The 144,179-nt window shown below is 43.0% G+C and overlaps 1 protein-coding gene across 1 annotated transcript; it reads right to left on the bottom strand.

Annotated features, from left to right (window-relative positions):
- Positions 1-24,411: 24,411 nt before the first annotated feature.
- FGF10 (fibroblast growth factor 10) lies at positions 24,412-117,495 on the bottom strand. The gene is made up of 4 exons (XM_079995118.1): positions 116,596-117,495; positions 115,489-116,444; positions 36,039-36,142; positions 24,412-30,022 (listed from the first exon to the last, which is right to left on the bottom strand). Exons 2-4 carry the CDS (start codon positions 115,880-115,882, stop codon positions 29,804-29,806), a joined length of 717 nt encoding a protein of 238 aa, XP_079851244.1. The 5' UTR covers positions 115,883-116,444; positions 116,596-117,495; the 3' UTR covers positions 24,412-29,803.
- Between the last annotated feature and the right edge of the window lie 26,684 nt (positions 117,496-144,179).

Genomic DNA, 144,179 nt, shown 5'->3' with positions numbered 1-144,179 from the left:
CCAACAGGTAACAACTGCTATGTGAACTGAATCAGAACAGTGCTGGATCTTATAAATCTGAAGCATGCAAACATTTTACCCATGCTTCAAGTTTTTGGGTGAACACCCTTGGCTCAGGGTCTCCAGGTAATTTCTGCTCCCCACTTTCCCCTGAAAGAGGCCTAACTGACTGAATGAAACATAGGACCAGAGCACTTCATGCTGCAAATTTTTGTTGCTACTCCCATTTTTGTCTATTGGATTAAATCATTGTTTTAAACCAGAAACCAGCAGAGTTGAATTGCTGTCAGAAAGTGGTAAATTGATGTGGTTAGAAAAAAAAAGCCATGACAGTCAAACTGGTATCAAAATGATACATGTCTGTAGTACAGGAATGTTCTAAGGACTGTGTTATTCTTCCCAATGTAAGGGCATCACTTAAGAAAGGAATGTAATTTGTATTATCAATACATTTTAATATAATAAAATACATAGCCGCTATGTCCATGACTCAGAAGGTACAATTCCACACTCTGTTCTAATGAAAGGCCCACATAGGAAGAGCTATTATTTCTTGGATATATAAAGCTCTTGTTAATTGCTTTCAATTTCCCCTCTTTGTTGAAAAGTTTGATTCTGCTGAGAAAGTATTAGTCTCTCTAGAAAAAGCTGGAAAATATGAATGCCTTTAAAATTCTTTTAAAAACCCACAGAGCCAAGTAATGGAAGATTCGTCTCAACCACAAATTATAGTTAGATTCCTTACTCAGCATATTCTGATTGTTTCATGGGGTCAGTGAATATTTGGAGACTGCGATTCATTGTTAGAACACGTGCATACACAAACAGATCTTAGGCCACTTGACCTGAGGGAATAATTGTACAACCGCTTTAGGATGTATTGCTCTAGTCTAGACACTGAATACAGTGGTACCTCGGTTTACGAACTTAATCCGTTCCAGAAGTCTGTTCTTAAACCAAATCCTTAAACCGAGGCTCACTTTCCCTAATGAGGCCTCCCGCCGCCAGTGCCCTTCCACCCTTCAGCTTCCATTCATAGACTGAGGTAAAGTTCACAAACCAGAGCACTACTTCCGGTTTTGCGGAGTTCGTAAACCAAGTAGTTTGTAAACAGGACTGTTCATAAACCGAGGTACCACTGTATAGGCGGTCATGTAATTGTGCTGAAATCCAATATCACATGCTATTGATCAGAGAAGCAATACAGTGTTGTGTAGTGGTTAGAATGTTGGTCTAGGACCTTGGAGACCAGGGTTCAAATCCTGAAAGGTAAGGTAGAAAAATAATGTAGGTTATGTAAATGCATATGAAGTGTTGAAAATACAAGGGGGGGGGGAGGTTTCCCAATAACATAGACACAGCTGGGCAGATAATTTCAATTTAGTCCCAACAATGGGACCTGGAACAAAAAAGTTGCAGTGCATCCTCCCTCCAGCAGGAGTGCTGTTCTAGTTTGCTGTTCCATCCATCCCCACCCACCCCAACTGATGCTCAACATTCTATGGCTACTTAGCATGCTCTGTGCTCATTGGGCTGTTTGCCTCCAGTTCCATCAGAATTCACCACCTGAGTTTGCTCTTAGAAGGCGTGACTAATGGTCAAACATTAAAATTATATCGCCACGCTTCATTCATGCTCTAGTTATCTCCCACTTGGACTACTGCAATGCACTCTACGTGGGGCTACCTTTGAAGGTGACCCAGAAACTACAAGTAATCCAGAATGCGGCAGCTAGACTGGTGACTGGGGACGGCCGCCGAGACCACATAACACCGCACTTGAAAGACCTACATTGGCTCCCAGTATGTTTCCGAGCACAGTTCAAAGTGTTGGTGCTGACCTTTAAAGCCCTAACCGGCCTCGGCCCAGTATACCTGAAGGAGCGTCTCCACCCCCATTGTTCTGCCCGGACGCTGAGGTCCAGTGCTGAGGGCCTTCTGGCAGTTCCCTCATTGCAAGAAGCAAAGCTACAGGGAACCAGGCAGAGGGCCTTCTCGGTAGTGGCACCTGCCCTGTGGAACGCCCTCCCATCAGATGTCAAAGAGATAAACAACTACCTGACATTCAGAAGACATCTTAAGGCAGCCCTGTTCAGGGAAGTTTTTAACGTATGACATAAACCCAGCCAGATGGGTGGGGTACAAATATTATTATTATTATTATTATTATTATTATTATTATTATTATTATCCACCATCACACACATGCTACTCTGCAGACCCACTGCCACCAGTCACATGAATGAAGCTCACAAAGCACTGATTTCTAGCATTCCTAGCCTTGCTCTTCAGCTGAAAAGGCTACCGCTAACAGGTTAAATGGTGGCACTTCTTTGCAAGTCTGCTTGCATTGCAGCTGGCTAAATATATTTTTGTTGAAGCTCAAAGTACGTTAAAATTTAAACCAGGGCTGTCAGAGGTAAGTCCCACTCAATTCAATGATACTTACTTCCAGGAAACTATGAAAAGAGTTTTTCACTCATGCTGACCCCAGTAAAATAGATGTTGTGGTATGTACTTGCTGCTCTTTGATGTGAGATGGGTCAACACAGTAGTTTGCATGCTGGGTTTCTACTTATGGGTGTGGCCACGGGGACTCTCGTGAGCTCCTGCCGCACTAGGGAGTGGAGGAACCAAGAACAGGTAATCTCTCAACATAGCAGATGGATTTCCCTTCTTCCCATCTCTCCTTCTTCTGCAGTCAGATGGAATGGCTCCTTCCTTGCCCTCTAAATCATACATACCAGGCCCTACTCCACCTCCTGTGATCATAACCGCTCACAGTATTGCTCCATAAATCACCTTAAAGCCAACTATCTGAACTCAGCTGGCTTGTGGATTGAAGTGGCAGTTTATATTGGCTATGAATCTGGGCTATTTTCCCCAGTTCCATTTATATAGCTGCTCAAAATAAAGCAGAGTTATTGTAAGAGATTGCATTGTATTGAGAAAATAAACTAGCTAAAAATGTCAGGAATTGTGGTCTTTCAACACTGCAAATTTTGAACTATTTTTAACCTTAGGGGGCAAACCCAGATTACTGTCAAGTGAATAATGTTCACTGAAACTTTGTTGTAAGGTTCTGAAAAGTGTATGGTAATTATTATTATTATTATGCCTAATGCTTTATCTTATTTCTCCTCCCAAGCCTAAATGCTGAATGGAATAATATTATTATCCACAAATGTTGTTAAGTGTGTCAGTTTGTTATATATGGTTCCAGAATAATATCAATATTTCAGCACGATATTTTACAGATAAATAAATTAATGTCTCTGCGTCACTGTCCGTTCCCAATAGTCCCTTTGTCACCTTGACTAAGGCTGTAGTCCTACATGCAGTTACCTGCATGCAAGCCCCAGTGAACTCAATAGGGTTTTCTTCTGAGTAGAAATACACAACCATGGAAGTAAGCCTCATTGAATTCAATGGGTCTTATTTTTGTGTAAATGTTTATAGGATTTGCCTGCACAGTAGAACCCCGGCGGGTCTCTGAAGGTAGGTGTGACCTTGATTGTTAGCAGTGGCATAGCGTGGGGTATCAGCACCCGGGGCAAGGCAAGTAATTTGCGCCCCCTAACCCATGGATTTGCGCCCCCTAACCCGTGGATTTCCCTAACCCCCAGTTGTTGCGCCCGGTGCGGCCGGCCCCCCCTGCACCCCCACGCTACGCCACTGATTGTTAGTTGCCTCTTATGGAGTTCTATGTGACAAAATAAGCTGACTGCAATTGGCAACACAGTTGGGGGAGGGCCTAAATGTCCCCCCCCCTCAAATTGGAGGCAATAGGGGCAGGAAGTTGGTAACATCAGGTGGGATGGATGAATCGTGTCAATTTCAGTTTCTTTCTCTTTTCTTTTATTCTTAATGAGTTCAGTTCTCTACATATCGACATCAGTTTGAAATACTGATCTGGCCCATGGAAAGGCTGATCTGCTCCCCTCAAGCAAATGTTTCTGCTTATCCTTCAAGACTCCAAAAATTTAGACAGGGATGGCAAAAAGAAAATAAAGAAGACACGGTGCTGGGGTGAGCAGTGGATTAAACGCCTCTATTCGACCCAGAACCCTGACTGGGGGAAGAAGAAGAAGAAGAAGAAGAAGAAGAGGAGGAGGAGGAGGAGCTTGGATTTGATATCCCGCTTTATCACTACCTGAAGGAGTCTCAAAGCGGCTAACATTCTCCTTTCCTTTCCCTTCCTCCCCCACGACAAACACTCTGTGAGGTGAGTGGGGCTGAGAGACTTCAGAGAAGTGTGACTAGCCCAAGGTCACCCAGCAGATGCATGTGGAGGAGCGGAGACGCGAACCCGGTTCCCCAGATTACGAGTCCACCGCTCTTAACCACTACACCACACTGGGAAGCAAATTGCCGCATCTCTGATAATCAGATCAATGATTCAATGAGCTGAGAGGAGACAATAATATTAGTATGGATCAGCTGAGGGTGGGGGGAGCTGTGAGGTGCACTTAAGAGTGATCATTCATGCCCACTACTGGCATCTGCCCCCCCGGAGGGTTATCCAAGCAATTATCCCAAAGGCTAATAAAATAAACCACTCCTGGTTCTGGGTAGTGCATGAAAAAAACACAATAATTCTGCAGTATGCTGAGGGATGTTTCACTCAAGCCATTCTGCCACTAGATGAAACGCCGTCTTGTCAACATCCCTGCCGTTTCACTTCCACACTTCCATGGCTCCTTCCCAGCCCTGTTTTGTTTTCAGATCTAGATGTTCTGCTGTCCAGCAGGAAATTCTCCAACTATGGTGTTGTTTAAAACTCACAAGCCCAAAATCAACATGGTAAATAAACTGGAATTACATCTGCCTGGAATTATAGTTCTCCCCCCCCCCTTTCTCTTTTGTAATGTGTCTCACATGAAACTACTTTTCAATCCAATTAATAATTGAAAAGGATTTAACATAAACGGAGAAGATAAACAAAGACGGATAATTCTATTAGTGATCGCAAAATACAAACCTGATAGGAGAACTTGGGATCTTGGGGAGGAGGGAGGTAGCTTGTTCCCTGATTCCAGAACTAGCATGACCCTGGTCCCAGCCCTAGTAAGACGTTGCCCAGAACACATCAGCCGTTACTGCTGGGATGGAGAACTTGTAGCACTCCAGATGTTTTGGGGCTCCAACTTTGATCAGTCCCAGCCAACCTGGCCAAACATCAGGGATAATGGTAGTTGTAGTCCAACAACATCTGGAGAGGAGTGCAAGTTTCCCTCCCCATCTCTACTGTAAATGGCAAGGAGAGTATACTGTAAGCGGCATGTTTTGCATGCAGAAGATCTCAGATTCAGTCCTCAGCATTTCCAGGAAGGAATCGGAAATACTCCTGTCTGAAAGCTTGGGTACTTGCTACCAGTCAGAGTAGACCAGGCATGTCCAAAGTCCATGCAGAATGCAGGCACCTTATATATAGAATCGAGCAAACCAGTGATATTTTAGGGAGCAGGCTAGCAGGCGAGACCCATTACTTACATCATAGGAGCCTTCACAACACAAGACACTGTTGCTATTTGTAGGTTTTATTTTATTTGTTTTTTATCTTATATTTTGGAAATGTACACCCAGTTGTTTTTTTTCCTTTAATTTTTTTGGGGCCCCCCAAGAGAGTGGGGCCCTAGGCTATAGCTTGTTTAGCTTTTACGTAAATCCAGCACTGGATTTCTCCTTTGCTCCAAATGTAATTAAGATCTACCCTTTCAAGCAGAAATTGGATAAGTTAAAAAAACAAAACAAAAAACACCGTTACCCATTTGTGATAGTGTCCTGTTTGCAAATTAAGCTCCTTCCATCTTGAAGCAACCAGGACTGATTAGCTTTGAACAAAGCTGACCTGAGAAGCAATGCCTTAAAAGAACCTCAAGAAATAAGCCATGGCTCAATTTGTCTTCTTGAAAATGTGGTTGAAAACCAAGGGTGCCATAATTAAGTGCCACTTGCCAATATTTTCCAGTTTGGGGTAGTTAAATGCACATATAAAACATATTGTCCCCTGTTGCTGGCTTTTTACTTTTTATGATCCTCCGTCTATAGTAAACCCTAGACTTCAGGATGTAATTTTGTTCAGGAAACCACAATAAGGTCTTGGAATAATTGAAACGAAACACAAAGATTGAAAGTAAGATTTTGGGGTGGGTGAAGGATGAAAATTCTACGTAAAAATAACTTGTTAAGGGCAGTCATCATAATGACCCATTTCTTTATGAAGACAAATTCTAGCAAGCAAATGGGCATTTATGGTTGCCACACACACACACACACACACACACACACACATGACTGCATACAATTTGACTTAGGCATGAATTCTCCCCACAGCAGGCTTAATTCTCAACCAGAAAAAGAAAACATTTTGCTATGATAGTTTACAATCTCTTGCAGCTGCAAACAGTCCCCCTAAACAAAACAGCCAGCCCAAAGACAATATTGGACACTGCTGAAAATATAGTCTATATTAAATACTTAGAATTAGAGTTGATTTTGTTCTGATACATAAAGGCAAGGGAAGGCTGGAGGAGAACAGAGGCAGTTTGCTCAGTGGCTTTTATGGCTAGGATTTGGAATGTTATGCAGAATCTTGTACTCTGGTGCTTTCCATGATATTTCATTATAAAGACCTCCATTAATTTGAGTCTTTATTTTTGCTGAACAATTCCAGATGACCTGTTTACTGAACATGCATCCTGATTTGCTTGCGCAAAGCTTACACAGAGGTTAGACAATGTCTGGTTTGGAGCATTTGTTCCAATTTGTTTTCAGGGAGGTTACACAGCAATGAACATTTGTGCTAATTTGCTCATGGGCTGTTTACACATCTTCTCATTAGTCATCCATCCCACATTTTTCAGTGCCGATTTAAAACCCTGTCACTTTCAAAACCTCGAAATATCTGGGCTTTTTAAAAAGTGGATTTGTTGGACGAGGGTGACACAAGCACTTGAAACATGCTAGATCTCCATAACATCTAAGTCAGGAGAGCCTGTGCATAATGTGGACTGTGCAATGGTGGAGTGGATAAAGGCCAAGAACCTGAGCTGTAACCCTGGAGTAACTGTGGGTTGGTGAACCCCATATCTGGAAGGTTGGTTAGTTGCTTGTTCTGGATGGGGTTGCCCTGCCTCTGAAGGAACAGGTTCAGAGTTTGGGGGGTACTCGTGAATCCATCTTGTTGCTGGAGGCTCAGGTGGCCTCAGTGGCTATGCGTCTTGGGTAAACTGGTCAAGGTTTTCTACATTCAATTTTGAGATTTATGAACTCAAAGCATGGCACCTATTAGCTCATTTATTTTGATGTAGTGCAATACACACCTATTTGTCACTCCTTAAGTTGGGCAAGGGCCATATCACATCTGCTTTGCATGCAGAAAGTCCCAGGTCCAACATCTGGCATCTCAAGGTAGGGCTGAAAGAGAACTTGTGCTGGAGAACTGTTGCCAGTCAGTGTAGATAGCACTGTGCTAGATGGACCAATGACCTGACTGCGTATAAACCAGCTTCCTTAGTTCTGTGTTACATTTCCCACCCCTTCTGGCCACACTGAGTTTGTTTTCGCAGACCAGGTTAGGGTTCACTTAAGGATGGAAAACTCTTGGGAGCCATTTCCCCCTTAACAAACATAGCTGAGTTCAAAGCAGCAGAGGCTTAGCAGTACAAACATTATGACAGATTATGCAAAATATGTCAATTATTGGAAAAATAATTGACTTAATGATAATAATCCTGGCTTGGGAGTGGAGCAAACCGAATACTCTGAGGTTTCCAGTTAGAAGAGGTTTCTATGACTGAGCTAGATCCAATGGATGCTAAAATATTCTCCGTGCTTGAATGCTCATGATAGTAACATGGTGAGGTGTAAGAGCTGCCTAGGGCTGAAAACTAGGAGCCTTGCAGTATCTGGTTCAAATCTTACCTGACTAAGACACCATTTTCCTTGCCACCTGCAGTATGGTTTTAATAAAGCTGACTTCCCCCTACAGGGATCTTACTAAGGTCTGATTTGAACATAGGTTTTCTCATACCACTGGGGGGGGGGGGGGAAGAGCCGTTTTCTGTATGAACCCCATAACACCCTGTGGGCAAATGTCTGGGGGCTGTTATGCCATGTGGTGGACAGGCCAAACCAAATATTTCTGTAATAATAATAATGATAAGAAAATAATAACAATGATAAGTTTTATTATTTGTATCCTGCCCATCTGACTGGGTTGCACTAGCCACTCTGGATGGCTTCCAACAAATATAAAAACAAAACAACACATCAAACATTTAAAACTTTCCTATATAGAGCTGCCTTCAGATGTCTTCTAAATGTTGTATAGTTACTTATCTCCTTGACATCTAATGGAAGGGCGTTCCACAAGGAGGGAGCCACTGCTGAGAAGGCCCTCTGCTTGGTTTCCTGTAACCTCGCTTCTCGCAGTGAGGGAATCGCCAGAAGGCCCTTGGAGCTGGACCTCAGTGTCTGGGCTGAACAATGGGGGTGGAGATGCTCCTTCAGGTATACAGGGCCAAGGCCATTTAGAGCTTTAAAGGTCAGACCAAAATCTGACTTGTGCTCAGAAACATACTGGGAGCCCATTTACCATAAGTCTTTCAGGACCAGTATTATATGGTCCCGACCGCTGTTCCCAGTCACCAGTGTAGCTGCTGCATTCTGGATTAGTTGTAGTTTCTGAGTCACCTTCGAAAGTAGCCCCATGTAGAGCACATTGCACTAGTCCAAGCTTTCTACATGCTATAGTTTTGCAAGGAAGGCAATTCAGTCCTATGAATCCCTACCCACAGTCTAATATGGTACAGAAGAGACATATGTTTAGCACCTCATTGAGGGCTAGGCCTGATGGCACCATGTAGAGAGGCAACTGCTCCTGGAAAATAGAGGTAAGTGTGGCTTACAAAGTGCTAGAAAGCCATGTCCCAAGAGCCTCTAACATTATGCAACGTGTGTGCGCTGGTTCTGAGTCTATGGGAACAATGAGATACAGAAGCATCCAAGAAATGATGTCATTGATGGTGACCTTTCAACAGACACAAGGCATTTCATAAGTGTTGATACATGCCATATGCACCAGTATACAGAGAGTGAGTGAGGGCCCCCCCTCCTATTATTGTTTTCCTAATTGGAATTAAGCCTGAAATCCCGAGCACAGTTACAAGAGAGAAAGTCCCACTGAACTATGTGGGGCTTACATCTGAGTAAACACGCTTTGGACCATTCTCTAAATTAAATACACAGCCGTTCTAGAGTTTCCCATGCAGCTTCAATTCCTACAAGTAAAACAAGGCCTCCTTTTGAAATCTTTTGTTTAATTAAGAAAACAACTAAGGCATCACGGAGCAGTGGAAATGCAATGACTTCACCGAGTTAACAAAGAGGAAGAAGCAACCGTTGCTAATATATTATAACTTCTTGGGGCTGCCCCTGCCCTGTTCGGTTCCCATAAAACATGTACCAATACGTGTAACTACAAAGGGATTTGCTCAAAGTACAGATGTGATCCATCCGGCACAGCACAGGTGCAGGGAACTACTGGGAAGCAAAACAGAGAACTTGATCCCCCACTCATGGAGGAGGCTGGGGAGGGGGATGAGACGACCCAACAACAAACTGCTGTTCAGCCACCGACTTTCTCATAATTACTCAGACAAAGGCAGAACAAAGGAAGAGAGCGGATTTGTAGTGGGGAAGCCTCATCTGTGGCTGCTCAGAAATTGATGGCCGAGCTGCCAGAGTTAGTGTCTACACAGAGGGGGTTTCAGTTTCTTCTGTGTTTGGGAGCATACCAACCCATTTTCCCCCTCCCCAGGACCCATGCAAATCAAAATCTAGATATGAAGATCACCCTGCATAATCTAAAAACTGATACACTCTACAGCCCAACAATTAGGGGTGGGGGAGAAATTTGATTCAGTTCAGATCTAAAGATGAACCTACTTAATTCAGACTTTTTTTTAAAAAAAAACAATATGCTATTCCAAACACAACTATCCTTCAAATTTGCACTTTTCTGAATTTTTCAGTGCATTTATCCGGCCAAGTAATGGGTAATGGGTAATTTTTAAGGCAAATCATCATTGTTCAGTGATGTCTAAGTGCAATTTCGCACTCATACGGCAGCTAATGAGGCCTGCTTGAAACGGTTCAACCAACAAATTATGAGACAATTTGTATCTAGGCTGTGGCCGCACCATTTTTTTTCTTGGTTGGCTAATTATATTGTGTTCATGGGCTATGTCTCTCCAAACCCCATCATAGCTACTTATCCAGATAGTGTGAGAAGAAATAAATAAAACAGGCATTTGGGCTACCACTATTCTGGAAGTACTATCACAGCCACTGTAAGATTAAACATTAAAGAAATGGAGAGTGTTGTAGTTTCTTTACTAGCACACCTGCTTCAAAAGCCAACACAGGACAGGTTATTGCAGGGTAAATGAATGCAGGCGGTAGAGGGGAGCATTTAGCACTGTGGATGGGAGAGAGATTAGGCAGTGGTTCTTGGTGGGAAGCTTGAGGTATTACAAATACACTATATTGTCACTTTGTTCATGTGTAAAACATTGGAAAATGGTGGATTTGATTATTGCCTCCGATATGAGAAGAAGGCAGAGTGCTAGAACATAGGGAGGTACCGTTGATCAGTGGGAGAGCCCATACTTTGAACTGATGAGGTCTCCAGCTCAGACCTCTTTATCTCCAGTTAAAGGGTCTCAGGTGTGATATGAATGACATGTATGGGATTGCTCACCTCCTCTCTGCTGACCATAGCTGAATGGAATTTCAAAATAATTTTGCAATTTGATGACCATAAGTTGATGCCTGCTATGATTGAATTTAAAGAAAATCAGATTTCGAGGATCAGAGCCCTACCTGAACTGGAGAAGGAAAGTTTGATAGATTTCCTTACACAGGAATTTGATGACTTTTGGGACCGGGACTTGGGTCAAGAAGAGATTAAAACTGTGAGGGCTCTCGGACTTGGAAGAGGAGGGAAAAAAGAGAAGAACAAAATAAGAGACTGTTGGAACTACCAGAGGAACTTAGAAGAACAACCGTCAAGAGTGGAAATTTTGAAAGATGTCCTGAAATACTTTTCGGATTTTAGATTCAACTACAGAGATTTGGTTGTCCTGTCGAGAAGGAATAAAATCATCTTTAGGTGGGAGTTTCCCCGAGATCTACTCTTTAGCCTCAAAGGAAGGAAAATGAAAATAAGATCAGTGGAAGGCAAAGTAAAGTTCATGTATAAATATGAAGAAGACTCGCAGAAGGGACTTGGAAAAGAGTTAAGAGCATCGGACAGAAGATCACCAGGATGATGGACTATAGGGAATTGGCGGATATGACTGGCAGAATCCGGGACCAGGGAGAAGAGTCAGTGGAAGAAGATTGGAAAAAGTTTAAAGACTATATAAAAATATTGTAAAATTAATGAGTGTTAGAAAAATGTTGGAAAGGAGCTATATGGCTTTAGTAGAAATGTTACAAGGAATTAAGTACAAATAGATTATTAGAGTATTAAAGGGAAAATAAAGTTAAAATATGTTAAGATAATTATATATTAAAGGGAAAAATAAGGTTAGAATATGTTAAGATAAATTACAGGACAGAAAACAGAGGAAGATGGAAAGGAATTGCTGAAACAGTTAATTAAAGTGGAAGACAAAAAGGGAGGTGTGAGGAGGTCGTAGAAACAAGTAAATGAAAGTTAAGATACTGAACTTATTAAATGTGTTTTAAATTGTGTTTGTTTGGTTTTGTTAATTTAATGTTTGGGGGTTGGTGTTGTGTGGTGTTTTTGTTTTTGTTTTGTTTTGTTTTGGGAGCCATTTTGGACTCACAGCTGTCCATGGAGGCACAGGTCAAATCTGTGTCCAGGGCAGCTGTTTACCAGCTCCATCTGGTACGTAGGCTGAGACCCTATCTGCCTGCGGACTGTCTCGCCAGAGTGGTGCATGCTCTGGTTATCTCCCGCTTGGACTACTGCAATGCACTCTACGTGGGGCTACCTTTGAAGGTGACTCGGAAACTACAACTAATCCAGAATGCGACAGCTAGACTGGTGACTGGGGGCGGCCGCCGAGACCATATAACACCAGTCTTGAAAGACCTACATTGGCTCCCAGTACGTTTCCGAGCACAATTCAAAGTGTTGGTGCTGACCTTTAAAGCCCTAAACGGCCTCGGTCCAGTATACCTGAAGGAGCATCTCCACCCCCATCATTCTGCCCGGACGCTGAGGTCCAGCGCCAAGGGCCTTCTGGCAGTTCCCTCATTGCGAGAAGCAAAGCTACAGGGAACCAGGCAGAGGGCCTTCTCGGTAGTGGCGCCTGCCCTGTGGAACGCCCTTCCAGCAGATGTCAAAGCGATAAACAACTACCTGACATTCAGAAGACATCTTCAGGCAGCCCTGTTCAGGGAAGTTTTTAACGTGTGATTTTACTGTATTTTTGGTTTCTATGGAAGCCGCCCAAAGTGGCTGGGTAGGCCCAGCCAGATGGGCGGGGTATAAATAATAAATTATTACTATTATTATTATTATTATTATTATTATTATTTAAATTCTTTGTCTTTCTTTTGCAGTTTTTAAAATGTTAATAAATATTATTTAAAAAAACCAAAAACAAAATAATTTTGAAAGACACTTCATGTATCCTGCACGTCACATCCAGTTTGGATTCCACATAGTAGGGTCGAAAATATGCTAATGATCGTTAGTGGTGCCAGCAGGGCAGGACTTGGGGTGTGTGTGTGCAGAAGTCCAGGGCCTCACCTAGCAGAATGAACAAGAGGACACCCCCCCCCCAAAATACATCAGGGTTGGCTCACCATATTTTAAAGTAAGTGCGGTAATGCACATGAACCATTTAAATAGCCCCTCCCCATTTATGACCATTAAGTCCTCCCTGCACCTCTGATGACTCTGCTGTTTTGTGACATCCTGCAGAGGTTGGTTAGTAGAGCTGGGCATTTACATTTTGCTACACAAGAACACAAGTGACAATAGTGTTTGATACATGGAAATTCCAGGAGGATGGAATTATTTGCGCCCCTTGATCTGAATTTATCACCCGCCATCTTTATTAGATGAAAGTGATTTCCTGGGAGCTCCTGCATATCAAGCAACACTTCTGTATAAAATGTGAGAACAGCTGCATTTAAGTTATCCTTTTCCTAAGGCACTGAGGGAGGAAAAAAGAACAATAATTTACAAGCTCTCCTGGTTCTGAATTGTCTTAACCAGCTGCTCATAACTTTTATGGACGTTACAGCCTCCCCCTACTTCAGCTCATGTAATTTTTGTGGGTAATTATCAGGAAAAGGTCATTACTGAAGACATCTAAGGCAGTTATTTCCAGCCCCTAACAATATAACTTTTGGTTCATGGGATCATACTTAATTGCTAGAGCAATAGGGAGCTGCTTGTTTGGATTGTTGCAATGCTTTGTGTGTGAGATTGCCTTAGAAAATGGCCTGGGATCTTTGGTTGGTCCTGAATAGATTTAAGTGCAGAACTGTTAGATTGGAGTAGGCAATTCAACCATATTATGCCAGGACTTCGCTGGATATCTTTAAAAGAGCATTAGACACATCAATGGCCATCAATAGCTACTAACCACAATGGCTTTATACCACCTCCAGTACTGGCTTCAAGTCTGTTTCCTGTGTGTGTCATTTGGCTTCCCCTGTGTTCCCCACCTAAGCTATCCTGCCACCCTTTGGTGCAGGATGCTGTTCCATTGCCAGTGTTGAAATAAGACTCAACTGCCAACCTGGTTGGCTTCTACCATCTTGTCATTTGCCTCTTAGAAGCCTTTGAAGAGGGATTATGCAAATTCATGGAGGACAGAGCCATGAATGGATTTGAGCCATGGAGCTCGCATCTCAAGAGGCTATATATACCCTTGAATACCAAACACTGGGGGCAAATGAGAAAGGAGGAATATTGGTGGACCTTCTAGAAGCATCTCCTGGCCTCTGTAGAAAACAGAATGCTGGATTAGATGGACCCCCCCCCCTTGATCCGGTATGGCTCTTCTTCATAGTCTTAAATGCATTGTAGTTTGCAAATGAAAAAAGAAAAGAAAAGAAAAGCAGATTACGTCTTGCCTCTGAGATGTGTCATCAGGGAAAGAGATGACATCAGGGAAAGCTACTGTTATTCCAAAAATCACATGCTGAAGATGTCTCTACAGTTAGTTTCATGGGGAAGCTTCTGAGAAACATGTCAGACTGACCTATCATCCTGGGACAAAAGACACCAATTGTTTAGTCAGAATTTAAATCATTTGTGGAGTTTGCAACCACGGGTATATCAAAATCTGGTGCCCTTGTTGATCCAGCAGAGCAGGAGAAGAAGAAGAAGAAGAAGAAGAAGAAGAAGAAGAAGAAGAAGAAGAAGAAGAAGAGTGAAATACATATTGAAAGCTCACCCTGAAGGGACACCTATGTTACACATCTTAAAACTTTTGAGACATAGCATATGATTGACAGTATTCCCTTGCTTATCCCATCACTGTTGCTGCACCATGAATGAGCTGTTCAGCGAAAGATCCATGATGTCACAGCCATGGAAAGAAGCACAAGAAGCTGCCTTATACTGACAGACCATTGGTCCTTCTGGTTCAGCATTGTCTACACTGCCTAGGCTTCAGACAGGTAATCTCTCCTATTCCTACCTGGAGATGCCAGTGATTCAGTTTGAGTAGTTTAGTCATCAGTTACTCTTCACAGGGAACTCTGAGAACTGTAGCTCTGTGAGGGTAATAGCGGCCTCCTAATATCTCTGAGCACCTTTAACATACTGCAGTTCCCATAATTCTTTGGGCAAAGCCATGGCTGTTTAAAATGGTGACCTTTAAATGTACACTTTAAATGTATGGTGTGAATGTGGCCCTCTACTTAAAAGCAGGCCTCCCCAACCACTCTAGAACAGCTTCTCTCTTCCTGTGCCAGCCTAGATTGCTGGAATGTTAATAAAATATTGCTTCGTTGAGGAATCTGACAACACTTACTAGCAAAAAAGAAACATTTCACCACCATATTGGCTTCACTATTAAGGCCCCATATTAATTCCATCAGAAAATACCCTTAACCACTCCTAAAACAATTAACTTCCTTTTGTTGTCTTAAAAAGGACCTCTTGTTGACGCTTTGATCTCAGGACATACAGTGGTACCTTGGGTTAAGTACTTAATTTGTTCCGGAGGTCCGTTCTTAACCTGAAACTGTTCTTAACCTGAAGCACCACTTTGGCTAATGGGGCCTCCCGCTGCTGCCACGCCACCAGAGCACGATTTCTGTTCTCATCCTGAAGCAAAGTTCTTAACCTGAAACACTATTTCTGGGTTAGCGGAGTCTGTAACCTGAAGCGTATGTAACCTGAAGTGTATGTAACCCAAGGTACCACTGTACCTGCAAATACCTCCAACAGCGGGCATATAAATTAGCAAAATTCCCAATACCTGAACAGCTGCTTCTCTCTTTTGGGGCCAGCCTGGATTTCGGGAATCTTCTCAATGTAGTCAGTCGCTTCTCCAAATGCTACCTACTGAGCATGTTCAAACAGCTAGATCTTGGAAGAGACGGGGTGGGGGAGAGGACAATTCTGTTGTACTGCATGCATGGATTCCTGCTGAATGGGCCCCAATGGGCCTTGTCTCCAAAGAGTGGAGGAGATGCTCTATATTACAACCTTTGCCCCACCTAATACCTTGATTTTTCTATTTCTTTGGTCACTGCTCTCAAAGAACTTGGGCTTTTCATGTGTTTGCTCCAAAAGCCTTGAAAGCACAATTTTTGAAATTTATTTTTGCTCAGCGTGTTTCCAAAAGACTCTACAAACGTGAAAGGGAATAGGGAAGTTGTATCTCGTTCAATTCTACCTAGGTGGCAAGAAATCTGTTATGTATTTCATGCTCAATAAAAAAAGAGCAAACCTCACAAGATTTCTGTGTATTATATGAGGACCGCCATCTGTCCTCTATTTAATTAGGGCTGCACTAGTTATACGGTGAAGTATTAAAGGCGATCTGGCTCGACTTAAGAAAATTCTTTGTATTTACATGAGGCACAGCAATGTTACTGGAGAAATGTTAACAACACAGAGAAACTGGGAAGGCCTCAAACAAACAAAGACAACATCAATAATTAAAACCAAAAAGTGGCTGCGTGTTGCAGACAGGAGAAGCCGTTGGGATAAAATGCAGTTTGGGTCCATTCTGAAACTTTGCTGAACCTGAAAAAGGTATGGCATGGGATATTTAAGCAACGAGGAAGTTAACTCTTAAACACCTCCTACCCCCACCCAGTACTGAGTCTCAGCCAGGAGTTTGAGGAGGGGGAGGAAGGAAACAACTTACTACTTGTGATGGTCTGTAAGCTCCAATTGTCACTATTTAAAGGTAAAGGGACCCCTGACCATGAGGTCCAGTCGTGACTCTGGAGTTGCGGCGCTCACCTCGCTTTATTGGCCGAGGGAGCCGGCATACAGCTTCTGGGTCATGTGGCCAGCATGACTAAGCCGCTTCTGGCGAACCAGAGCAGCGCATAGAAACGCCGTTTACCTTCCTGCTGGAGCAGTACCTATTTATCTACTTGCACTTTGACGTGCTTTCGAACTGCTAGGTTGGCAGGAGCAGGGACTGAGCAACAGGAGCTCACCCCGTCGCAGGGATTCGAACCGCCGACCTTCTGATCGGCAAGTCCTGGGCTCTGTGGTTTAACCCACAGCGCCACCTGCGTCCCTAGCTTTTTACTATTTACTAGTCACTATTTATGCCAGGACTTTTTTTTTTTTGGTTAAAGTTCCTGGTAAATTGCTGTCCCTAATTTGTCCCCACTTTTGCCTTTTGAGAATGCCTTGTTAAAGTTTTATTAGTTGCGAGTTGTAACTTGATCAGACTTTGGATTCCTCCAAAGATTCTCTAGAATAAAATCTCAGAATGAGGTTTTGTCTTCTGTGTAAACAGCATGCTTCCCCCCCCCCCACCTTTGGGGCAAATGGAATCCTTCCCAAACACAGAATATAAGGGTTCATCTTGATAGCCCATCAGGATGGAGAAGAGGTGATACGATAGCCGATTTCAAAAAGGACCCCAGTTAATGCTGCCATAGACACTTAGGAGCAGATGGATCTTCTGTTGCCCCAGAACAGGCTCTCTCAGCCTAGTGCCATCCAGATGTTTTCAGACTATAACACCCATCAGCTTAGCATGGCCAATGGTCAGCAGTGTTTCAAAATATCTGGAAGGCACCAGGCTTGGGGAAGGCAGCTTCAGAGGGCAGAAGCCATAACACCAGGTTCAAATGACAGGAAAGTGGATTTTGAAAGAAAAGTAGAAAGAACCTAAACGTTGTATGACAGTGGAACAGACTGTCTTGGAAGGTGATAAACTCTCCTTCATTGGAGGTTTGTTTGTTTGTTTGTTTGTTTGTTTGTTTATTTATTTAGCAGAGGCTGGATAGTCACCTTGTAGGCAGGCAGGCTGCATGGACAGAGGGTTGGACATGATAATCTTTGAGGGACCTTCCAACTCCATGATTCTATGGAGGGAGGTCCCAAACATTGCAAAGCACTTCCATTCTTCCTTGAATTGTCCCACCCTTTCATATGCATAGCCTATTTTAGGTTCTGTTTCCTGGACACACTTCCAATGTTCATGTTTCATGTCCAATAACATCTGGGTGGCACTACACGGACCACCCCAATTCAGGAAAAATGGAGTCCTCTCTGTGACCTCTCTCACTTCTAGGCTTCCTCTTCCTTGATCAACCATCCCATGGTCAAGTCATCTCATGATTGTCAGCAATAATCAAGAGAGATCTGGACAAAAAGCACTGGTGGGCTAGACATAGCTGCCTTGCATACTTTACCTACCATAACATGGTTGGTCTTGTTGCTCTCAAATTGCACCAGACATACATTTCACCACTTAGTCAGCAAAACAAAGAAACAAACACAAAACTGCCCCCAAACAGAGTTGGGTTGGCTTCCATATCTTTTAAGTTGCTAAGGCTTTAGCTGCTTATGTTTCCTAGTCTGTTCAACACTCTAAGCACACTTGTACACTTAATTCTGGGAGAATTAAGGATGGCTCAGGGGATTTGTAATAGGATATGGTGCACTTCCTTTCTAAGTTGTTGCCTTGCATTTGACCTCAGGTTGTTAATGATGGAAAACTATTACCAGTAATGGCTGTGTAGTGTTTTTACATAGGAGCACATGCCTGGTGGTCTCAGTCTTGTTCCCTGTGGACTGGTAAATGCACATTACATCACATAACAGCCACAACCACTGAAAATAACTAGCAGTTTTAACAGGCACTGAAGGCTAAATGAGAATTTGAAACACCTGCTGATATCCAGCTGATGGCCAGCTATGTCCCCAATACTTGTATAGATCAAGAAGCAAAACATAAATGCAGATAACTTCACAAATGGTACCTCTGTGATAATGCCACAAATACGTCTGGAATACTGGTTTGCCCTCAATTTGCATGTATAATAAGCTCCTGGAAGCAGTGGTGTATCACAACAGAGTTGCAATGTAATGTAATGGTAATTAGATTCCAACTGTCCAGAGGGCTGCCAGGATATACGTACAGAGGACTGCCAGGTACACTTTATGGAAAATATGTACACTGTATGGGGGAAAAAGTAGTATAAACACCAACAATTGGGAAACACGTGCCTGCAAGTGCTCCAATTGGAGAACAGCCTATACCAAAGGTGTCATGGGCTTTGAAGACACTCGAACTCAGGACGCAAAGAAACATGCTAAGAGGAAGGCACACTTGGCAAATCCACACCGTGATCAACTCCCACCCAGAAACCAATGTCCCCACTGTGGAAGGACATGTGGATCCAAAATTGGCCTCCACAGTCACCTATGGACTCAAAACCATGTTTATGGAAGACAATCTTACTTGGCTAACAGTAATCCCATATTTTCCTGAATTCAGGGAAGCCCTTGGAGCACCTCATTAAGTTTTTTGAAAGTGTGCAGATTTTTTTTCAAGGCATAGGGACGGAATGAAGTTGCTGATCTAATGTATAAAGGACATACACCAGATCAAGACCGTTTTGTTCACTGGTATGTGCAATACTCCTGAAAATGGGTGCAAATCATCCTGTCAGTTTCTTTCTTTCTTTCTTTCTTTTTATTTCAATGCAAAATTACAACAAAAATTACAAACATTGAATCCAAAATAAAGCTATACAAACAAGAAAGAAAAACAAAACACAAAAAATGAAAAAGGAAAAAGAAAAGAAAAGAAACAAAACAAAACCACACACACACGCAGGGTTAAAGAAAAAGAAAATTGATGTAAAAAGTATAAAGATAGAGGTAATCTACATTAGACACAACAATTTAAAAAGAGTAAAATTTTTGAGGTCTTAGAACAAAGGAAGGAAGTCAATATTTGTATATGTATGTAATGACTAGATTAGAATGTAGATACAGTTTTATTTGTAGCCATCCTGTCAGTTTCATAGTAATAGTCAAACAGGAAGAACTACATGTGCTCACACCATACCCTAAGAACCAATAGCAAAAACATCAACCAATACCGCTCCAATGGCACTGGACAGCCCTTTGCCTCCATAGAATTAACACATCACTTATTATCCCTCTACTGGAGAGGATGCCTGAAATTGGCACTATCATGTGGTAGACCTGTACAAAGATGACCAGCCTCTGGAGGGATATATTTGCCACCCAGTTCTCCATCTCTGGACACAGCACACTGCTCAGCCTAGTCACAGCCCTCCTGTCAATCATTGAAATAGACAATATACCCACCCATATTAAAACGCTCCTCTCTGTGCTATTGGTGGCAGCCAGATCAGAACGAGCATCACATTGAAAGGATGCAGCAGGCCTCCCATATGGCAAGTAGCTAAATAGAGTCTGGCAGGCAGGCCTGATAGAAAAACTGACTCACTATGCCTGGCTTGGAAGGGGCACCACCAAAACAAGGACTGGTCCCATGCTATATGCAGGGCCGTAGCTAGGGGGTGGTGAGGTAGGCCCCCACCAGGGGCGCAAGCGACGAAAGGTAGCAAAATTGGCTAAAAATATGTCCATAAATATAAATATTGATTATTGCATCATAAGAAAGGGTTTTAAAAAGAGGGTGGATTGAATGGGTGGAAGGGCAGGGGGCAGGATTTGAGGAGAGGCAGAAAGAAGAGCTAATTTGTCTGTGGCTGGGGGGCGCAATCTGGGTGGTTCTGCCAGGGGTGCAAGATCACCTAGCTACAGCTCTGGCTATATGGCAGCCATTTGTTGATTTTATCAACCATCAGCAGGACTTAGCTTCCACCCCATACAATCTTTTGGAGAGGTCTCGTCCTTAACAAAGCCAACTCTGTATGAAGTGACACGCTCACCGCAAATGTTATGTAACCATTTTTATGTTAAGAGTTTAATAAAAATATTTTAACGCACCCACAACAAGAGCAACCAATTACAATAAAGATTGTAATGCACTTTGCAGATTAAAAAGCTTTGTCTAAAAGATGGCAAGTACCTTTTTTTTTTTTTTTGCAAGACTGAAGGCTGTGGAAAGTGGGGTAAAGTAAAACAAGAAAGGGTGATGAGATTCATTCTGGAACTGACAGGGAAGCCAACAAAGAGAACTGAGAGATTGTAATGGCAAAGACTCTGTACTTTTATTTTCAAACAAATATGCTGATCTCAAGGCAAAGGATGCCAAAGGAGTCCTAAGAGCCTGGGAGGAAGGGAAAAAAAGCCAAATCAGCAAGAAGAGCTGAAAGAAATGGATGACAAAAATCACAGAAAATTGGCACCGTTCAGAAATAATAAATTGGTTTGTGTGTTAGTGATTGTATTTGCCTTGAGTCTTTAAAAGGAGCTGTCAGATATGAGTCATACTCCGTAGGCATGCCAAAGTCCTCCTCTCAATGGGGAGACAGCTGAGCAAATGATTTAACAGCCTACCTTCCACTGCATCAGTTCCTCTCCCCCCGCTAACATCTGGTTGCATTAATATGTTGTAGCATCCAACCCCATTGCACGACATTTTCACATGTAACAATGGGCTCCTTTACTACCTGTGGGATTCAAAGTTAGGAGATTCAACAAGAGTCCATTTCCAGTGCAATAATAAAGGTATGAGCTAGATAATGGCATCTGAATGAACTCAAAGAGAAGATACTCTTGGAAATAGGTTTGCAAAGGAGAAGGAGTAACCTATGAAAAAAGCTGCCCCGTTTCCTCGTGAGTAACATCAACTTGTACATAGAAGAAAGTAGAATATCAAAAGACATCAAAAATAAAATACATATAGACTCCACATAAAGTATACAATTTATATATTCATATATAAGTATACAATCCATATATCAGCATACAATTTTGCATTTGATTTTGCTAAATCAACTAGAATTTAAAACATTAAAAGTTAAATAGGGGAGGTGCATGTCCAATAGAATCTATATCCTTAGAACAAGATTCTCTCTCACAATGGTCTAAAATGGATTCCAACTAGCTTTCCCTATAACTGGAGATCCTTTACCACAAAAGAGAGCACCTTTGGGCTAAGATCAGGCTTTACGTGCATGCATGGGTACATAAGGTGATTTATAGGGTTCCTGGGCTCCTTCAGGAAGATATAAATTCTATAAACAGTAAAAAAGAAGTTGTTGCCGCAGCAGCAGTATGGGACAAGGCCACCTAGAAGAACACCCCTCTCTGCTTGTCCTGAACCCCTGGTCTACTTGGCAGCAAGTCAGTATGCCAAGTCCAAAGTTCAAAGTCCAGGGGTTAATCCACACAAGCAAAGTCCAAAGGTCAAGAGACACAGTACAGGGTTAACTCAAGGAGCCAAGTCGGAAGTCCAGCAGTCAGGATACGGTCCAGAGTCAAACACAAAGCACACTCCCATAAAGGTCCAGGAGCATCCAAGCCAAGATCTATCGTGGGCAGTTGAGTAGACACAGTATCTCAGTGCTGTTTCTCTTTTTTACTTTGCATGCTGATTGCAGCATCTGGACTTGATGAGACATGTGTCCCTCACCAGTTGTGAGCCTACTCCAGCTGAGGAATCACACACCTCCTTCCAGAGCTGGCCAGCTAGGGAGCTGGGCTGTGGGTACTTACCTGCCTCAGCCTCCTTGAACATCCCTCCCAATGCTCCCTCAGAGCCTGCTGTTGTGTTTGTGGAAACAGCGACCCCTCTGGCTCTGGTGATGGGTCCTGTTGCTCTGGTTCTTGTGCACCAACCCCCCATCCCCTTGCCATCCTCCATCACCTGTGAGTACTTCCTTCCCCATCCCCTGCTTGCCCCAGTGTATCCCAGTCCCAGCTATACCCTTCGCTATCCTCTTCCTCCTCTTCCTTCCCCTTTTCATCCTGCCGGTTCACAACATCACTCCAGTAATGTACAAAATGGGCTTCTATCTGTTGCCTTTCCCACATCCGAAACACCCATGGAAGGATATTCTTTCTTTGCTTTGGTGCAGCGCTGATGGAAATCCTGGCAAAGCAGAGCTGACTTTGATCCTGCTTCAGACCAGTGGGACTGGTGGGGACACTTTAGCAGAGAGAGAAATAAGTTGTTTCACGCTCCAGGATGAGAGTTTGCTGGTGTGGATATTGTTCCTCCCACCCCCTGGCTTGTAGGATTTCCTCCCTCTTTTTTACCTCCAGGCTCTGGTTATTACAATTTGGGGTTAATTGAGCATGTTGTTTCCTGGCTGGTAGGTTGTGGTGGGAGAGAGGAGAAGTTTCTGCCACAAGGAGAGAACCCGTTGGTGGAACAGGAGGGCAGTTTGTACCTGCCGACTTGTTGGGTGGTTTCTCTGTTTCTTGCCAGAGGGTTACGTGGCATTCCTAAGGCATATTCAGTGTGATTGATGGGTAGTTTGGGACTTTGCTATTGTTTTGAATGATTGGTTGTGCTTTTATTGCATATAGTGGTACCTCGGGTTACAGACGCTTCAGGTTACAGACTCCGCTAACCCAGAAATAGTACCTCGGGTTAAGAACTTTGCTTCAGGATGAGAACAGAAACCGTGTGGCAGCAGGAGGCCCCATTAGCTAAAGTGGTACCTCAGGTTAAGAACAGTTTCAGGTTAAGAACGGACCTCCAGAACGAATTAAGTTCTTAACCCGAGGTACCACTGTGTTTCTCTTGCATTAATATGCTGTTGACCAATGGGGGGGGGGGGCTTTGGTATATAAATAAACCCTTGAAGTTGATGGTTCTTGCACATTTGGGATTGTATTACTAGTGTTACCTGACCCGGAGGGGCACTCTTGTGCTATAGTATAGCGAAAGTGGACACCCTAACCATGCCAGGAACATTAGTGGTATAAAAAGCTACAGGAATTCAACGGGTAGTTGTGGGGCATGTGGTAGATGGGAATGAAGCCAAAGGTCCACCCTGGAACTTTTGCAGGCACTAACAATATGAACAAAAACCATACTGATTACATAATAAAAAGGACCATTGGAGGGCCCCTGCTGCAGTTCATCTTCCATGAAAAGTGATGTTTTGCAACCACCATCCACTGTGGTGAAATTACATCATTATATTATTAAAAAGGTAAAGGGACACCTGACCATTAGGTCCAGTTGCGACCGACTCTGGGGTTGTGGCGCTCATCTCGCTTTATTGGCCGAGGGAGCCGGCGTACAGCTTCTGGGTCATGTGGCCAGCATGACTAAGCCGCTTCTGGAGAACCAGAGCAGCGCATGGAAATGCCGTTTACCTTCCCACCGGAGCAGTACCTATTTATCTACTTGCACTTTAATGTGCTTTCGAACTGCTAGGTTGGCAGGAGCAGGGACCGAGCAACGGGAGCTCACCCCATCGCGGGGATTCGAACCACCAACCTTCTGATCAGCAAGTCCTAGGCTCTGTGGTTTAATCCACAGCACCACCCGCATCCCTTACGTTATTACCACCCCATTAATAATTACATTATTACCACCCCATTAATTTCAATGGAAAGAAAACACAATGCAAAAGGGGAAGAAACATAATCAATTACCACCTAGCATTTATGGACTGAAAGCAGCAACAGCAAATACCGATTGTATTCCTTGGTAATTTCTACTCCTGTTTCAATTTTTATCAAAATTCTCTGTACCCATCAATGGCCATGGACTATGACACTTCTTCCATGAAATTCAGCTAATTATTATTATTTTTTTTTTAGTGTAATGGAGTCAGTCAAGGTGACTGTTCCAACCTGTATTAAACGAGTATATTTTTTATTTGATTTCCCCCTTACCCAGTGTTTGTATGGAGGCTCTCAAACCCCACCCTTTGTGGCACAATGCTCTTTTCTTCCTTTGCATTCATCGGTTACAGTTCATGTTGTTTCAAAGTAGTAAAACAAAAACACACACATACAAAAACATTCTCTATTCCCAGAATTTTATTATTTTTTATTATTTAAATATACTATACATGTTCAATCTTTTTTTTAATAAAAAAAACACCATACAATAACCTTCTTTTTATCTTGTCTCATATTTATGACGGAGACAGAAAAATACTTAGGGCACGTCTACCTGGGAACTTTCCTGGCACAAGCCTCTTTGCAATGAATGAGAATCCTACTGATTCATTTCAATTAGATTTGTGCACAATTAAGTTCCTTGAGGATCATGCCGGTGTTCTGGCGGAACGGTATTACTCTGGGAAACCCAACTGCAGCACAGTGCTGCAACAGAGGGCACCAAAGCACGTCAGCTGAACAAAGGTTTTTGGCAGCTTTGGGGGCGGGGGGAGAAAGAAAATCTCCAGGAACCAGCAAAGTGGTTAAAAGCTTCCACTTAAAGAGGTATTCCCAAAATTTTGCTTAAAGCAAAATGCGAAGAGAATTTGGTGGGTCTTCCTCAAGTGAAATGCTACCTGGAGGATTTCAAAGTAAACCCCAGAGGAATTTCAATAAGAATAGCAGAATTTATCAGGGAATGAGTTTTACTTTCAGCACACCCCAGGATTGTCTCCCAAGTTCACTGAAAGCAAACTAAAAATCAAATATGGATGTTTGCTCCTCAGGTGAAACATCAGTGGGATTTTGAGGTGGGAGGGGTAGAACAAACAAATTTCTATAAGGCTATAAAAGAAAAATTCAGCTACTCCCACCCCAAAGAAAACACATATCCATACTCTTGTCTTTCGGCATGATGGGATGGGGACTATTGCTTCCAAGCTTCTGCAAGCAGCAGTATATCTTTTTTTCTTTTTGCAAGAAGCTTTTTTTTTTTTTTTTAAAAAAAAAAACTTTCCGAAATGCTATAATTATGAATGTTTACACACACCCCTCCCCCCCAGACCCCAAAGCAACGTTAATGGTTCTGTGACATGAGAACCTTGTTTGTACCCTAGATGCTGTTCAGAAAAGTGGTCATTCAATCCTTTATTTGCCAAACAAACATTTAATTTTTGTTGTGGGTGGTCCACGGTGCCTTGTCAGATGCAATTATCACTTTGAAAACAAAACAAAAGCAAATGTAACGCAAGGGAAGTGCTCTCCTGATATGACAACGAGCATTTCGTTATTCAGTCTGAGGTTACCAGATTTACCTCCAGCATCTCAAAACACCCACTGCCTGTAGCTTTACATATTTTTTTTTCCATCCACAAACGAAATTAAGAGTATGCATTAGCCCCAGGGTAGTCAGTGTGGTGCTCTCTATAAGTTGGTGGACCTCAGCTTCCATCAGCAAGGCCCAGTGGCGATGTGAGCTGTAGTCCAGCAAGATACGGAGCACACCATGTTAGCCACACGTCCTAAGGCTGCCTCGTCGGCTCAGGCCACATCAGGCTGGAATTGCCATGTGTTTCACTGGAGGGGGGGGGCGCCTTGTGTAGAAGAACTTCCTAGTGTATCCCATGTATAAGGGAAGCACTTTTTTAAAGGGAGACTTCAGGAAATACAGCTTGAACATTTCATACTTTGAGGAGAAAGCTGTAGGCACATTCCATCCTAGCACACATCTATGGTCCAAAGAGGAAAGAACTGGCTTTGGGCTCAATTGAATGTTCTGGCCCTTTTGGCCAAATGACACTGAGTAACTCGCAACCAGGTGCAAGGGAAAGCCGGATGAGGATAGTTTGATGCACTCTCCTTCCATGGCCCATATCACATGGCTCAGGTGACGCATTGCACATCTGCCCAAAATGGAGCGAACAGCAGCCAGGCTGTGTTTTCCCTATACCAATCCCTTCCACACTATAATGGATTGTGCATATAGATTTTCCCCTCATGCTGGTTTAACAGGGACTCGGGTAAGTAGCTAATAGATAATAACAGATTGCAATATCAACAGCCTTTGTAGAGGTTATACATTAGTTTGTTTTTTAAAAAAGGGACACAATTAACAAATCTCTGTATCAAAATTCTATTTCCAAACAAAATGAGAAACCAAACTGACTTCTTTCATGACGAGAAATATCAAAGTCACAGCATCGACATAGTCCCTTAAAGTATTTTGAACAAAATCAAAGTATTAACAAAACTACTTCTGTTTCCCGCTACAGACACTGCAAAGAAGACATACGCATTTATTCATTTATTTAGTGGAATACAATGTGAAGAGAGTGGTACATGTTGGCTTGATGTACAGTATTCTACTTAACTTGCTCTAACAAAATGAATCTCTTTATGGTTATATTGATGAACTATCCACAGCTTTCTAACGTTAAAGGAAAAAAAAAAGTAAAACAAAAAAATCATATAGGTGTTTTTTTTCAGATTGAACGAAGTTGATAATTATGTTTAACTGAAGATCGCATTTGCTCAGTGTAAGCTGTGAAAATAGGAGCACTTCATTTTAAAAATGTGCCCAATATTGCATTTCAGAGCCATTGTATATATTGCGATAAATGAAGAACATTTAAGATGTTGCTTTTAGACTGGCTCTCAGAAGTTATATACACATATGAATAATAGTGGCTGCAATCCTCAAGTCACTTACTTCAGAGTAGATCTGTTCACTTTAGTGTGGTTATTCTAGTCAGTGTTAAAGTGGGCAAGAATGGCAGTATCCACCTTGCCAGTGAGGGGTTATGAAACGTCTACCGCAAGAGGGCAAACAGCTTTATTCAGAATCATAGAGTTGGAAGGGAACTTGTAGGCCACACAGCCCATTCCCTGCTAAATGCAGGAAATCCTGGGCTCTAGAGTTAAAATCATAGAGTTGGAGGGGACCTTGTACGCCATGTTGCCCAATCCAGAGCTAAAGCATCCCCAACAGCTTGAAGACCTCCAGTCTCACGTCTAGTCTACACAAACAGCAGATCACATGGTCAAACTGTTTCCAGGCTCAGACCACTCTTTGAATATTCTCCCATGGAAAAGTCCCTACACATTTAAACAAAAAACAATATACCACCAGGAAGAATGCTAGAAAGGAATCTGCTATCTCCCTGGTACCTTCATTTCTCTACACTGAGTATATACAGTATATGTTGATGCCCTCCTTAACGGACTGAAATGGCAAAGTCCAGGAATAGTTTTATCACATGGTCTGCTCTTTGTATAAGCTATCAGTGATTCAGAGGCACTTCGCAGGGAGGGGGTTCCAGACATCCCTATTTGTCCGAGTTGGTTTGAGAAAGGACTATGCAGTTCTTCCATGTTAGGTCCCAGTCAGACAGAGACACAAGGGCCTGTCACCGGCTCTCGACACATTACCATGTGCATGGTGAGCAAAGCAAAGCTGGCTTGGGGTGCCTTATATGTCATTGGTTCTTTTCAGTGAAACAAAGAAAGGGATAAAATTAAAATGGCATAAAGCTGAAAGAATGCTCTCGCCCGCTCCTATCTCAGAGGTACAGCTAAATCTCCAAACTATCAGTGTTGACATGAGAGAAGCACGAGACAACTGCTCGGTCTTGCTTATCAGTCCCTGGTGTTTGTAGGGCCCCCTGCTGCCAGTTTTGCACAAAAAGTTGACCACCCCACTTACATGTTCCGCCATTTTGCACTCAGCCATTGTTCCTCAGGTTTTCAAAAGCAAGGGAATGAGAGCACAAGAGTTGATGCACAATGCTCTCATCAGATAGCAAATTAACATCCAACCCAACCCCATATCTTCAGTTAAGAACATATTCCCTGTTGTTTCCAAATGATTGTAATAGGGGCTACCACTAACTTTTGCTATTTCACACCAGTGGTATGCATGTTGTATCCAAAGCCAGTATGATGATGAAGAGCTGTAGGCCAGCTTCCAAATGTTACATAGGAGCAGCATGGGCCCACTCCTTGTTGGAATGTTAGTATCTTTCCCACAGATAGAGATATGAAGCACCTGCATCTCTCCAGAGGACCACAACCATTCACTCCTACATCTTCTCCCTCAGGTCTTATGTAACATCTGAAGCTACCCTATGTTAAAAAGGGAAGATTATTCAGATTGAGGCTGCAATTTTTCAACACCACATACATCCCGGCTCTTCTGAAATTGTTTGACTGCAGTCAAAAGATTTGACTCTTTTCTGTCTTACTTTTTTTCAGGGGGAGAAGGAGAAGGCAAATTTGTTCTGTCAGATGTTAGCAACTCCATAGACTTAATTCAGCTTTAGTCTGAAAACATATAATCCCACCAATATAAGATGCAGTTGGATGCATTTACGGTCTGTTCCACAAAACCTGCCGAAGAGCTCTGATTAAATTTCAGCATCTTTGGGACCAGGCATTTAACTGAAATATGTTGGAGAGAAATGTACATCTGGGTACCAGTTCAACTCAGCCCATTTCAAAACAGCAGCAAGACGCTTCAGATGATGCAGGATGAGAACTTTTGTTCCTGTGGCAGGGAAAGACTATCAGTGATGCTGACAAAAACCACACACACACACACACACACACACACACACACAACAAACGCACAGGTCACGTTGCAGTTCCCATGCATATCTGATCCTATTGATTTTAAGTGCAAAATTAAAAAAAAGAAAAAAGAAACCCAGTTTCAAGAGGAAAAACAAACAAACAAACAAACAAACAAGATCAAACAAAAAGCACAGCCCTAGCCTTATCTATTCTCTGCTCTTGGACACTTGCGTGAGCTTTTTGACATCTGACTTGGTCAATCTTGTATGAAACACAGAGAAGGAAAAAGAACAACAACGCAACAGGAAGCAACTGAGAAAATCCTTCAAACGAACAAACAAAAAAGAGAGAAGAAAGATATTTAACATCCTATTAAATAAATAACTTAGGGAGAAGTACAAAAGCATGGCATAAGCATACAAGGCGGGGGAACCATACTATTTATTTTGTTAGAACAGTTTTACTCTAATGTGCTTATATTTCTTAATCCTATTCATTTCTTTCACAAGACCATTCCAGAATCTTCTTTATCGCTGCATATGAGGATCCATGAATTTCCAGTAAATGCTTGCGTGCCTAACTGTTCATGGGATCATTAGGCTTGAATGAGCAATGAAGGTCTTTGATATGAGTTAGTATTCCATAAATAACTTTCCCCCAACATCATTCCATACATTGTCTCATGTCCTTTAAGTTCTATCGCAGAGATAAAAAATAATATTAATAATAATAATAATTTTGTTCACACTGGAAAGAGCTCCCATCCCATTTGATTCAGCTTGTGTCTTGATTATAAGATATGACACAGAACTAATTAGCAGTACTTCACGTGCCAGCAGAGAGCACAAAACCTTCAAAGGCTTCCCCCTCTTTTCAATCAAGCAGACGTCTGCACTGTTTCTGCCTTTCCTCTTCAAGAGGATTACCAAGTATTCCTGACAAATGATCTTTGGTTCAACTGCTATCAATAGAACAGGCCCTTCATCTGTTGCTCGACGACCATGGGGAGAAAATGAGCGGTTGTGTTTTTCCTCCTGGTTCTCTGTCCTTTCCTCGTGGCTCCCTTTCCATTCAAGGCTACAAACATTTGCCTCCCGTTGTTTCTCCAAAACAGTGACGCGTACGTATTGTATCCGTTTTCTTCTATTCTCTCCTTTAGTTTGCAGTCATTGTTAAACTCCCTCTGTTTCACATGAAAAAAAAAAGAAACACATGCACAGAGTGAAGGTTAGAATGCAAAGTGATGCAAGAAAGAAAGAACTGGTAAACTTTGCGCACATCTGCACTGTACATTCAAAGCCCTATTATACCACTTTAACAGTCATAGAGAAAGGTGTAAACTGCAGATTGTGTAGGGCAGGCTTCCTCAACCTCGGCCCTCCATTTGGTTTTGGCCTACAACTCCCATGATCCCTAGCTAGTGGTCAGGGATGATGGGAATTGTAGTCTCAAAACATCTGGAGGGCCGAGGTTGAGGAAGCCTAGTGTAGGGTGAGGACGTCAAAGAGCTGCAGTTCCCAGCACTCTTGACAAACTGCAGTTCCCAGGATTCTCCATAACTGTTAATGTCAGATAACAGTGCTTTAAATGCATGATTTCCAGCTGCACTGGCTCCCGGTGGAGTACAGGGTCAGATTTAAGGTGCTGGTTTTGACCTATAAAGCCCTTCACGGCCTAGGACCCTCGTACCTATGGGACCGCCTCTCCCAGTATGCCCCCTGGAGAACCTCAGGGTCCATAAATAGCAACACCCTAGTGGTCCCAGGCCCTAAGGAAGTTAGATTAGCCTCAACCAGAGCCAGGGCTTTCTCAACACTGGCTCCAGCCTGGTGGAACGCTCTGCCTCATGAGACCAGGGCCCTGCAGGATCTGATTTCTTTCCGCAGGGCCTGTAAGACAGAGTTGTTCTGCCTGGCCTTTGGCTTGGAGCCAATTTGATTCCCTCCCCCTCTTTCTTTTTCCTTTTCCCTTTCTCCTCCTGTGATGAGGCTGCATTCTAATATTTTAATGTTTCAATATTTTAATGTTGTATTTTAATCTTGTTTTTAAGTTGAATTCATTCAACTTGTTTTTATTATTGCTTGTTAGCCGCCCTGAGCCCGGCCCTGGCTGGGGAGAGTGGGGTATAAATAAAAATTATTATTATTATTATTATTATTATTATTAGGATATGAATTTGCATTTACTTTGGGGGACGACTGATTTTTGCATGACTTCTTTCACAGGGTTGTGCCCCACACTGCAGTATTCATGCCTAGAAGGGAAAAACTTCAGAGTGCAGCTTGGCTCGTGTGGAAAGCAATTGCACCATTCACCCAGCCACCTACCGAGTTGATTTCTCCCCCATCTCAAATATTAGAGGAGTGTGGCATGGGATCTGATCACACTGAAGCAGTATCCACCCATCAAAGACAGCATGATGAGCATATACTCAGGATAGTAGAGAAGATTCAGGCCACGTCTGCCTTGGGCACATTCTGGCATCTATCAGTACAGCCAATTTGCACAAGCCACACCACACTTGGTGTCTAGCTTGTCTCACACATTCTTAGCTGCACTGCTGTTCTTAAAGGAGAGGAGCTGTAGCTCTGGGGTGTAGCACTGGCTTAGCTTGCAGGTCCCAGGTCCAATCCCCAGCATTACCAGGTAGGGCTGAGGGAGCCTCCTCTCTGTAATCCTCGAAAGCCACTGTCAATCACAGCAGACAATACTGAGCAAATGATCTGAATATGGACCAGTGATCTGACTCTGTATAAGGCAGTCAGTATGAGGTAGTTTCCTGTGTGGTGGGTTTTTCTTTCTTCTTTTTTAAAAAGAAAGAAGCATAGGAAAGTATATTTAATCTAATTCATTTAACATGCCTTCCTCCTGCTTTCCAAGGAAGCTAACATAACAACAACAACAACAACAACAACAACAACAACAACAACAACAATGATATACCCCAGCCACTCTGGGTGGCTTCCAACGAAATATTAAAATACAGTAGTCCTTCAGATATTAAAAGCTTCCCTAAACAGGGCTGCCTTCAGATGTCTCCTAAAAGTCTGGTAGTTGTTTATGGGAGGGTGTTCCACAGGGTGGGCACCACTACAGATAAGGCCCTCCTCTGCCTGATTCCCTGTAACTTTGCTTCTCACATTGAGGGAACTGCCAGAAGGGCCTCAGCGCTGGACCTCAGTTTCTGGGCTGAACAATGGGGGTGGAGACGCTCCTTCAGGTATACTGGACCAAGGCCGTTTAGGGCTTTTAGGGCCTAAACAGTGGTACATACAGTGGTACCTTGATTTACGAACTTAATCCGTTCCTGAAGTCTGTTCTTTAACCAAATCTGTTCTTAAACTGAGGTGTGCTTTCCCTCCCACTGCCGGTGCCCTTCCACCATTCGGATTCTGTTCGTAGACCGAGGTAAAGTTCGCAAACTGGAACACTACTTCCAGTTTTGCAGAGTTTGTAAAACCGAATAGTTCGTAAACAGGACTGTTCGTAAACCGAGGTACCACTGTATGTGACTCAAACAAGAGGATAGGGACTGGCAAATTAGAGAATTTTGGTTTCTCTTTGTTTTTCATTTCCCCCACTCTTAATTTCTTCACATTTCCACATCAGTTTGTGATTTTTTTTAAAAAAGTTATCGTACCAGTTTATCAGTGTTATAGTGTGAATTTCTCCTGATATGCACACATTTGTTTGCATTTTTTGCCTAATACACATTTTTGAAAATTATTTTCCCCTTATAGAATGCATTTTTGCATTCTATTTGCACTAATATGTGCACTTTTATGCAAGCTTTACCCTAGTGAGTATATATTTTCATAGACACTACTTGCCAAGAGAACTGCATTGCAAAATTCAGAGAAGTGCAAATTTCAAAGTATGGCTGTATATGTGTGAAGTGAATAGTCTCTCTCCCTGCATGAGGATAGCTCCATGGAGGTTCTGTTGAGCATCAAGTCTATGAACTGATTTTGCCTTTGCTCTACACATGTTCTGCACATGCCTCATATCTTATTGAAAAAACTAGGCTTGAAATCTTTGAGAGCTTTCCCTAGGAAAAATTTATTGAGGCTATTTTTCATATCCATCTGCTTATAAAAGCCAAACATCTATGCCAGTCTGAATCCAGGCATAGGAGGTCTTGTTGGGAATAAAAGTTCTAACTAGAACATTCTGGAAAGGTTATAAAATAACCTGTTAATCATGGGTTTGGTGCTAAGGTACAAAACGTTCTGCATATCAGAGCTAATAGGGAACTTTCACTCTCGACCCTCTGGTATTTTGATCTCAATTCCGGACAGCCAAATCTGGGTCATAAGCATGTGGGTTCCATTGTTCTGACTATACGACGGCCTCTGGAAAAATATGCAATTTTTAAATACCTATTTTGCAGGCAGGCATTCCTTCTTTGACTTATGGGAGGAGGAAAGATCAATCTCCAACACCTTAATTTTTTTAAAATTAACATTAAATATTTGTGAATTTTAGATGTTTGGAGTTGAGACTGCAATCCTAATCACATTTACCTGGGAGTAAGCCTTCATGAACTGAGTAAGATTTACTTCTGAGAAGACATTGTCAGGATTGCGCTGTGACATAGGAAGTCAACAGGTGGGCATAAGTATGTTATGGATCAACGTCTAGCTTGGAAAACTGCAGCTTGATTAAATCAATCAATTAAATCATTTTTAAGAAGCCCAAAAGGCACACCTGATTTGTTGGGCAACAATATAAATTATTTTTAAAATAATAGTATTTTTAGAAATTGCAAGCGGCAGGCATTGTCCCTTTTTTTTGCAAACGGGGTGGGCTGATCTCAAATCCCACTTCTCAAATCCCACTGCTGCAGTCCTGCTTTCACATTAGGTGATGTTACAACACAGTTGTGAGAGACATATCAGGGGAAGTTTGTTTGGCGAAAATGGTGAAAAGAAAACTGAACACACACCTGAGAGTTACTTAAAAGCTTTTGATTATTTCTTTTAAAAAATAATGCAGCTGGGCTTCAGTTTTATTTGAGATTTCATAACATGGCTTTCAAACTGTGTAGCTACTGAATGGCAGGTGTTTATTTTCATAGGCAGCAATGAAGTTTAAATAGCATAATATTTCAGGGGCTATTTAATCCAGGAAGCAAATATAAGCATTTCTTGAAATAATTAACACCCAGCTTCTTAGGCGAAACGAGCTGATGAGAGAATTCTCTAGCTACTTGTTTGAGTCATGAGTGGAGCATTGCCCACTCAAGAGTGAAGAGGTAGTTTTACCTTGAAAGGATAGACAATAGCTCAGTGGTAGAAAGCATGATTGCCACGTTCTATCCCTGGCATCACCAGTTAAAGGGATCAAATAATAATAATAATAATAATAATAATAATAAATCATTTATACCCCGCTCATACAGCTGGGTTGCCACAGCCACCACGGGCAGCTTCCGACATGCATAAAAACATAATAAAACTTCCTGATACAGGGCTGCCTTCAGATGTCTTCTAAAAGCTATATTTATCTCCTTGACATCTGATGGGGGGCGGCATTCCACAGGGAGGGCGCCACTGCAGAGAAGGAAAATAGTTTGACCTAGTAGGAGGTGGCTTCATAGTTAGGGAAAGAGCCATAGCTCAGTGGAAGGGCCTATGTTTTGGATGCCAAAGGACCCTGTTCCAATCCCTGCCATCAGCAAAGACTTCTGTAGTTTTGAGAGTTCCCTGGACTGACGTGTAAACCACTCTCAGAATTGTAGCTCTGGGAGGAGAGCAGGATTCTCCTAACAACTCTCAGCACCCTTAACAAACTACAGCTTCCAGAAGTCTTTTGGGTAAGCCATGACAGTTTAAAGCGGTGTCAGAGAGCTTTAGAATGTATGGTGTGAAGTGATAAAGCAAGTTTCCTATAGTTCAGGAATCAGGCAGAGTGAATATGGAATATTGGAAGCTGCCTTAAGCCATTGGTCCATGTAGCTCAGTAATGTCTACATTGACTGGCAGTGGTTCTCTATGGTGTCAGGTAGGGGGAATCTCCTGGTCTTACATTGAGATTGAATCTGGGATCTTCTTCATGCAAAGCAGTTGGCTCTACTACTGAGCTACGGTCCTGTATCATTTAGCATCTGGTACAACCTAGCAATGTTCATTACATTGAAGAGGCAATATGGTTAAAACAGTTGGGCATGAGAGAAGTGGAAGAAACCAGTTGGGGATTCCAACAAATTATGGGGCTTGGCCAGACAGCCACAAATATCTATTTATGACATCTTCTTGGGCTGAGTTGTAGATCATCAGAAAATGATAGAGCTAATGATTCTAGAAAAGGGGAGGAGCTCTCAAACCACTATGTTTGAAACTATTTTAATGGTGGCTAAAAATAGAGCAAAAGGGTTGCTTTCTGAACTATAGGTAAAGGGTAAAGGGACCCCTGACCATTAGGTCCAGTCGTGACCAACTCTGGGGTTGCGGCGTACAACTTCCAGGTCATGTGGCCAGCATGACTAAGCCGCTTCTGGTGAACCAGAGCAGCGCATGGAAATGCCGTTTACCTTCCCGCCGGAGCAGTACCTATTTATCTACTTGCACTTTGATGTGCTTTCAAACTGCTAGGTTGGCAGGAGCAGGGACTGAGCAATGGGAGCTCACCCCATCGCGGGGATTCGAACCGCCGACCTTCTGATCGGCAAGTCCTAGGCTCTGTGGTTTAACCCACATACAGAGCATTAATAGACTGGGGAAATTTAATAGGGCTGCAAAGGGTTTGGGAAGATTGAGTTGAGATGATAAGAGGATCAATATTGGATATTTATATATTTTTTAAACCAATATTTTTCAAACCTTGGGTCCCCAGATGTTTTGGGACTACAACTCCCAACTTCCCTGGCCATTGGTACATTGACTTAGGATGATGGGAGTTGTAGTCCAACAATATCTGGAGACCAAAGGTTGAAGAAGAGTGGTCTAAAACTTCAGTAAACATGGCCTCAAATCAAATGCCATAATCTATGCCAAAACTTGTTCAGAGATTATATATTACTCTGGTATATATATATATATATATATATATATATATGCAAAAAACCAACTGCTTCTGAAACCAAGTTAGCAGACTCTCTTTCAGCCCAATTCCAAAAACAGTCCTGCTCAGTACAATGGGACCAACGTAGGAACAGTATACAACAGATTAAATAAATAAAGGCAGAGAAACATACTTACCGAACCATAGACTTTTCCATTCTTGTTCATGGCTAGATAATAGTTGCTGCTAATGGATTTAACTGCTACAACTCCAATTTCCACTGATGTTATCTCCAATATGCCTACAATCCAAGGAGAAAAGGAAAAGGAAAATGAGAATGGTTCAGGTCTAAGATTTGGAATCTCATCATTAAAGCAAGGAGAGAGAGGTGGGAGGGGGAAAAGGCGGATGTTTTGGATAACTATGATAAAGAGCTAGAATTAAAATGGATCTTTTCAAACCTCACTCAAATCCTGTTAATATCCAGAGCGACTGACAAACCCGCTTCAGAAACTTTCACGGCAAGAATATACACAAATGTTGTTTCAATTACCGTGTTTCCTTTCCTATTCCTCTATTTGAAACTCCATAAATATTGAAATAGCTCAACCCTTCTTAGTGTAGATTTTCACCAAAATTTATCAAAAGAGACATAGGAACCACAGCATTAAATTAAATCTATAGCATATGGCAATAGAGCGGCAGAGTCATCCCAAAACACAGAAACAGTGGTAAGCACTTTATTCCTTTTAGGACATTAAGATAAAACTAAATCTCCCAGCCATATAAAGCTGATACATCCACTCTTGGCAAGCGTGTCTGACATTCTGGAGTATAGTTAGGCTAACTCTGATGCCACACATTGTCTCGCTCAGTCAGATAACAGAAAAACCACTCCAGTCTGTTCATAATAAAATATGTTTAGCTTCCCTCACCCGCCTCCAACAACTATGGGCAGAGTTTCACAGGGATGGGCTGTGCGTACATGTCCAGCACTTCCAAATACATACTTAAAAAAGCAGATTAGCTTTATTGGCCATATACACGCAAACACAAAATATATCAACACTAATCTACATACTTCTTTGGTCTTAGTAGCTGTCTGAAAACTTGCATATTCATTTATTTATAAAATGTTTATACCACTTGATATAATCAAAATCTCTAAATGCTGGTAACATTTTCTAAAAGAGATGCATGGGTACAGATTTCAAGAGACCTTTGTGCTGCCCTAGACACTATGTGTGAATTAGGACAAGTACAGTGGCATGTCATATATGAGACCCTTCCTAAATCAGATTGTGCCCTTGAATCAATTTCAAAGCCAACTTTCCCATATAGTAAAGTCTTTTGTTAAGGGTGGAGGAAGGGCGGAGTGTGAATGTGAGAATGAAAATAAATACGACCAGTGCCGACTTCTCCAGTTAGAATCAAATGGAACTCAATCTTCAGAAAGGACTGGCTCCAAAAATGGACTCCAGAGCCACTGTTTGTTGGAAACGCTACAGTTATGTGGTTCAATGGTCATGGGGTATGGAGCCCATCACATGTTAAACGCCATACAGACAGACTGGTGCCGTCTGGTATCTGACTCACAGATGGCATGGCAGTCTCAAAAAGAAAGGGGCAAAAAAATTCTGTCCATTTTAATCTAGTTTTGTTAAATAGGAAGGAGAACATGGTCAGGCTGATTATGTGCACTCTGCTGCAATCCGCCGTTGGCAAATGGCAGGGCCGGCCTAGTTGTTTCCCACTGTCGCTTTAGCTGGCATCTTTTCCCTGTCGTGATTGATATGCTTTTGGTCCTTCACTTGTTAGACAGAAATGGGGAAGAACACAAGCTATTATTTCATAAGGACATGTTTGTTTGTTGTGGCTTCTGTTGCAATGCCAGGTTGGATTAATTCCTCACAGCATTAGCATTTTCAAGGAATTTTATTAGTTTATGCTCAAACAGTTTCAAAATTGAATTATATATTTTTATCATATTATAGTTGTAAGGATTGCAACACATTAAAACAAACTGCAGTTGGATCGACTAATAAAGTATCATTTTTCAAATGTTTGTGAAACTTCTGGGTGCTGTAGAGTGGGAAAGCAGATTGTTTAAATCTGAAACTGGCGAGCGTTGAGGACTGGAATGATCCAGCCATGTATTTTGCTTTGATACAGCCGCTTGGCTTGTGCAGTGCATTTTAATACAATATATCATAATGCAACACTTTTCTAGAAACACTTGGTCACATCCTCACATTTATCCTTTATAGCCTTATAGTTTTAGGTAACCTAGAAGAAGCTCATCAGAAGTGAAGTTATCACATTTATACTGTATGCCACAGGAATGAAATGTGAATGTGTTCCACTATGCTTGTTTAAATCAAACCAGATATGATGCTGTCACAGTCTAGCTGCATCAGCAACACTGCAAACCCTTTATGGACTGGGTTCACAATTCCCCAGAGTAAACAAAAGGCAGAGTTTTAATGAACTATGAAAACAAATCTGCAGTAAACTGAAATCTGGGGTGGATGCTATCAGGACCAGCAATCTACCAAACCAGGAATGGAGAACCTGAAGGCCAGCGGATGTTGTTGGACTACAACTCCCAATCATCCCAAATCATTGACCAAGTTGACTGGGGCTAAAGGGAGCTGAAATCCTACAACATCCAGAGGACCACAAGTTTCCCATCCCATTCCTGCTCTAAACCCATCTGCACCTGGCTAGTCCCCTGTACCTGCCTCTGTCTTCCTTTTCCAACTGTCCATTGACAAAATCCTTCCACACTCCCTTCAACTCTCCCCTCCTGCTTACCTTAACACTCCAAGTTATCTCCACCCTGTTCTACTCCAAACACAAGCCCTGACCTTGGGGTTTCATTGCATCAACTGTGTTGGTTTGTGGTCTAGACCTGCAAGGTGCACACTATGTACTGTTAGGCTACACTGCATTTGTAGCTTAATTGGCAAAAAGTGAGATGGATCAGGATTGTGGGCATTGTGGCTTCTGAGGCCAACTCTCAAAGAGTGGTAAAATTCAAAGGTTAGGTATCAGCATGGGAGAGCTGGACTCAAATCCCTCCCTATAACCTCGTAGGTTGCATAAGCTCGGTCAAAATTCTTGGGGGTAACAGGAAAAGGGTGTTGTGAAGGTGGTGGAGATAAAAGTAGAGTGAACAAAAGTGTGGTTCCATTTTCCCTATGTAATGTCAGACCTTTAACCAACAGGCATTACAAAGGCTTACAGAAAGTGGCAAACACTTTCTAACTTAGGAGTCATGCTTCAAAACTCTTACTCTTACAGTCTTCACTGGTTCTTAGAACCTTGACGAGAATTTCTGGGCTTACATGAATGATGTCTATATGGCTCAACCTGACAATCGTTGATATTTTCTGTTCAGTTTCACAATACCACAACATACATGAAACCCTAAAGCCTCTAGAATCTGCAGCAGTTTGTCAAATCACTCAAGAACTCTTCCCGGAGAATTTGTAATTCTTCACTAAGGCAGACCATACCTTAAACAGAACATCAGTATTCTTTCAAGAGATTATAAAATTTAGGATGCCGGACTAGTTGGATCTGAAAAGGAATCATCAGTCCATCTAGCATAATGCAGATACGACTCAAGAAAGAAAGAAAGATTCCAAGCAACAGTTGCCCTGGGACTGCAAACCAAAGAAAGGAAAGCTGTATTCATCAGCCAGAGCTGTACGGGCTGCTGCCCTGTTTATGTATGTGCAAATATTGGCTGCTGTTTTTTGTACTATTGCAATTTGTTGCAAGCCACCGTAAAAAGGCATTAGAATGAAAGACAGGATATAAATCATGAAAAGCAGCAAACAACTACATGCCTGACATATCTGAGTGTTTGAGCCATTTGCCTGCATGTTAAAGGAAAGTCAGGATCTGGGCCTTATCTTGTCAGTTTCCAAACCTGGAGGGCTGGATTGAAGAAGCATGTCTACAAAAGTACAAACTATAACAGAAAGCATGTGAGGACACTATTCTGTAAAAATGGAACATAAAAACACATCATTAGATTGCAGTAATATTGTATAAGCTATGGGTTTGGAAGACAGATCTTAAATAGTTTCACAATTTCCCACAAAGTTCCTATTGATTTTTTTTAAGTTGTCAGTTTACTATTTCTTTAATAGGGCTGGAGATATTGATGCCTGAAGTAACAATATCCACTCAAAACTTTATTTCTCTTAGTAATAATGCTGCAAAGCAGGTGTGAGGAACTTCAGGGCTTCCAGATGATGTTGAAGTACAATGTCCATCAGCCTCAGCAATCACAGCCAATGGGTAGGGATTATGGGAGTTGTAGTACGGCAACATCTGGAGGGTCAAAAGTTTCCCCAAACCCACAATAAAAGCTCCTAAGTCCAAGCTACAGATGACATTTGTCCTTCAATTTTTCTTTCACAAATTGGCAGGGTGGGGATGACCTAATCCAGATCAGAACCCTGATGTGGGTGATAGGGGGCATTAACCCTTTGCCTCCCCTGTAGCCTCAATACCTTTGCCTCCCCCCAACCCAGCCAATGAAAATATCAGATGCAGGGGTGAACTTACCTCCTAAGTCATGGCCCTGATCTAGATTGCCATTTTATGAAAGAAAAAGCTTGCACTCAAGAGAAAACCACGCAATTAATGTCACATATAGTGTGGTCCCAAATAGCTCTCTGAAAATAGCATAAAATATCAGATGTACAAGGCATTTCTCCTTCTTGCCTTTCGGTAGATCCAGACCTCAGCTGTTCTACATATTATGCAGAATAAAGTACTTGCCAGAGGTGATGAAATTCTGGGATCTACCGTTTCAGGTTGCATGTGTGTCTGTCTGTCTTATTTTTTCATGTTTCCCTACATAAAAACACACTTCCTGCACACAATAAACTAGCAGATTGGGCAGAGCACTATGGTAAACCTGTCAGTCTGGTTTGTTAGCTGGCTACATATGGATAATTTTGTTGTGGAAGAAGAAGAATTAGGGACATAATTGAAAAGTGTGTGATGTAGTGGTATACCAAACCTTCTCCTACCATAGGATCTCCCATCTCATTCTGTGTAATTTATAAACTAGCTCTCAATGGGAATAATAGGACCCAATGTAAAATATTAAAAATACTGGCTGGAATTCAATGTAGCACAAAGTGCGGTATGCACACAGGGAACAAGGTCTCTGTGTGCAACAAGACTGCCTCCTTGCATGCACCATGTGGACCCCCTAAACCTGTTCAGTTCGGCCTTTCAGGGAGTGGGAAGTGCCGTTGTGTGAATGGACCTCATTTTGCTCATGCAGCAACTGAGTTGAATCCCATGCATAGATGTTCAAAACAACACTGTGCTTGCTTAACCCAAACAACAAAATATTTGAAAAGTTTCACTTCTGGAAAATATTCAAGCCAAGCGAAAGTAACAGTGCAGAGTACAAATCCAGGGGCGCTTGGGTTCAAACCCCCTTTCAACCATGAATCTTAGTCACTAGATCTCTGTCCAGAATTCTTGCTTGCCGGGACGTTTCTTAGAGCATTCCATTGGACTTGCCTTTTAAAAAAACCCAACACCCTTGTGAAAGGACTTTTCTGCACTTATCATTTATAGTGGTATAGCTGCTGGGCTTTAAAAAAGATTCTCAAGATTTTCTGGCATGCTGCTGCACGACGTCACCCTTATTCAGCTAATATTCAGGAATGACATACTACCCCCACCTCCACTTTTTCCTTTTCTGTAAAAAAATATACAGCTTTTGTGAAAGATCTGTAAGGTCTGCTTAATATTTTAATTCACGTGGCATGTGTGCAAGCAACATCCCAGCTTCTGAGTGAAGGGGCTGGTGGGTGTATCATGGAAGACACCACTTCCCTCTGACCGGTGCAAGCTGTGAGCTCAGTTCAGAGGAGAGATTTGGTAGATAAGAGACAGTAAGTCGAAGTACTTCCCAATGACATCAGTCATTAGCTGCAGACAAAATGTCATTACAATAAGCTAGTTCACCATAGCTGAGGTGTACGCAGAGTTTCCCTTCTAATCTACAAGATTAGAATTTGAGAATGCTAGGCATCATTCACCCCCCCCCCACAAATGCCCTCTTGCATGTGTTCATTCTCTGACATTTGCTGGCTGGAGGAATAAGGGGTGTGACTACAGCCTATTCATTTTTCTCAGTTTAGGAACAACTCGCTTCTAGTATGGAAATGAAAGCCATTTACTCGCTCTGCAATAACAGTGACATGTGACCAAAGTAACAGACCATCAGCAACCCAGTGCCGGACTGGGACCTTGTATGAGTACCCCTGCCCTGAATTTAACCTTTCAACTTTCACCTTAACATATTATCATCATTATTATCATTATTTACTGGGGTGTATGGGGTGTTAGGGGAGGAGCAGTAGCTCTGGTAGGGGACACATCATACTCCTTCTGAGGTAGTTTGCCCACTTTTGGTCCTACCCTGCACTCAGTTCTCACCTGTGGCTCCTAGAAACTGCCAGCATGCAACAGTGGCCACATCCTGGGAAATGGCTTCGACTGGCTGGCTTAAGGAGGCAAGAGTAGTCAATTGTTCTCAAATCCTCAGTGACTTAGCAACTTCCCCTGCAGGCTCTGGTGGATGGAGAAGATGAGGCTAATAGTTGGTCCAATGGTCAAGAAGGCAGTTTCTGCATGCGCTGTAGAAAGTGAGAGGCAGGTGGGGCTCATCAGCCTAGGAAGGTAGCCCATCTAGGAGAAGGAAAACTCTGATCCTAAACGCTCTGCTGCCTTGCGGGATATCTTGAGAAGAAGAAAAGGCTAAGGAGTAAACCATATGCAAATCTAGAGTGGAATCTCTAAGAAGGTTGGATGTTGCCTTGTAGGCCTCCTTTCAGCCACTCCTGCAGCCAAGCTGGTGCCAAACATATTACTCTGTTTTCCTTTGGACCACATCAGTGAGGCTGAGAAAGGGGGGGAGGGTGTCTTGTCATCTGGGCAGCCCAGGACATCCATGCACACTGCCCAGGCTTGCACCCCAGGGAGATCACTTCAGTGCTGCTAACTCTACCCACAGAGGCACACTCCATTGTTTCTTGAGATATCTGGATGCCAACAATTTATTTACAGTACATCCCACCTTTTCTCCCCAGTCTGGGACTCAAGGGGGCTTGAGTCACCACAGCTTTATTTATTATTTATACTCCACCTTTCCTCCAAAGAGCTCAAGGTGCTGTACATTGTACCCTTCCTCCCTATTTTGTCTCCACAGCAACCCTGTGAGGTAAATTTGGCTGACAGGCTGGCTCAAGATTACCTAGTAAACTTCATGGTTGAGTAGGGATATGAACCCTGATCTGCCATACCCTTGGCCAACACTCTACCTGCTACTCCACAGTGGCTCTTATGGTAGTTGTATGCACACAACGGGCTTATTCCTGTTGAATGTCCTAAGCTCCTTGGATGAAAGCTGAGATACAAATGTGGTAAATGAATACAGTGGTACCTTGGGTTACAGACTCTTCAGGTTACAGACGCTTCAGGTTACAGACTCCGCTAACCCAGAAATAGTACCTCGGGTTAAGAACTTCGCTTCAGGATGAGAACAGAAATCGTGCTCTGGCGGCGTGGCTCATTAGCTAAAGTGGTACCTCAGGTTAAGAACAGTTTCAGGCTAAGAACGGACCTCCAGAACGAATTAAGTTCTTAACCCAAGGTACCACTGTAAATGATTCCAATGAACCTCCAATGCAAGGAAGTCTTATAACCACAAAGGTTACAGACTAGCATAGGTACAAAACAGGATTTATTAAAAAAAAAGAAAGAAAAGAAAAGGGAATCCCAAAATGCTTTGTGTACATCAGAGGGGAATTCTACTCCCGATCATCACTGATTCTGTTCTTTTGGATCCCTGCTAACTGGGTGCTCCACCTTCTTAGTTTTTCTACATCTGTGATGCTGCAACCAAGGAAGAAGGAGGGGGGAACGGACACATCTACTCAGGCTCTTGCCATTTGACCTGTGCAAGTGTGGTTGCATTAAGCTGGTGTTTCTGATTGATTTTAGTGATTGTGAAGGCTCACAGTCTCTAAGGCTCTGAGGTCCCCAGGAAGGTTCAGATAATAAAAGCTGGAAACAACGGTTTTAATGATAAAAAGCATTTACCTCTGCTAGATGTGTAAAACAGAAGGCGACATTGGCAACAAGCAAAAAAGCAATAAAACAATGTTACCGATTCTCGCCAGTAGTTGCTCAATTCATGTTTGCTCCCTGTGGAATTTTGGGAACACACACTTGTGGTCTCTATAATTGTTTTAAGACAGATAGCACACTGAGGGTTTTCTTTTGCAGTCGGAACTCTGTAAACTGCAACAATTATGGTAAATCCCACTTGACCACATCCACTGTAAAAGCATGGTTCTCAGTGCCCGAATCATTCCCAACTCATTATAATTAGAAACATTCCAAATATCAACATGAGATATGCCCTGTGGACATTACATGTGCTCGCTTTATAGGTCCCTGAAGTCTGAAGCATGTTCGCCGGAGGAGCCAAATATACTTACCTTAAAATCAACTGCCCTTTTATAGTTAAAGCAAGTACTCATTACACAAAATGACAAGGGAGAGAAAGAATGGCTGGTCATCTTGCCCCACAAAGGGGAATCATTAGCAAGAGCCCTGTGTGGTTGTGAGCATTGTTTCCTAACTTCTTTGCGCTCACATTTTTTCAAAAAATATTGACAAGCAAACTGAATGCATTTGGAAAAAAATCACAGGCAACTGTGGAAAGAGTCAAAGGCTGGTGATGAAACAGCAATTTGCTAAAACAGCAAATTACTACATAGGCTAGTACTACTGGTCTATCGACTGAATTTTCAGGAAATCTACATATTATAGCATTCAAGGAAGATCAGTTCCCAGATCCAGGAACAATTTGTTCATGGGTGGCACCAGGACTCTGGGAGTCCTTTGGCAAGAGTCCCTCAACTGGAAGTGGGGGATTCAGAAAGAGCTTTACAGGTCCTTGGTAGGTCCACACAAACACCCCCAGTCCACCTAGGTCCTTTCTCCTAGTACATCCTATTCTCAGTGGCATTCAAAAAGAACCACAGTTTCAGGACCTCTCCAGTCCTGCTTAGCATCCAGCTTCTTAACCCAAGACTGATTACGTGATTGGCCGTGCTGGCTGTGGCTTCAACTTCTGGAAAGTACCACGTTGATGAATCCTGATCTCTATAAAACAAAGTGTCACACTGCATTTTAATAATTTTGTCTGACAGGCAGAAGTAATTAAGATGCATTTGCTATTTTTCTCCTTACTAATAGGAGAGGATGCCCTTCCAAAATCATGAGTGCTTGGAGGATGCTATTCAGCAGATCCTACATTTATACATGACAAGAAAGGGAACCAAGTTCACATAAATAAATCCAGTTTTGTGTGGTGTCATTTCCCCCCCCTGCTAAAAAAAAAAAAGAAAACCAACAACTATCAGCTGTGGGTAAAATAAATGTTCTCTTGGAATATTTCTGAAAGCATTAACCATTTTTCAACTTTTCAGTAGATGCAATTCACATTATGAAGAGTTTGTTTTCATAGGTGGTCCCACTTCCTAATTTAAACCAATATTTGAAAATGTTACAGAGCCCATGGGAAAATGGTTATGCATTCATGATTTGAATACTGGTGAAACTTGCAAATAACTGGTTTCAATTTTAGTTCAGTTCCCATTTCAGATATTTGCAAAATTGGGAGTGCATTAGATATTATGGAACAGGCTTTCTGCTTCGCAGCATCAATTGAATATCATCAGGCTTGGAAACTTGTCCTAAAATGAACCAAGACTTGTCCTTTGTGCCCCAGGGAGGTCACTTTGGCACTGCTAACACAGCAGTTTGACTTCACCCCTGAAGGAACACTCTATTGTCTCTTGAGACAGATGGATGCCAACAACTTCATTAAAGGAAGTTTAGAACTTACCCACAGAAGGGAGGATGATTGATCAGAGTGCCTGTTTAGTTTAATATTGGAAAGTAAACACAGTGTTTGTCTGGCATGTAGCAAAAGATACACTTGTTTCCAACAGGAACATGCACAGGGTCACCCAGTAGTTATGGCAATAAGTGACTTTTGACTTCTAAAGAGTCATAGTTACGCCCACCAGTTTGCCCAGTGAGGATTGCAAGAGTGTGGAGAAATTTATTCACAGCTATACTTAATGCTCAGCTAGATCAGGGAGAGTAGCCCTCCAGATGTTGTTAGACTCCAAATCCCATCAGCCATAGCCAGCGAAGCCAATGGTCAGGGATGATGGGAGCTGCAGTCTTGGAACATATGGAGGACTAGAGGTTAGAGGCCGCCCAACCCTGCTCTAGAGACTTCAGACTTTGCATGTGAGGATATTCCGAAAGCACTGTGTTCTTCTGTTTGTTGGCTTTTGGTAGCTGAGGTTAAGCTAGTATTCAATATATGTGTTAAGTATTACTCTCTCCCTTGCAAGTGGCTTGCTTTGTAGTTTTTAAATGCATCGTTAGCTTTTGGGTATGAAGCAAGAGAGAGCTTCAAAAGCAAATAAGAAACAGAACCAACGATACTTGTCGGATATATTTGTTGTGTTCGCCTTCACAGCGGGAAAGCAGCAAGAGCGTATTCTGGGCCCAAAATTAGATGCACCTTTTTCGCAACAGTGTTGCCGCGTACTCTTCGCAGTCACTCTCATGGGTGGGCTCATTTGAGTAAGCAAGTGAATATTTCTTAAGTGACTCGGTCCAGTAGCGTTAGTCATTCCATGCTGGAATGACTGTCAGATGAAGAAGAATGAGCACTGCTTCCAGCTGAAACAAATCGACAAATCTGCCTTGGTTTACTTTTTAACTAATTCTCCATGCCATGTTTGGTACTTCTTGTTTGCTTTCTTCAGCAATAAGTACTAAGAGCTGCATTAGGGCAAGTAAGATCAGACCATGTTAAATTAGGCAGCCAGTAGCTTTGCCACCTCATGAATTCATGGGTCATGAATAACACAAGGGTACATCTGCACTGCAACTGGTATATATTGTCATAGCCTCCCCACAGTGCAATAAGCCTAGGAATTATAGTCTGGTGAGGATGCTGAGAATTCTCTCTTGAAGGTCCCCAACTCCTTCACAGAACTACTTTCCTTGGTTTAGCAGTAGCCAGCCCTTTTTTTTGGTGTATGCTGGGAAGTGTCCCATAATGCTAGTCAAAAGCACAAGAATGCGCCATCTAGTCTGACCTGCTGGGAGACCGAGGGCCCCATTCCTGCCTCTCTCCACCTGGCCCAGGGCGGGGCCTGACAGGCTTCATAAGAACTGCTGCTTCTGCTGCTGCCGCCCAGCAAGGACTGGGGTATTTTGAGGGAGGTTTTGTCGGGAGTTTTTGCTTTTATTGAAATTATTTTTTTGTATCTTTATTTTTATGTGGAAATTGTTCAGTTTGGTTATGTAGTTTTTGATGTGTTTTATTTATTTTTATTACTACTTTGCTATGTTTGTAACCATGTAAATCTTTTCATATTGTAAGCCGCCTTGAGCACTGTTTTAACTGTGGAAAGGTTGCATACAAATAAAATGATGATGATGATGATCTAGTGTACAGTATTGAATGTATGCAGCCCCAAACTGCCTGGGTGCGCTCCAAGTCTTCTGAGCCAGGAATCAGCACAGAATGGGACAGCCAGTTCCCAGGTGTGTGGTTCTTATTCAGATGTGACACATACTCCTGCCATGTATCACACATGCTGCACTCATACCACAAGTTGGGCATCATCCGTGCTTTGTTCCTTATCGGCAGCTCTGAGTCTGAGAGTTAAACAAGATGGAAAGTGATTTACATCTAGAGACATGTCCCCCGCAATCCACTTACAGATTTTTGAATTTTTCTTATGGAGCAACATTCACAAATGGTTCCAACTTTCAATTGTTCTCCTCCCTTTTTATCAGCTCACTTAAAACCCCTAAGGATTGCAAACATAAACATGCCTAACCCCAATGTATATTTTATTTGCATCACTGGCTGTAAAATTCCTGAAGCCCTCTCTATGAACCATTTGGTCGGTGGGCTAGCCCAACTTAATGGTAATCCAATTAGGAGTCTGACCAGAAACCCCCTTCCCCTCCCTTCCCTTCGGAGCAACTGGGTGACAAGCACCACTGATAAAACAGCTGTTGTGTTAAGAAGTCAAAAGACAGGCACAGGTTTGAGAGGGTGCAGGTTCCCTGTAGCAGAGCTACTTCAGGGAGGGCTTCTTATCAGTTCTCTTAGATCGCTACATACTTAGTCAAAACTATGTTATCTTACCAGATGGTCACCTACCAGTTAAATATTTCAGGAGCTCAAGGCAACGCTAAAAACTGAGGCCTTTGGGTTATTGGAACTTGCATTATTAATCCTCCGGCTGTGCCCCACTTAAAAGTTAATGATGCAAAATCATTCCAGTCCTCTGAATCACTTTTAGTGTATCCTTTGCCTATTGCTGCCTGTTGCTGCAAGACAGCCGTCTTTGCTGTCTTCTTTCCCTTGACCCACACAAGGCGCAGATCTCTCCTCTCTCCTTAAATTAGATCTCTCCTTAAACTAGATTGTGTTCTAGCATTTACAAGGCCTGGATAACTCACTATTGCCCAATTTGCTGTCACTTTCGCAAAATGAAGTCAGCCCACTACTCTCTTTTGCCTCTCTCTGTACAAATTCATCGGCTTGACTGACTGGTCATAAAAAAAGGTGATCAGAAATGAAACCATTTAGAAATAACTGAACTGAAACACTCCATTTCTGATGAGATGGGTTTTCATCCCCTAGTTGCACTGTCGATATCTTCTTGAAACTGCTAGGAAGTGCGGCTGTATGAGAAGGACTGTAGCTCAGTGGTACAGCACCTGCTTTGCACACAGAAGGCCCCATATTCAATTCCTAGGATCTCCAGCTAGAGCTGGAAACCTTGGCGAACCACTGTCAGTTAGTGTAGATAATATGAAGCAAGATGGAGCAACAGCCTGACTCAGTGTAAGGCAGGTAGCTTCCTAGGGTCTTATGTCTTGGGGGAAGGGCTGCAGCTCAATGGCTGTCAGGCTTCAGGGAATCAGCTTCCTCCCCGCTTTGGCAGTAGATAAGCAGAACAAAGGGAAAGGAGTCTTCTTACCAGTTAGAAACTTTAATGATCACAGCGAGAGAACAAAGAATCTATTCATAATAATAATAATAATAATAATAATAATAATAATATAATAATTTATTATTTATACCCCGCCCATCTGGCTGAGTTTCCCCAGCCACTCTGGGCGGCTCCCAATCAGTGTTAAAAACAATACAGCATTACATATTAAAAACTTCCCTGAACAGGGCTGCCTTAAGATGTCTTCTGAATGTCAGGTAATTCTTTATCTCTTTGACATCTGATGGGAGGGCGTTCCACAGGTCGGGCGCCACTACCGAGAAGGCCCTCTGCCTGGTTCCCTGTAGCCTCACTTCTCGCAATGAGGGAACCGCCAGAAGGCCCTCGGCGCTGGATCTCAGTGTCCGGGCTGAACGATGGGGGTGGAGATGCTCCTTCAGGTATACAGGACCGAGGCCGTTTAGGGCTTTAAAGGTCAGCACCAACACTTTGAATCGTGCTCAAAGGAATGAAGGTGCTCCCAATTAAGGGTTCCACCCGCTTCCTCCCTAGTCGCCCACGTCACTACCGCGTCTTGTAACCTGATCTCATAACCACTGTGCTTTCTGTGCTGCCACCTTAGCTGCTCTTTGACCTTGGGCTGAGCAGATGAACGCTTTCAGAGACAGTGTTAACCCTCTCTCTCCCAGTGCTTCTCCTAGCTGTTCCCCATCCAGTATTTCCCAGCTTCTGTCTTCTGAACTATGTCCCTCTGCAAACCGCTGTTCCAAATCTATACTGTCCTCCTGCTCCTGGGAAGATTCAGGATCCTGATCAGGAGCAGGGGGAGGCTCCTACCATTCCTCCTCACTGCAGCCCTCCTCAGCATGGTCCATGATAGTGGCAGAGCTTCTGCTTTGCTGGCCGAATGTCCCAGAATCTCCAGGTAGGCCTGCAAGAGAACCATTTCTGAAATCCTGGAAAGTCTCTGCCTGTCACTGCAGACAACACTGAGTTAGATGCACCAATGCTGTGACTCAATGTAAGGCAGCTTTCTTTATTCGGACAGGACACGCCTTCCAATAAAGTAAATATCCTTTATCTCAATCAGAATAAGAGGGTAATGAATTTCTACGGGTCATGGAGACATAGTGGACTTGGCTGTAGTTTTTATTGACTTCCTCTTCACCTTTGATGAGATCTCTGCACCCCAATGGCAACTTGCTGTGGTCCAAAAAAACTGCTCGTTGCTACGCTTTGGTTAACAAGGTGCCTTTCCACGCTCCCTATGCAATTGTAATAAAAACAACCCAAGACCGCTGACTCTCGGACACATATGTAAACAATTGCGCACTATACTGCATGCACCTGACATATGTCTTTCTCAGTATTTTCATCTTTTATACCCAACCGCTTGTCTGGATCATGTGGCTTGTCTCCCCGGAGCAAATGCTTTAACATTCACTCTGATGTAATAACAATAAGTACCATTTCCCTAAACATTCTTTCAACACCTCATTAAAACAAAACAAAACAAAAAAAAAAAAACCAGAACCGAAAGCAGGACGGCAAAGTTTCAAGTCTTGCTGGGAAATCTGGAAGGCCTGTCTGAAGAGCACAATTGTTTTGTGCCCCCTCCAGATCTCATTATGCGCCAGTCTACTTCTGTATCGCTTTACCAGCTTGCTTTCCAATAGCCTCAGATGATAGGCAGTCATTGCGTTCTGTGCAGTGGACCTCATGATCTGATTGCGCAAGCCTGTTGCCCCATGTCTCGGCTAGCCACAATAATTCTACTTCCTCCTTTCGGAAATAAGGTGAAGACCCTCTTCCTAATACAGAACCTTTTCACACAGATTTCAAGCATTTACATGGAAAACAAAGCCCAATTCTATCCACGATTACTTTGAGTATCATAGAACTTAAGCATGAACTTAATTTAGCTTAGCCTCAGTGAAAAAGGGTAATCCAATGTGCTTTACCAAATGTAAAAGGTAAAGGTAAAGGGACCCCTGACCATTAGATCCAGTCATGACCGACTCTGGGGTTGTGGCGCTCATCTCGCTTTATTGGTCGAGGGAGCTTCCGAGTCATGTGGCCAGCATGACTAAGCCGCTTCTGGCAAACCAGAGCAGCGCACGGAAATGCCGTTTACCTTCCCTATTTATCTACTTACACTTTGACGTGCTTTCGAACTGCTAGGTTGGCAGGAGCAGGGACCGAACAATGGGAGCTCACCCTGTCATGGGGATTCGAACCGCCGACCTTCTGATCAGCAAGTCCTAGGCTCTGTGGTTTAACCCACAGTGCCACCCGCGTCCCTTTACCAAATGTAGCTCTCCCCCAAGTCTGCTTTTCTTTCAGCAGTCAGAAGCAGTAATGCTTCTGAATACCAGTTGCTGAAAACTGCAGGAGAAGAGACTGCTCTTGTGTTTGGGTCCTGCCTTGAGGGTTTCCCAGAGGCATATGGAGAGAACAGGATGCTGGACCAGATGGGCTTTGAGCCTGATCCAGAAGATTTCTTCTTCTGTTCATTATCAACTATGATGGGACACTGCCATACTGGAATCTCTGAGTCAAAGTATCTCCACTGAATACTTCAGAGTAAACATTATCTTCTTGGATATAGAAGTGAGTGGTTTCACCCCAAGTCACTTTAAATCAATTTCAGCGCAAGATCCCTATTATGTCAACACTATGATTTGGAGAATATGATTTGTACCGAACGTATTTGGCTCTCTAGCAAATTTAGGGTGAACAATATGTTTTCTGCTGAAAGTCCCTGGCTAATGCCACGGGGACATTTTCAGTTCCAAACTCAAGTTTTGTTTACTTATTTAGGTTTTTAGCCTGCTGTATGCTAGGAGGCTCTACAGAAGTTGTTGGAACAGAACTGATAAAGTCCAACTGCACACAATGAACCAGACTTCTAATTTCAAACTTTAAAAACATTTCTGTAAGTGTGGTTTCATAGTGTTTCTGCCATTCTGGTGAAAGGTGCTAAAAAAGCGATTTTAAATATATATTAATGGGGGCTGGGTGCTTGGTTGGCACTGACCTGTGACAGGTCCTTTTCAGTGATGGCTCCCTATTCATGGAACTTTCTTTATGGTGAAATGTTTCTGTCTCCCACATTACTGACTTTCAGGAGGAAAATCAAAACATTCCTGTTTACTCAGGCTATTGATGGCTGAAAACTACAGTTCCCGGCAACCCTGGAAACATCAGTTGAGAAAATATTTGAAATTGTTTTTAGAATGCTTTAAAAAAAGTTGCACTGATGTATTTGCTGCCCTGGGCTCCTTCAGAAGCAAGAGCAGGATATAAATTAAATAAATAATACATGCACAGGAAACTTGTTTACTGCAAGCAAAATTGTCCGCATTCACAAATCTTTGCCATCCAGTTGGAAACAAGCCTTTTGTTTGTCCTCTACTATATACCTTAATTTTTTATTTACTTTTCCCAGCAATAGCTATTGTTCAGAATTGACTGGGTTCCGGCTGGCCCTCTGAGTTCAGTGGAATTTACTTCTAGGTAAGCTTGATTAGGACTGGATCATTTGGACATTTATTGAAAGATGCTGAGCTGAGCATATTCCAGAATCACACAGATCACAGAAGTTAATAGGGTCTTTGCAAGCCACTTTAGTGAGAGGAAGGAAAGGCCCTAAATCCAATAATATATGTGCATAGTTTAGCTCTCCCAAGACATCTTAGCTTGGAGAAGAGACTGGTTAAGGGGGCGCTATAAACTATGCAGACTGTGACAGCTGGTTCCTACATGTGGATTATGTTACCATGCACACAATCTTGAACCTTTCATCTCAAGCCATTGCAAAGGTGAAAGCTTGTCGGGGCTCATTCTTTAATTAAGCCTGACTTAAAATTCACCTAAGTTAGACTAACATCGATAGGAAGTCAGGTTCTGTTAGGTGTGCCACCTTTCAGTTTACCACACATCTGGGAAATATTCAGTTCAAGATCATAACCTTGAAGTTTGGCATTAACTGCCTAAAACGAACAAAACATTAAGATATCACCAACAACTTGCCTTTGACTGGGAAAATTAGAAGCATATTTAGGATGTAAACACTGGTGTGCCACTAATATTGCTGGTAATGATTAAAGGCTGTGAACTTTTATTATAGGAGAGTAAAGCAAAGCTGACATTCTTCGTTTCTTTCTTTTTGTTAAAGCAAGATAAGGAAATCCCAAAAGTGTGGGGGCGGGGGCATGAGAATGAAATGCTCATGGGGGGTGCAGTTATGAGTAGTTCTTGAACAGAAGGGCATTAAAAAAGAAAAAAAAGATTGTAGTCATAAAAAATCAGTGAAAGTGGAGTGGCGTAACCAATCTGTGGTGGTGGGGAAAAAAAGAAATGGAAGAAAAAACGACTTAGGTTTATAGAATTACAAAAGTTGATAAAATTATACTTGACCTGGTTCACATATTAGGCTAAGCCAAACCTTGGCTTAGTCTTAACAAGGAACATGCAGGTTTCTGGAGCATAGGATTGTGATTGTGGCTAATATCTCTTTGGTCCTCCTCCTGCAGCTGTACCACCTGTGGCTGAGTCATGAGTTGGCTTTGTGTCACATCTGAACCCAGGCTCATGGTTTATCTTGCTCCAGAAAAACCCCACAAGCTGTAGCCAAGGTTTGCTGCTGGTTTACCACTCCTGGTTTGTCTGTGGGAGAAAAACCACGAGCCTGGGTTCTTCTGACATAATGCTAAGCCAAAACCATGGAATAGCTTGGGGTACTGTGACAGCAGCATGACTGTGTGAGGAGTGCAGCACCTGTGATCTGCGCTCTGCCATGTTCACTCCTTCCTGCTAAGCCATGGTTTGTGAACTGCGAGAAAAGATATTTTGAAATCTTCTTTTCACATTCTTGCACAGGTTGAAAATATGTTTGAGAGGGATGCATGGATCCTGTCAGTGATGCCTGTGTTGGCCGTGGCTGCTTCTGGCCATCCATTTGACAACAGCATGAAAGGGCCCTGTGCACTTAGGGGTAGCGTGCACATGAAGCTTTGTACAGTAGGCCATTTTCGACATGCGCTCACACACCGCTTTCTGTCCTCCCCATTGAGACAAGCAAGAAGAGTGATCAGAGTGCAAGGAATGAGTCAACAAAGGCACCATTAAAGGAGTGTGGCCTGGCGAGAGCCCCAAAGGGCCAGAAGGAGAGGCTACAATTCCCAGAGTGGTTTAATAATCAACCCTTCTTCCCAGGGAAGTCTGTGAGGGGGATAGGATCCTTTGTGGGAAATCACAACTGCTTAGAGCAGTCTGATACCTACGGCTTTAAATGTACGGTGCAGATGGGACCTTAGCTAGGTCCATTAATTTCAATGAGTCTGCTTTGAGTAAAACCTAGTTGAATACCACCCTTTGTTTTATTCTAAACCCAGTGCTCTTCATACAGCCAGCACAATGGTGACATTTTAAAGTAGCCGTCAAGCAGCAGTTCTTTTCAGAGACTGGATGCCCTTACGTACCCTGGTCTTGGAAAGTTTACGATTCAAAAGGGAGAGACTCTTGAGTTTTTAACTGCCTGGATTTGACAGCACTGTGTTCATCCCCCAGTACATATGCATTTTATATTTGTTTCCACATAAAAAGAACCTCATGGTCCTCCTGGCTTCTCTCCTCTGGAAGAGGGCAATTGAGGCCCTGCTTGCAGAAAATAAGAGGTATTTTGGATGGTACTTTTAAAAGTTATTTATGAACTGCCCGTGTGTGGAAGTTTGGCAACAGGGAGAAGACAGTATTATATTCTACAGATGAGCAATTCCAAAAGAAAGTAATTTTTCAGTCTCCTCATTGTTCCCACAGACATGCCTCAGACAGATACTTTCAGTGCAAATGGTCAATTTCAGTAGAGCCTCTTGGTGAATAAAAGCAAGGATTTCTACTTTTGAATAGGGATGTGCCATACAGTCCTGTTCTTTGAATCAAGGTCGGATCCACACTGACGACTCTCCAGCCTGCAAGTCAACACTGTACTGGTATATCTTGCAAATACAATCACCACAACTGGTTCCCATTCATACTGTAGAATGCAACTCACATATTTATAATGTGATTCTATGTTATGAGGCAACTGGAAGTGCAATAAAAAGTGGGAGGATGTTCATTCGTTCTTTTTTTAAAGCCAGGTCATGCTAATAAAACAGAGTTACACGCACTTACACACACTGTTTTCTGTTTCTGCTTATGTATTAGTTACTTAGGAAACCTGGGACTCAGCTAGACTGGTTAAGAAAAAGCAATTTATATGCGTTGTATATGCGATATAACATTGTGCCACCAGATGGTGACATGGAACCCTCTTTTTCTCTGCCTGTTTTCCCTGTTTACATTTACGCTTTAAACTGAAACGTTTATTTGATGTGTCTAGATCCAGCCCCGGAGTTAAATATATGCATATAATATTGTATGTGTAATAATGAACATAAAATGTGAGAATTGTTCCAAAAAAGTAGCACAATCAGGGGTTGGGGGGTGGTAAGTTTGCTTAGGACTGCAGTCAGAAATTAGAAAATATATATGTGGAAGCCTGACATGAGGCTTTCAGAACATTCCATTTCTGGTAAATGCTCAGCACCACATATAAAGTGTTTAAATGCATTTACACAAGCAAATGAGAAAAAAACAAACCGATTTTCCCATGGGATCAAACTTAAAAACACATGATTAAAACCCTGCTGGATGAAACTAAAGACCTACAGTGGTACCTCGGGTTACAGACGCTTCAGGTTACAGTCTCCACTAACCCAGAAATAGTACCTTGGGTTAAGAACTTTGCTTCAGGATGAGAACAGAAAGCACGCGGCAGTGGTGTGGTGGCAGCAGGAGGCCCCATTAGCTAAAGTGGTAGCTCAGGTTAAGAACAGTTTCAGGTTAAGAACGGACCTCCAGAATGAATTAAGTTCTTAACCCGAGGCACGACTGTATTTGGTCCAGCGTCTCGCTCCTCACATAGATAAATGAGGTACTCATTGGAAGCCCATGGTATTCAGAGGCACGATGCCTTTGATCCTGAATGTAGCATATAGCCATTCCTGGGAGCATCAGAGCCAGAAGCACCAGCAAGCAGGTATCCCTTTATCATCATGCCTGAAGACAGTTCCATCAGAAAGCTCCCCGTTCTGCTAGCTACCAGCTGCCATTACTAGCTGCCATTACTGAAGCTGCCAGAGGGAGAATAAGAAGCAGCCCTTCTTCCACTGCGCTTGGATCCAGTTCCATGACCTGCTCAATTTCTGCCTGTCACACGGATGTGAAGGGCTTTGGAGATGAAGCCAAGATGGTCTAAACCATGCCTGACGGTCTAACCACGATGTTCAAATTCCAAAATCTTTCCAGCGTTATAACAAAAAATAAATCCACAGACAGAGGCACAGGTCTATCTGAGGTGGGGGCTGGAGCCAAAAGGGGAAGGTATAATAAGGGTTCGGACACAGAAGCATGCATTACAAGTGGGTGTGGGAAAGGAAGATACGTAACTAAGGGGTCTGGACCATTGCAAGTGAAATGTAATGCCACTTCCGACATCAGGAGGAGGGGGTTTTGCGGTTCTCACAACCCATTCACACTCTCGCGGGGCTGACTACAGCCCCGCGAGAACAGGGGAATCCCGGGATCATTAGTATGCATTATTCATCGCGCCAGCCAATCGGCTGGCGGCGGGGGCGGGGCGAGTAAGGGGCATTTAAGGTCGGGATAGCCCATACTCGCCCCTTTCTTTCCTTCCAGCAGCTGCGGTTTCCCTCCCTCCCACCCTTTAGGTTCTAAGCTGGACTTTGCTATGGACCTCGGCTGGTCGCTGCAAGGGGCCTGGTAGGAATTTTTCCATTTGGCTAATTGGCTATATTTTGGAAGCCACTTGGTTTTTTCGCCTACCTCGTAGCAAACGTCACAACTTCTTGGTTTTGGCAGTTAGGCATTGGCAGGGGTATTGTTATGCAAATGAGATGGGGGGGAGGAACGCCATCACCTCCCCAAAAATGCTGAAGGGTAGTTCGTTAAAGGACTCTGGGGGGCGTCGCCTCGTCCGAAATCTACGGAGGCTAGGGCCTAAAGTGCGCTCCCGAGTGGTAACCCCTCGGGGAGCGCCCAGGGATGTGCATCTCGGGGGCTCCCCCTGTTGGTGCTTAACCCTTCCCGGTTATACCGGTTAGTCTGATAGGGCCAATGCCTAAAGCCAATACCGCTCTTACCTGTAATCAATAAAGTTGTGGCCATTTTTCGCCCATTAACCTAAATTCCGTGTCCTGTGTCTTTATTTATTCCATTCAGTGGGAGGGGGCGGGAATAGACACGCAATGGGAATCATTTGGAAACACAATGTTTCTGCTATTAATTCGAAGCATATTTATCCTACTATGAATATCTGAAAATCTTTTTCTTTTGTTAGCTGTCTTGAGGGGGGGGGTTGTCCTGAAAACTCTACAATTCCATAGTTAAGTATTTAAGTACTTATGTATATAAATATAATGGCTGATGACCAGCGATAGCTTTACCCTCTGTGAGTTTGTCTGATCCTTTTTTAAAGCCATCTAAATTGATGGCATTCGCCACATCTTGCATAGTTTAACTATGCACTGTGTGGAGAAACAAGTCCCCTTGTTCTTCTAACACTCAGCTTCATCGGATGAGCTAATTCTAGTATCCCGAAAGAGAGAAACTTCTTTCTACACACTTTTCACCACACCCTGCAAAAGTTTACACACCCATTCCATTTTCCCCATTTAGAATCATAGAATCATAGAATCATAGAATCATAGAGTTGGAAGAGACCACAAGGGCCATCAAGTCCAACCCCCTGCCAAGCAGGAAACACCATCAGAGCACTCCTGACATATGGTTGTCAAGCCTCTGCTTAAAGACCTCCAAAGAAGGAGACTCCACCACACACCTTGGCAGCAAATTCCACTGTCGAACAGCTCTTACTGTCAGGAAGTTCTTCCTAATGTTTAGGTGGAATCTTCTTTCTTGTAGTTTGGATCCATTGCTCCGTGTCCGCTTCTCTGGAGCAGCAGAAAACAACCTTTCTCCATCCTCTATGTGACATCCTTTTATATATTTGAACATGGCTATCATATCACCCCTTAACCTCCTCTTCTGCAGGCTAAACATGTCCAGCTCCCTTAGCCGTTCCTCATAAGGCATCGTCTCCAAGCCTTTGACCATTTTGGTTGCCCTCCTCTGGACACGTTCCAGTTTGTCAGTGTCCTTCTTGAACTGTGGTGCCCAGAACTGGACACAGTACTCCAGGTGAGGTCTGACCAGAGCAGAATACAGTGGCACTATTACTTCCCTTGCTCACCATTTCTCTAAGTGAAAAAGCCCCAAACTTAATATTGGATGCTACGATTAAAATCAAAACAAATTTCATCATGGCTATCAAAAGGTTTAACTAAGCAGTCATTCATGTTAGCTCCCAAATAGTTTCACCAAGACAACTCACAAGCATCAGAAACTATATATACTTCTTTGGCTGGTGTCCTGTTGCACACCAAAACATACAAGCTATGCATCCTCTCAACTTGGAAGAGTGCCAATAATGTGATGTCATTGTGCTGTTCCAAGTTCATTTCTCCTGAGAGATGATTGGATGCACCCACCCAATCCATTGGAGAATGCCTGTTTTGTCAGAGTTTTGTCAAAAGGTCCTTGCAGTGACAACGCAGAGTTTAGCACGAGAAACAAACAAAGCAGTGCTATATATAAGCTCTCCCTCTGCCCATGTTAAATCCTGCATTGGGCTCAATTCCTGCATTCAGAAACTACCAAATCACAAGCAGTAGGTTTTGTTGGGGTGGGGGGTTGAGGACCACTTTATACATTGCTCGTCGGATAAGTTACCACGTGGAAAAGAAAAGAAAAGCAGAAGTATCCATGTTTCTGTAGTCTAGGGAAATGGCCAAAGTTTATCGGACACAGATCAACTGATGCACCTGTTCCTTGAAATGAGGTGAGCCAAAGCCTCGTTTCCCAGAAATAACAAATTCCTCTCCCCCCCCCAGCCCGCCCACCCTCCAGCTTTGGCCAGAAGCTTAAAACACATTCCATATGCCTCTCTGATCATGTTGTTTCGCTCCAGGGCTGCAGAGACAGGAAAGGAGAGCGCAAGATGCTGAAGCTGCGGAACAGAGGGCCAGCACTGTCACACGGAGGTAAAGTTCAGCCACAACCTCCTCTTCTCACCATTGTTTCAGCAGGTTTCTGTGGGGCATCATCACTTGAACTGGCAGATGCCACGATGGATATTGACTGAGGCCCTGTATTATTATCCTGGTGTTATGCTAGCACTCCCCCCTTCTTATTGGTAGGAAACGGGAACGATTGTGCTGCGGAAGATGGGAAGAGGAGATATTCGCCAGGTCGACAAAAGCATCTGTCCAACGTGTTTAGTTTCTTAAGCCTTTGATGTGCTTAGAATTTCAGGAAAACCCTTTTCTCATCTTTCCCCCTCATTGAGGTACAAGTTCAAAGAACTACAAGGAGGTTAAATGTAACCAAAGCTTCCTAGCAGCTTTGAACTGCTGCAACACCAAAGAAGCATCAGTATAACTTTATTTATCAGAAATGCCTCCACATCTGAGTCAAAGTCATGTAGCCTATTAATTTTAGTGAGCAGTGTAATGATTAGTATATTCCGTTTCATCTAGCACACTCTGAAAGAGTTGCTTAGACCTCCTCTCCCTCCCTCAGGTGCAGAGACAAAGATAGTATAAAAAAGTTTGATGTGCATGTGGGAGGTGTTTGAACCCAGGATATGCCCCCCCATTCACTTTTTAAGTCCAGTAAGATGTTTCCAAAGATTATAGCTGGAATGTTGTGAATAAAGGGAATCCAGTGATTCCCCCTATTGATTATTAAAACTGAAATTTAAAATATGAGGGGGGGGGAGCAAGTTGTAAAATAGGGTGGGAACTCCCTATAGCCTTCCAATCCCTGTGGCCTATCTGGCCCTCAGGAGTCCCTCTAAAGGCCACCCTCACTCTCTAGACTCACACCTGCCCAGCTTCACACCCTCCCGGAGTGTTTTTACCTGGCTGCAATGTGTCAAATCCTGATAGTGAAGTTATTACAGTCTTACTCAAAGCAGGGGACAAAGTCCCCATGGAGAATATTGGAGGGTCATGGGTTGTTGCCAACCATACTTGCCCTTGCAATATCTATATCTTAACCTGAAATCAACCTGCACATATAGGAACAATAATTAGACTAATACATGTTAATATAAACTGTGTGTTGTTTTAATTTGTGGATTTGTTTAAGGGAGAACTGGAGAATTCGCGGGCCATTTTATTTATGCATGCCAAAGTCAACCCATACAACTTTTTCAAGAAGAGCTGAATAGCCTGCACTGCTTTTTGAAGGAAGATGCACCGAGGACATATTGTTAAAGGCATTTCAATAAATGTTGCTATCGTTTTCCTGTAGACCAGTCCTACCGCTCCTTTGTTTCTTTTTCCCATTGCCAGGCACCTTGGTTGGAAAGTGTGCATGTGCTGTTGAAATGAAAGGGCCACTGCAGCTACAGGTGGTTGTTTCAAAGAAGGAACCATATAAGTGAAGAGGGAATTAAGGTCGTATGAAGAGCAGGAGCTGGAGATCTTAGAAAGAGAAGGCAGCTACAATAAAAAGTCACCTCTTCAAAATGGGACGATATGCATGCTGAGCCATTCAGCTCAGTAAAGTTCACCAAAGTCGGGAGTCACCAATGTTTTTCAGCCTGTGGGTACATTTGCAAACTGGAGAAATGGATGTGGGCACTCACACCTTTCCCAGCCAAGCAAACACCACAGCCTATTCCATTCAAGTCCAATTTCAGCAGCAGCAGGAGACCTTTTAAGTCCAACAGTGGGATAGAAATGCTTTGGATTAAAAAAAAAAAAAAAATAGCAGGGATATAAGCGGCAGTTCCCAGCTCCATCAACTTTTGCATACAGAAGCCGGCTGTAGAACTGAATGCCAAGACTCACTCTTGAGACTGGGTACACAATTACATCTGGTGATCCCCACCCCTAGACACCTACACATTGCAGACTGCATGAAGAAGGACTATGCATGAGACACAACACGTCAGTTGCAAGTTGAAGGACAGCTTAGGAATTCAAGAGTTGGTCAATAAAGGCGATCATTTTACTTGTGCTGAACTCTGTCAATAGCAATGTAATCTTAAGAACTAAATGTAAGTCAGAGATGAAGCTCAGCTACGGTCAAAGCACATTGGGCCAGATCAAACTAAATAGATGTGCTAGTGGGAGCCACTAGCACAATGAGACATTCTCTCCTCTCCTCTCCTCCCCACACATGCCCCCCCCCCAACAGCTTGGTAGGGGCAGGAGAACTCCCAGAATAGTGCATAGAGAGGAGAGAGGATATTGTTCTGTCTGGCAAGCAAGAATGCTTCCACTGATGGAACAATCAGTTCCATCCAAGCAATGTTGAATTCCTCCCAACTTCTCATTGGGAGGTATTCAACTAAGTTAGGGACGCAGGTGGCGCTGTGGGTTAAAGCCTCAGCGCCTAGGGCTTGCCGATCGAAAGGTCGGCGGTTCGAATCCCTGCGGCGGGGTGCGCTCCCGCTGCTCGGTCCCAGCGCCTGCCAACCTAGCAGTTCGAAAGCACCTCCGGGTGCAAGTAGATAAATAGGGACCGCTTACCAGCGGGAAGGTAAACAGCGTTTCCGTGTGCGGCTCTGGCTCGCCAGAGCAGCGATGTCACGCTGGCCACGTGACCCGGAAGTGTCTCCGGACAGCGCTGGCCCCTGGCCTCTTAAGTGAGATGGGCGCACAACCCCAGAGTCTGTCAAGACTGGCCCGTATGGGCAGGGGTACCTTTACCTTTTTATTCAACTAAGTCTTGCTCAGAGTAGACCTACTGAAATTAATGAACATGACTGAATTAGGGCCATTAATTTAAGTTGGGTCTACTCGGAGTAAAACTTAGTTGACTCTATCAATAATTTGGGGGAAGATTTTTCAGTATGGGTATCCAAGGACAAAAAAAAATCTCTGCATTGGATCTTGAACTTGAGCTACAGGTTCTGCTTGTTGCAAAACAATATTTTGAGCTCCCTGCACCAATTATAAATGGCTGTCCACAGGCCAGACAACTAACTCTAAAGCAAGAGCTGTGATCACAAGTATGTCACACACCATAAGCATAATGATCACCCGCTGACAGATTAAAGTGCCTCTGCTCTCAAGTGCCTTTGAGCATTTGACACCTTCTCTATCTGTCAGAGTTATGTGAGCTGCCAGGTACTACATCAACTGAAAAGGTTAACTCTAATGCAATAGATTTTTTGTGTGTGTCTAAGAGGGGAAGGGGAAGGGGAAGGAGAAATTTATGATGATAGGAGTCACAGTGTGTGGGGCCACACTACCCAGCACAGGATTATGACAAGCTCTCCTGGCAATTTCCTCTTCAGCAGCGGGGGGTTGGGGAAGGGGGGAGCTGGGAAAAATAACTTCTACAGTTTCATGGAATTCAGTAGGGAAGTGGGTGATGGAACATCTTTCTTCACAAAATCCCCCTGCTCTAAAAGACAGCTGTTTCTTGAGGTCCAACTGATTAATGTGTTCCTAAATATTTTCCTAGAGTGTTGCAAAAAAAAAAAAAAAGGCAAGATCATATTTTTTTTAAAAAAAATTAAAAGTACTATAAGAAATAGGATAACATGAATTTTTCGCAGTCCTTGCATGCTGCAGTACCAGTTTTACACCTCGTAGAAGACAACGTTGCAAAGTCATGTTATAAATGTAAAGAAAGATTCGAAGGATTGTTTCCATTGCTAGTCTGACTCAGATGGGACTCACTGAATTTAATGGATGTGGCCAATTTCAGTGGGTCTACTCAGAGCGCTCCTTAGTTTGATAGAAAAGGCAAGAGTCACACCAGTTGTTTCACCCACTTTTGCCCCTGGCCCTGCCACACTACTAGCATGTGGGGCGCAGAAGGTTGCCCACAAAGGACTGTGGCCCATTGGCTGGAAAAAGTTCCTCACCTTTGTGTTGCACAGTAAGCTGCCTTGTACTGAGCTGGATTTGCTAGAGCTAGAATTACTTGCTCCAACTGGCAGAGGCACTCCACAACTTAAGGCAGAGGTATTTTCTAGTTGCTGTATCTGAGATCTATTCAACTGGAGATACAAGGGATTGGACCTGGGACTCCCTGCATGTACGGGGACCTGTTGCATATCTGTGGTCTGCATGGTAATTAAAACAAACCCTCTTTTTTTACTAAGCTTTTGGAAATTGGTCCTTTTGGAACAAAGGCACTGGAAGCTAATTGTACGTGATAAAACCTGGTCAATAATGTGTGTTCTGCAGAATATGCACTCTGGCTGCGTTTAGGTGGCACTTTATTCCATCTTCATGGAATATCTGTTCATTTTCATGTTTTATGTGATTTTTTTTACGTTTTGTAAAAGGCCACTTCTGGAAATCTAGTGGAACCTAGTCGAAAATTAGCTCTCATTTCCCTGTTGTTTCCAGAAAAAAAATGTTTGCAACCCATCTTAACTTAGCAAATCACAGGAGTTTTAAGGCAGTATTCTGGCATACAGTTCTTTCCTGTCATTTAAAATGTAGCATGACGGGACAATATATAGGTGAAAAGGCCACAGGTCCATAATGCAAACAGCTACTGTGGTGTAAAATCAATGTTGGAAACCAGGACAGATGCCCTATTGTTATAACCAGCAAAACCAATGCAATAAACCCATGTCAGAATGCAGTCTCAGTCGTAACTCTGTTGGGCATGGAGAACTTGTGTAACCAAAGCTAACTCATGATTACTATCCCCCAAGCCCTGGAAAATTCAAGCCTAGAGGAATTATTGCAACTTTAGATTACTATCAATAACTCAGGTGAGATAGTATAATATTTGGGGAGGGACCACACCTTAGTGCCAAAGCACTAAGATTCCACGTTCAACCTCTTACTCTTCTAACTAAAAACATCAGGCAGCAGCACCTGAGACTCTGGAGAGCAACTACAGGGCTTGCCACACATAGTCTGACCTAGCAGCAGACAGCTTCCTATGTTCTTACACTCTTTGAAGGGATTCGACAATTGCTTTTTAATCCCAACAGGATTTCTGGGATGATTGAGACTGTGCTCAGGCGCAAACTATGTCACTGATTACTGAGACAGGGTCATGTGAAGTCTTCGAATGTTCAAATGCAGAACACTAATGCTGCAATGAAGGTGGCAATGAATAAGACTTCAGATAGTCGTTTTTGGTAAGCATTGCTACACACTTTTTGAAGGTCAAGAAGAAGAACCTCTCCACTTTGTCACTCCCATCCTAGATTCTTTGATTTCATATTCCAACCCTCCCCCCCCCGTATTAATCCATTTTTTGCCCGCTGATAAAAGTCTGGTCTGTATACTTTGGCCGAGGACTAATTATCTTAGTGCTGGATCAATATAAGATAAGCACTCAAATTGTTGGCAGATTTGCTCTAATGACCTGAATGATTTCAGTATTTATCGTGTTGGAGTTGAGTTAAATAATAGGTGGATTATGACCAAGAAATTCTGTGTCAAGGTTGATCCTGCTTTATCTATCCATCTATCACCATGAGATACAATTCATTATAGAGACTGGAGTGAGAAAGACCTAAGAAATGTGGAATATATGAGTAAAAAAAGGGTTTTTCTAGTGACCAGGCCTCAATATATCAGTAAAACCTACGTAATCCAAGTGGGGTCCAAGTGGTACCAAGGGTTAAGTACTTAATTCATTCTGGAGGTCCGTTCTTAACCTGAATCTGTTCTTAACCTGAAGCACCACTTTATCTAATGGGGCCTCCCGCTGCCGCCATCGCGTGATTTCTGTTCTCATCCTGAAGCAAAGTTCTTAACCCAAGGTACTATTTCTGGGTTAGCGGAGTCTATAACCTGAAGCGTATGTAACCCGAGGTACCACTGTAAGGGCTTTTGCTGAAATAAGGAAACAAGCTTTTCTGATTTGTCAAGGGCAAGTTCAGGGTCACGTTGAAAATACTACCCAGAATGGAATGTTTTGAGTCTTAGACATTATCTGCACTATACATTTTAAGCAGTATCATACAACTTTAAACCATTATGGCTTCTCTCAAAGAATCACAGCTAAGGGCTCTTCCAGGTGACATGTTTACTGAGCATTCATCTTGCTTGCACAAGGCTTACATGGTGGTTAAACTAAGACCCCACCTGCACCACACATTTAAATCAGTATCACACCACATTAAACAATCATGGCTCCCCCATGTTGCCAACAGTCAGCTGCTCTTCCCAGGGAACTCAGGGAATTGTAGCTCTATGGGAGGAATATGAGTCTCCTAACAACGATCAGCACCCTTTACAAACTACAGTTCCCAAGATTCTTTGTGGGAAGCCATGACTATTTATAGTGGTATGATACCGCTTTAATTGTAGAGTGCAGATGGGTCTTGTTATTTGTATTTTGTGGGCCTGGACTACTTGTGATCAGTTAAGGTCTACTCACCAATCATGGGCTCAATGACTATGTTTTTCATACCTGCTTGGGATTGCCCTCTAGTTTTTGTTGGACTACAATTCCCATCATCCCTAGCCAATAATTATGCTGGGTGAGGCTGAAGGAGTTGGAAGTCCAACAGCATTTGGAAGGCTGCAGGTTCACAATCCCTGATCTAAATCAACAAGCAGCAAGTGCAGGTTGTCGTGCAGTAGTTGCATAAGTGCAAAGCTAAAAATGTAAAACATGAATGTGACAAATGTGTATTATACTTTTGGGGAAACTGGATTGGGTGGCACTCTCTGTTGAGTGTGTAAAGGTAAAGGGACCCCTGACCATTAGGTCCAGTCATGACCGACTCTGGGGTTGCAGCGCACATCTCGCTTTATTGGCCGAGGGAGCTGGCGTACACCTTCTGGGTCATGTGGCCAGCATGACTAAGCCACTTCTGGCGAACCAGAGCAGCGCACGGAAACGCCGTTTACCTTCCTGCCAGAGTGGTACCTATTTATCTACTTGCACTTTGCTGTGCTTTCGAACTGCTAGGTTGGCAGGAGCAGGGACCGAGCAACGGGAGCTCACCCCATTGCGGGGATTCGTTGAGTGTGTATGCAGTGGCAAATTTGGCTTGCCTTGTGTAATGTGTGAAACAGCTCTTTAGAAGTTATTGAGTGTAGCAAATATATTTTTCAGCGTTCAACAGCAGGATTAGAATTAGCAGCAGATCCCAACCACGGAGCTCTGTTAAAACAAAAACAAAAACCCTGAATCCTTAGCTGAAAAAATTCCCATCTGCTGAAACATTTGTTTTTTATTTGGGCACCTCCCTATTTTGAATTGCACTTGGCACAATAATTTATCAGCAACTGTCTCACTCCGCAGCTCTCACTCATTCTTTTGGGACATAAATACTTACGAAGAGAGCAGGAGAACGTTTAGCAAGCAGCGAAGTTGGCAAAAGCTGACTGACAAGTACATACCACCTACTTTGAAACACTCCAATCAAATGAAGATGGAAGCACATCATCTAGCAATGGGATGCTTTCCTGCAACTAGCTCTTGCAGACCTCTGCTTCACCACACAATGCATTTAAAACACATTTAAAATGACAGTTCTTCGGTTTCTTGGGGAAGACAGGTCATGCACTTTGATTGTATGGTGTGTGACCCAGGATTAGTATTTCTTGAAGGGAAGGTGGGGGGGGAGACACTACTCTCACAGATTTCTTAGAGAATTATGCTATGTCATTAACAACATACACATACAGATAGGTAGCCGTGTTGGTCTGCCATAGTCAAAACAAAACAAAATTCCTTCCAGTAGCACCTTAAAGACCAACTAAGTTAGTTCTTGGTATGAGCTTTCGTGTGCATGCACACTTCTTCAGATACCACTGACAAGTACGTATGTACGTATCTGAAGAAGTGTGCATGCACACGAAAGCTCATACCAAGAACTAACTTAGTTGGTCTTTAAGGTGCTACTGGAAGGAATTTTTTTTTTGTTTTAACATACACATGTTAAATGTTCTTGGCCCAATTCTGTATGCCTCAGCAGCAGCCATGCATTGTGCTCTACCATGTGCTTGATAACAGCTGGGTGTCCCCCCCTCCCCCGCCCCAGTCACTGGCAGGCATCAAAAGCAGGCGGTTTAATGAGCTCTGCTGGCTGGGCTCATGTGCTGTCTTCAGCTTGGGACGGTCACACATTCAACAATCCTGGCAAGGACAGAAAACAGCAAGATCCAAAGAGGCAAAAGAAAGCATCCATCATATTGCAATACTAGCTGTGATGATTGTGAGTGACTGAATTACTAAGAATTCCAGGAGTCGGGCCCAGAGGCGGAGCTAGCTGCTCTGGCACCCAGAGCGGTGCACGTGCTGTGCATCTGGAGGTGGGGCTAGCAATGTCACCCCCCCCCAGGGATGACACCTGGGGTGGACCGCACCCACCGTACCCCCTTCCTCCACCAGTGGTCAAGCCTAGGACAAAATCTGAGATGCCTCGTGTGGGAAACAATAGGGGAGTACATGGTCCACCAATTTTCTGGCCGCATACGATGAAACCGTAGGACAGTATTGTTCAGTGATCGTTGGTCAGATGGTAGCCACCCAAAAGCCAGATCCTACCTGTGAGTTGCTACTTTTAGACACTGTATGGCACCACTACCATCCATATACCAAACTCACCCTGATTTCTTTCATGGCATACGAGCATAAGGCCAAAGGTCCATCAAGTCCAACATTCCTGTTCTCATAGTGGCCAACCAAATGACCCAAAATGAAGCTTGCAAGCAGGTTGTGAGTGCATCACCACTCTCCCCACAAGCGTTCACCAGCAAATGGAAACAGAACATAGCCATCATGTCTAGTTGCCATTGATCACCTTACCCTCCATTAATTTGTCTAATCCTTTTTTAAAGCCATCCAAGTCAGTGGGATCTTGAGATGAATTCCGTAGTTTAACTATGCACTGTGTGAAGAACTACTTTATTTTGTCTGTTCTGAATCTGTTCTGAACATTCAGCTTCACTGGGTGTTCCCAAGTGCTAGCGTTATGAGAGAGGAAGAAAATCTGTCCTCTATTCCTTTTCTTCACACCAGTGCATCATTTTATACATCTCTATCATGCCTCCTTTGACTCACCTTTTCTCCAAACTTTTCTCCCATGGATCTCAAACCACTGTGTAGAAATGTGCTGACTGCATGTGCGGTATGTGCGATTCTCAGTTGAAATGACAATATTTCTTGGAATTTTATGAAGAAAAATCTTAAGGGAATGGGAGTGGGACGGGGGTTTGAAAATGGGATAGAAGCAATTTATTCAGAACAAAGGCAAAATTGATAGTTAATAATGTGGTGTTAGAAGAGTTTAGGATTGAAAAAGCTACACGACAGGGCTGCCCTATCTCTCCATTGTTATTTATATCGGTCCTGGAGGTGCTTTTGAACATGATCAGAAAGGACCGGTTGATCCAGGGAATTAGGGTCGGAGCTAAACAATATAAACTTAAGGCTTTCGCAGATGACTTGGTTTTGACATTACAGGAGCCAGAATCTAGTATGAAAAGGGTGTTAGAATTGATTCAAGAATTTGGTCATGTGGCAGGATTTAAATTGAACAAACAAAAAACTAAGGTTTTAGAGAAAAATCTGACAACAATGGAAAAAGAAAGGTTTCAGAAAGAGACAGACTTAACTGTGGTTAAGAAAGTGAAGTACCTAGGGATCAATATGACGGCTAAAAATTTGAATTTATTTAAAGATAATTATGAGAAATGCTGGTCAGAAGTTAAAAAAGATCTAGAAATTTGGTCAAAATTGAAGCTTTCCTTGTTGGGTCGGATTGCTGCTATAAAGATGAATGTATTGCCAAAAATGTTGTTTTTGTTTCAAACTTTACAGATTGTGGACAAGATGGATTGTTTCAAGAGGTGGCAAAGAGATATTTCCAAATTTGTCTGGCAGGGCAAAAAGCCCAGAATAAAATTCAAAATATTGACTGATGCCAAAGAAAGAGGGAGGTTTGCCCTGCCAGACATGAAGCTGTACTATGAATCAGCAGCATTCTGCTGGTTGAAAGACTGGCTACTTCTTGAGAACACTGACATTTTGGATTTGGAAGGGTTCAATAATGCTTTTGGGTGACATGCATATTTGTGGTACGACAAGGTAAAAGTTAATAGAGCATTCAAAAACCATATTGTCAGGAAATCTTTGTTTAATGTCTGGACAAGATATAAAGACCTATTGGAAAATAAGACTCCAAGGTGGCTATCACCCATGGAGGCTAAGGCTCTGAAAAAACTCAATATGGAGGCCAAATGGCCAAAATATTGGGAGATACTAGAACAAGATCGAGACACATTGAAATTGCAGAGTTTTGAGAAACTAAAAGATAAAGTGCGAGATTGGCTACATTATTATCAAATAAGAGAAGCCTTTAATTTGGATAAAAAAATAGGCTTCCAGGTGGAAAAATCAAAATTAGAAACAGAATTGTTAGAACCTAAAACTAAGATACTTTCGAGAACGTACAACTTGCTGTTAAAATGGAATACTCAGGATGAAACAGTTAAATCAGCTATGATTAAATGGGCACAGGACATTGGTCATAACATTATGTTTGCTGACTGGGAAAAGTTGTGGACCACTGATATGAAGTTTACGGCATGTAATGCCTTAAGAGAAAATATTATGAAAATGATATATAGGTGGTACATGACCCCAGTCAAGCTTGCAAAAATTTACCACCTGCCCGATAATAAATGCTGGAAATGTAAAGAAACTGAGGGAACATTCTTTCACCTTTGGTGGACCTGCCCAAAGGTTAAGGCTTTCTGGGAAATGATATATAATGAATTAAAAAAGGTATTTAAATATACCTTCTCCAAGAAACCAGAGGCCCTCCTTTTGGGCATGGTCGGCCAATTGGTGCCAAAGAAAGACAGAACATTTTTTATGTACGCAACAGCTGCAGCAAGAATACTTATTGCAAAGTATTGGAAGACACAAGATTTGCCCACCTTGGAAGAATGGCAGATGCAAGTGATTGACTACATGGAATTGGCAGAAATGACTGGCAGAATCCGAGACCGGGGAGAAGAATCGGTGGAAGAGGATTGGAAGAAGTTCAAAGAATACCTTCAAAAACATTGTAAAATGTTTGAATGTTAAAATGATGTTGGATATAAAAATAATATGGCATTAGGGGTTTGGTAAAAAGAAATACACAAAAATGATGTGGAAAAGAAGGGGTAAGACCAGAGTACTATTATGTTGTGATTAAACAAATGATACTAAGGATTAAATTAAATTATAAAGAACATGCGATAAAAAAATTTTTTTCTTAAAAGAGAAGGAAAATAAATGCATAATAGGTTGAAATGTACAATATTGAATAAGATTGGAAAGAGGGTAGGAAACTGCTAAAATTGATTTGTGTAAAGGGGAACACAGAAAAGGGAGATGTGAGGAAGTCAGGAAAGAGGGTTATAAACATAGTAAGCAAGTAATAATTTTTTCTTTTTCGTTTTTGTTGTTTTTGTTGTGTTGTTTTTGATTGTTATTTTTGGTGTACTGGTTTTGATTTTGATTTGTTGTGAAAAACCTTAATAAATATTTATAAAAAAAAAAAAATGAAATGAGAACACATCGCCAGGCCAAGCCAAAGTTACTAAGTCTACATGAAAACAAATAATCTCTGCTTGACAGATGGAACAATCTTCCCTTTTCCTCCTCTGTTCTCGGGTGGTGGTGGTCGAAATGGGGTTCTTCCAACCTCCTTGAACCAATGGGGTGGGTTGCACAGAAATGAAAGTGGGGAAAGTCCCATTGCACAAGCAGAAGTCCTTGCACAAGCTTCTGGTAGCGGCACTGGTTAGTGGACTACAGATCCATGTGTCCAATAAGCAATAAAGTAGAAAGAAAGTTTATTTGCCCCATGGGGAAATTCTTTTGTACAATTAAGAGCTGTCATTGGCTGGATATATTTAGCTGGCACATAAAACTTTCCTCTAATGAGGCGTGTGTGTGGTGGAAATCATACAAATTTGAAAAGTTAAAAACTTTCTGGAAACTGTAGAGAAGATACTCGAAATGCTTATAATGAACCAATTCACGTTCCGAAAATAAACGTTCTGGCATATACCTGTTTGTCAACCTTCTTCAGCATGGGTGCACTTGTCAAATCCAAAGTATGAAAGAATGGCATTCTAGTGCTCAGCACACAGAGTACACTTACAGTCATCTTCACCCTGAGTTGAGTCCACTGTACAGGTGGTGCATGGACTCCATGGGCAGAAGACAAACAGCTTCTTTCAAGTTGCCATGATTTCAGAAATTGTGACAGTCACATGCCCAGCTTGTAAGTTCCATGCAATCTGCTCCTCTACACATGCAACGAGAGCCAACAAGCAGCCACCCTTGCTCCCAACTTGTGGGGGGCTGCCAAGTTTATAAACCCATTTTCAGCGTTAGCTTAAACTGGCTGTGCTCCCCCAACCCCACAGACGCGATCCCAATTTATATGCCTTTTTCCTTAATAAATAAGTATCTATGTTCTTATATCGGAACGCGGGTGGTGCTGTGGTCGAAACCACTGAGCCTCTTGGGCTTGCTGATCAGAAGGTCGGCGGTTTGACTCCCTGTGATGGGGTGAGCTCCCATTGCTCGGCCCCAGCTCCTGCCAACCTAGCAGTTCAAAAGCACGCCCCCCCAAAGTGCAAGTAGATAAATAGGTACTGCTCCTGTGGGAAGGTAAACGGTGTTTCCGTGTGCTGCTCTGGTTTTGGTGTTCTGTTGCACCAGAAGCGGCTTAGTCATGCTGGCCACATGACCCGGAAAAACTGTCTGCAGATAAATGCTAGCTCCCTTGGCCTGTAAAGTGAGATGAGCGCCGCAACCCCAGAGTCGTCTGCGACTGGACTTAACTGTCAGGGGTCCTTTACCTTTACCTTTTTATGTTCTTATATAATATACTGAAGTAGTAAGCTTGTAGTTTTGAGTGGTGCTATTCTTTATCTATTTATCTGGGAATTGGAACACATGAAGCTGCCGTAATAGTCAGGCTATTGGCGCATCTAGCTCAATATTGTCTACACTGACTGACAACAGTGGGTCATATCCAGTCTTACCCAGAGATGCCAGGGATAGCTCAATGGGACTTCAATTCCTAGTAGATTTGTATAGTACTGAGACACTGCTCTATGAATATACTACTTTGTGGACGTCCTAAGGCTAAACATGTTGATTGGTCACCTGAAAAAGCCAGGGCATATTTTTTGGGGTAAGAAGGACCCATGAAGGACTGTTGCACATAGCCAAGACTTCCAATTAGTTTTTGCTTCAGACACTGAGCTCCAACTAGCCCAATACCAGGGTGTTCAGCTGAGCCAATTTCCCGCTTAGTCCAACAGACTGATTAAAGCTGCACTGCTCCATTCCATGCTAAGCCCTACTAAAACTTTATTGCTTCCTGTGCTTCTGGAACATTAATTAGTTTACATTTTCAAAGCTTTTGCAAATGTAAAGTGCACATGCTTGATATAATTAGCCTGTTGAATGGATGTGCCTTGCCAGAAAGTCACACATTCTTAAGCACTTGACAGAGAGATCCTCCAAAGAAGGTTATAAATCGAGAGACGTTAGAAAAATATTACAGTGCAAGGGGAAGTTTTTTTTTGCATGGATGAGCAAATGATGAAAACGTCCCCTCGAAATGTGTATTTTGAGTCATTATAAAGTTTCCATATCTATTCCCCCATACCATTGCTGAACTATCAATGCACAAATGTGAAATAACAATCTGAATCTTTTAAAAACTTCCCACAGCAGGCAGTTTGTTTATCAAACTGCAGATCATCAAAACATTCAGTTCTCCACATTTCCAGCTTGCAAATTCCATTTTTAAAGAAGTCCTCATGAACATTTGTCAGCATTTTAGAGCAGATTCTCAATTTTTATAAGGAATTTTCCCTAACATGATGCATTGCTGTATGTCTATGCACACTTCCCTCTAATGTATGTATTTTTGCACAGGTTACTTCGTTGGAGAATTCAAAGTAATAGTTATATATAAAAATAAAAAAAAATAAGGTGATGGGAGCCAGGGAGCATGAACGCCCATATTGGAGGAGATGGCGGGCTGAAACTCTGTTAGGATATTTTTTGTCCCAAACCTGCAAGTCTAAAACTAACTAAGCCCTGACTGCCTGTCACTATCATTCTGACATTCCCTGTGCTGTTTCTAGTGTGCCCAACTCTTTGTCCCGATTCTAATCCATGTGGCATAAAAAGCACTAGAAATGTATGGAGAAACACTGGGAAAGGTCTTTCACTAATTCCAAATCCCCATAGGTTGTAGAGGCTAATTCCCAAATTGTGCATCACAAAAAGAGTCACTAGGGGCATATGGTCTATTTAGAGCAGGAACTGCCCTAGGCGCAAAGAGAGAAATGCTTCAATTTCCTGAGATTTGCAGTTTAGATAACGCTCTTATGATTTGTTTAAAAAATCAGTTTGACTCCAAAAGTTCAGCCCTTTGAGAATATGATGCACTGTGCGGAAAGAGTGTACAGAGAAGGATCCTGAATTTTCTGGAAGTGCAATAAGAAGACTTCCCACTTTTGACTGTCTTTCAATGGCTGTATTAAGCATATATGCTTATATATGTTTTCTGAGTTGTTTTCTCCTGAGTTTTTCTCCAGTGTTTTTTGAATTGTTTTCTGAGTTTTTATCCAGTGACTTGTATGAATCATAAATCAAAATGCTGAAAAATTAAATTTAATATGTCACATAAAGCATATTAGTATTTAACTCGTTATACACATTGTTTATTCTCAAAAATGATAAGATTGAAAAAAGAACAAGGTTTGAAGGAGCCAGGAAAATGAAATATGGGGTAAGGAGAAAAAGAAATAAGATAAGGCAATGTAGCTCAGTTGTCACTTTCAAATGTGTACCTCCTTTGCAGTCACACTGTTTTATACCTGGTTCTTTCCTTATTAAAAAAGATTGCTCTGATATAAGCAAGGCCAAGGATTTCAGAAGCCTGAGTGTGGGTGTTGGTATTCAGCAGCTTACATGTTGTTTATTAGCAGAATCAGCTCTTAAAATGCTGATCTGGAGGATTTTAAACTGCAGCATTCGCCAAGCCTATTTCAATTACTTTGAAAGAAATGCTTTTCCATGAATAGTCTGAGATGTACACTCGGTTTAAATCCATGCAGCCCAGGACAGTAAGATTAATTATTCAATCAGCTTAACTACCTAGTTCTCTTCTTACACAACACATTAAAATGTTATAAACATCACTTTTGGCACAGAGGATTTTAGAATGAGAACCAAGTTGGACAGCACAGCGCAACATTTGGCGACTGACCATCTTGGATTTCGCATGCAGTATTAATGTATAAACAAATGCAGACATTTACTGGCACCTGACACCAGCAAAATGTGTACCTCTTTTCCCCTCCCCAACCCCCCGCAACATCCTGCTGGCCTCTGCTATACATTTCTAAGCACATTTTGACAGCAAGAAATGTCTTGCGTTATATCTCCACACTTGCACATGCATTTTCGTTTCTAACTTTAAAATGAAATCCATTATTATTATTTTTTGTCAAGGAATGCTTTGGAGAAAAGATTTTAATTGTATGTGCCTTGGCACTCTTGGCCCACAAGCTATTTCAGTAAAGCTAATAGGGCCCCCTCTGCACTATAAATGTAAAGCAGTCTCAAACCACAGCCAGGAACCCTGGGAACTGTAGCTTGGTAAAGGTGCTGAAAGTTGAGGAAAATGCTGTTCACCTCACAGAACTACAATTCCCAGAAGGTGCTGGGAAGAGGCACTGATGGTTAAAACACTCTGAGAACTGTAGCTTTGTGAGGGGAATTATAATTCCCAGGATTCTTTGGGAGAATGCATATTGGTTTAAAGTGGTATGATACTGCTCTAAATGTAGAGTGAAGATGGGACCTATGCAAAATTGCACATTAACTATATCCGCTGTCCCCAGACAGTAACAACTGCACAGTGGCAGCCATGGCAGGTATCCTTGGGAGATGAGAGTTTATCCCATGGGGAAATGTGGCAAGGTAGGTGACCTCTGAGGCTTGGGATTCCTTTAGTAATTAGTTAAATTTATTTGAGAACATATAATATAGGCAGAGTTGGGTTGAGTGGAAGAAAAGAACTTGCAGGTACGTAGGCAACTCCAAGCTAAGGATGTAAGGGCTTAGGTATAGGGATGGGGGAGACATTTGGTGCAGTTTGCATTTATAGGTGAACCTTCTTAACTGGCATGTTCCAAAGCAACATGTGAACTGATACACAGTCATCCTTTGAAATGGACTCTTCTCTGAATTTTGCAATGCCAAGTAACATAGAAAAACGCATACGAAAATGGCATATGAAAAAACATAATGTAAGATAAAATTGCTTTGCAGAAATGTTCAGATTGAACAAAACTGCATACAAGGATGTCTATATAGGGAGAAATTCACACTAAAGAGTAGTTGAATTTTCACGAGGCCTTAAAACTATCACAAATTGATGGGGAAATGTAGAGAACTGAACTTAATATTGGAAAAATGAAAAACCAAGGGAAACTAGAATTTACAGATTTACCCACCCCTACACAGGAAATTGTCTTACAGTAGGTTACACTATTTCACTGTCTAGTCTAGAGCTATCTGCTGTGACTTACAATGAACCCTAGGCCTTAGGCAGAGGACTTTACCAACACCTGCTGCCTCATCCCTTTTTAATGTGAAATGTTGGAAACTAAGCCTAGGACCTTACCCATGTGAAGCACATACATACATACATAATTTTACAGTGGTGCCCCGCAAGACAAATGCCTTGCAAGACGGAAAACCCGCTAGACGAAAGGGTTTTCCGTTTTGGAGGTGCTTCGCAAAATGAATTTCCTATGGGCTTGCTTCGCAAAACGAAAATGTCTTGCGAGTTCCTGTGGTTTTCCCCCCCTTCCCCCCCTTTTTCTAAGCCGCTAAGCCGCTTATCAGCTGATCTGCTAAGCCGCTAAGCCGCTTAATAGCTTATCTGCTAAGCCGCTTAACAGCTGATCCGCTAAGCCGCTTATCAGCTGATCCGCTACGCCCCTAAGCCGCTAATAGCGCTAATCCGCTAAGCCGCTAATGGGCTTGCTTCGCAAGACGAAAAAACCGCAAGACGAAGAGACTCGCGGAACGGATTCTTTTCGTCTTGCGAGGCACCACTGTATTTGTATGCCACCTTTTCATAATTCAAACCATGCTCAAGGTGGCTAACAACACGACAAAAATACCTAACTGCTTTATCCCACTGTAGGCTCTGTAGGTTTTTGAAACAAGAGTAGCTTGCAGAAACCTGTCTGCCAGTAGAAAAGGGAAATGAGAATATACATGGTGAGCTGCGATCTCTCTTTCAAGCTGCTTTCAACTCTCTAGTGGGAAAACATACACACCATTTTCTCCATCTTCGGAGCAGCAACAGTCTACAGCATGACTCACAAACCAACTTCTTGCCAGCCTATAGCAAAAACTCAATCCAGCCCTCCTATGTCCAGAGAAGGCAGCGTACTGGCCTCAGTCTCCACCCTGGCAGGCAGGTATGAACTGTACTCCTGGTTCTAGACACATCAAGTGAACATCAGTGCTCACGTAGTAAGCAAATTCACTTATCCAGCTAATTAAATGCCTACGATCTCTTTCCTTTGCATGACTGAATGACATAGCTCATCAACAGTGCTCAAATTGCGGGAGGAACGGCAGGTCTCCCAACTCCTCCACCCTTCCTCCTCCTCCTCCTCCTCCTCCTCCTCCCAGTTTTAGCTGATTCATGCTCCCTACAGCTTTCTAAAAACAGTAATTAAGGGGGAGGCATCTCAAAAGGTAAGGAGGCAAGGGCAAACGGACTCTGGCCCTCTTGTAATCCGAGCATTGGACATGGGTCTTTCTGGATAGGTATCACGAGTAAACAAAAAGAGACTGAGCTGAAGACCAGACTGCCTGCCTTAGCCAAGAACAGAGCCACAGAGAGACATGTGGGATGTGTGCATGGGAAATCATTCCCCCAAGCACTCCAAAGTTTAGACTCTAAACCAGGGGTAGGCAACCTAAGGCTCGGGGGTCGGATGCGGCCCAATTGCCTTCTCAATCCGGCCCATGGACGGTCCGGGAAACAGTGTGTTTTTACATGAGTAGAATGTGTCCTTTTATTTAAAATGCATCTCTGGGTTATTTGTGGGGCATAGGAATTCGTTCATTCCCCCTCCCCCCAAAAAATATAGTCCAGCCCCCCACATGGTCTGAGGGATGGTGGATCGGCCCATGGCTGGAAAAGGTTGCTGACCCCTAATCTAAACCAATAGCTAAAGGGGGCCATTACAAAGGGGAAGAAGGGCACCGCCACCCTGTAATTTGCACACTGCCCATCACCCATGTTTTTAAAAGGTTGCTTTGCTGTGGTTGAAGATGGCATGGATGTTCATGCCCAAAGTGAAGTAAAGAGTATAGAGGTACCATGTAATCATCATGAGCAGTAGCTCACTTCCCGTAAAAGTCCTTAGTTTACTTTAATTGTTGGTACATGTGCACAGCACAGTAACTTTCTTTCCAGTGTTGTCAGATCAGTGCATTCTGATCCTGTAGCTAAACTATTTAAACATGTAAAGAGTATTGGTACGATACACTCGTTGGGCTAGTGTTAAGACTGAAAGAAAAGCCGAAGGGTGCGTGGACAGCCTTTCCCAACCTGGGGTCGGACCACAACCTCATCCAGCATGGCCAATGGTCAGGGATGATGGCAGTTGCAGTGCAAAATATCTGGAGAGCATCAGGTTTAGGAGGCCTGCATTACATCAATAAGAAGGGGAAAGGGAATCCTCCAGTGTCTGAACATTTCAGAAGAGCTCTAATTTTTCAAGCATCTGCCAAAGTGGTTTGAAACAGCTGCACTAATACGCTCAGCTCATCGATGTATATATACTAGCCTAGGGAACCTTTCTTCATCCATTCCTCATGGCAGGCTGAAAAATGAATATTTCAAATTCCTAAGGGCTATCCCTCAAGTTTGAAAAGATAGCAGCACTTCCCCCTCACCCCCTATCCCCACTAAAACTGTTCGTTTCCCCAAGTATCAGCATCAAGCAGCTGGGTTGGAGATTTTCAGTTTTCTCCCTTCATACCCATCTTTCCTGGCTGAATACAAATGGAGGAGAAAGTGTAGGCCAAAGAGGAAAGAAACAGAATAATGGGATGAATGGTAAGGTAAAGGGGGCAGGAATACATAGAAAAAAATGCCAAAGGGTAGAGATGAAAGTGGTGGTTTGGGGCAGGGGGATAATGGCAAGTTGATAAACACATAGTTATTTAATCGGGCAATGGCCAGGTCTGGATTCTCAAATATTCTCTAATGCAGGGGTGTCAAACTCAAATTCATCGGGGGCCACATCAGCAGTTTGGTCACCCTCAAAGGGCCGGTTGTATCTGTAGGACTTACAGTAAAGGAGAGAAGGGTTCAGGTAGCTGTTGGATCTGTCACATCACAGGATGGCATGCGCTCAATATAAAAACAAGTGGAGGTTTCCTGAATGCATGTAAAGTGGAGGTTTCCTGTGTAGAATGGCTGGCGCCGCTAGAGGGCAGACGTTCTCTGGCTTGTAGGCTGCCGCGCATGCGCTAAAGAGGCGGCTTTCTTGTGTCCAAAAAAAAAGCAAGAATAAAAGGTGAAGGCTGGTGGCCAGCGGCAGCTACATGGGCCACATGACGAGGTCTGGCGGGCTGGATTCGGCCCGCGGGCCTTGTGTTTGACACCTGTGCTCTAATGTATTTGGATATTTTAGATATTTTATAGCATCTCTCTTATGTAATTAATCCCATACTTTGCAGATACAGAGGACCTGAGCATATCTACTGTACATGACATTCCTTTAACCTTGCCTCCCTCAAAGAGACCAGGAGGGTTTCCATTCACTTTTTGAATGGAGTTGTACATGGAGTTTTGAAGCTGGTGAAACCTGGATTCAAATGCCCATCTATCCATGAGGCTCACAGGGAGGCCTTGGATTTTTATCCTAACCAACTTCACATGGCTGTTGTGAAGGCAAAATAGGGTGGGTGATCTATGTTGTCTTCAGTTCCTAGGCTGAAGGGTCTATGTTCCTCTTAAAATCACAAGTATCTGTTCTTAATTTCCTTAAACACGATTTACCATTTAACAGGGAGGAAAGACTGATAAACTTTTTAAATTACCAATCTCAACAAGTGAGATTGCAGAGAATCTCAGCCACGTCTCTCCAAGGAATCTGAAGTGGCAGTATATCGTTTTGGTTTACATACGCCTTAGTCATTCACCTGTGATCAGTTCAGATGCAGCCTAAGAAAATTCTCAATCCTGCCTCTTTCAGGATAGGTTCCCCAATAAGAGCAGGGTGGAGGGGAGACAGTGCTAAGGTAATATCTAGTGAATCATTTGTTAAAGTCTTTAAGTTTACATTCACTGTTTCACACTACACAATGAATTGATGTTTGCTATTGTGTGGACAGCCTTCTATGACAGTTATCACGAAGATCTCCCTCTGTAATAAAGTCCGCTAAGGAGACAGCATACCTGCCAACAAGACATGTCCCAAATCTGAAACACCATCTTCCAGGTGATTGTGGACTGGGAAAAGTGCTTTTTCAGGGTGAGAGCTCAGTCCCCAAGAGCAAGGTACCCAAAATGGCAGCCATGTTCCCACAGGAAAAAGCAACATGTCCCTTATTTTTGCAGGGCAGTTGATGTGTATGAAACACACCACGTGATGACACCAGCATGATGCCACATTATTTCCTCTCTGGATGACACACAGAGAGGATGAAGGAGATGCACGACTGCTGTTGATGGTACCTTAAATTGACCTTTATGCTTGAGTTTCTTAGCAAGTGTGAATTGGCCAGAAAAGAAGGCTGACATCTTCTCTTCTTTCAAATCCTAATAGCTTCAGCAGTAAGGGAAGGTACATGGCTCAGGGATAGAGCCAATGTTTTGCATACAGAAGGTCCCAGGTTCAGCCTTCAGTACTTCCTGTTGGGGATGGGAAAGACCCCTCTCAGAAACCCTGAAGAACTGCAGCCTGTTTGTAGAAAACAGCCTGTTTGTTTGTTTGGCCTGGGAGCCAGATGTGGTCCTCCAGACCTCTTCACCTGGTATTTGGAACTCTCCCTGGTCCACACCCCTCATTATCCCTGCTTTGAACTCTGATAATTACTCTTGCTCGTCCAGGTGGAAGACACAGAGTGGAGTACTTGAGTATGCTGAAACTAGCTTACTGTACAAAGGTAAAAATTACAATTGTTGCTCAGTCCACATTTGTCTCTGGTATGTGGCTCTTGGAAGGGTTCTGAGAAAGGCTGAAAAATGTCCCCATCCCCTATTCTAGGCAATACTAACCTAGATGGCTCAGAGGTCTGATTCCACTTCCTTATATTCCTAGCTGTAGTTTATTTATTTTTTCACATATAGAAATTTACATTTTCTACAGTTTGGCCTGATGACTTGGCCCCCGAGAATACTCCTTCCAAGAAAGGAAAGGGAGAGAGAAAAAAAGGAGGAAGACAGAGGGAGAAAGGGGGAAGGGGTTGTCGAAAGGGACATAATGAAAGAAACGGTGCCCAGCGTTGCCCTTGCCAGGAAAAATTAGAAAAGCGGCAGCTCACTGAGTCTCCCTTGTGGTCTCAGAGCCACTGGCAAAGGGGATAACCAGAGGGATGGAAGACCCATACGTCAGGAGGTGCAAATGACAGTGGGGGTGGGCTTTGTACAGTCAGAGGCAGAACTTCGGCAGCCCTCCCAAAGATATTGCCGCCAGTTAAGGAAAATGCTGGCTGATTTCTCCTTCCACTAATAACACCTCCCCAATTGTTTATATAGCTTTCCGAGAGCGTCAGCTGATGCAGATAGCACTGGAAACCTTCAGGCATAATTAACTCCTGTAGTCTCTTAATGCAGCTTCACCTATAATCCACAGTTATATTCTACAGAAGAGTGTAATGGCTCTTCCAATCCAAGATTGCAACATTTCATGGATTAGTCAATGATTAAAGCCAGACGCGAAGATGGATTCTTAAAGGAAAAAAAGAAAAAGCCCAACCAACCATGTGGTGTACATTATCTGCATACATCAGTTGTAATGGCGAACACTCTAGCCATGACATATTTTAAAAGTCAGTTTGCTGAGAATATCCCCTGTTGATACATCTGTCAGGAAAAGTGATGAACAGATAAAACAGCACTCACTGGCCCCAGGAAATATTATATTAGAAAGATCTGTCACAATAGGAAAACACATCTATCAAGGTTTCTATTCATTTGTTTATTTTAAACGCTCCTGAAACAGAGGTATTGGTGGATCATAGATAGGAGGTGTTTATAGAATGATCTTACTAAATTTTGCTAAAATGTGTTTTTTGTGCTTTACATACTCAAAGAGCCACATTACATACTAAAATAAAGGTACATTTTGGTATTGAATAAGGTTCTGGATCTTTCATATCTCACCTTTCAAAAGAGAGAGAAAGAAATGGCACTTTTTAGTGGATAAGTCGCTATCAGTGATTAAAAGTTAATTCATGCAAGTACCAGATATTAAATGCATTATGCTACTGTTTTTGAGTGGAGTAACAGTATAGAGCATGGACTATACTTTCACCACCAAATTAGCTACAGTATTATATCCATCCTCTCCTGGAATAAAAATCTGCCTGTTACTCATTTCCATATGTTTACATAGTGCAGATAATTGTAAATACTGTTATTTGCTTAAAATGTGGTTGTTGCTTTTTAGGAGTGATGGTGACTGATCAGCTTCAATCCTGGTTTGTAAATTCCAGGAGCTTTTTCATGACCTAAGGTGGATTTGTGTGGTACAAACAAGTTGTGCTTGGTGATTGCCCCAAACCCATGGGCTTCTGGCTAAGGAGCCAAGTAGCAATATTTGGGTCCCGATAGATTAAATGCTTAGATTAGGCTTTCGGAACACCAGATTTAATATTTTGGTCTGGCATCCTATTTCTGTTGCATAGTACTGGATGGAAAACTTCTAAAGGTTTCTGAGAACTTCTAGAGGTAAAACGATGCATGAAATATATAATAATGCAAACTTTGTGATCAGAACAGTGTGTAGCTCAGAGCTTCTGTCCATGTTCCACAAACTTCTAGATCTGTATCTTAAGATGCACCACACAGAGTTGGATCTCAGGAGCAAGCATGAGGCTTGCATGTGAATATTATTCAATGTTTAAGATTTCAAATACATAAAACATACAACATTATAAAATACAAAAAAAAACAGCTCACAATATATCAACAATCATAAAAGTAATAGCAGACCCAAAACCTCCCTCCCGCCAACCATCATCTTAACAGCTCTTGAGTGATTAGCAAGCTAGGGATTTCTTATACCATGTATCCATTCTTTTATGTATATTTATCATCTATCTAGGGGACGTGGGTGGCACTGTGGTCTAAACCACTGAGCCTCTTGGGCTTGCCGATCAGAAGGTCGGCGGTTTGCAACCCCGCAACGGGGTGAGCTCCCGTTGCTTGGTCCCAGCTCCTGCCAACCTAGCAGTTCAAAAGCACACCAAACAATGCAAGTAGATAAATAGGTACCGCTCCAGTGGGAAGGTAAACGGCGTTTCCGTGCGCTGCTCTGGTTTCACCAGAAGCGGTTTAGTCATGCTAGCCACATGACCCAGAAAAACTATCTGCAGACAAATGCCAGCTCCCTCGGCCTGTACAACCCCAGAGTCGTCTGCGACTGGACTTAACTGTCAGGGGTCCTTTACCTTTACCTTAATCATCTATCTATTGGTATTGCAGATAGGAGTCCCAAACATGAAGCAAAGTTACAAAAACAATTGTAGTTGTTGCAACCCTATACCAACTTTCTTGGGAGTGATTCCGACTGAACTCAGTGAGGCATGCTTTTAAATCATCTACTTGGTAAGCTGTTCCAAAATTGCATATCATTCCTGGAGCATTAAATGGTGAACTGTATGACTATATGTTTGAAGACGCTATCACTGATGCTATGATTACCCCACATCAACTCATTCAGTTTATTGTGAATGACACTAGTTCACACATTCAGCTGTAAATCAAGAGAGGCAATGAAAATGCAATTCAGTGCTGTGAAAATGCAGCAGCAAAGCTAATATGGCACTCCTGCTGGTTTGCTTGCACAGTGCCAATGTCCTCATTGCCTCACCCCACTGTCCTCCTCCTGCCCCAGTAAGCAGAAGTGACTCAGTTGTTGGGACGTCACTCCATCTGCCACTGCCACCAATTACCCTCTGAGGAAAATCACAATGACTTGTTATGTTTTGATATAGCTTACAATAATTTGATTAAACTGCCTTGACAAGATTTGGTCCTGAAACTTGGGATATAATAAATAACTAAAATAAATGACTAATAATAATAATAATAAAAGCATTGAGCAATAAGGTATGGGAGCCAGCCATCTCCCAGACCGTCTCATAAATGACAACAGTCTAGGATGCATCTGCACCTCATAGAATCTAGGGACAAGTGAAAATCGCCTCCCAAAATTCTCCATGCTCTTTGTGGTCAGCAAGAACGGGAAGAGGAATCTGCCAACAGTTTTTCTCAGAAAATTGTCATTTGAAAGATTTTGGCCCACTCAATATATGAAGGAGGTTTCGGTGCTGATGTTTGCTTTAGGGTGTTAGAATATTTCTATAATTCAGTTTTCATCTCTTCATTGGTGTGGGGCTCATCAACCTAGGAAGGTAGCACATCTAGGAGAAGGAAAACTTTGATACTAAACCCCCACTGCCTTGTGGGATATCCTCAGGAGAAGAAAAGGAAGGAAACCCTTCACAAATCTGGAGTTGAATGCCTAAGACAGTTGGATGGTGCCTTGTAGGTGTCATTTTGGCAACTTCTGCAACCAAGCTGGTGCCAAACATACTGCTATGCTTTCTTTTGTGCCACATGAGTGAGGCCAAGAGTGGGGGATCTTGTGTCTAGGCAGCTCAAGACCTCCATATACACTGTCCAGGCTTATGCCCCAGGAAGATCACTTCAATGCCGCTAACACAGTGGTTTAACTTCACCCCCGGAGGTGCACTCCACCGTCTTTCGAGACAGACAGAGGCCAAAAAGAAACCATTCTTGAGTTAAACTCTGTTGCTAGTTCATTCTAGTGGGTGAAGGATGCAATGCACTAGGAGAGGAAGGCAGGTAGGATTTGGGGACAAGTCCATTGCTTCCTTCAATACTATTAAAGTAACATTAATCAGTATTACACCTGAATACAAAATTAATGGATGGTGAAATTGGGGAGGCACTGAATATTGTCCAGGAAGGACTGAAGTTCTGAAGGAGTTTGAAAAAAGAAAAACCGAGGAAAGTTTAAATTTTTGTTGTTAAGAACCGTATGTTAAGAGCAGCTAAAAGGAATTACAGTTATGCACATATCATTTTAGGTTATTTGTGTAGATCTTCTGATCTTATTGCTTGCCATTTCCTCCTTTCTCTCTGCCCAAACCCTTTCTTTTGCTGGACTCAAAAGCTTAAGAAAAATATATATCCATCATTGGGTTTCAGGTTTGATTTGGAACAAAATAATGTTTCCAAACTCGGCGTCAGATGCTTGGAGGGGGTGCAGAAGAGACGAGGCAGGGAGGGAAGAGATGATTTTACGATGTCTGAGAAACTGCTTGAATATATTTTTGCAATCAATCTTTCTACAGAATATGTGCAGAGGCACAATATGTGGAGATGTTCCATTAAATCAATGATTTCCTGCCATGGATTCCATGCAGATCTCAGGAGATCTGTTATATTTGGGAAGAGATAATAAATTTCATCCTGTACCACCACTGCCACCAGTATGGGGTGTGCCAGAAAGTATTCCTTGTTTCTTGTTGATGCATTGCACATTTCAGATATAATATGTTCAGCAGACTGTCAAAGCAATTGCAGATGGAAGCAATGAGGCAAAAGGCATGGAACAACAAAGAAATGTATTCAATGAGCGCTCCATAGAGTTTGCTGCTTTTAATGCTGGACTTTAAAACTTTATTCAAAAAATGTGTGTGTGGCTGAACAAACACTGAATGCTCTGTCCAGGCATATCCAAAATACACATGAAAGACATAGTAATATAAGAAGAACCTACTAGGTCAGGCCAAAGGCTCATCTAGTCCAGCACTTTGTTCTCACAGTGGAGAACCAGGTGCCCATGGGGTCAAGTGCACCAACTCCATGGGGACAAGGTGCCACCTGAACGTTGGACTTCCTGACAATTTCAACGAGGCACGCCAGGGTGAAGTGTCTTCACTCTGCATGTCCCTTTGAAGATTGGGAAGGTGTGTTGGTGATCTCAAAGGGATGCACCAGGGCAGGTGCATCCTTGGGCCTTTTCACGTCAGGAAGTACAGGCAGCCAGAGAGGCTGCAGAGTGCAGGGAAAACATTTAATGGAAAACCCTAAAGAAATTCTAAGGTGCCCTGCGAATGACATAGAAAACCAAAAGCATAAGGAAACTTTATGAAAATTGCACAACTGGTTTGGGCACAGCACTAATTAGTAATAATTGCTGCAGGATAAGAGTTTATATACATCATTAATAAATCACCAAAGACTCTTTAACTTTAACTTCAAACGTACAGCATACCTTTCAGTAGTGTTTACACCTAAAAATTCATTTTCTAATGCATTACCTGGCACCTTTTTGATGTTCTTGGTTACAGCTCCAATCAGCCCTAGCCAGTAGAGTGAAGGGTGTTCTAGAAATGATAATTGTTAAAACTTCAGCTGTTTTCCAGAAAGGATTATACATGGCTTATGCTGAGTATTTTTGGAGTGTTTTGCTTTTCTCTCATGGCCTATCTCAACTCATCACCATCATCATCACCACAATATTTATACCCCATCTAACTTGGATATCTTCTATGAAACCATGCATTAATCATGCACTGTTGCATGTGTGAGTTCAATTCACAACCAGAAGATTAGCAGCGCCATGCAGCACCATTAACATAATGTCCCTGAACTCTGAAAAGCGGCCTGGAATCCCTCCACCTGGAAAACTTAATTTGCTTTTTTAGGAAAGGAAGCAGCTAGGCTGAAGTGATTTGGCTGAGCAGCTAGCAATGCCTGTGCCAGGGAGGCCATTTTCAGAGATCTCTGGAAGGGTCTTCCAATAGCGTTGGCCCAAACTACAAGAGGTCTCCAAGTGGGTGATTAGCTTTTGCATCTCTCACAAGATTTTCACCATTTTCTGGCTCTGTCCTTTGCCCTAGGCTTCCTGCCTTTGCTAGATCCCTTTGATCTGGGAGGAGGGCAAGGGAGAAGAGGGTGACCATGTTGCAGTTGTCAGGCAACCACCAAGCAATGGTGTCACCTCCATTCTCCTGGCCATGACAGAGTAACTATCCTGGAATTAATGGTGCTGTTGCTTGAATAGGCAGAGGGCACTGCTATATTATAGCCAACTTCATGCAGGTATGAAGATTATTCATTGAATCAAGGGTTGAGGAGAAGAAGGAAGGGAATCATCCTGTCTATCAAACAAGAGCATTTGCTACCTCTAGGTTATGCATACACTCCAACATTTCTCCGATAGAAATAGGGATGTCCTATTCCATAACAACAACAACAATTTTATTTTTTATACCCCGCAGTATAAATGCTCCGGCCATTTGGGGCGACTTACAACATATATAAAAACAAAATAAATCATTAAACACTAAAACTTCCCTATACAGGGATGCTTTCAGATGTTTTCTAAAAGCTGTATAGTTACTTATCTCCTTGGCTCAGGGGCTGCATAACTCCGCAACCTCCAACATTTCACTCACGAAAATAGGGACGTCCTACCATAACCTCCAACATTTCTCTCATGAAAATAGAGATGTCCTAAGGAAAAGCAGGACATTCTTCGATCAAATCAGAAACTGGGACAGCTTCTGTAAATCTTGGACTGTCCCTGGAAAATAGGGACCCTTGGAGGGTCTGGATTAGCTATGAAGTACCCAGTTCTTTACTTCCTCTTTCTTGAATGTAATTCCATGCCAACATGAAACTGGCTCTAACGCTATAGAAATTATGGCCACACAATCCGGTGCGGGGGAGCACAGGGACACAGAGGAGGACATTTTTTAAAGGCCACAATTGGCTTGGAGCTGCCAGATGTTGACCACGCCTGGACATTTTTGGGAAATACACATAAACATGATAGGCTGCTCCAAAGTACAGAACATTCCAGGGGCAGATAATTTGCAATACGCCATATCCCTTCTGGTCTTCCTTCCTTTCCCCTACATTGCCACATTACAACATGCTGTGCCATTACCTTTATTGCTGGCCACTCTGTTCTGTTACTCTTGGGATTTCAGAATGTTTCCCCCACCCATGTGTCAAATAGGGCCAAAGTATATTATCTTTCTTCCTAGAACTTTATGAAAACATGTTGGGTAGATGCTAGACTCACAGCACGAGCACTTTAGTTCCCTGGGTTTGCCAAGTGTAAAGTACAAAGGAATGATTTTTTTATTTATTTGTTTTTTTCTTTTTCATTTCTTGAAAAAAGAAAGATAGATTGAGATTTTGGCTTGCAAGACCGAAATTTGGGGCCAAGCCCACCCTCTCAGTTCAAAGCTGGAGTAATATTTAAGATTTTTTTTAACCTGAACATACCACACAGCCCAGTTTTTGTTTTCTACCCCTGGGGTCCTTTTATACCTGTTTTAATCCATCACTGGCGAAAACAGGAAATGCCATAAAGAATCGTCAAACTAATACAGCATCTAAGTTGTCAGTGTAACAGCCTAAGGTTTTGGAGTTCAGCATCCATAACCAAAAAAGATGTTAAGTAGAGAGAGATGGAATGCCCTGTATGCATGGAAAATTCCCCCTTTCCCTGACTTCTTATTTAGGAGCCATTTTGGAGTCTAAACATGAAGGAATTAATTCCTTCCAAATGTTTGATTTTGAAAAACGAGCACTAGCATATTATTATATTTCTGAAAGTGTACTAGGCATGTGCCTTCTTTATTCCTTTACACAATTCACTGAAACAAGATGAGGGGATGGTTGCTAGCCAACAAAGCATCTCAACCTCCCTTTATGGCAGGCTTATGGGGTTGGAATGGGTGGAAATGCCCCTGTCTCCTGCCCTGCCAGCCTTTGTTGGCGTTCGGTTGGCTGTTGCCTATGGAGTGACACAAGCTCATTCTGCCCACTGGACTTGTGAGCAGCCAGAACTGCAGTTGGTAGGATCCAAGTCGATGGCAGCTAGCCATTGGATCCCATGCTGGCTTAGGTGCTGTCATGTGACAGAATTTAGCCCAATCACTGTGGTAGCTCCAAGCTGGCACAGCAATCTGCCTGCCTGCCTACCTCTGCTCCCCTCCCTGGTGGGATTTAATCACATACCAGCAAACCAGGTTGCCCATTAAAACTGTTTGGAGAAAACCTGTTTCCCTGGGGGGGGGGGGAATCAAACTTTTTGCAATAAGGAAAGTGACAGTGAAATGTGCTGGAAAGTATAGGATGACAACCTGCCTTGACATCATACAGCAAACAAATCAGAATGAATGCTCATTAAATAGCCAATGTTATCAAATCTACATGCAAACAAATCAGGCTGAATGCTTGGTAAACACATCATCTGGAAGCACCCATAGATAGAGAAAAAGATAGGCAAACAGATGTGATTCTATTGCAAAGGAATATAGCTCTGTAGAAGCAGGACCTGCCTAATTCTCTTGACTGTATATGTGGAACATTCCCCACACTGAAAGAGATGTGCAGAGAGTCATTTGGAGCTTGGGATCTCAGCCAATGGGTCTATAGCACTGGCCACAGAAACTAGAATCAGTAATTCCCAAGGCATACCTAGGAAATTCTGAATAATGAGCAAAGATAATTGCTTTGCAACATATGCCATCTACGGAACAGGGTAATAAATGGCAAAATCGCTAAAATATTTAAAACAGATCAAACTGATTAGCCATCCAAAACTGAAAACAGAGTGTAAGGAACATGTTGACTGACGGATGAGAGATGCCTTAAAGATTTCAAGTTCAGTGTTTGCTGTCAACACCTTTGAAACAGAGGGGTGTCAGAATGAGCTACTGTAAAACAGAAGTGAAGTAACTGATCTGAGGTGATGTCAGGGACAGGCAGGAGTCCAAAGGGTGGGCAAAGGAGGCAGCAGAGGCAGCAGGAGGAGGATGCAGAGGAAGGGGCCACTGATTTGGGGGGTTCTGTGCTACCCATGAGGCAGGGAGGAAGGGAGTGGCTGGGGCAGAGAAGGGAGAAGAGAAGGGAGGAGCAGAGGTGGAAGATACAGTCCCAGAGAGAGTTGGACCATTAAAATCTCCCCCCTCCAACACTGTCCCCAAGGACAGCGATGGGTTTGAAGTGGCGGGGCAGCTGGGACTAATGCACAGGAGAAGTTTTTGGTTGCTTCCAGGGGTTTTAACTGTGGTTGTCTGGATTGGGGCCCAGGTCTGAAGAAGGTGATGCCTAGCTAGCTATTTAGCAGGAATGGTGCCTGCTGTTCTTGCACCTTAGGAGCTGATGTACTTTGCCAATAAAGAACTAAATTTCCAATTGTAGTATCATCAGTGGGGAGCTGGATATATTTGGGACGGGTCCACAGTTGAAATATCCTCTTTGCCATGAATATACTGGGTGGCCTTAGGTAAATATTTCTGTGCTTTCAGCTTTGGATTTTCCTAACTGTCCAGACTGCATTTAGGATTATTCTTTTTACATGGTGCAGATAATAGTTTAGAAGATAGCAGGAAGGTGAGGGTAGAAGGAAACCAGTTACAGAATGCCTATCTTTTTTCTTTTCTTTTTTGTATATGAACCCCCCCCCCTTCCAATAACTACAGATTCAATTTTTCCGCATGTGTGACATCTGAGAGACCACAGACAGAAAAACATCATAGTTCATGTTGAAATGGTTGAAGCCAGAAAAGGAGGAGGTGAAAAAAGAAGGCAGGACTTGTAAACGTTGACGCTGTTTAGAGGTTTCACCATTGAGGGCATGGCTTTCATTATATTTAAGTGAATTAGGCTGTTTCCTTGAAAGGAGAAGATATTAACAAGCCACCAAAAGCCTGCTGTGGGATTCTGACACTTTTAGTGGCTTCTGACATACGATTTGTGAGTACCAGCCGCCCCCCCATCCGCCCACTCAACACACGCCAGAAAAAACAAATCTACCATTTGTACACAGAATGCTAGCATTCAGTTGCAAATTACTGAAAACTGATATAAAGAGGGAAGGTCATTAAATAGGCGTTTGCTGAAACAGGAAAAGACTTTATCTGAATGAAATTTGGGATTAGTTTTAGACATCCTGTAAATCTGTGGAATATCTGTCAAACATGAAGCCATTCTACCATGACGGAGGGAAAACTCTACGTCAAAAAGGTGAACAAGGCTTCTATCATCACAGACGACATTTAGCCTCAAGGTGCAGCCATTTTCCAACCCTCTCCCAGTTGGTCCTGCTCATGATTAGTTTTACTTCACCCCAGACGATTTTTGCAAACGTGAGGTTTGATTTGGGATGTTAAGGTTGGGATGACATTCAGTGTATGGCTGCAATGTGCAAAGTATTTGTTTTGTGGGGAACCTTCTGCCAGTTTACAATTGTCCCAGAGAAAGAGATTTGTGAATTGGCGATGAAACTTAGGAGTCCGGTACTTGGGGAATTCAGACACAAACGGAAGTGGGAACAGAAATTGCGAGTGTTCGTTTATTTGTCCCATGTCTGGAATGGAAATCAATCCACCAAATACAACCACTATTGCTTTCAGTCTGCTAACAATATGCAACTGATTATAGCTTTTCAACATTTGCATTGCGTTTCTTCTGCATTGAAATGAAAGGGGTGGATTAACATAATGACAATGTAATTTACACAAATTACTTAAGTTGTGTATTTTCACCAAGGGCAGACAGCAAGAACCAATAATGTACCTTTTGGCAGAAGATGGATTGCAGTGGAACAGAAACAGAGCTGCATGCGACAAACACAGGATGGAATGAAAAACAATGCGTACTTACATCCTTATCTGTAGGAAAAGCTGTCAGACTTATAGGAGTAGGTGCTACAGACAAGGCTGTGTTTTGGTTGAGCACACAACTCTGTGGACTGAATACAATACACACACACATGAATTTTCTTCCTTCATGAGCTCTTTTTCAATTGTTGGGAAACTTCAGTCCTTGTCTGGAAAATTATTATTTTTTGCAACACAGCCTTCTGACTTTCACTACCCATGAATTTTGGGTGTAACTGCGGGTCCAGTTTTAATATTGTTTATATTAATATTCTTGAAGGAAGCAATGGGACTGTCTCCTAATCCTCCCAGTCCTCCACTTTCAGCTCATTAATTCCATTATTCATCAATATGAAATAGCAACAGAGTTTTAAACAGCATCAACTGAGCCAAAATCTCTCAGAGATTCTTTATTTCTTTCTTTGAAAAAAAAAAGTCTTGGAAAATTAACCCCACAAATGCTTGTTCCATGTTTACCACTCACGAATAGCACTCAGTTCTATTTATTTATTGCTGTTTCCCCTTTGCATCACTCTCTGTACATGTGCAGAGTGTGGTCAATAAGTGGTTCCATGAACAAAAGAGACTGCTTCCAAATGCAGCTTGCTGTTGCTGGATTGTGCCAAACTGTGGTGAAAAAAATCTCCTGCTTTTTGTCAATTTTATGAATTGGCTGCTAGGAAGTAACCCAAAATGGCATCATAGAGAGGCACTGTGCCAATTATAGCATTAGATGTAACTTCACAGGATATAACAAATTGTCTTCCCAAGCTCCATAACAAAAAACAAAAACACACACCAAAGAAAACTTTTAACATTCATGTGCCCAGCCACATTTAGTTTATTAGATTGATCACCCCACCACATCCCTTAATACTCTGCAGATTGTAGTTAACAGCAAGTGCTGTAAACAGCCAAAGGCCCTTAAGCATATCTGATTAATTTTATTGCGTAACTGGAGCTGTACAAAACAATATTTGCAAAAGAAAATTTCAACCTGCCTTCAAAGCGGGTAATAATATTACACAGCAAACAGGAATTATATAGTAACATTCTTATGGCTCACCTTTTACATTAAAAGCATAACATGAACAATTTTTGTGTGCACAATCAATCCAGTCTTGAAGAATTTTGGAGAGGATAATCTGCACCTGCTCAACAACACCGTCTCTCTAGCCCCAGATTATTTGACCACTGTTAGTCCAACACAAATCTAAGTTCCCAGATGGCCTCTTCGCAAGAGGTCCTGCAGCTGCTCATAATCATTGGCCAACTCAAGTTGCTGGATAGCCAGTTTGCTGAGATCAACTGAACCAGGATTGCAAAACTTTCCTTCAAACAAGACATCCTTCAGGCAGCAGTAAGGATCTGGCTGGCTGTGAGGCAAGCATGTCTGGTTTTCTTATATCCCATGTAGCCTTACAAAGTGAGCATGATTACTTGGCAAGAATATTTTGATACAAGCAAGGGGGAAAACACATTAGGGCTGGTAGTGACCATGTTTTGGGCAGTTTCACAAGCAGTGTATTTTCTGGTGCTGTGTTTTAAGTCAGGGTTGTGGCCCTCAGATTTTGAAGGATGCCAGCTCCCATCAGCTCCACCCAGCATGGCCATTGGTCAGAGATTATGGGAGCTGAAAGCCAGGAACATCTGAAAAGCCACAAGTTCCCAGCTCTGGTCAACATGATATTATATTTCGAATTCATCCCATGCACATGTATTTTGCTTCCCCTATAAACATACACACACTGGCTCCTACTTGCTGCCAGTTCTAGATCCTATACCCATTTGAAGGCTGAACAGGCATGCTTTGTTCTTTCTCTGGTGTATCTCTGCCCTCATTCGTGTTACGTTTTTAGTACGAAGGTTTGCTCAGAAAACAAGCGTCATCAGTACTGAATGATTGCAAGAAAGGTGGTGAGAGGCCATTTATGTCACCATCATGGTGTGGGACTGGAGGTCCTGGAGACTGACTTCTATAAGGTATGCCTGTGTATGTCTAGCCTGAATAAGGCTCCATTACAGGGTGATATGATGGCCATGTTCAAATATTTGAAGATCTGTCACAAAAAATGATGGAGCTAGTTTGTCTTCTGTAACTCTAAGACCTGAACAAAGGTTGAAATTGTGAGAGAGGGGATTAGGAGGAATGTCCTGACGGTATGGACTGTTTGACAATAGAACAGATTGCCTTGGAAGATGATGGACCATCCTCCTTTGGAGACTGTTAAGCAGAGCCCAGGGGGCTACCAATCAGAAATGCTGTAGCAGCAGATACACTATATCAGCAGAGGGTTGGACTAGATGAGCTCTGAGGTTGCTTCCAGCTCCAGGATTCACCATTGTGAATTGCTGTAATGCAGTGAACGAATGATGAATATGCTGACTTCTCATGTTAACAGCATGGCCTATGGCTTAGTATGAAAAAAGATTCTTAAGGTACACTGGAAATAGTTTGGAAACACATTCCTATTCAAACCCCTTTGCCACGTCAGAATGTTGTTTTTTATTATTATTACCCCAAGACAGGCCATCCTGTCTGAGTCTTATTCACCGTCATAACGCATGCACAGAACCGGTGGTGAAGGGAACATTGCCTTTTTCAAAATAATCTCTTTGTAGAAGCCCTCGTTCTCTTTCCTACTCCTCCTCCCTTTGTGAACCTTTTGCCATTGCAAAACACTTCCTGTTCCATAAGCAGAATCAGCTGTGAGGTCTGTCTGCAAGTGTATATGTGGCAAAATGTGAGAAGCAAAGCCAATACGGTAAATTCTGAGCAAAAATCAGGATGCTTCTTTCTGGGTGTGTGGTCTGAGGCGCAAAGCCACAGAATACCGTTTACTAACTGAAATGAATTTCACATATTCCCTTAAGTCAGGTCATGGAGAAGTGACCATACAGATAGGAGGGGCTCGTTACACATCTAATACCAGACTAGATCAATTCCTTTCTGAATTTTTGAACACTTCCAGATGCTGTTTTATTATATAATCAGGACTTCAGGATGGTGCAGTTGGTAATGGAATAAACCAGGGATAAGCAACCTGGTGCCCTCCACTGACCATGCTGACTGGGTCTGAAGAGAGAAGTATTCTGTAATATCTGTAGCTCATCCCAATGTCTATCTTTGGAATAACCAACTTCTCTCCAGGTTGGGAGAAGGAGGGGAAAAAACTGTCCCCTATAGGAGAGGTGATGGGAAAGTTGCCAAAAAAGCACTGAAGCTGCGTTATTTATTCCTTCAGGCTTTATCAGGCAGAACTGTTTAGTAAGCAATAGTTGTGTTATAAGGAGATACCACTTTGGTAGATAGTTCCAAACTCATGGCTGGCTAGATTACAAAATCAACCTAAGCCAGGCTTCCTCAACCTGGTGCCCTCCAGCGAAGTTGGGCTACAACTACCATTCTACCTGACCACTGGCTGTGCTGGTTGATGCAAACTTGGGGGTGGCTAATCAAAGTTGTTCCTTGATGCAGAAATCTTTTTAGGGGTGCCGATGAAGGCATCACATGATCTGAGAGGGATGCCTTCCTCGGGATCCCCTGTAAAAGATTCAGCTTAAAGTTGCACCCCAGAATCCAAAGCTACGTAGGAGAGCAAGCTATCCTGGGCTGCACCTGTCCAAATTGGCAGATCCCTTGCTAAGGTATGCTGTGCAGGTTAATCCAGTTTGCAGCTTGCCTGCTAAATAGCCTGTGGGATGATGAATGAGAACCTGCAAGGGAACATGGCAGCATCCGTCTGCTTACATTCTTTATTCTACCCCAGTGTTGATTTGATTTTGCTTTACTTTCTCTGATTTATGTGGGCACATGATAAAAAAAAAATGCTGGTCCTGGTATATGTCCGTTCGGCATATAAATGACCTTCAAGAAGTTTTACGCAGTTCCATTCTCAAACTAATGAGGTTCTTTGGCTTGCAGCACTGTTCTACGCAAACGATTCAGCTTTTATTTGATCTCCAAGTTAGATTTATTAATGAACCTTATATAACCTTACCATAGGGGCCTCACTGGTGAGTGAAATTTCTCCACTATGTTCTGTTGTATTCCTTGAGGTAATTATCCAATATAGATTACATCTCCACCCTTCACTCTCAGTGGTCTTTTGTTTCTCCTTTCCCCTTGTTGAACATACTTTTTTTTACATTCTTGAAATGCTTGTGCAGAAAAACAAATTGTAGCATCAAAAAAAAAATAAAAAAAAATTCAAAACCAGAAATATTATTCTCCTGATGAGTAAAGTGGGTCAAGTCTGAGTTAGCATTTATAGTAGGGATAGGGGACCTGTGTTGGTCCAGATGTCGATGGACTCCTCCAGCTCCTATCAGTCCTGGTCACTGGCCATGTTGGCTGAGGCTGATGTGATTTGGAGTTCAACAACATCTGGAGAGCTCTTCCCATCCCTGAATCATAGTGTCAGACTCAAACTGGGGAGTCCCAGATTCAAATCCCCACTCAGCCATGAAGGTTTCGGGGTGACTCTGGGCAAAGTCACTATCTCTCAGCTTAATCTAGTGTCCAAGGCTGTTTATGAGGAGGCAATGATCATAACTATGTATGCCACCTTGAGTTTCTTGGAGGCAAGGCAGGATAAAAGTGAAATTTAATAAATAAAAGTGCAGTATCAATGGGTGCCAAAACAGGCATCGAGTGAAAGGGAATAGGAAGAAGAAAGACAGAAAACCGAGGACAGGAATATTTGCTCAAAAATAAAAATAAATGTAACTCCAAGCTGGATCCAAAAAGGTTTAAAGCTATTGAACTATGTCATCATCGAACCCCTTAAACACATTTAAAACCCCACAAGTGCAGAAATACATGCAATTGTGTTGCTGCAGGTAAAAAAGACAACCGGGTGTGTAATGCCCCCTTTCCAAATCTATTACACGAGGTAGTGTACACACATTCTGCTGTCTTCTCCAGAAAGGAGGTGGGGTGAAATCAAGAAAGAAAAGAAGAATAAAAAACATATTTTTGAGAGAACGCATGGGAAGGGAGGAAAATCAGGGGCAAGTGGTGAAAACCCATATTCAGATGTTAAATGCAGATGTTATTTGATATGTTTCCCTCCTTCCTGCCAGAGAGAGAGACAGAGAGACAGGACTTTTAGGGCCAAGATAGGCTTTCCAAAGTACCACAATCAACTGCTGTTTATCTTGCAATTGCTGGTTTTGTGTGAAACCATATTCACAGAGGATTGCGTCTGCAGGAGAGAGAAACAATTATGATAATGTTCAAGGTTACAAATGGTGCCAAATATCAAACCACATTAACTCAAATCATACTGGAAATCTACCACTAGGAGCACTCGGTTTCCAACTGGTGCTTTTACTACGAAATGATTGATTTTCCTGCATTTTGCCAGAGTATATTGGGATCTTTTAATTTTGTGCTACAGTTATTGATTTGTGTATGATACAGATAGTAACTTAGATGCTTTAAGCATGGAGGTGAATTTCTTTCAGTCCATGTTTTTAAGGAAGTAACCTAACTCACAAGTCCCAGTCTAATGCATAGATGAGGATGCTATTATCCTTCAGATTTCACACTTATCTGAATTTTTCAACAGAGTTTTCAGCTCAAAGAAATGTATACATTAAGATAATATATCTATTTCAATATTATTCAGGTGTGTATCTAAATATTACTTTTCATGGTGGTTGGTTTTCTTTTTTTAAAAAAATGCAGGTTTATGCAGAAATGGGACTGAATGGATTTATGAATGTACATATGGTAAAATTGACATGGAGTACAAAAAGGACGCGGGTGGCACTGTGGTCTAAACCACTGAGCCTCTTGGGCTTGCCAATCAGAAGGTCAGTGGTTCGAATCCCCACAACAGGGTGAGCTCCCGTTGCTTGGTCCCAGCTCCTGCCAACCTAGCAGTTCAAAAGCATGCCAAAAAGTGCAAGTAGATAAATAGGTACCACTCTGGTGGGAATGTAAACAGCATTTCTGTGCACTGCTCTGGTTTCGGTGTTCCGTTGTACCAGAAGTGGCTTAGTCATGCCGGCCACATGATCTGGAAAAACTGTCTGCAGACAAATGCCAGCTCCCTCAGCCTGTAAAGCGAGATGAGGGCTGCAACCCCAGAGTCAACTGCAACTGGACTTAACTGTCAGGGGTCCTTTACCTTTACCTTTACAAAGAGACAAATCCACCCATCCATAAGAGGCATAGATTCTCAGTGCTTCAAGGGCTGCCTAATTTTGACAATGAAATGTTGCATAAAGAGAGCCAGCGTGGAGATTAAGAGTGGTGGACTCATAATCTGGTGAACTGGGTTCACTTCCCCACTCCTCTACATGCAGCTGCTGGGTGACCTTGGGCTACTCACACTTCTCTGAAGTCTCTCAGGCCCACTCACCTCACAGAGTGTTTGTTGTGAGGGAGGAAGGGAAAGGAGATTGTTAGCTGCTTTGAGACTCCTTAAGGGGAGTGAAAGGCGGGATATCAAGTCCAAACTCTTCTTCTTCTTCTGACTTAGTACCCAATACCTTGATGGTGGCATACAGGTCAGGTGTGCAGGTCGCTCACACATTGCTCCCAAGAAGATAAGGCGCTGCATGATCAGATTGCTACAGTCCACTCCCAGTCCTTTAACTGTGGTTAACAGGAAGCCTACACTACTTGGCACCTGGTCCAATACGTTGCATCTGGCTGCATGGCAAAACAATTTCTTCCACATACACACCACTGATCAGAACCCGAGCAAAAAAGGTTGTGATAGGATCAAGTCCACCATACGACATTGCCACAGATGACTGGCTCTCCAGATGAATGCATGTATACCAGTGGCTGCCAAACCTCCAGAAACATTTGGCTAAATGCATGCGTACGTGCCTAGAAAGATGCTTCCACGCCACAGCCAAAGAATATACTGGGCAGAACTGAATTTTATTTTATTTCTTTCTGATGACACAACATGACTTTGCAATATTCTCTCTGGAAAGCATAAAGAGAAAACAACAGCTGCCCAAGGGAAGGTAACTACCAGGAAGATGTTATTAATTCATTCCTTTTCTTGCATACCACACATTTTTGAACCAAAAACTCATGTGAAATAGGTATCTTAAAGGGCAGCACTTCACTTCTATGGACATTTGAAAAGGGGGGCTGGGGATTGTAAAGTTATTCAGGCACCTTTGTCAGATTGTTTAGCCCAGTAGTGGAGGCTATGTCTATATGATAGTTCTTCATGGAAGGGACACAGAAATTGCTGGTCATTGGAGCAGACCCCAGTCTGTTTTTCCTTATTTTTTATACAGTGGTACCTTGGGTTAGGGGACGCAGGTGGCGCTGTGGGTTAAAGCCTCAGCGCCTAGGGCTTGCCGATCGAAAGGTCGGCGGTTCGAATCCCTGCGGCGGGGTGCGCTCCCGCTGCTCGGTCCCAGCGCCTGCCAACCTAGCAGTTCGAAAGCACCTCCGGGTGCAAGTAGATAAATAGGGACCGCTTACCAGCGGGAAGGTAAACGGCGTTTCCGTGTGCGGCTCTGGCTCTGGCTCTGGCCAGAGCAGCAATGTCACGCTGGCCGCGTGACCCGGAAGTGTCTCCGGACAGCGCTGGCCCCTGGCCTCTTAAGTGAGATGGGCGCACAACCCCAGAGTCTGTCAAGACTGGCCCGTATGGGCAGGGGTACCTTTACCTTTACCTTTTACCTTGGGTTACATACGCTTCAGGTTACAGACGCTTCATGTTACAGACTCTGCTAACCCAGAAATAGTACCTCAGATTAAAAACTTTGCTTCAGGATGAGAACAGAAATTGCGCAGCGGCGGCAGGAGGCCCCATTAGCTAAAGTGGTGCTTCAGGTTAAGAACAGTTTCAGGTTAATAATAATAATAATAATAATAATAAATTTATTATTTATACCCCGCCCATCTGGCTGAGTTTCCCCAGCCACTCTGGGCAGCTTCCAATCAAGTGTTAAAAACAACACAGCATCAAATATTAAGAACTTCCCTAAACAGGGCTGCCTTCAGATGTCTTTTTAAGAGAAGATAGCTGCTTATTTCCTTCACATCTGAAGGGAGGGCATTCTACAGGGCAGGCGCCACTACCGAGAAGGCCCTCTGTCTGGTTCCCTGTAACCTCACTTCTCGCAATGAAGAGAAGGCCCTTGGCGCTGGATCTCAGTATCCGGGCTGAATGATGGGGGTGGAGATGCTCCTTCAGAACATTAAGAATGGACCTCTGGAACGAATTAAGTATGTAACCAGAGGTACCACTGTACTTGAATCTCATCTCAAATAATACTTTTCAATTGAGACAGTACCCACATTAACCGAGAGTCATCGGGCACTGAAGAATCAAGTAAAGGAAGAAATGCATTTGTGCACTAGCGCTCTCTCTCTCTCTCTCTCTCTCTCTCTCTGTGTTAAAAGTTGTAACTTAAATTAAAGGCATTCCTGATATCTTCAGTTGTGTCTTTATGTTTTACTTTAATTTTTGTAAGCTGTATTGAGAGCCAATAAAATAAGTAGGCCAACAGATTTTAAGCCTGTGCGACTTCCCCTAGCATGCTGCCTAAGAAAGGATTTAGCTGGGGGATGAACTGTGCCTGCCTTTCCCCTCAGCACAGTTTCCAGACCAATTCCAACCTACGCCATGCTGAAATATCATCACTTAGTGCCAGAACTGGACAAGGCTATGTCAAACATTGTTATTTTGGCATCTCACAGGCTTCTGTGTTTGGCAGGAGACACTGAAGTTTCTCTCTCTCAACTTGCCAATTACTATGCACAACACAAAAGTTGTGGATACTACTTTTGAACAAGTGTATATAATATCTTAATATTAACTAAAAGGCATAAGGTAATATTTCACCTCAGTATTTGAAATGTCTGAGTTTAATTGCAGGGTAGCTCAGGGAAGCATATAACATGCTGAATTATCATAACATTTCTTTCGTTTGCTTTACTTAATTCGTTTCTAGAAAGCAAAGGTAGTGAGCCTTAGAGTTCCAGATGTTCTTCAACTCCAACTACAAGCATGGTCAATTGTCAGGCATGAAGAAAGCCTAGTCTAGCAACTTCAGAGGGGTCACAGGTTCCCCAGCCCTGTTACAAAGTCTCACCATTTTTAAAAAGCTAACTTAACACATTCACAAAGTATATATTTCAAGTTGCAAGGCCAATTTGGACAATTTAACCAGAAGTAGCAACACATTCCGAGGTTCTTCTCAGCCATTTTAAATGGCTATGAATTGTAGTCTTCTTCACTGGGGATGGGTGGATCTGACAATTTTGATTTCTCTAAGTTTTTCATTTTTCTAACCTTGGGAAATGAAATTATGTGGTATTTTTTAGTCCTCATGAAAATTAACCAGCATTTTACTGCATGTTTCTCCTTATAGACACATTTTTGCCTAACACAGATAGGTTTGTAAAGCCATTTTCCTGAATATAATGCATTTTTAATATGTTAGTTTCACTAATATATACCTTTATGTGCTCACTTTAACCTATTACATGCATTTCGGTACTTATTGCTTGTCTGGATAAATTCTGCACTGCAAAATTTGGAGAAGTGTGAAGTTTGCATATTGTTGTGAAGAGTGTGACTTGTGTTAGGTTCGCCTTTAAATGCTGAATCAAAATTCTTCCTCATTCCCACTCTTCACACATGCATACACCTAAAAATGTAGCATTTGAATGTGAAAAATGCAAGTCATAACAAATTCATTAGAGCACTGGTTTTCAACTTGTGGGTCAGGGCCCACTAGTGGGCTGTGGTCTGATCCAATGTAGGTCACAAGAGGAGCACGAGCACCATGCAAATATATAGTAAATGGTTAAGAAATGGATCCCCAAGTGCATGTTTGGGTAAAAACTGTGTCCTGGCTCTGAAAAGGTTGAAGATGCCTGCATCAGTGGGGTGGTGATGATTGATGGTAACACTCAATTATTTTTTTTAAAAAGGGTTGTGATTAGCTCTAAAATGATTTCTCGAAACTGAGCGTTTATCTATATCCAAAGTGTTCATAGGCTTCTGTTACTTAAACTGTCATGGCCCAAGGATCCTGGGAAATAAAGTTTGAAGAGGTGCTGAAAATTCCCCAATCCCTATAGAAACTTCTATTGAGACAAGTAAGTGACAACAGTCTAATTATGTGGCCCCTTAAAAGGATGAAATAATGACTGCCAATCATCAGCCAAGAGTAAATGCCAGGAAACCTCAGAAAGAGAATTCTGGATAGGCTGAAGAAGAGAAGATAGATTAGAAAGTGAAGCGAAGAGGAAACAATGATATTTCCACCAGAAACCTGATGCATCTAAGATCTCAGCATGTGAACAGAACTTCTCTTTCCTATAACAAAAATTAAGTCCAAAAAGAAGCTTTCCAATATACTAATCACTGTAGATTAACTAAATATCCACAACAACTCCGAAGGAATTCACAGATTTATACCGTGACAATGTTCTGCCAACACCTATCATCAGAACATCTGAGAGGCGGGAATGTGAAAATAGGCTTCTTAACACAAACACCATGGCTACAACATGTAGTTTTCTTGGCCTATAGCTACTCAGTGACCCTATCCTAATCCATTGTCCCATGCTTTTGTTTCTGATTTACCACCCAACAGAGTGGTAAACAGAAAACGTTTCTATTTGCTGCTGCATGAACAGGGCTTGGAAAGCCATGCAAGGCTATGCAGCAAACATGTATCGATTTTACACCAGGGTAGACAAATATTTATTCATTACCTATTAAACACACTTATAAACCGCTTCATAGCATAAAAACATCAAGGCAGTGAAGCTGCACCTCCAGCACTAAAAGCCTGTTTTCTTTTATAGGCTAAGTCCACCTCTGGGTCTTGCACCACAACATCTGACATGTGAGGACAAATCTGCTCGCATTTCAGAATCCATTTGAGCAGCCTGATCTAAACGTGTATGCACACAGGAGTCAGTAAATTTTCCCATCCCCTCCTGCAGTCGTGTTACTTGATCAAAGCTAGTTTTCTAACCAAGCTATGTACGCTAGCTCCAGTAGTTGTATAGGGAGAAGAACCATCAAGTCCAACTAGGGTGTGCAGCTACCAATAAGAATTGCCCATATTTAACAAGCTTTCAACTCTGATTATGGAAAACACAGCTTTTCCAGGTGCAATCTGGAGCTGTTTCCACTTGGGGTGGGGGACAGAAGAAACACTCATTTCTCTGTCCAGATGTGTACAGTCAAATCCAATGCAGAATTCAGTCAGAAGTAATGCAAGTTGACTTCGATGTAACCTACTCCTAAATAGACGTACACTAGATTAAGAGGATTTGAATCATCTCATGGATTGAGGCAATAAAAGGGTAGGAATCAACACTACAAACTGAAAATAAATGGACTTGAATGTCATAGATTCAAATGGCTAGAAGAAGAACAATCAAAGGCTATTACTTTCCACCAGTGTGATTTGCCTATAAAGCAAACCCAGTTGATGAACGCACTCTGCCTTGGCCTGAATGCAAAACTCTGAGGTATGGACATGTTAGATATAGCTAGCTTCTGCACCATTTGCATATGTCATGTTCGTATATTAGAGTAATAACCAGAAGGATGTGAAGAATTTGGCTGTATTACAAATTTGCAATTCGCTTAGCTGAATTTTTTTTCCCCCTGGCTGGGTTGGGAGAACTGAAAAGCTGGAGAAAATTGAGATAGAATTAATAAACTACATTTAACAGTCTAGTCCTATTCATGCCTACTCAGTCATAAGCCCCACTGAGTTCAGTGAGAATTCTTCCCAGGTAAATAAGCATAGGACTGTGATATACCAAAAGGAAATACATTTTCTGAACAAGAAACCCAGAATGATACAGTGATCAATCAATGGAAGTGGAATAAAGAGAATCCTTTGCAGGTATGTATGGGATAGGTGAGTCATGACCTATGCAAAGGGATAAGGGAAAAATCTATTTGCTACTGTTTTTTGTTTTTGCTTTCGCAAATATCTAAGCTTGAGAACACAAATGCTTATCTGCAAGTGTGATATCTCTTATGTCATCTATGACCCTGATTTAACATATCTTAGGGCACCCTAAGCTCTTCTTCCAGCAAAAGGCATGTAGAAGGTATGCCTCAATTCATTAATTAACGTCAACTAAATGCAGGAGGAGATTGGCTTTAGCTGAACAATGAAACAAGGCAATGCTTTCATACTGACACCATGTCTCTTAACAGGCAATAACAGAATGCACTGCACATGTTAGGAGCAGTAATAAGGCACAGTCCAGTTGTCCACCTTAGAAGGGAATCTATTCTGCATATCGTCAATGATTTATTGTTCCAATTAGAACAGAGTGTTCAAAGAAAGAACACCAGTGACCTAATTTAAAAGCAAAGAATGCCTGTAAAGCTGTTATTTAAATGTGTGACCCAAGTCACATTTTAAAGGTCCTCATATCTCCTAGATCACATTTGAGTAAAAATAAAAATAAAAATCTGGACCAAATATAATTAACCTTGCTTTAATAACCAATCCACTGGAGAAGGAGAATACAGAATTCTGAGAAATAGTTTGTACTTTCTTTTTGTGTGTGCTTTAGAATGTATCCTGATTTATTCCAAAGAAGATTGGAGCATGATAAGTAAAAAAAAAAAAGGGGGGGGGAGTAAGTGTAAAAAGGTTTATGATTTTAAGATTTTGTAGTAAAAGTTATCCCTAAACAAATTAGATCCCAAAACTGAAGTAATCCAAAGCTGCCCTATCCATTTCACCATAGATTGAGAAGCAGGGGTGGGTGGGTGTCCAGTTCATGTACATGTGTGAATCCACACACATTTTGGGGGGTTAATAATTATGTTATTCATATTACAGTGGGGTACGTGTACAAGCTCTCATCACCCAGCTCTACTGTAGACTGTTGTGCCTTAAGTACAAGAGTGAAGGTAGACTATGGTCCCCATCAAACTTTTCACTGAAGCCAATGGAAAACTACACAGTATTTGTAGAGCTTGTTAAACTTGTTGTTTCAAAGGTTTAAAAAATGCAATTCCCTAACGTATTAACTCCCAAAGGCTTAAACAAGTCTCTAGTGGGAGTACTTTAGATGTGAGTGCTTTGCATACAAAAATATTTATTTCTAAGCTAAAGGTGCAACGTAAGACCGATACACACAAAGAGAGAGTCACATGTACACTTGGCTTCTCAACCCTTCAGTGGCTGAATGGGTGACTTGAAGTTCAGTGGCTGAATATGAAAGTTTTACCTGATGGCAATTTAATATCTGATGACTCAGATATGCAGATCTTCACGAAATGTTGAAGATATATTAACCATCCCTGATCATCACAGTATCACCGAGGGTCCACCTAAACCACCTGTAGAGAGGCCCTTTATCACTGAGCAGGTGGCACCATTTTTAAACCTTTGTCAGAGCTCTTAGACCAGCTGCAATTGTCAGTTTGTAGTTCTCCACTTTTTATAATCAGTTTTCTTGAGGTTGAGAACTTGTTCCAACACGGTGATGATGAGATTAAGGAGGGGGAAGCTGACAGGCAGTGTCACCCACCAAGCTGGTTGTAAGTATGAAGGCAGGTGACAGGAGCAAACCTGCAGTAAATTGCACCAAGCAAGTGGAGTTAGCAAAAACAGGATCTGCACAGGAGTGTCAGGCCTAATGGGCACAGCAACTCATCTTTGGTAAGTCTTTCCCCTATGAAGCAGTTGCTAAGACTGAAGGTCCCTGCCTCTCCACAGCTGCTTAAGTCCCCCTCTCTCCAAGGTTTTCCCAAAGCAATCTGAGACTGTGGCCGCATGAAACTACCTTCTCCTCTCACTAAGCCCTGTAACCTCTTCAGCTTCTGATACCTCCTCCTCCTCCCAGTCTTCTCCCTCTGACTACTCGTCATCATCCCACCACCTCTCCCTGGGCACTGAGCCTGCTTCCCTTGGGGGTTCCCCAGCTGGTTCCTCCAGCATTCCTTTGCGTCCATCCAGTTTCTGACAGCAGGTAAGGGGTGGTACTGGTGCTGGCTGAGGACAGATTGAGGTTGGTGGGGCCATGACCCATTTCCCCTACTTTATGTTCCTATGTGATGCTCCATCTCCCTGTGCAAAATCCCCACCAGAGCATGTGTTTTTTGCTTATGTAAGGCCGTAAGATTAGCCCTGTTGAAATAGCGTGGGACACTCAAGCTCCTTTGGCCTTTGTGTTGTACTCCTCTCAGGTTGTCAGGGTGATTCCTACCAAATGTTTTCATAGTCATCTTTAGCAGGTGGCTATAAATCAGATTTATGAAGACAAAGGCTCCTTGCAACTGTATATTTTTAATAGATTTATGATAAAGCTTTGGTGATGTGTGTGGAGGGTCTACCCTATGGGAATGTGGTAAAGGTAACAGGAGAGTGTCATGTAGACACTAAAGAATACAATCCCTTCCGCATTCATAAATCCTAAATGCCCACAGTTGTAAGTCACTGGTTATAAATTATGTAACCTGGGTCCAGGCTTAAATGAGAAAGCAGTTGGTATAATAAAAAGCAACAACTTCCCTACCTAGGAAACAGCAGTATCTATTAGAAGGCCGTATATAATTTTCTATTTTCTGGATGTCATGTTTGTTTGTTTGTTTGTTTTATCTATCAGCAACATGAACTAACCTTTATTAGAAAGTGAAAAACAGTAATATTGTGAAGACTTATTTCTAAGAAAAACCAATTTACTTGTTTAACATGTAAGACAAGACTTTGAAGGAACATTAAATGTGATTTTACAGAAGCATTTTCATTCAGTATAAAACAGCACACATTGCTAATTCTGCTTTTATTCTGTTTAAGGTTTTAGCTCTGAATTTAACGTGCCGTTATCTCACTTATTTTATAAAATTGTTGAAATGATTTAATTACTCTTGACAGCAAGTAAGATCTGTCTCTTAATGTGGAAACTACTGAAAGAAAATAACCAAATAGCAGTTTTGCCACATACATTTTTCAAAACATCATCTCATATATATATATATATATATATATATATATATGAAGTCCTCCTCCAAAATGAAAGAAAGTAAGCAGTTCCCCACGTCGCTCCGGATCCCCAAAACAGGGTTTCCCCACGAGTAGGGGAGGCGCAAAAGGTGCCATCCGAATCCCAGGTTCACAAGCTTCTTCCACCTGTGATTTCAATGGGTCTCCGCCTTCGCCGTGGCGGTTCAGACCCAACTTTCCACAGAGCAAGTTCCTCCCAATCGGAGGAGCTCCGCCATTGCCGGGGGCGCCAACCCGGAAGTCCATTTATTTAATAATTTTATCCCTCTCTTCATTCGAAGAAGGCTCCCAGAGCAGCTTAAAGACCAATAAAGGAAAAGATGGTCCCTGGCCTCAGGATTACAATCTAAAGATGCAACGCAAATGGAGAGTGGATTGGAAGGCAGAAGGATATTGAATTGGACATGCGTACTATTAAAAAACAAATAAATGCCTAATTTATTGCATTCAGGCTGCATTTAACATTTATTGCTTAGAGAATGTTAACTCGGGTCAACCCTAAATGATGCATCCCTGCGTCAGTGGTGTGTAATAACCTTCACAACGAATCCAGGAACAGAATGCTACTCTGGTGTAGGAAGCACCGTAACAGTATTTCAGCAAGTGGATTGACCTGTCCACTTATCCTTCTCCTATAAAGCATCCAAGAACTGCTGCCTAATCCAAAAGATTCATTCCTTCTCATGGTCACCTGTTGTTCGTCACATTCTTATTTCCATTTTAACCTTTCCAACAGTCCTTCAAGTTAATATAATGGCCAGCAAAGACTCAATGTTTTTATGTAACCAGACACTGCAAAGCCTCTTCAGCAAGTGCAAACTGGCCATACTATTGTTTGATGGTTTTAAAACTGAGGAGCTGGACTCAGGCTATGTTGGGAATAAACTCCCTGTGATAGGAATTATGCTACATAGCAGTAGCTTTCAAACTAAATACTAGGGATCTTCAGGAACCCATCAGAGTTTGTCAATGACAAGAGCAATGGCAGACAAACTTCCGAGAAAGACAGTTTGTGCAGCCATGTGGAGAACAATGGGTATGTTCTAGGGCGTAGGTGCAACAGAAGTCAACTTTGTTCAAAGCAGAAGAACAGGGATGAGGAATCAGTGGCTCTCCAGATGAGGTGGGACTTCCAATTCCCATCAGTCCCAACCAGCATGGCCAATGGCCAAGGGATGATGGGAAGTGCAGTACCGTGGGACTTCCGGGTTGGCACCTCCGACAATGGTGGAATTCCTCTGATCAGGAGGAATTTGCTCCGTGGAAATCAGGGTCTGGCTGCCACGGCGAAGGCGGAGACCCACTAAAAATCACAGACGGGAGAAGCCTGTGAATGTGGGATTCGGCTGGCACCTTTTGCGCCTCCCCTACTCGCAGGGAGACCCGGTTTCGGGGATCCGGAGCAACGTGGGGTGAGCGGCACGGTGCTTCAAATTGACTGCTTCTTTCACAGAGTGAAGCCGCACTGCTGTTGCCGGAGAGCGCTGACTTTTTCCTGTGGACAATTTGATCCTAAACAACCACCCGTGAGTAGAACAGAAAATTGGATTTTTAAACGTCTTAATTTGGCACCAAAACAGGGAGGTTTCAAACAGGAAGTCCGCCTTCCCCTTTTGTAAATAGGTTGAAGCAAAGAGCTTGCAAGCTAAAGTCTTGGAAAGTCCTCTGTAAAGGATTAAACCTCCATCGGCTAAAATCATTAAACCCGCCTTGGAAGCAGGAGAAGAGGGGGGAAATTTTGGATCGCGTAAGCCTGCAGGAGAGAGTGAAGAAAGTTAAGTTACCACCGCTCTGAACCTGGAAACGGGCTGCTAGTAAGACTGACTGTTGACAGCTAGTTAAATAAGAGAAATACATTGTTTCCATTGTCTCCTTCTGCGTTTAAAAAGGAGTAAAAGCAACTGAAAATTGAAACTAATTTTATTGTTTGAACTGTGCTTAAAAGGATTGATACAAATAGAAATTGTTTCCCTCTAGAGGGAGCCTTTGAAACTGTTACAAGAGTTGAGCTGGTGGAATCTCCAGCTGCAAGATAAAAAACCGTGAGAACCAGGTATTGACCTTGGATCAGTTAAGAATGTCGACAGAAGAAGCCTTAGTGATTGCATTATGTAAGATAAGTGATTCATTGGAACAGCTCCCCAAGAAGACGGATCTGATGACTATCAAAATTGATAACTTGGGACAAAAAGTGAACATCTATACAGAAACTATTCAGGAATCGATACAGGAATCTACTTTGACATGGCAAACTGAGGGGAAGATGAGGGAGAAAGTTGTTGTTGTTGAACCTAAAGTAATACAAGTGGAGAGGGAGAGAGCCCCAGCCTTACAGAGGCAATCTGATGACTATAAGTTGTTGCCTTCTATGATTGAATTCAGAGAAAGTCAGATTTTGAGGATTGGAGCCCTGCTTGGACTGGAGAAGGAAAGTTGGATAGATCACCTCATGCAGGGATTTACCGACCTTTGGGACCTGGACCTGGGTCAGGAGGAGATTGGAGCTGTGGGGACTTTCAGATTTGGAAGGATTTTGAAACACGTCCTGAAATATCTTTTGGATTTTAGTTTTAACTACGGAGATTTGGCTGACCTGTCAAGAAGGAATAAAAACATTGCTAGGTCGGAGCTTCCCCGAGATCTACTCTTCAGTATCAAAGGAAGGAAATTAAGAACAAGATCAGAAGAAGACAAAGTAAAGTGCATGTATAAATATGAAGAAGATCTGCAGAAGGGACTTGGAAAAGAGTTAAGAGCCTCGGACAGAAGATCACCAGGTTGATGGACTATATCAAATTGATGGAAATGACTGGCAGAATCCGAGACCAGGGAGAAGAGACGGTGGAAGAAGATTGGAAAAAGTTTAAAGTCTATTTATAGAAATACTGTAAAATTAATGAGTGTCAGAAAAATGTTGGAATGAAATTATATGGCTTTAGTAGAAATGTTATAAGGAGTTAAGCATAAATAAGTATTATAGTATTAATGGAAAATAAGGTTAAAATAAGTTAAGATAATCATATGACAGAAAATAGAGAAAGATGGAAAGGAATTGCTGAAACAATTAATAGAAGTGGAATACAAAAAGGAAGGTGAGAGGAGGTCGATGAATAAAGGGAATGGAAGATAAGGCATTGAAATGGTATGATGTATGTTTTTAAATTGTTTTTGCTCTGTGTTGTTTAGTCTAATGTGTTAATGTTGCGTTGTGTATTGTTTATATATTGTATTGTATTGTTTTTTTCTTTCTTTTGCTTCTTTTCTTTTCTTTTTCTTCTTTTTTGTAAGGTTTAAAAGTAATAAATATTATATTTGTTTTTTTAAAAAAGAGAAGTGCAGTACCACAGCAATGGAGGGCTGCAGGTTTCTTAGCCCTAGCCTACAATATGTCCCAGAATCCTCTGCAAGTAAACAGAGGGCTTCCACAGCAGGCAGGAAGCGTCTCTTCAGTAAACAGGCTGAAGTTGAAAGTGATTATTTAAGGAGAAGTTTGGAAACCGCTGTTCAACAGAGCTGTTAACTTTTCCCTTTTCTTGCGAGGAATCCTATTCAGAATAAGGGAATTTCCCTTTAAAAAAGGGAAAGGTTGACAGCTATGCTGTTCAATAGCCCATACCCCTGTGAATATGCAACCTCCTTTTTGTGAAATTATTTAATATTGTGTTTATGTTCCACATTTCCCCATGAGATGCATGGCTGAGTGAGGATTTGGATCCTGGTCTTAAAGAACCTTGTTAACACTGGTGAATCCATAATGTGTGCATGTGTGTGTTTAACCTTTTAGGTGGCTGTCATTTCTCCCACTGCAGCTCCTTCTCCCCTTGATGCTTTTCTTCCTAGGGGCTACAATTTAACTGGAACTCACAAGACTGGGTGTATGTATCAGCTTGGGAAAGGATAGCTGCAGGACAAAAGTGGCAAGAGGAAAAATCACTGAAGAAGAGCGGCAGGAGGAGAATGGCTTACGCACCCCTCCCCTGCACTTCTCTGCTCGAAACTGTCCCCTACCAAATTGGCTTTTCCCTAGGAAAAAGCAGCTGTCAAGGTTTATATGTAATGCATCCTTAGGCTATTGACTCGTTTTGCTCCCCAGTTTCAAATTGCTCAATGGCCCTTGTGGTCTCTTCCAACTCTATGATTCTATGATTCTATGATATTCCTAATGCAACCCCAAGATTGCAACTACAAAAACAAGCACCTATTCCCCCCCATCAGTAGCTTATCACTGTGAAATTCACATGGGTCTACATATCCCATCGTTAGACCAATACTGGGGTTGCAATCCTATACAAACTTATCCAGAATGAAAGTAAGACAGATTAAACTCTTTAGGGCTTAATTCTGAGTAATCATGTTTAGGACAGAATTGCAAACATCCCAAAATTTGGTCCTCTATTTTGCAATCTACTACAGATGAGAGAGACCCAATCCTCAAACTTTTCATGGGCCGTCTCTGGAGTGAAGTTGGAGTGCTTACTCCTAACTATTATTTCACACATGTTATAAGTCATCATCATCAGAGAGAGACTTACAGCTGCTTTGTTCATGCCTGGAAATCAGCTTCTCAAGAGCAGCTTTTCAGGGGGACTTTTGCAGCTGCAACACTGAGGTAAGAAGGAGTGCTGAGTGGTCAAGTTTCAGGGCAAAGCTCTAACTGCAAAGAAAATAAAACAAAACCCAAGCCATCCTACGCGTATCTAGTGACAGATATACTCCAGCAATGCTAAATTATGCAAGCTGTCCCAGACTTTTGACAGAACCACCATAATTCACCCCCAATTCCCATTATCCTAAAGGTATAGAAAAAGCTGAGGTAATAGCTCTGTGTAATCAAGTTGGAAAACATCTGCCAAAGTAAACCTTTATTTAGTGCTTAATATACAGTATTTATAGAGCGAACCTGCTATGGAAATGAATCTTGTTGAAGCTACTTTAATCAGCGGGTGCTGGTTACTCTCCCCAACTTTCTGTTTATTCTCCCCACCCCACCCCCTCAAACCCTAAGCATAACCTAGGAAATCAGGCCCAGTGAAGTCAGGACCCATTTAAATGCATGACTCCAGAATTGGCACGAAGAATTAGCCCAGGTGGCATTGCACATGCCCCATGCCTTGTCAAAACAGATACTTACCCACTATGTGCGCAAAAGCAGCAACTGATATAGCAGCCTGCCCTGAACTCTGCTGTGCTAGTGCTGCATACACAGACAAGGAAAATCAGTTTAAATAAGGCTCCAAGTTATGTCCTCCTTGTTCACCCACATCACTCTGAATTTTGCTCCCAAGCACCAATCTTTAAACTGCTGTCATTATGTTCATCTCCAGCATCTGCCCACGATAATGGCACCTGCAGTAGAAAGCTCAGATTGCAAACAAATGGACAACTGGCGATTTGCTGCCATTAGGTGCAGCCATTATCTGTCGCCTGAAGTCCTCTGCATCCCAGCTTACTCATGTGGCAAACGTTCCACGTGAATGCTACTTGCAAGAAATGCAAAAACTCAAAAACCTGAAGAGCATCCAAAATGAATCCCAAAACAAAAGAGAATGTGTCCCAAAGGGCTGAAAATAAAATGTGGGTTTTATTTTTGTGAATATCTGTTCAGAGGTCTTCTTCTGTGGCCACACTGAGAAATAGCCTGCAGGGTTTTCTGTTAGATACATCTCCTGTTAACATAAAGTCACAAATTAATTTTAATGGGAGATGTATCTAACAGATATCTTCCTATGAGAAGCATAGACTAATGGTGCATTCAGACTATTTGCACCCACATTGGTCATCAACTCATGAGTCGGGACCCACTCCTTCACCACAGCCAGATCTAAAGTGGGTTGCAACGACAGTACTACCACCCTACACACCTCTGTGTCAAGTTGTGGATCATGTTAAAAAGCTGCAGAGGCAGAGAGGCAGAGAGCCAGGTGGCAACCATATCACCATGTTATTTTCCAAGGTCAGAATTATGACCAAACAAAATTCTATTTCCAAAAGCAAAATGCATAGGAAGACAGAATGCACTGTGACTGAGAGGGCAGCAAATTCAGAATGGGAAAGAATGAGAATTGCCCTGTTGGATCTGACCCAAACACTATCCAGATGGCTATGGGAAGCTAATAGGCAGGGCATGAAACCAATAGCCTTCTCTAGCATGTTTGTCCAGCACCTGGTACTAAGGGGTATACTCTACTTGTTTGTGGAGGTTCCATTAAGCTATCATGGCTAATAGCTGTTGACAGACCTCCAGGAGTCTAATAATCCTTTTCAAAGCAGTTTAAGCTGTCAGCTATCACTATATCTTGCAGCGGTTGAATTCTGCAAGTTACGCAAAGAAGCCTGCCTTGAAAAGGGCTGTCCTGTCAGCTTCATTTGGTAAATCTTAATTCTAGGGTTGTGAGACAGAGAAGGAGCAGAGGGGAACTTCTGATCAGAATACATGCAGCCTACTTCTAACATAAGGTGACGACAGATGGCAACATCTCTAGGATAAAACTAATATACCCTAGAGAAAATCCTGCAAAGGCGAAAAAAGAAAAAAGAAAAGCACAAGCCCTAAGAACTGCACTTTCCGTAAACACAATGAGCCAGCTTTGTAAGAGGAGATGCCTACATGAATAAAGATAACAGCCAGTCGAAAACAAAGGTCTGCTTCATATGTCAACGCCGGCTTGACACAAGTACACAGTAAATATTTAGCATGCAGAATTTAATACTACCAACACATAAAACAGGGGCATCTGTATGTGCTCAGTTCCTCAAATGGCATACCCAGCACACACCTGGGGAGCAACTCTGGTGCCCTGCAATGTGCTTTCACGAACACAGCAGGACGAATATGCAGAGCTAAGGCTGTCTTTAGAGAATAGAGGCTCATGGCCTCAACCATACTGCATTCTCACTGTGCACAAAGCTCTCAAGGAGGTTTGGCTGGCTGTTCATACAGATCTGTGAAAGGGGTTCATGCCACCAGCTACTGACAGTCCGTATTTGTTTGGCATGACTGTGAATGCAAGGCTCTGAGCAGGAACCCTGGCCAATCCCATTCTAACATTTGCACATTCACTGAACACATGAAAACGGGTTTGTTGTCTGGACAGCTCTGTTCAGAGGCAGTATTAGAAAACTCCTGAGTTTGCTTGCTGCACCTTTGTCACAAGCATAACCACTTAAGCTGTCACCACTCCTAATGCTTTGAGCCTGTTGGATATTATTATTATATATTTGAAAACAAAACAATATTAATAATATCATTTCCATGGATCTCAAGGTGGTTGTCCAGTTTCTGTGTCACAACAGCCCTGCAAAGTAGGTGAAGCTGAGCGAAGATGACTGCTCTAGTCATTTGGACCCAGGTCTCCATTGTCTGAACTCCCAGTTTATCAGTGCACCAATACAATATGCTGCACTGTACAATATTTAATATGTACCTGCTTCTCCTGGAACTCATGAAGCAGTCCTCAGACATCCCAGAATGCTCTGTGTCATATGATTGCTTTCTGGCATTACTGTTTCACAAAGCCTGAACTAAACAATGTCTCTGGCATATACAGTGGTTCTTCAACGGAGCAAGCATTTCCCGCTGCACACATTGACACATGTGATAATAAATAACACAAGCCTGTGAAAGCAGACGGAAAGTCAAGTGTAGCCAGCCAGCAGGGGCCACAGCAGAGGAATGCATGAGTTGTTAAAAGCACAGCTGCTTTAACCAACTAAGCACAAATAAATGGGTTGGTGAGAGTTATATAGTAGTTATCTTCTGCAAGATGCAACATTGTCCACACTTCTCAAAACTGCACATTGCCTTCTGTTTAAAGAAGTCCCCCATTAGCTATGCTTCTTGTTTGGATTAAATTGGCACTGCTCTGTCCAGCTATAGCTGTGAGGCACAGAGTTAATCACACACTATTTATAGGCCGTGTGTGTGTGTGTGTGTAGAGCAGTGTACTTAAAAAGAAAAGAAGTGTACCTGTTTCTCCCTTGACTGTCTCCTGAAGCTAGTGTGGTAGACTGATTTGGCCAGGAAAGATCAGTATTCACACCTTCACACACTCCCTGAAACAAACCGGATCAACCTGCTCACACTCACCATGTCATCAGTAGGTCTAATCTAGGTTGTTGTGAGGATAAACCTGAGATGAGTGAGTGAGAAAGGGCCATGCGTGAACAAAACATTGAATAAAATGAATTTGCTGGATTCCCAACCAATATCAAGAGGCAATTTTTAATTATTATTTTTTAAAATCAGCTTATCTAGAGACATTTGTCTTGGCAGTTATTTATTTATCTAACCACCAGGACAGAGTCGTTTAAAACTATCCTGAAACAGGCTGGGAGAAACAACTAAAAAAATAACTACTTATATCCACTTCAGTCTGGAAAGAGATATATATGTGAGAATGACTTCTTTTTTTAAAAGACAAAAAAATGACAGCGAGATGTGTGTGAGGTCTGGATGACTTGATGCAGCCCCAGATGTTTACAAGGCTCTCTCAGGGATGCAACTTGAGACCGTTTAAAGCAGGGCGAGGAGGAGAAAGAAAGGACTGACAGGACGCCACCAAGCCACACATAGAATTTGACAACACAAAACACACACACACACACACACAAAACCCATGAGTGTCACGGTATAAACTCCATAGGGTACCAGCTTTTCCAGCTAATGAAATTTAGGGGGAAATTGAGAAGTGAAGGGGAGCCCTCAAGAACCCACTGGCCATATAAAAGAGTTTTATCTGCCAGTTGCCCTCCCCTCCCTTTGAAGAGATCGCCCCTCAATTTAAAAAGCACTGTCAAAAGAGAGCATTTGCTTCGTGTCAGGATACCGCCAGAGCTCCCTCCTCCCCAGCCCCTTCCTTCACTTCGCCGAGCCTTTTGATCTGCCGAGTCTGAGTGTGAGCAGACACACTAGCGCGCACCGGTTTTATTAGTTCATTTTTTACACTTTCTAAGTTGTGCTCGGAACTTTCCTGGCTCTTGCCGCCTTTCCCGAAGACCTCACACTTTCCTGCCCCGGCTGAGGCGCAGCAAAGGGCCGGCTGGTTATTCCAGTGACGAGGGAGAGACAGCGCTGACCTGAAAGGATGCTGAGAGAGGCAGGGGGAGAGAGAGAGAGAAAGCTACACGAGGAAAGCTTCTCTCTCTCTTCCCCACAGTGATTCCACCTCTGAGAGAGATGGAAAGGACGGTAACGGTAACGCTCTAAGCCATTTCAACAATGCCTGGGAAGTGGTTTGTGAAGAGAACTTCGCTCACACACATAAAACCAGGGCGCAATTCCGCTATTCCTCTCGCGCGCTCGGTTCCAAACCCCTCAGAAGGGCGAGGGCGCCTCTGAGCGCGCGCAGAGCGCCAACCTTCCTTGCGCGACGCCACCCTCCCCGCCCCACCATCCCCGCGTTTCGAGGGAAAGGCGAAGAGGAGGAAAAAAAGAAAAGAGAGAGAGACTTACTATAAGGGCAGTTCTCCCTCTTGGTGCCGCTGACGTTGCCGTTCTTCTCAATCCGGAGGAAGAACTTGTTGTAAGAGTAGAGCTTCCTCCAGCGCACGTCTCCTCGGAGATGGTTGTAGCTCCGCACGTGTCTCCCCGCGCTGGCGGGCGAGGAGGAGGAAGAGGAGGAGGAGGAGGATGGCGACGACGACGACGAAGAGTTGGTGGCCTTGAGGAGCAGCATGTCTTGGCCGTGCTCATGGCAGGGGGCAGCCAGGGACGACGACATCCAGAGCAGCAGCAGGAAGACGAAGCTGCGGCGGCGGCGGGAGGAGGAGGAGGAGGAAGAAGAGGAGGAGGAGGAAGGCAGGTGGGCGAAGGCTGAGGCACCCTGTATCAGTCTCCATTTGCACATTGTACTGAAGCTCTGGGCGCGGGGAGATGCCTCATGAAAAGAAACATACTGGAAGGGGGAACCCCGGGGAGAGGCGAGGGGACAGCTGATGGAGAGCCCTCCTGCTCACAGACCTCGGCGCGCTGATCTGGCCTGGAGGGAGGGCGCCGACTTCCATGCCTCAGGGGGCCAAGCGCTCCGCAGGAAACGGTGCCTTCGCTCCACTTTGGGTTCCCCCACTTCCACGCGCTCTCCTTGGTTCGGTTTCCTTCGCCCTCCTTTTATTAATCCTTCGAGTCCTTTCCAAAAACGCACAAGCGCGCACACGCACACACACAAAGTTGCCTTACAGTTTTCTGGGCGAGCTCAGGCGGTTGTTTGGCTTGCAGATTTTCTTGGCGATCTTTTCCTTTTTCTTTCTCCCTCCTTCTTTCTTTCTCTTCCCCCAGGCCTTTCAACCCCCCATCACCAAACTCCTGGGGGCTGGTTTGCCGCTTTGCTGCTGCTGCTGCTGTTGCTGCTGCGAGCGCGCGAGGCTATTTCGCCCTGTGCACCATCTCTCGCAGAGGCAAGGAGGGAAAGTCTGCAAAGAGAGAGAGAGATGACAAGGCGGGTGAGCGACGACACTTGCAGCGGAGCTGGTGGTGGACAAGGGGGAAAAAAATCCGGGAGAAAGCAAAAACGAAACGGGAGGGGGGTCAGCGCCCCCCCCCCACCCTGAACAACTTCTGCACCTTCCTCTCACCGAAGCCCAGAAACGCAGTCCTTCTCAGAAGCAGAAAACAGGGGCTTGCACCCCCCTCTCTTGAATCTTCCAGAAATAGATAGATATCTGTATCTCAAATATCTGCATATATATATTTCCTGAAAAAAGAAAAAGAAAAAAAGATTGCAAAACAAGTCCTTTCCCCCTCTCTCTCCGTAGGGTTGCCAACAGGTTGGAAGCTGTATCCTAAATGCTAGAGATTAGGAAGGAGAGAGGTGGGACGTGCCTCTGGTGGTCAAGTTTTATTTGCAGGGGGTCAAGCAGCGGTGCTGGGACATCTGAAACCCTTTTGCAAGTTGCAATGAGCAAGCGCCTACTGGGAGCGGGAGAGAGAGAGAGAGACTCCAACAGAATCTGCCCTTTTCCCTTTTCCTTTCCCTTTCTTTTTTTCTTTTTTGCTTCTTCTCCTATAGCAGCAGCAGCAGCAGCAAGCAGCAGCCTTCAGCTAATTGCTCCTCAAGCAGTCCTTCTGGCCACCAGCATGGCTTGAGAGACTCATGCTTTACTAATTTTCCTGTCTTCCCCTCTCAGCCAATCCCCTCTAGGGAGCCCTCCTCCTTCTCCCCCTCTTTTTAAAACTTGTTTTCTAGAGAAGGATTTTTATTTTATTTTTTTGGCAGTGTGTAGTTGAGAGCCACCTGGTGCTTGTTGCTTTGCTGACGGACTCTCTCTCTCCCTCCTCCCGCCCCAAGCACCCCTTCTATAAAGAAAGGAGGCCGTGTGGGTAAGATCTGGAAGAAAGGATATAAGTGCAGACAAATTCTAAGAAAGCAGTTTATAAGCTGGTCCGAGGGAAATACAGATATCCATAATTAGCTCCCCTTGCTTCCCCTCCTGCTAACTTCCCTGGAGGTCTCCAGCGCGCTCTCGCTCTCTCTTTTTCTTTCTTTCTTTCTCTCTTACTCCCTCTCCTATTTATTTTAACGAATCAATGATTTCTGGCTTCCGTTGCTGAAACAAAAAAAGGGGGGGACTGCACTTTTAAAGCTTACTCTTCCTTTTGAGCGTCTCAAGATTTATCACTCCCCAACTCACCGTGAAATAAGCCCCCCTTAAATGAGCCAATTTCTAATTGCTAACATGACTCGACTTACCAAATCACGCCTTGGACTTCAAAAGAAAATAAGAGGGGGAAATGGGGGGGGGGGACTTTTATTGGCATTGCAAAGGTTTGCCCATAAAATCTGTCTGTTTTTTTTATTATTAATGCAATTTCCTTTACCAGAAAGAAGCACATTTTCCATTTTGAAAACTTTTTTTTGGGTAACCATCTATTGTTTATGAAGGGCAAGTAGTGATTTATTTCCCACAGAAGGTGCTGTTATTATCCACCCCTCCCAGGGAATTTGTCATGTTCCACAAGGGCTATCATGACAGATATACTAGGCTTTTCCTGTGATGAACTCTGTTGTTGCCAACACTTAACAGGCTTCCAGTGGGATGTGCCAAATTTGTATACCTTCCTCGATGTTAAGGAATCAGAGACTGCCCCCCCCCTCTGGATAGTTCCTAAGGACCTGTGAGATTACTCTGCTGTTAGAGAGTTACATGCCATGACAGTGTTGTGCTGGCATACGCCAGCATAAAGTAATTATTGCAACATTAGCCTTCCAAATTAAAAGACAGAAAGAAGGAAATTCTCTCATATGTAAACATACGGATTACTTGGAAGAAAGCATGATCTGAATAAAATGCTGATCCATGGAATGCAATGGAAAAATAGCCAGGGCATTTATATTATATGCATTTGGAATCAATTTTTCCTTGACTAGCAGAACATATGTACAGAACAAATAGTTCTCAGATTGGATTGATTCATTAGCTTGGGCTTTCGAGTGTATTGGGAATGCTGCAGCAGAAAATTAGGAATTATTTTCTTTAATTATGATGTGCACTTTGTTACCAAAGACTCATTTCTGAAATTTATGGGCTATGATTCTGGGGGAAACATTTAAACAGCCTTCAAAATGAAAAAGAAAAAGAAAAGTCTAGTTCTGGAATTCATGTGTTTTATTACGTTGTTTGTGCCATTCTGAAATAGCTGTTCTTAATGTTTGATCCACGCGCTAAACGCTTTGGAAAGTTGTGGGGTAGCATTTGATTTAGGGAACGGTTGAGGTCTTTATTTACAGAGAAAAGGGGGGAAGCTATTGGGAACATACAGAAGCATAGCCATGTTTGTCTGTAAAAACAACAAAGAATTGTGCGGCACCTCTTCAATTTTATTATGGCATAAGTTTTCATGGACTACTACATCAGTTGCATAGTCCTCAATTGGCAAGTTTATATAATACAGGAGGGGGAATGTGTACATTGGGGAATTACATAGAGGCCCCAGAAATTATGGATATCTACTATAATCCAACTCACTCAGTGATATAACTAGCTGCTTAATAGGGTTATGAATGAAATGTCTGATAATCAGGCCAATGGCACATCTAGTTCTCACAGTGGCCAGTGCCGGATTTACGTATAAGCTAAACAAGCTTTAGTTTAGGGCCCCTCTCTCTTGGGGGCCCTCCAAAAATTCAAAGCAAAAAAACCCCCGATGTACATTTCCAAAATATAAGTTAAAAAACAAATAAAACCTACATACAGCAATAGTGTTGTGTATTGTGTAGGCTCCTATGATGTAAGTAATGGGCGCCGCCTGCTAGCCGGCTTCCTAAAATATCACTGGTTTGCTCGATTCTATATATATGGTGGCTACATTCTGCATGGACTGGTGGCATGGCAACATGTGCAAATGGCTTTAGATACCTATTAGGTCCATAAATTACCATGTAGCATATACAGTGGTACATACGCTTCAGGTTACATATGTTTCAGGTTACAGACTCCGCTAAACCAGAAATAATGCTTCAGGTTAAGAACTTTGCTTCAGGATGAGAACAGAAATCGTGCTCTGGCGGCGCGGAAGCAGCAGGAGGGACCATTAGCTAAAGTGGTGCTTCAGGTTAAGAACAGTTTCAGGTTAGGTACGGACCTCCGGAACAAATTAAGTACTTAACCCGAGGTACCACTGTATTCAACACAAAGAAACAGCAACAATTTGTTGTTGTCAAAGGACAGCTGGACATATAAAGGGCCCCATTACCTTTCGTAGCTTAGGACCTCATCCAACCTAAATCCGGCCCTGACAGTGGCCAACCAGATACACCTGCCTGTGATACATTTTGCCCTTGTAGAGGTAAATTTCAGCCCAATGGATAGGTTGACCCCCTTTACAAAGATACTTTTGCCCTAATCTAGAAAGAGAGCCACCCAAGGGACGCATGCTTCGGTTTATGTGCATGTACATGGTGGCATTTATCTGTGCCCATTGAACGGCTTGAATGTGATCTTTGATATGGACAATTACATAAGATGAGTCCTGTTGGATCAGGCCAATGGGCCCATCTGGTCCAGTATTTTGTTCTTACAGTGGCCAACCAGATGTCTATGGGAAGCCCACGAGAAGGACCTAAGTGCGACCGTACACTCCCCAGTTGTGATTTCAGCAAATGGTATTCAGAGGCATGCTGCCTCTGACTATGGTGGTAGAACACACACATCAGAGTTAGTAGCTGCTGATAGATTCATCCCTCATGATTTTGTCTAATCCAGGCTTCCTCAACCTCAGCCCTCCAGATGTTTTTGGCCTACAGCTCCCATGATCCCTAGCTAGCAGGACCAGTGGTGATGGGAATTGTAGTCTCAAAACATCTGGAGGGCCGAGGTTGAGGAAGCTTGGTCTGATCCCTCTTAAAGCCATCTAATTTGAATGTTTATCCTGATTCAGGCAACTAGAGATGATGTGTGTGTCTAGTTGCACATCAGTAGAGCTGGTCAGTGGCCTTTATCTAAACAAGATCTGTGATACAATAGTGATGAAAATTGCAAGCAGTGTTCCATTTTTCAGTAGTGCTAATTCGTTAACTGTTACTTCAGTAATTTTACAGGCAAATCCTATTTATCTTTTAAAAACAACAACAACTATGAAGCCCCATTGAGTTCAGTGAGGCTTACTCCTAATAAGTGCACATATAGGACTGCAGCCTTAATGTGCAATGCGCTTTCAGATTTTGGTTTTGTGGGTTTTTTTGAGGGAGGAGGGCAGTTATATTTTTAAGATATGTACAGTGTTCTTACATTTTTAAAAAAAGAAATAATAAAGGCTTTATTATATGCAGCAGTTGGGGGCATGGCTACGTACTCTAAGGGTCTGGGACACGTGCCCATGGTGCAAGTGTTTTGTTATGTTACATTGCATATAAATACTCTAATTTATCTGTATAGCTCCCCCTGGGAAATTAAGATGGGTGGCAGCGGCTGGGAACTCATGCACCCACTTGGTTATTACGTTGCCTCAATGTGGGTCTCCCCTTCCACCTGGTCTGGAAGCTCCACCTGGTGCAAAATGCTGTGGTTGGACTATTGATGGGGTCAGACTACCACCAGCACAGCACACCAGTGCTTAAAAGGTTGTACTAGCTATCCAGGTTCAAAGTTCTTGTAGTAATGTACAAGGCCCTTAGCAACCTGGGCCCAGGATAACGCGCAAGTACTCATTAGGGTATTTGGGTCTCTTCCTCCATGACATCTGAAGGAGGAGAGTTCCTGCAGGTCTTGGACTGGTGTCTAGATGAAGGCAAATAAGCTGAGCTTGAATCCCAGCAAGATAAAGGCTCTGTGGGTGAGTAGATTTTGTGTGTGTCAGGCTTCAGCTGGTTAGACAACTGCGGCTGTTCCTGGACCAGGGCTGCTTGTCCACAGTGATTTAGGAACCGGTAACTTCAGAACCGGACTACTCCAATGCACTCTGCATGGGGCTTCCCTTTTGCTTGATGTTAGTGCAAAATTCTACAGCATAATTGCTTACAGGAGTGTAAGCGTGTTGCACCTGTGCTCAAACATCTGCTCTGGCTGCCAGTTCAATACCAGGTTGAGTTAAAAGTGTTACGACTGGTATATACATCCCTGACTGGCTTGGGACCAGTTTACTTAAGGGATTGTCTTACCCTATATGTGCTGTCTCAATCAGTCTACAGAACTTGACTTCTACAAGTGTGGTGCAATGTCCATTCTGCAGTCATGGCCTTAGTCTAGCAGGACTTGCAGTTTGGGCAGGTGCCATCTTTGTGTTCTTCTAAATGTCTGTTGAAAACATTTCTGGTTGGGCGAGTATTCGGACACATGGTTAGTTACCTGTTTCCTTGTTTTTAGATGTTTTTAACAATTATATATATTAACTGTAACTCTGTACTGTTTTTAACACTTGATTGGGAGCCGCCCAGAGTGGCTGGGGAAACTCAGCCAGATGGGCGGGGTATAAATAATAAATTATTATTATTATTATTATTATTATTATTATTATTATTATTATTATTATTATTTCATTTTTTTAATAAATATTTATTGAGATTTTTTTTAAATACAAATTGCAAAAATAATAAACAATATAACATATATCATAACACATTTTTCAAAACTTCTTTGGGCTCCCTCACGTCTCCCACTCCCACTTACATCATTGTAAATTTTTTCCAGCAATTTATCATCTTATTTATATTCTTAAATCTTGTTCAATTAATTTAATCTAATCTCCAAAAGTTTTATGTTTTCCTCAATCTCACTTATCGTCAAATTCAAATCTAATTCAATGGTAGGCAATTATTTATGATCTAGCATCCTTCTTAGCATTCGACCAAATTACAATACTTTTGTAAATAAATCTTGAATTTCTTCCAGTCTTCTTCAACCCTCTCTTCTCCCAGGTCTCGAATTCTACCAGTCATCTCGGCCAGTTGCATATAGTCCATCAGCTGCATCTGCCACTCTTCCAGTGTGGGTAGATCTTGAGTTTTCCAACTCTTAGCGATAAGTATCCTTGATGCCGTTGTTGCATACATAAAAAATGTTCGGTCCTTCTTTAACACCTTCTGGCCGACAATGCCCAGAAGGAAGGCCTCTGGTTTCTTAGTGAAGGTATACTTAAATACCTTTTTCAACTCATTATATATCATTTCCCAGAAGGCCTTCACTCTAGGGCAAGTCCACCAGAGGTGAAAGAATGTTCCTTCATGTTCTTTACATTTCCAACATTTATTATCAGACAAATGGTATATTTTGGCAAGTTTAACTGGGGTCATGTACCATCTATATATCATTTTCATTACATTTTCCTTCAAAGCATTACATGCAGTGAAGTTCAGCCCAGTGGTCCACAACCTTTCCCAGTCCTCAAACATGATATTATGCCCAATATCCTGAGCCCACTTTATCATAACCGATTTAACCATTTCGTCTTGTGTATTCCATTTCAGCAGCAAGTTATACATTCTTGATAATACCTTAGTTTTTGGTTCTAACAATTCTGTTTCCAACTTCGATTTCTCCACCTGGAACCCTACCTTTTTATCATTTTTTTTATTATTATTATTTCAATTGCATTTTTTTACAGATATGTTTCCTGCCCTGGGCTGCTTTTGGGGGGGGGATAGTGGGGTATATATTTGATAAGGAACACCTGATCACTTGTAGATCAAAGAGAACTTTTGGGGGGTTTCTGTTGGTTTGGATGCATGGCTCATAACTCCTAGAATCTGTGCTTTCAGGCATTTTCAGGTAGTGGTTCAGGTTTCTGTTCAGTTTTATGATGATTCTTAATGTTCTATTCTGTATGGTTATTTTCGATTCAACTCTTCGAAATGCTAGTGGGCAAGTGGTATATAAATGCTTTAAATAAATAATGCGGCAAATTTATAAAGTTTAAAAAAGAGCAAAGGAAAGAGTAGGAGATCCAGGGCCATTTGCAAAAGACCTGGGTTAAAAGCCCCTTGGGCCACCCCACCCCCCAACAATGCTCCTGCTGTTAAAAGTTCTGCTTAGATCCTCTTTGCAGCTTTGGTTTGATTGCATGAACAAAATGTTTTATTTAAAAATAATCTTAGAAACTATCCTATTAAATCCAGCTACAGCAGGTGCAATATTTGGTGAAGAAACACTCATGGGCTCCTTTTTTCTGTATACTGTGTGATGACAGGATGGGCACTTACAAAACAGAGGCCCAATGAAAAGCTGACATAGCTTTTTAGATTATATCTCACTCCTTTTTTCCTACTTTCTGTATAGCCTTTCTTTTATAGCACAGTGGAATCCCTAAGTACCCTACTACTTTGTATTGTTAGGCCCCCTCTTAGGTTAGCCTGAAAAAGCCTGAGAAAAGTTCCAGAGGAAAGATGCACTATTTAACGGAATTCAATCTGCCCCAATAGATCTGAATCACTAACATAAATGTATGAATGTAGATTATATCTCTGTAATGAGGCCTGAATCATTCTCAGTTACTTCAAAGGACTGAAATTCAACCTTCCTTTTTAGCAGCAACAATCAGACCTTAATGGGTTCCTTTATTAATTGTTCCCCCTACTAGGTTTGAAAGGGAGCTATCTTCAGTACAGGTCCTAGGTTAGAAGAGGTACCTACTACCTCTAAAATTGTGTTTCATTCTCTCTCTCGCTCTCTCCCCTTCAAGACCTTTGCAAATTTGCAAATTATTCATCTTGATGTAGTCCTACAAACATTTGTGAACTCTGACACATCCGTGCTGCAACGGGCTCATGGTGCAATTCAAAAAACAGAAAAGAGGTGTCACAATTTCACTTTATCAACTCAGTGTTTTGTTTTGTTTTTCAGGGCAAAGAATAAACCCTGAGCTTTTCACATTGAAGCAATAGGCTACCCCAGCAGAGGATATATGCTCAATCCATTTTAAATGATTTTGTAACATGATGAAACTGTATTCCTATTGTCTACTTTGTTTTTCACTTGAAAGTATTACCTTTACCCAAAGTTTATAACAAAGCAGTAGCCAGCCCCTGCCATGTTATTTTAGCTATCAGACATAGGAAGCTGTCGTATACAACACACACATACACACACACACACACACACACAGAGAGAGAGAGAGAGAGAGAGAGATGGATAAACTGAGTCATGGCACCAATTTTTGCATTACAGCAGGAATGAGAAAACTTTGGTCAGAGATTATGGGAGTTTTAATCCCACAACTTCTGCAGGGCCACAGGTTTCCCATCCCTGCATTAGAGAGATCATGTGGTTTCTCTTATGGAAACCATTACACATAAAGATTATACTTTAAAAACTAAGGGTTGTATATGACCCAAAGGCCACACACCTATGTCACGGCATACCCATTAAAACCAGGCCAGATTCTGCCAGCGGAGGTCCCTGCAAGGACTTCCAAAAGTGCAATGGGGCATGCCCTGCCTCTCCTCTCCCTGCAAAACCCCCTATGCAAAATTGTCTTGGTGGAGTCAGGAGAGCCCCTGGAAAAGCAGATTGCTTAGGGGTACACTTGGGTAATAAGGCACCCTGAGCGATGACAAAATTTGGTCTCCCCCTCTACCTAAATATTTATTATTTTCACAATAATTCATTTTGGTACAGTTGCTTGTTTATGGATCTTCTCTGTATGTACCCGTATAAATAGAGGTTTTACTATTGTGTTATGCACCCCCTTGGCTCAGCATTCTGTGCGGGAACAGCCCACACCATGCTAAATCTGGCACTGTCGTTCCATCAGGGATGCACAAATGCTTGCACTGATGGAGTGATCTGCTTAGTGCTGTCATAGCATGGTAAAAAATGTGGTGCACTGGGAAGGAAGAAAAGTTAGCATATAGAAAATTGCAGTACAAAGGGAGGGCAGGTGGTTGTTCTTTAACCAACCACAGTCCCAAGATGAGGTACAGCTGGCCTTTATAGGCAGGGGGCAAACTGGAGTGAAGCCTGCTCCACTTCAGTCCTCTCCCAGGCCACACCCATCCAGTCTGCCTGGATTGGTTGGTTTGGAATTATGAATGATGGGAAAACCCAACATTCCAAGCGGCCAGCCAGGACTGGGTTAAGTGGTCACATCCTTCCCAATGGAATTAAATTAGACTACCTTAACTCTATTATTTAAATGAGTTGCTATGAATATTACTAAGTTGAATATAACCCATATTTACAGAGCGAATGGAAAGTCTTTTCATTTTCATATCATTGTCTAAGGTTGAATTGAATGAAGTCCAGTTGCCTAGACTATGTGACAAGTTGGACAGAATCCAGTGCCCAAACTTACGAAATTTTATGGACTAAACACAGCAAAGAATGAGCTAAAAGAGGCATAGGCAAACTCCGGCCCTCCAGATGTTTGGGATTACAGTTCCCATCATCCCTAGCTAACAGGACCAGTGGTCAGGGATCCTGGGAACTGTAGTCCCAAACATCTGGAGGGCCGGAGTTTGCCTATGCCTGAGCTAAAATATTTTCCCCCTCCATGTGAAACACAGGGGCAGTGTTTATATCAGTTCTCTTAATTATCTTGGAAAGTAACACTTAAAGCACACATCAGAATTGATATTCTCAGTGTGTGCATGCCAAGGGTGAGCATAGCTACCATACTTTTTTAGCTAATGATGCTAAGAGCTGCTTTCCCCCCTTGGGAATGAGGAAAGAAAGTAGAAAGCAAATGTCATCGAGCAATAGTTTTGCCGAAAACACCCCCTCCAATTTTCTGATTTGTCTGGTTTTCTTAGAGATGTATTAAGGTAAAGGTAAAGGGACCCCTGACCGACTCTGGGGTTGCGGCGCTCATCTTGCTTTATTGGCCGAGGGAGCTGACGTACAGTTTCCGGATCATGTGGCCAGCATGAATAAACCACTTCTGGCGAACCAGAGCAGAGCACGGAAACACCGTTTACCTTCCTGCTGGAGCGGTATCTATTTATCTACTTGCACTTTGACGTGCTTTTGAACTGCTAGGTTGGCAGGAGCAGGGAGCTCACCCCGTCGCAGGGATTCGAACCGCCGACCTTCTGATTCACAAGTCCTAGGCCCTGTGGTTTAACCCACAGTGCCACCTGCGTCCCACAAAGATGTATTAGCTAGCAGCATATTTGGCTTTTGTGCCTTAGGTACAAGGCATATCCTTCATATGTTTTGCTGATTCAGACATTTAACACTAGGTTATCTATGGGAAGGAAACAATCAGGATTGTTTGCGTAAAAAGTCATGTCTTCACCCAGGATTGGACTTGGGTATTTCAAATTTCAGTGGTGCCCTGTGGGAAGCCAAAATTTGGCGCCCTCTCACCTTCCATGCTGCATGTGCACTACAAAATAGTTGTGATAGCCTATGGTGCCTTTCCCCCCAACTTGGTGCCCAGAGCAGGGAAACTAATCACACTGCCTGAAAATCCACCTCTGTGGGCACTATAGGTAGCCATCTAATTCTGATTTGATTAAAATAAACCAAAGGTGGAAAACAAAATGCTAATCTAGAACAGCCACATAACAAACCGAAAGATGCTAGACCCATTCATAGTTTTGGGCAACAATGTTATTCAGTAGCCATACTTCAGTTTATGAGTTTTTAATAACTTAATTTGTTCTTCACAGTGTGTCTCAATGTAATTTCAGATTCTGAGTTAAGAGTTGTTTTAACTTCCTTTGAACCTTTAAATCTCAATGTTAAATCTTACCCACAGTTCATGTTGACTGTGCACCAGATCACTGTTACCCAACGATAGTGCATAATCAACTCAGTAGCATTTGATTTCATTATTTGAAACTTATTTGAAGATTGATGTTGACAGGATAGTTGACATGTAGTCGTGTTTCATATTTGACAGCTGTCAGCTGGTAATATTTTATACTCAATGCCTTCAAAAGCCAAAAATCTGGAGAATTTCAACATACAAACGTTGAAAATTGGACTAATATTGAATAACTGCAATAACTAATTTCATTTTTACTATGGAGGCCAGCTTTATATTTTGGGGTATTCCCTCAGAGCTATCCCAATGGATGAGAGAGATCAGGAGTTTGGGAGGGGAGGGCTGTAAGTTTCAGTATCTGTTCTATATCATTCATAGAGGAAGATTAGACCATGCTACAATGAGGAAAGGGAAAGAGAGAAAAACAGGTATCTGTGCATAAGGCACTCAGTTTTCTGTTCCTCAGTTCTGCACATGTATTGCAAGGTCATAGGTAATTGGCAATTGCATTCAGCAGTATGGAGACCATGCTGTTGCAGAATTGTGACCCATCTTGCTTCCCCAAGAAGGGCTCCTGAACAAGTGACCTCTGGAAATTGGTAACAGGTACCTGGTTGCTGGTTTGAGAAAAAAATGTTGAAATATGGTGCCTCATTTCCTAAAAAAAAACTGCTGGAGGCCAACTGGTCAGTCAGGTTCAGTCTTTCTTTTATGGACTCCCAAGCCAGCTTCAATTTGAAGGGGAGAGCTAAGGTGTATATAAAAGCCACTGCTCATTCCCAGCATTGCTATTGTCATTTTTCTTACTTTATTTTTTGTATCTTTGTGAAGCTAAATTACCTGCCAATTGCTGTAGGCCACATGGCTTGGGATGGACCGTACTTTTACAAGTTTGCTCTGGTTAGAATAATCTAATTAAATTGTGGGAAATGTCAGATTAAATCAGAACCTCTAAATACTGAAATGAATCAGGATTTAGAGCTATTAGCAAATTGCTTAGGCTTTCACAAACATCAGAGTGCATGAGCAAAAGCTTAATGATACGGTATCTTCTTTCGAGCATTATTTCAAATTCATCCAGCATGTTAGTTAGATTTAGTAAGCTGTCTGAAGTTTAGTCATTCTATCTTACAACCCTTTGAGAAATTGGCCACACAGATCCAAATCACTGCAGCCTCATGCTAAGCTCCCCCTAAACACGCCGCTAGGTTTGATGTGCACCTCATCCCAATGCAAACAATGGGATTTGAATTGCTTACGTTTCTATTTGCATGTGAAAAAATGGCATCTTCTTCTGAAAAATTGCAGCATATTAGAAAAGCCCAACGGGCGCTTTTCCAGAATCCACAGAGCAGCTAGCCACAGACTGTCCTAGCAAACCTACTTTGCCAACAGACAAGGCGTTTCTCCCATGTTTGTGAGCGTTGGAGCCACTTCTTACAAAAGTGGTCTCACTCTGGTCATTTCCCAGAAGCAAAGGGGTCGAACACATTACACCAAAACAGGCTGGGCTCCGGGAAAGAAATAAAGAAAGGAAATATCTGTGTTTCCTTGTCTTTGCTAGAACACGCACTGCCCCTCCCTGCTCTGCTCTTTACTATTTGCACGCCACCCTTCTATTATTGAGATCGTTTTTATGAAAGATGATTCACCCAATGTATTAGTTCAATGTCCTGTGTTTGACTGAGCTCCTGGTATGTCTCTGAGAAGCCAGCATACCTTCCCACCCAATCTCTGCCTCAGAGACTCTGGTGCTTCAATAGGGTGGTCATGTGTCCTACAGCACTGAGGACATTCTTTGTGTTCTATAGAATCTCAGTGGTCATTCTTATATTTTTTTGGGGGGAAATCCTTGTTTGAAGAGCTGTCTATTCCAAGTGCAATTTAAAGACAAAAGAATCATAAGAAAGGATAGCAGGGGTCCTCAGTTGCACACCAGCATTTAGTCCCTGGACGAAAGACTGAGAAGGGACACTCACCTGATCACCGTCTTGGGAATATAGGAAGCATTTACTTCTCTTTAAATTATAGTACTTAAAATTTAATATAAATTAGTATTTGCAAATTTTAAATATAAATTAGTATTTGCAAATTTTATGCAAACCACAAATAATACATACTGTATGTGGCCACTTTGATTTGAATTAGGAAACAGGCCATCATCTGTGTGCCAGCTAGAACTGAGCTCTAGGGCTGGACAATGTATCAATATATTATCCAAAATGGGTTTGAAGTCCACATCATGATAACGGTTTCATCATATTTGACATGGCAAAAATATATTTCAAATCACAATGAGCATGTGTGCTATGTAAATAATTGTGATATGGGGAAAATAGTGAAGCCTGTCACCACTTTTCTCGTGATTCTTGCTGCCCCTGTTCCTCTGTACAATAAAATAACAGTTGTAACAATATGTTAAAGGTACCATATTTCTCCATAAGATGCACTTTTTTCCTCCTAAAAAATAAGGGGAAATGTGAGTGCGTCTTATAGAGCGAATGGCGGTACGCAGAGAGGGAGAGCTGCGAAGCACCCCTTCAGTGAAGCGCCTCTCCTGCGAAGCGGGAGGAGGAACGGAGCACCGCTTGATGCCCTGGCTTCTGCCTTAGCCACACACAGCCTCTTCCAGGCAGGGGGGAACACACAGCCTCTTCCTTCATACTGCTGCCCTGAAGAGACTTCGCATGGCTATCCCAGAAGCCAGAACAGCAAGAGGCTATCCCAGAAGCCAGATTCCTCTTGCTGTTCTGGCTTCTGGGATTCAGAATATTTTTTTTTTCTTGTTTTCCTCTTCCAAAAACTAGGTGCGCCTTATGGTCTGGTGTGTCTTATAGAGCGAAAAATACGGTAAGTAAAAATGTATTGGTTTTAGGCCCCTAAGTAGTAGCCATTGCCAGGACATTACTCCATTCTTCTCTACACAGTTCCACCCTTATTTCAGACATCACGATATATCGGTGTGTCACAATGTTTAGCTGGTGATATAATGTTTTAAATCTTTCTCTTTGCATGGCAGCGCCACCCCCAGACCCAAATTTCTTATCACAAACTAATGTCGAACCTCCCTTCCATTTCAAAAACAACTGGCTCCGTGGCATGGGGGCAATTGTTTGTGATAAGGGCCACACCAAATGTCAAGACCTCTTGGGCTCACAGAATTAGTTCGACAGCTCTTTGGAGCTGCACCAGCATCAGGCGGCACTGTGCTGTGAGAGGCAGGGCCTTCCTGATCACAGGGGAAACCAGGGCCCTCCTGACCTCCGTAGGCTTGTTATGCAGAACACCTTCACATTTAGCCTGCCAAGATATCCTGGCCAGAACGAAAATCTTCTCCACCTATATTTATGTTCCTTTTATTGTTCTTCCTTTGACTGGGCAGGTATTGGCCTCAGTGCCTTGTTCAAAGACGACTGGAAATAAGGCTGGCAGTAAGATTGTGCACATGTTTTGACTGTGTGCACCGAATGCACATAGGGCAATGGTGGGAGAGTAGAGTCATGCCTGCCTGCCCCTGTTGCATGGTCAGCACAACTTCCGAAAAGGTCTACACTCATGTCAAAGCTGTAGGATCTTTCCAGAGTTATTCTAGAGATGCATGGGGTGGGCCAGGACAGGGGAACAATTCAGTTTTCACAATTATGACATGTACACAGTCCTGTTTTATTACAGCGATGCCACACATATATTCAGTCCAGGTTTCGTAATGTAAATGGCATATATGTATACAACAAAGTGTATATCTATTATGTATTAATATTAAAAAAATTATGCTGCAGAAATATAGCATTATATCCAACTTAATCATTGTGTGCATGGGACAACTGCAGCAATTTGTTAATTCTGTAATTCATGATATTTTTTTTGGCATTTTAGTGCAAATTTCTACTAATAAACACCTTTGGGTGTGCAGTTCTGATGAATGTATGCATTTTTGCAAGCACCCCTCCAATGTAATGCATTTTGATATGTTATTTTGATTAATAGGTGCATTTTTGTAAATGTTGGTTGGATAACTCCATTACAAAATTCAGGTAAGTTTGGATTTCAACAAATGGCTGTGTTTCAGTTCTCGTGCTGTTTTGAAAAGTGCAGATTTGATAGATTTGCCTTTAAATACAAACTGAATCAACCCCCCCAAATGCTAGATAAGACACATTCTGTTGCCCCCCCCAACCTGAAATGCATCAGGCTGCAGCAAACAACACTGGAATGAATCCAGAATTTTACTTTCATGAATCTTAATTTCATGAATCCAAAATCCTACTTTCCAAACATTTTGGATATATCTGGATCAATAAGCAAAGCTTTTCCGTGCATCCACACAATCATTTCAATCAAGCAACCTGATTCTTTTGACATTTCATGTTGCCAGACTAAAGGGAAATGTGTGACATTTTGTGCTACCAATAAGCCCGCAGAAATCCATCCATTTCATTGTGGCTAAAGGGCTCACCACAACTATCTCCCAGCCAGAGCCCAGCCCAAACCCCATCCGCTATGCTCGGGATAATTTTAGAGCTGGAGAAGGAAACCAGACAGTTTTGGGCCACAAATCCGTATCTTCTTTAAGTGGCTTAAACTCTTCTTTCATTTGAGGTTAGTAAAAAAATATGAATTTGTGGGATTTTGTGGTTGAGGCATTTGTCTTTATATGAAAACTTGAGGCTGATTTGGCTGCACGTTAGCAGTGATGGGTAAATGAACCCTCTGTGTTCTAAGGCAGCATACTTCTGAATACTACAACAAGGGAGGGATATTGTGTCGTCTTTATCAGCCAGCCCTACCATTGGGTAGAATGAGGAAGCCACATCAAGCAGCTGGTTTTGAGTGTCATGAAAGTGAAGCAAATTGTTGATGTATTATTGTTGTATTCTTACTGCCAGGAAAGAGAAGATATGCTTTGGGGGTTTTCTGCCGTAGGTGCTTATAAACCTTTATCGGCCTTGGATACTATGGACCGTGACTTGAGTGGGGAGAGTTTGATACTCTGACTCAGGCAGCAAAATGCCAGATCAATGTGCCTCACCCAGTGGTGGAGCAAGCTGATTGGGTGCCTGGGGCGGCATGCGTGCCCGTGCCCAGGGGCAGGGCCAGCCGCCCGTGGGGTGGGGGCCAGCTGGGGCAGGACGCTCCGCGGGGCCTCTGAGGAGTCTGCCTGCCTCCTCCCACTCAGCTGCCCTACAGCTGAGGGGGAGGCGGCGGGTGGACTGTTTGGGGCAACATGGAGCCTGTCCCAGGAGAGACGCATGGCTTGGGCGCGCTGCAGACCCCATGGTGAGTGCCGCCCAGCATTTTGTCACACCCCCCCCAAGGTGACATCTGGGGGAGCCTGTCTCCACCACACACACCCTCCCCCCTCCCCTGGCCTCATCATCACCACCATCTCTATATTTTTGCTGCTGCTTCAATAGCACCAACACAGGCAAAATATGGGCTCTCACCCCACAATGCCTCACTCTGAGGAAGGACCCTATGTCCAGACAGCCCTTCCTCAGACTGAATCATTAGGGTGACCAGAGCGAAATGGCCTTAGAGAGCCCCATAAGAGCAGCACCAGTCAGATTGCTGCAACAGCAAGTACTAAGATTGTAACAGTGTAAAAAAGAAGAAGAGGAGGAGGAGGAGGAGTTTGGATTTGATATCCCGCTTTATCACTACCCTAAGGAGTCTCAAAGCGGCTAACATTCTCCTTTCCCTTCCTCCCCCACAACAAACACTCTGTGAGGTGAGTGGGGCTGAGAGACCTCAGAGAAGTGTGACTAGCCCAAGGTCACCCAGCAGCTGCATGTGGAGGAGCGGGGAAGCGAACCCAGTTCACCAGATTACGAGTCTGCTGCTCTTAACCACTATACCACACTGGCTCTCAGTGTGAGCAGTATGGGAGCTCCCTGGGTCCATCTTGCCCCACAATACCTCAATCTAAAAACCACCCCTCCTAAAATTAAGGCATTGGGGTGGCAGGAAGTGGAGATGAGCCATGGGTGTAGGCCATGGGGGCGCCACTCTGCCACCCCACCCAGTCCACCACCTGAGAAAAATGTCATAGGTTGCCTCAGGTTGCTTAATGTGACGTCTACTCTGATCATTGAGGAAAAAGTTCTTGACTAGATGGCAGAGCAGTATTTTCCTTATGAGTAATAGGTGGTAGGATTGCAGCCTCTGTAATTTTGCTACTTTTCCTGCAATAGGAAAACACTTTTCATCAGTTTCACTGGCAGTGACAGCAAATTGATGCATCCACAAATGGCAAAGTTATTAGCTCAGTCTTCCTGCTCCATCGGCCTTATAGTAACATAGCTTCCAGCTAAGAAAAGAAGGAAACACCTTTTGTTTATTCTGTGGCACGTGAAAGACTTCTTCCTTTACAGCTCCAGTGGAAATACTGATTGCTTCATAAACTACATTTTGGGTTATTAGAGTTGCAAAAAAATGTCAGAGGTTGCCCGGACGAAGAGTGAAATTTCCCTGTAACAGGCATTCAGTTAGTCAGCACATATTTTTGCTTCCTTGAACTGGGAGGAAAAAAAATAAGAAACTTTAGAGTAAAAGCGGTATTGTGGTGCCACGTTCTTTCTGAAGGGATTGGGTTTCCGACAGTTGATTTTAATTATAAAAAGAAAGAAGAGATGTCTCAACGCATTGTATGTTTTGGAGTCCAAAGCCTAAAAGCTTAATATAACATATTACTTTTGGAAGATGTAATTTTCTCCCACAAAGAACACACAAAAAAGCAAGGCCAAAAACATGTCTTAAGTGCTCATGGCCTGTTAGGCAAAACAGACAGAACCAAGTGCAAAAAGCCCAGGACTTTGAAACACTAACCAGCTGGAATTTTACTGGTTTGAGCAGTAAACCTGCATTGTGCTGGTTTGCTAGTATTCAGGAGTGAAAACTCACACAATCCAGGTTTTACCAGGTTGTAGGGCACCATATTCTTCCATGCCCTACCACGTTCTTCCATGCTTTGCCCATAATCCACCAAGTTCCCCCCTCTCTCTGCCTCCTAGCTCCACCTAGAGGTCCAGTATCTTTTAAAACTTAGAACTGGCAAGCTGACTTCTAATAGTGGAACTTGGGTGAGTTGTGCTGTAGATGTATTTTGTACTGTGGCACAGTGCTTTGAAGTGTTGGATCGGGCCAGACAGTCACAGAAGTCCACAGTTTTCAGGCTTTGCTCATGGTAATTGTGTTTTCAGGGCTTCTGGCATCTAATCAGCTTCATAAGAGAGAATTTGTAGCGTGGCGGTGCCCCTCTTCCCTCCAGGGTTGTATGTTTTAATTTTTTTTTTAAGGTTTGCTTTCCACTGTTTATAAAAACACATAGAGACACACACAGTTAAATGGCTTTTGGCAAATGCACCTTCCTATCATGCTGTACACTGTGTCCAACGTGTGTGCTTGCTGATCTGTTCCTCTGATACGGTGAAGGCTGATAAACTTCCCTCGGGACATCTATGCTTTGGGTTTCTTTTGGAGAGATGGGGGCGTTGGCTGGATGCTTTCCCAACACAGATCTGACTGCTGTGGTCCAAGCAAAAGCATCCTTCTGAATGAGGGGCCCTTTGTCCTCCAGTATTGCCCAAAGAACCACCACTGGTGATAAGTGGGGTGGTGGGCATGACTGGCAGCAGGGGCAACATTGGTGCTTCTAACCCTGTGCCATATAGGGCAGGGGTGGCCAACTCCCAAGAGATGGCGATCTACTCACAGAATTAAAAGCTGGCATTGATCTACCCCTGTTTTTTGGGGGGTTCAGATCAAAGTTGTTGAGCTTTTTAGGCTAAGCTGTTGGCCATTCATAGGGTGAAACGGGAACAGCCACTCACCAACAGATCACAGGGGAAACAAACAGGTCTGGATTCTGTTTTGCCAACGCTAAGAAAAGGGACCCAGCGATCGACTGCGATCTACCAAAACCTTCCTGGGGACCTACCAGTAGATCACGATCGACCTGTTGGACATCCCTGATAAAGGAACTTAGGAAGCTGCAGTCTACTGAGTCAGACCATTAGGTCCATCCGTCTGCATTGGCTGGCAGCGGTTCGCCATGACTTCAGGCAGGGGTCTATCCCAACCCTGCCAGGAGATGCTAGTGGTTGAACCTGAGACCTTCTGCTCTAACACTGAGCTACGGCCCTTTCCTGTGAGACCTGCCTCAATGTCAAGAACAGCTAGATCTGTTTGTCGTTTACCTCATTTACTGAGCCTTTCAACTGTAGGTAGCAGCTTCACAGTGAAGCATTTTCAGGTCCTGAACGGACTCCTCCCACTCAGGCACCTGTTGGGCTGTGCCACTTAAGGTTGAAAACAGGGGACTGTTTGAGTCTTCATGTTGTAAGAGAAAGTGCTTGGTTGCTGATGAATTGGGGTAAAACTCTACTCTGGGCTCCACTGCTTATAAATTTGCAGTCACTTCCCTCCAAAGTGGACCTAAGTTCAGGACCTGGTCTACCACATTAAAAAGTGCCTAAGATGTACACAGAGCATTTTTATTTTATAATGACAGTAAATTATGAGAAGTTAAATTGCGCAGCCATGGGAGGCAGATGTTGATCATTAATATATTGGCATATTTTTTTGTGCTGCACTCCCCTGTGTTCATTTCACATTGGTATGGGCTCTTTAAAACAAAGCTGGGGGTGGGGGTGGGGGTGGGACACCCTAAAGACCTGCCATCCCTTATTTCTGTCTTTACAGCATTTTTGCTACATTGCAATACAACCTGAAGCTATTGAATGCAATCCTTTTCTTCTTTCCTATTTCTCTGCTCTCTTAAAGGATACATCAGACTCCAAGCTTTCTGACACATTAATTGCCGGTATGGTTTGTGTGTACAGATTTTTCACTGGGTAATTCACCGATTGTGAAAGCAAATCCTATTATGTATTCAAGGATGGCAAATAACTCCATAAATGCATCCATTACACCAAATGGCCGGTTTCATAAATGCTAACCCACCCATTCTGAACACTGCAGCATTTTGTAAAATGCTAGATGGCACTGCTAGTCAGGGATTTCTATGAAACAGCTGGATTTCATAAAGCTAATTCTGCAAGCTACAAAAGGGCATGTAAGGCATTATTTCAGCCTGACAGCTAGTGCTACAATGCACTTGTGGAAATGTTTCCGCTATGGCATTAGCAAATTTGGAATCCAGGACTATCAGTGCTAAGCAGAATTTGTCCTTATTGATTCTATCCCTTTAGCAGCATAACCTGGTCCTGGTCTCTCTCACTTGGTGTAGCATTGTAGTGGCTGTGACTCCGATACCTATTTTATAAATATTGGGATGCAGCCAATGCTAGTCCTACTTAGAGTAGACCCATTTATGTTAACAGGCATGACTAACTTGGATTCATTAATATCAAAAGGTCTACTCTGAGTAGAATTTATTTGGCTACAACCCATATGACTAAATTGAAAACCAAAATTGAAAATTGAAAAAATAATAATTTCCCACAATGTTCAGGGGCAAATTCGGGTTCCCAAAACTAGGGGTCTATTCTTTTTGTGGGGGTGGGAAGTATTTCAGTTGCAGGCAATAGGATAACTTACCGTATTTTTTGCTCTATAAGACTCTTCCCTTCCAAAAAGTAAGGGGAAATGTGTGTGCGTCTTATGGAGCGAATACAGGCTGCACAGCTATCCCAGAAGCCAGAACAGCAAGAGGGATCACTGCACAGTGATCCCTCTTGCTGTTCTGGCTTCTGAGATTCAGAATATTATTTTTTCTTGTTTTCCTCCTCCAAAAACTAGGTGCGTTGTATGGTCTGGTGCATCTTATAGAGCGAAAAATACGGCAATTCCTTCTGCACCACGTTCTGGCTTCTGAGATGCAGAATATTATTATTTCTTGTTTTCCTCCTCCAAAAACTAGGTGCGTCTTATGGTCTGGTGCGTCTTATAGAGCGAAAAACGCGGTACATGGCAACACAGGTAAGGGGTAGAGGATTAGCTCTTGGCACAATAATATCACCAAGCACATTCTTTTCATGTGTGTGTGTTTTAATTTGATTCTACACAAATTAATGCTCTTCACTACTATGGGAACTGTCAAGCGCTGCCCCTTTGAACTGTGATTTGATAGCTGTGATTGTCATTTTGCTGGTGTTGAATAAATGATGTATTGTAGTGAATTTGATGCTGAATACTGATTTCCTGTTCAGAGGTTATTTATCTTTAGCCAATGAACAAATAAGCACAGCTTTCCAGAAATTATATTTGTATATTGGTGTTTTGTGGACCTTTATTTTGAAGGCCTGGGCTTATTCTAAACGCAATAGATGCCTTTTGTTTCAGGACATGATCACTCAACATTGTCACTGATTTGCAGTTAATTTAAGGCAATCTGGGAGCAAATTTGCATGCTCACTACTGCAAATCATTATTATTTGAAATCATAAGGATGTGCTCAGCTGTCCTTCCAAAGCCATCTTTCATGCGCATCAGACATTAACTCAACTAATGTCTGTTCTTTTAAATCCATGAAGTTATATCAGTTTGGCTGTAATCAGTATATTTTGTGGATAATCATGAGCAAACAAATGTAATAATCTCAGACTGAATCGGTGTGGCTCCACTAATTCATTTGTCTGTTGTCCTTTAATTCTGCATAATTTATTTGCTGTAAACTGGAGAGGTGCTCATTAATCATAAATAATGTAGGTGTGGATTAGTTTCATAGAAGAGCAAGCTGAGTAAACAGAAATACTCAAAAGCATCCGCTCTATTATTAATTAGTGCAACAGAATAACTTATAATGGACACACATCATCATAAAGTTCCAAAAGCTTTAGATCTGGGACAAATGAATCTAATATTTAAACTCTCCTAACGTTGATAATGGGATTTCCCTAACAGAAGACAATCCGCTATGAAGGTACAATTAATAATGCAATGAAAAGTTCTTTCACAGTTTTCCCCACCGTCAATTAAAGAGAAAAGTAATTGCATTTGAGAATTATCAAGTGGGGAGAGATTTTGTTAGAGTCTTTTCTTCCATTCTCCAAGTTATCTCTCCAGTGGTCTGTATTCTGCCATCTTCCTGAGTGCTCCCATTTCCTGAAAACCTTGTGATATCTTTGGCTTGGCTTTATTCTAAGTGTGAGGTGGTAGGGAAGCTGCCTCCTAAGCACATGATACTTTTCTTTTCTTTTTCTGAAGTGAATGGTTTTTTTTTTATTTTGCTTTTAAAGAAATCAACGCATAAAGTGTTGTTGTTTTTAAGGTAATATTTTTTGTTCTTTCATTTAGTTTAAAACAAACAAACAAACCAAAAAACCACACAAACAAACCAAACCAGTGAATCACCACTCTTGGGCATTTAGTAGCCAGTCTTCCCAGCATGCAACAGCAGGTGAAAGCAGGGATGAAGTTCCAACCCTCTGTTATCATCCTTCTGCTCAGACTTTTAGTCTTTCAAATGCTCAGACTAGTACTAAAGCCCCCCTTTCTCACCACTTAAGTTCCAGAACCCACAGGTGGCTGGGACCATTTTTAAAGTTCTGCTCCTTTATGCATACCCTGCAAGAACCTATTCCAGATCCTTTCAAGCCCCACTTTTCACCTTTATTTTCATTGGAATGTCTTGTTTCCCTTTCCCTCTGGAATCCCCTTCCCCTCTATTCAGCACCAATATATGCTAGGGCTTTGTTCAGCTGCAATGCATTGGAGCTCAGTTCTGGCACCTCTCAGGTAGGCACCATTGCCCTTATAAGAGAACAAGGGAGGTGTTTGTGGTGAGTTCTGGCTTCTCTTTTTTTCTAGAAAAATAGCTCTGAATATATGCACTCTGCTCCCACCATCTCACCACTCCCATTTACTATATTTTTCAACCATCCCCATCTCTCTGTCCAATGGATGAGCCATCCGGAGGATATTCTGTAACTTCCTTCTAGAGCGACTGATCAGATTTCATTTGTTTGCACAAACATAGTAAATTCAAAGACATGCCAGGTGTTAGCTGACACCTACAGTGCTCTCTCTTAAAGGCAAAACTCCTTCATTATTTTTATTTTTAAAAGGACTAAGCAAATTAATGCAAGAGTGAGCATGATGTTTTTATACCCCTTTTAATATTCTCGTTGCAGAGTGGTACTTGCCTGAGGTCGAAGTGTTTTTGATTAACTCCCTGCGCTAATGAAAGCCATGAGAACGGCCGCATGCAGGAGTTCGCGCTTTCTGGTGTTACTTATAAAACTGCAGAAGTTTTACAGTCTTGAACATGGCAGGCTCCCCTTCTCCCACACACACTCATTCCTACTCTCAGCTTTCTCCAAGGCAGAGCTCTAGCTAATTATGGAAGTGTTTCAAACAATTTCATCCAAAAAATATGAGCCAAGAGTTCGGCCATATTGTCTGAAGTGGGAAGGGAAGGAGGGTCAAGATGTTAGGACATGTCAACAGGTGGAGACTCTGTCCTATTGAGTTACCATGCTAAATCACGATATGAAGTGAATCAGGCTACATTCACTCCACACGTTTAAAACACCACAATGGCACTTTAAACAGTCATAAAGGTAAAGGTAAAGGGACCCCTGAGGTTGCGGCGCTCATCTCGCTTTATTGGCCGAGGGAGCCGGCATACAGCTTCCGGGTCATGTGGCCAGCATGACTAAGCCGCTTCTGATGAACCAGAGCAGCACACGGAAATGCCGTTTACCTTCCCGCCAGAGCGGTACCTATTTATCTACTTGCACTTTGACGTGTGTCAGGGGCTCAGGAGCAGAGGCACAGGGGAGAGAGGAAATGGAGAGCGAAGGGGAAGAATCTGAGGGCAGCGTAGGGGAGTATGACAGTGGCACGAGAGATTCCATGAGCTTCTCCAGCGAATCAGAAGATTCCCAGAGGGGGGCGCCGAGGGCCAGGGCAAGGGGGGTCCCAGGGGAGATGCACCAGAAGCAAGGGGCCAGCGGGGACTCCCAAAGCAGCAGCGGGAGATCAGGACCAGCTCCCCCACCAGAGCGTAGTGGGGGGAAGAGTCCCATGTATCAGGGCCAGCGTCTCCTCCAGCAGGGAGAGAAGATGAGTCAGGACTGACCACGCCTCTATCGGAGAGTGAGGGAACGGAGGGGAAGTCAGGTCCAGCTAGCCTCCCCGAAGGGGGAAGCAGTGACAGGAGCAGTGTAACGGTCAGGAGAAAGGTTGCCGGCTGGGCGCGCGCGCCAAGTTTGAATGTACAGGCGCGCGGGACGGCAGAAAACCCGGATTGGGAACCAGGTCCTAAAGCCCGCCGGAGGGAGGGGGAAGACTCAGGGGACTCAGCGTCAGAAGAGTCTAGAAAGGGCAAGACCCCAGCGGACAGGCGGACCCAGAGGAGGAAAGAGCAAAGGAAGAGGTGGAGCAAGGCTAGAGTCTTAAACTGGTGTCTGGGGGGAGGAGATTCAGATGGAGCTTCAGCGGTCTAGAGTTTGAGATGTAGAGCTGCGCGCCGCGGCTTTTGAAATCGAAACTGAACTTAAATAAAGACTTTTGTATATAACAACGAACTGGCGTTGGTCCTTTGTGAGCTGGGACCTCGGGCAGCTCTGACAACGTGTTTTCGAACTGCTAGGTTGGCAGGAGCAGGGACCGAGCAACCAATTAAACTCCCACCCTTGAGATCCCTTTTGCAATTATATCCCAATAAGCAGGCCGCCCTTCTTCTAGGGGAAGGGTTTTCTTCAGGGTTCAGAATTCCGGTTGCATTCACTCCCAACTCTAGCTGCCCCCCTAACCAAAAATCAGTCTTAGAGAGACCAGGCATTGCTTTAAAAAAGATCCAGAAGGAAATCTTGGCGGGTAGGGTTGCTGGCCCATTCACAACCCCTCCCATAGATCAGCTCCATATTTCACCGCTGGGCATTGTTCCAAAAAAGGCTCCTGGCGAATTCCGGCTAATACACAACCTGTCCTTCCCCAAGGGCACCTCGGTTAATGATGCTATCCCTCAGGAGCTCTGCATGGTGAAGTACGCTTCTTTTGATCAAGCCGTGAAGTTGGTCAGGGGTTTTGGCAGGGGCGCCTTCATGGCGAAATGCGACATTGAATCTGCCTTTCGCCTCCTTCCAGTTCACCCGGAGGATTATCGCTGGCTGGGGTTTAAATTCCAGGGGTCCTATTTTATTGATAAAGCAATGCCCATGGGGTGCTCGATCGCTTGTGCTGCCTTTGAGACCTTCAGCACCTTCCTTGAATGGGCTCTAAAATTTAAAACTGGTTCCGAAGGGGTGGGGAATTATTTGGACGACTTTATTTTGGTAGCAAATAATGCACATGATTGTGACGCCTTGCTGCAGGCCTTTAAGTCCTTGGCCGACGAACTGGGTGTCCCGTTAGCTGAGGAGAAGACGGAGGGCCCGGTTACCACGATGACTTACCTGGGCATTGAACTTGACACTATCGCTCAAACTTCCCGCTTACCTGCCGAAAAGCTGATTGCCCTAAGAGAGCTCATCTCTCAGCTTCTGCCCCTAAAGAAGGTGACCCTAAGGCAAATCCAATCGCTCCTGGGTCACCTCAACTTCGCCTGTCGGGTAGTTTCCCCTGGCAGGCCTTTTTGTGGTCGTTTGGCTAAACTCTCCGCAGGTCTAAGGTCGCCACATCATAGGGTGTGCCTTTCAAGAGCAGTTAAATCCGATCTCCAAGTTTGGCTCCAATTTTTAAACGGTTACAATGGGATTTCACTATGGCAAGACAGTTTGGCCCTGCGTGCAGACTTCCAGGTACATTCGGATGCAGCTGGGTCTTTGGGCTTCGGCGTCTACTTCAGGGGTCAATGGTGCGCACAGCGCTGGCCTTCTTCATGGCAGGGAAAGCCCATTCTTCGCGACCTGACATTCTTAGAATTCTTCCCTATCGTGGTCGCAATCCATCTCTGGGCAGAGCAGTTTAAGGATCGGAGGATCTGCTTTTGGACAGACAACCAGGCCGTGGTGTCAGTATTAAATAAGCAATCCGCTCGCTCCCCTAGAGTGGCGTCACTCTTGCGATACTTTGTCCTCTCCTGTCTTCGCCTTAACTTACATGCTTCTGCTAAATTTGTACCGGGTATTGATAACAACATTGCGGATGCGCTGTCTCGTTTCCAGATGGAACGGTTTCGCTCATTGGTGCCGGATGCGCAGCAGCTGCCGCAGCCGTTTCCGGAACACCTCTGGAGTATTGGCAATGAGAAGCAATAAAGGGAGTATTGTCATCAGTTGCACCCTCTACACTAAGATCCTACAACAAGGCGTGGTTAGATTTCACTCTGTTTAGACAGAAAAAAGATTGGTTTAAACCGGGCAAGCCCCCGTCAAAGTCAGAGGTTATCGAGTACCTGGTGCGTCTTCACGACCTAGGCGGGGACCCCAAAACCCTTAACATTCACTCGGCAGCGATATCGTTCTTCTCCAAAGCCCTGTTCTCAGTCGACCCCTGTGCACACTTCATGGTGCGGAAAATGCTAGAGGGGTGGCGAAGATCCCACCCCCCTATTAGAGATAGCAGAAGACCCATAACTTTTGACATTCTCATGCAATTACGTTCTGAGCTCAGAGTCATCTGCTGGTCCAGATATGAGACCAGGTTATTCTCTTCAGCATTTTCCTTCGCTTTCTTCAGCGCACTACGCATAGGTGAGGTGGTTTGCGACAACCACCTGCTTACCGTCATTAGGGGGCTCCTCTTGGAGGATGTGTCATTGTCCAGTTCTGAGGTTGTACTAAAAATCCGCAGCTCAAAGACCGACCAACTTGGCAGAGGCGCTTTGGTCCGTCTGCAGGCTACTGGTAGGGCTGGTCCATGCCCTGTTAAGGACGCCAGGAAGTTCCTTAACCTAAGGCAAAAAACGCCTGGCTCCTTCTTCATACACGCTGATGGCTCCCCCCTTACAAAACACCAGTTCACGGGGGTGATGCGCAAGGCGATCGATGCCATCGGGCTCCCAGCGAGGGCTTATGCCGCGCACTCGTTCCGCATTGGGGCTGCTACCACGGCTGCTCATATGGGCTTACCGGCCGAAAGGATAATGGACATGAGGAGATGGAAGTCTAATGCCTACAAGGGCTACATAAGGAAATCACGTTAAACCCCGTTGTTTTCCTCCCCCATTTGCACCCCTCCCTGATCCGGCTCTCCTGCTTTCTTATCTTTCCAGGTGTTGGTGTGGTGCGCCTATGGATCCTCGGTCATAGCATCGTCTACTGGGCAAGACGGCGGGCGCTTAGCAGAGGTGGCTGTCATGATCTGCAGCTCCCTAATAATGTTAAAATCTCCTGGTTCGCTCGTCGCGGAATGCGCTGGGAGGAATTCCTCCCAACGTTATCGAATAAACTGGCAATACTGGGCCCACCCGAGGCGCTGGTCATCCAGCTGGGCGAGAATGACCTGGCCTACAGGAAGGGGGTGGACGTTATGTGGCATATTATCAATGACCTAGAGGCATTGCGGGTCGCCTGTCCAAAACTTACAATTATATGGTCATCTTTGCTGGTGAGGCACTGTTGGCGGGGTGCCACCAACCCTGTGGCGGTAAATAGAGCCAGGAGGATCCTTGAGCGCTCGGTGGCACGTAGAGTGACTGCGATGGGGGGGAGTGTCATCGAACACCCTGGCATCCATTATAGCAGCGTGGCACTCTACCGCGGGGATGGCGTGCATCTTTCTGATGATGGTAATGATGTGTGGCTGGCCGAAATTTTTAATGGGATCAGGGATTGGTTACAGGTTTGAGGGTATTGGCGGCGAGCCTGGATCGTGTGGCGGTTAGGCATTGGCAGGGGTATTGTTATGGAAATGAGGTTGGGGGGGAGGAACGCCATCACCTCCCCCAAAGCTTGAAGGGTAGTTCGTTAAAGGACTCCGGGGGGCGTTGCCTCGTCCGAAACCTACGGAGGCTAGGGCCTAAAGCGCGCTCCCAAGCGGTAACCCCCTGGGGAGCGCCCAGGGATGTGCATCTCGGGGGCTCTCCCGGCTGGTGCTTAACCCTTCCCGGTTAGACCGGATAGTCTGGTAGGGCCAATGCCTAAAGCCAATACCGCTCTTAC

This window comes from Podarcis cretensis, assembly GCF_951804945.1.
Source record: "Podarcis cretensis genome assembly, chromosome: 11".
NCBI lineage: Eukaryota > Metazoa > Chordata > Lepidosauria > Squamata > Lacertidae > Podarcis > Podarcis cretensis.
This window is presented reverse-complemented; position numbering and strand designations above follow the sequence as displayed.

What these genes read in the sequence shown, in the direction of transcription:
- FGF10 (XM_079995118.1), bottom strand. Translation starts at nt 115,882, where the DNA reads ATGTGCAAATGGAGACTGATACAGGGTGCCTCAGCCTTCGCCCACCTG. An exon ending in GAGGGAGAACTGCCCTTATA is followed by an intron (nt 36,143 to 115,488) that starts GTAAGTCTCTCT and finishes CTTGGATTGTAG; the next exon opens with GCATATTGGAGATAACATCA. An exon ending in ATGGAAAAGTCTATGGTTCG is followed by an intron (nt 30,023 to 36,038) that starts GTAAGTATGTTT and finishes CATGTGAAACAG; the next exon opens with AGGGAGTTTAACAATGACTG.